This window comes from Myotis myotis, unplaced genomic scaffold, assembly GCF_014108235.1.
Source record: "Myotis myotis isolate mMyoMyo1 unplaced genomic scaffold, mMyoMyo1.p scaffold_m19_p_2, whole genome shotgun sequence".
In the NCBI taxonomy this organism is placed as follows: Eukaryota; Metazoa; Chordata; class Mammalia; order Chiroptera; family Vespertilionidae; genus Myotis; species Myotis myotis.
This window is the reverse complement of record NW_023416324.1, coordinates 25,606,716-25,750,827: the sequence shown is the minus strand read 5'-3', so window position 1 is coordinate 25,750,827 and position 144,112 is coordinate 25,606,716. Positions and strand designations below refer to the sequence as shown.

The 144,112-nt window shown below is 40.6% G+C and overlaps 2 protein-coding genes, 1 long non-coding RNA gene, 2 other non-coding genes and 2 pseudogenes across 10 annotated transcripts; 3 read left to right on the top strand and 4 right to left on the bottom strand.

Annotated features, from left to right (window-relative positions):
* Positions 1 to 3,228: 3,228 nt before the first annotated feature.
* On the bottom strand, positions 3,229 to 42,495 carry ZMPSTE24 (zinc metallopeptidase STE24). Of its 3 annotated transcripts, XM_036350398.1 has the most exons (10): positions 42,242 to 42,493; positions 40,309 to 40,455; positions 35,694 to 35,780; positions 31,302 to 31,418; positions 30,781 to 30,933; positions 29,050 to 29,191; positions 22,933 to 23,117; positions 10,311 to 10,415; positions 7,730 to 7,873; positions 3,229 to 5,025 (listed from the first exon to the last, which is right to left on the bottom strand). In XM_036350398.1, exons 1-10 carry the CDS (start codon positions 42,362 to 42,364, stop codon positions 4,801 to 4,803), a joined length of 1,428 nt encoding a protein of 475 aa, XP_036206291.1. In that variant the 5' UTR covers positions 42,365 to 42,493; the 3' UTR covers positions 3,229 to 4,800. The 3 variants fall into 3 exon arrangements, with proteins under 3 accessions (XP_036206291.1, XP_036206293.1, XP_036206294.1); XM_036350400.1 differs by lacking the exon at positions 35,694 to 35,780 and having other exon boundaries at positions 42,242 to 42,495; XM_036350401.1 differs by lacking the exon at positions 40,309 to 40,455 and having other exon boundaries at positions 42,242 to 42,494.
* LOC118677821 lies at positions 10,768 to 10,871 on the bottom strand. Its single transcript, XR_004974547.1, has one exon. It is a non-coding gene; the product is annotated as a U6 spliceosomal RNA (small nuclear RNA).
* A 43-nt stretch (positions 42,496 to 42,538) lies between the features above and the next one.
* On the top strand, positions 42,539 to 46,090 carry LOC118676448. Its single transcript, XR_004974110.1, has 2 exons — positions 42,539 to 42,988; positions 45,923 to 46,090. It is a non-coding gene; the product is annotated as an uncharacterized LOC118676448 (long non-coding RNA).
* A 9,411-nt stretch (positions 46,091 to 55,501) lies between these two features.
* On the bottom strand, positions 55,502 to 117,259 carry RLF (RLF zinc finger). 4 transcript variants are annotated; one of them, XM_036350394.1, is made up of 8 exons: positions 116,983 to 117,259; positions 86,905 to 87,059; positions 85,173 to 85,254; positions 82,704 to 82,836; positions 79,210 to 79,412; positions 70,254 to 70,390; positions 66,190 to 66,331; positions 55,502 to 60,362 (listed from the first exon to the last, which is right to left on the bottom strand). In XM_036350394.1, exons 1-8 carry the CDS (start codon positions 117,223 to 117,225, stop codon positions 55,740 to 55,742), a joined length of 5,718 nt encoding a protein of 1,905 aa, XP_036206287.1. In that variant the 5' UTR covers positions 117,226 to 117,259; the 3' UTR covers positions 55,502 to 55,739. The 4 variants fall into 4 exon arrangements, with proteins under 4 accessions (XP_036206287.1, XP_036206288.1, XP_036206289.1 ...); XM_036350395.1 differs by lacking the exon at positions 116,983 to 117,259 and adding an exon at positions 87,860 to 87,884; XM_036350396.1 differs by lacking the exons at positions 85,173 to 85,254; positions 86,905 to 87,059; positions 116,983 to 117,259 and adding an exon at positions 79,947 to 80,035 and having other exon boundaries at positions 82,704 to 82,842.
* A 7,656-nt stretch (positions 117,260 to 124,915) lies between these two features.
* On the bottom strand, positions 124,916 to 125,044 carry LOC118678016. Its single transcript, XR_004974705.1, has one exon. It is a non-coding gene; the product is annotated as a small nucleolar RNA SNORA33 (small nucleolar RNA).
* Positions 125,045 to 128,377: 3,333 nt separating this feature from the next.
* Positions 128,378 to 128,706, top strand: LOC118675097 (annotated as a pseudogene).
* Positions 128,707 to 128,889: 183 nt separating this feature from the next.
* LOC118675442 lies at positions 128,890 to 129,232 on the top strand (annotated as a pseudogene).
* The last annotated feature ends 14,880 nt before the right edge of the window (positions 129,233 to 144,112 follow it).

Below are 144,112 nucleotides of genomic sequence, written 5' to 3'. Positions count from 1 at the left end.
TTTGTACAGCTGGGACAAGGACTCGGCCAGGTGTTATTGGTCCCAGTAGAGCAGCGATTTCCAACTGGTGTGCTGTAAGAATTTTTAAAACATGCAATACCTGGCTACTTAGTTCAGGGGCACTACCTCTTTCCTTTAGATTGTCAAATTAAAAAATGACAACAGCCAACGCAACAGCTGCCTGGTGTGACCCTGTCTTACACCATAAATATACGTCATATAATAGAGTTGCATCTTATTGGTCATGTCGCATAATAAGGTTGTATGTGACTGGTTAATTCTTGGTACCAGAAATCCTCATATACAAGTAAGTCCCTTGATTTTTTAAAAAGTCACTTTGGAGCAAAAAGAGTAGGTAATTACTATTATTATTTTGTAAATCAATCAAAATTATACCATTTTTGGTCAGATCGGCAAAAATACATTTTTGATGTGCCACAGAATTTTATTAATAAGTTTGTGTGTGCCATGAGATGAAAAAGGCTGAAAATCATTGCAGCAGAGCGTACCTGGTGTCTTGCCAGGGCCTAGCACACAGGAGGTCCTGTGTGTCCACACCTGCTGTGTGCTGGCCCTGGGACAGGATCTGGCAGCAAAATATTAGAAGACTTGGTTCTGACTTCCCAGGGGCTCCCAGGCCCCTGAGAAAAGACCTGGACCTGGATAAGAGCAAAAGTGACAGTCCCACCATTTCCACTAAAGAGATGATGAGGGGAGATGTGACCTGTGCCCCTGGGGGTTCCCAGCCTCAGCTTTGTAGGCCAGCAAGGCTGCACCAAGTAGCAGGAGCAGGGAAGGGGGTGGCAGGTGTCTCTGACCCATGCAAAGATGGAAGGTTTTGAAATCCAGGGAATAACCAATCCCTTTGCTCCATTATTGATTTGGGCTTTTTGTTGCCCCAAATAAAACCTTCTGCAGCCCCAGACCCTTCTGGAGACACAGGACTCCAGATTGAGGTCTGCGCATTTTCTGAAGTCTGGGCCCTCCTCCATGTCACCTTAAACTTGGCTGGAAGTCCTCACCAATGCTGGAGCATTCTTTTCCTCCTCTGGCCAACAGAGGCAGAGAACTCCGCTTACTAGCCCACCCTCTCCTCTCTCCCCCCGAGTTCCTACAATGGCCTGTAAGTCCCTGTAAAATCTGCTTCATCTCTACTCAGCACACTCCATCCCAGCCACGCTGGTCGTCTGGTATTTCTCAAACACATCAGGCTCCCGCACACATCAAGGCCTTTACACTTGTTCCCTTCTTGGGATGCTCTTCCCTAAACATCTGCTTAGGTCGCCCACTCACATCTCAGTTCTTTGTTCATTACCTTTGGCGATGTCTTTTTATGACCACCCTATTTAAAACTGCAGTCCCACCACCACCATCACACACAAACACCTCAGGCCCTCGTTTCTCTCCAAGACATGTATCACTGTGTAGTATCTATTTTATATATTTTGATTGTCCCCACTAGAATGTTAATTCCATGAGGTGGGATTTTTCTGTTGTTCCTTCATTAATGTATTCCCCAGCACCTAGGGCGGAGCTTGGTACAGAGTGGGGGCTCGGTATCTGTTCACTAATAACAGATGGAGAAATGAAGGCTCAGGGAAGTTTCTTGCCCAAAGTCTCACTAGTACATGGTATGTTGGATTCTAGAGCCCTGGATCTTACCCTTAAGTTATACACCCCCTGTTCATCAACCATCATCCAGAGAGCCACAGGGGAGCTCTGATCCAAAGGCGGAGGCTGTCATCTGAGATGCTGGCTTCATTCTGCTCACTGGTGCGGCGGGTGGGGGGGTGGGGGAGTCCTAGTTTCACAGGTTTTTAGAACACACGGGGGTAACCCTAGCTGGTTTGGCTCAGTGGAAAGAGCATCAGCCTGGGGACTGAAGGGTCCCGAGTTTGATTCTGGTCAAGAACATGTTACCTGGGTTGTAGGCAACCAATCAATGTGTCTCTTTCACATCAATGTTTCTGTCTCTCTCTCTCTCCCTTCCACTCTCTAAAAATCAATGGAAAAATATCCTCAGGTGAGATTAACAAAAGAAATACCTATATAGAACACATGGGGCTATCTTCCTATCTGACAAACTGTTTAGGAAATCCTCCTCTCTAGCAACCACCCTGGGGAGTATTGTCTGAACAGGGCTACACCATGCCTCGATGGGTCATTTCTGCCTTCCCACCAAACTGTACTTAGCTTGACACACAAAGTTACTCATTCACACCATTGTGGTCTTGAATCAGAAGTTTTGGATATGAGTTCTCTGTAATTTTCTTTGTATAGCACCTAGGACAGAACTTAAGGCCCTCAAGTGGTACTGAGCTTTCTGCTAATGATGAGAGAACACTCAAAACAGTCAAAGCTACATAAAGTGTACATGTACAAAAGAGTCCAAAGGATTGATGAAAAAGGCCAAAGAAAGAAGGCTTCCTCAGGGAGAGAAATACTACATAAAGGATTGGGGTTGACAATGAGAATATAAAGGTAAAGGGCAAGGTGGGACCAACATTGGTACTAAAACCACTAAATCCCTGGGATTTTGCTCCTATTCTAAATAGAGGCAGGATTTACTAGCAGCTCCCAGATGTCAGTAAGGGCCAAGACAAAGGCAGCATACACACATAGCTGACTCTGCCTTAAATTCAGAGCTGAGCCCCGCTGAGGCCATGCTATTTTACCTGAGGCCTTGCTCTACTTCATTCTGCCCCCTGCATACCCACCAGGGATGCAAAGTGCCACCTCTTTCCCTCTTTGGTTGGCCTCCCTACTCCTTCCCCTAATTGGGCAAAACTCAGGAAGCTACCAGGATGCTCTGGCCTCCCCTATGCCTCTGCCATCCATACATGGTAGGTAACCAGATGAAAACAATTACATATTATATACAATTAAGCTAATTACTGCTACATATAAGGAAGACCAAAGAGGCAGCTGGAGCAGACCAACATAGGCCCAAGACAACTGGAAGTCATGAAAGCGGAGAAGGAATGGTTCCGAATGACGCTTGAGAAAACACTGGTAAAAACTTGTAACGCTCTGACACACAAGTGCAGCAGGAGGCAGACTCTGAAGAGACCTGTGTGAGGGAGGTACGGTGATGGCGGCAACATCACTCAGCACCAGGGCTGTTTCTTCCCGCTGTTCTTCGTGTCCTAGCAACTCAGTTCTCTAGGTAATAAACAAAGCTAGGTGACAAATGACGCGCAAATTTTGTCAAATCAAAGACAAAGCACATCAATCTGTAATTGGCAATTTTTAATGTTTCATTTGTGCAGAACTAAAATTTGTGTTTAAAGGCACAGAAGGGAGGAAAGGCAGTTAACACAGCATGGATCCACGACAAAGCTGGATAAAACCACAGGACTGCTCCTCTTTAGCCTTGGGGAAATAAATAATGCTGTACTAAACTAGACAGCACTCAATTATGAGCTGAGCAAAAGACTTTCTGGCCACATACCAAGGGTGCACAGTAGATCCCACTTTGGAATAAATGCCCAGAAGGTAAGCATTACCCGTGGGTGGCAGTACAGCCACAAAGTTCTCATACAGGAAGTGTACAGAGATTTGAAGCAAACATGCAGCTTTTTAAACATAAAAGAGAATCTTTTGTGACATTTGTTTTAAAAAGGAAAAATTATCAGCATATCAAGAAGTGTAATTTTAAAAAATGCAACCAGGCTCGATTAAATAGTACTTACAACTTACTAATAAAAATTATAAAAATAAAAACCGAAACTCTTCTGTCCTTGAAAGAGATAGAAAACTATATATTTTCCTATAATATTATAAGAGAATCAGCATTTTCACCCTTATATCTCTTAAAATATTATTTCTCTTCTTTCCACATTCTATCATTTTAAAAATAGCAAAATCTGTTCAATATGGCAATTTCTGTCAAGTGAAAGGATATACCACCTATTGAATAAAAGAGTATGAATGAGGAAAAAGCTGAATGTTCTGAAAAATACTAGTTTACCACTAATGGATCTGATCATACTAACCAGGTGGAAGGAAAGACAAAGTCTAAGATTTTCTTAAAAACAAAACTAAAACCCAATGATTCGAAATATTCTACACATAATTTCAAAGCACTATTGGAAATTCTTGATCAATGTGTAGCAAGAGAGGGAACAGAGAAATTTGGTAGAATAATAGGGCATATTTCTAACCACTTTCATTTAAACAACATCAGCCTTACCAATTATCTTTCTTCCTCATTTAAAACACTGATTGGCCAGATTAAATCATAACAGCATGAAAGTAAAAACGAGTCTCAACTTGGGTATGAGCACAGTGCTTCGAAAGCAGTTTCTGTATTACAGATAGGACTCAGAGCTGGTGTGTCCTCTTTTAAATATATGCCCCCAAACACCTTACATGGCTCAAAAGCTTTCAAGTTGATGGCCCTGGCCGGGTAGCTCAGTTGGTTAGAGCATCCTCCCCACACACCAAGGTTGCAGGTTTGGTCCCCAGTCGGGGCACATACAAGAATCAACCAAGGAATGCGCAAATAACAACAAATCAGGGTTTCTTGCTCTCTCTCTAAAAATCCACTTAAGATTTTTTTTCTACAAGTTGATGGTAAATTCAATGTTAAAGTACAAGCCTTAAAACTTCATCCAGTGTTTTCATTGAGAAATGGATTATTAAAATAATTTTTGAAATGGGATTAAATATATTTAAATCTGGACTTTTCTGTACTTAATAGTTTTCTTTAAAAAGAAAAGTTTAAAAACATCAAGAGCCGGAACATGCTGTCAGGACAGAAATAGTTAGAAATGCCGTCAGTTGCAGAAGCTGGGCAACTCAGTCTTGTTTAGAATTTTTCAAAGCTTGAAGTCTCTCTATTAGTGGAGGGTGGGAATAATGCCACATGGAAAATAGCCAGTCAGAAACAGGGAATCCCAAGTTATCTTTGTTTAGTTTGATTAAAGCAGAATATAAGTCTTTAGCCTTTCCAAGTTTCTTGGCAAATGCATCAGCTTGAAACTCAAATCTGCGGCTCAGCACTGTTAGGCAAAAAGAAAGAACCTGAAAAAATAAATACAAGGGTTTTAACCACTGCCCACTTCTTTGTTGTCACTGAAGGTTTCCAGAGCTAAGACTGCAGAGGAAGTTCTGCTCAGGGTAAGAGAAACAGCAGGCTCAAGAAAGATCACTAGTACTTAGGAAACCTAGGATGAGGGAATTATTATATATTGAGCTTTCCCCCCACCCCAAGCAAATATACCAGAAACAGATACAGATCCAAACGACCCTTACCAAAAAATACTAATTTTTAAGAATCTGCTATTTGCCAGACATTTTACATATTCCCCAATTGCTCCTGTTTTACAGGAAGGTGACGCTCAGAGAGGTGATAACTTGCCTGAGGTCACACAGCTAGAAGGTGGTAGTGCTGAAATTCTCAGTGATTCCAAAGCCCATGCACACCACCTTCCTCAGAGACAGAGTGAAGGCATGATCACTTATATTCAGACTCTTTTTTTCTCTTTCTAAAAAAATACTCTTGATCATATATCTACTTTTAAAGGATAATGACAATCTTAACTGAGAATATTCTAAAAAATATGCTACAGCTTCTAATAACAATCTCAAAAAGGAATTTTCTAAAATGTTCTGAGCTATGGAAGTGTTGTTAGAATATCCACTCTCCATAGGTGACAGCTATGAAGGGGACAAATTTCATCTTAAAATATAAATTTCTGCCGAAACCGGTTTGGCTCAGTGGATAGAGCGTCGGCCTGCGGACTGAAGGGTCCCGGGTTCGATTCCGGTCAGGGGCATGTACCTGGGTTGCAGGCATATCCCCAGTGGGAGATGTGCAGGAGGCAGCTGATCGATGTTTCTCTCTCATCGATGTTTCTAACTCTCTATCTCTCTCCCTTCCTCTCTGTAAAAAATCAATAAAATATATTAAAAAAAAATAAAATAAAAATATAAATTTCTGAGGGAAAAATAATTTCTTTGTATACTGAAATATTGCAGGTTGAATAACATGATACTTAAGATATTTCTTATCTTAAAATACTTCAGCATTAAAACAAACAAAAAGTCTAAAATGTCTCTCGTTTGTCCTCTTATTTCTACTAGCAAATGTAAGTTTCAAAGTAAAGTCCGGGAGTTCCTAATACATTCTAACACATGTTCAAAACCTAAAAACTTAATTCTGCCTGAAAATTGTTTCCAAATCTTTAATATACTCTTCGGGATAGAGTGTGTGTTATTTGAATCTCACTGTAACACATAAATAAAGACATAAGCAGTTACTAATCTGCACCTATCTACTCTTACGTAGGTTTCCAAACTCTTCTTAATTGGGCAATTTTCCCCAGGAAAATCTCTTTCCTATCATGACCTCTTAAACACTGACATTACAAATAAGATTTTTTGTTTAAGTATCTAGTCTTTTTGAAACAAATCTTATGGGCCCTCCAAGATTTTAAAAGTTGGTATCTTTGCCCTAGCCTGCGGACTGAAGGGTCCCGGGTTCGATTCCGGTCAAGGGCATGTACCTCGGTTGCAAGTTCAATCCCCGGCCCAGGCCCTGGTCAGGGTGCGTGCAGGAGGCAACCAATCGATGTGTTTCTCTCACATCGAGATTTCTCTCTGTCTTTCCCTCTCTCTTCCACTCTCTCTAAAAATCAATGGAAAAATATCCTCTGGTGAGAATAAAAAAAAAAAAGTTGGTATCTTTGTGGATTAACCACTTCAAATTACTTTACTACCTCACATATTTATTTAGACATTTTTTGAAGTGAACTCAGCTACTCAATTTAAGGAAACTAACAAAACAAAACCCCCTTGAGGAGCCCAATTAAATGCCACAAATGATAACTACTAACACTACTTACAAGAGGACCTTTCTCCTCAGTTCCTTATACCTTCTAAGATAAATTCAAACCTAAAAACTGAATTCTGCCTGAAATTTATATATAGTAACTCTTACCTAATGGGAATGATTATCTAATTTCCCAGTCTATGGCAGGTTAAAGACCATTAGAAGGGATAGTGACCATAATGGAAAGTCACATTGATAGCACCAAGGATTATTAGCCTGACTGTGAGGGAAGACAAGAAAAGTAGTTAAATAAATAAATAAATGGCACAACTGCTGCAAAGGCAGCGTGGCCTGGGCTCATTAGGACACACAGCTCAGTGTCCTCAAGGCACCACAGAATCGGGGTGGAAGACAGCAATGACAATGCACCACAAGGCAGCCTGCAGCCTCTAGCAGTAACCAACTGTGTAAGCTTTTATTATACGGGATTATCTAATTCTGATTTTGAGGGTGTGCAGTAGGACCCGAAGGCTATTTTGAAGCAGGTGGTTAGAGAACACAATCATACAGCCTCCCTTATCTAGCCATATACCCCGAATTATTTGTTCTATCCCCTCACACATGGATTTTCACCCAAGCATTGGTAAATATGTGGTCTAAGGCACAGCATTCCATCCACCAAGACTCTGAGATATAAGTTACATCAAGGTTTATACTACTAAAGCCTAATGCTCTACTTTTTTCCCTTAACTGTATGCAAGCTTTGCTTATTTGGGCTTGGGTTTTTCTGCTACTTTTTTATACTGGCCAGGAAATCAAGGGACTAAAAGACTTTGTTTCATTTCCTTGTTAAAAACTAGTTTTTGTGTTTTGTTTTGTTTTTACTACTCTAGGGGTTCTAGATTTGAAACAGGCAAGGGCACATGTGAGATAATTTTAAAGGTTATACATTACCTCATTGTACGGTGAAAAAATAAACTGGAAGATGATCAATAGTCCAATTAGAGTGGGCTGGCTGTCAAAAAAACCAAATGCAGCAAAAAGCTCCTTTCGACCAATTAATGCAGCAAACAAGAAGAAACACAGGAAAGAATTCATCTAGAAAGGACACAAAATTTCTAAGTTATTACTAAGCTGATTTCACTGCAGTACCAAAAAGTGCAATAAGACATCATGGTGTGAATTTAAGGATGGTGTTAGTGTGCCCTAGGCAGTTTGGCTCAGTGGATAGAGTGTCGGCCTGCAGACCAGAGGGTCCTGGGTTCAGTTCTGGTCAAGGGTATGTACCTTGGCTGCATGCTCTTCCCCAGCCCTGGCCCTAGTCAGGGCTCGTGCAGGAGGCAACCAATCAATGTATTTCTTTCACATTGATGTTTCCTCTCTGTCTTTCCCTCTCTCTTCCACTCTCCCTAAAAATCAACGGAAAAATATCCTTGGGTGAGGATCAACCAAAAAATAAAAATAAAATAAAAGGAAATACTCTCCATGAGGAACTTTAAGCAGTTTATATAATCGTTCACTCAGTCTGGAAGTAGAGAGGGAGAGAGGGTCTAAGCTGAGGCTATATATACACTAATTCACCAGCAGTGGACAACTCATAGTTTGGAAAAAAGGGATGTGGGAAAACTTCCAAAATTAGTCCTGAGTGTGTTAAATCTGTGGTCTAAGGTGAGAGTCCCACAAGAGGAGGCTCTCAATGATCAGGTGGAGAAGATGCCTGCTTTGTCCCTCAAGAACTTGGTTGAGGGACTCATGAACAAAACAGCCAAGGCGATAGGGATGGAATCAGTGCGCTAGTCAACAACATAAGACATCCCCCCACTGACTCCTGCTAGTGCCCAATCTCAGGGGAGGCAATCAGCCCCAGCCCCAGCCCCAGTACCACACCTTAGGGACCAGCCCACAACCTCATATGAGGTAAACTGATTCCACTGGACCCCTATTTTCATGAAAAGGGCAGTTATTTTCCTTATTAGACTGAGCTTGGATTTATTTAAAGTCTTACTCACTGATGTGTATCCATACAACATAGCTTCAAGCCAAGGAACTCATTTTTATACCTAAAGATGTTAAGGCAACAGGAAAGTACCTACAGGATTCATAAATTTTCCCATATAATTCATCGCCCAGAACCACGTGGCTTTTAGAAAGGTACAAAGTCCCACTTAAGATTCAGTTAAGCCCATAATTGCTCGGCTCTAGTCAACAAGACGCAGTGCTATTTCACCCAGAGCCTGCAAACGTGTGGTCACTCTGTGCGTTTAGAGGTATTAATACCCAAAGGAGGAAGGTTACAGGAACTGTTATTTTCTTCTTTATATTCACTACATTTTCCAATTTCTTATCAATGTATGTATAATGACTTTTAAATGAGAGAAAAACAAATATATATATATATTTTTTTTAATTCGTTAGTCGGGACACTCGTAAGTCAAGGCCCCACTGTATTTTATTGATTTTTTACAGAGAGGAAGGGAGAGGGATAGAGAGTCAGAAACATCGATGAGAGAGAAGCATCGATCAGCTGCCTCCTGCACACCCCCCACTGGGGATGTGCCTGCAACCAAGGTACATGCCCTCGACCGGAATTGAACCCGGGACTCTTCAGTCCCCAGGCCGACGCTCTATCCAGTGAGCCAAACCGGTTAGGCTGCAGCCGTGGGCAAACTACGGCCCGCGGGCCGGATCCGGCCCGTTTGAAATGAATAAAACTATTGAAAAAAAAGACTGCCCTTTTATGTAATGATGTTTACTTTGAATTTATATTAGTTCACACAAACACTCCATCCATGCTTTTGTTCCGGCCCTCCGGTCCAGTTTAAGAACCCACTGTGGCCCTCGAGTCAAAACGTTTGCCCAGCCGAACTGGTTTGGCTCAGTGGATAGAGCATCAGCCTGCGGACTCAGGGGTCCCAGGTTCGATTCCGGTTAAGGGCATGTACCTTGGTTGCGGGCACATCCCCACTGGGGGGCGTGCAGGAGGCAGCTGGTTGATCTCTCTCATCGATGTTTCTAACTCTCTATCCCTCTCCCTTCTTCTCTGTAAAAAATCAATAAAATATATTTAAAAAAAAAAAAAAAGTTTGCCCACCCCTGGGCTAGGGCATAAATGAGAAAAAACAAATATTTTTATAAAAGCATTTTAATGTCCAATTTACTTGAGCTCATTTCTTTTGATCTTCCAGTTCCCACAGTTTAGTAACTCAGGAGGTAGTGATGATGATGGTGATAACCATAAATACTTTATAGTACTTACCAATTTTCAGGTACTAACATAAACTCTTAACATATATTAACTCATCTAATACTTATATTAGTTCTTTGAGGTGTTACCATTCAAAAAGGGAATGGAGGCAGACAGGTTCAGGAAAGTGCCTGAGGTCACATAGGTAGTGAGTCAGGCAGCCGTGATGTGAAGCCAGGTGGCCAGGCTGTACAGTCTGTCTTAACCTCTCTACTCTATGATCTCTCATACCTGCCACACTTCAAATTTGACTACCATGCCATAAAAAGAGAACTGTCATTCCAAACTTACCTGGCTAATAATGATATTTTTGACTGTGTGTCCCAACTTCCAATGCCCCAGTTCATGGCCTAGTACAGCAAGGACTTCCTCATTATTGCATCCTTGTTTCTTATTCTGAATCAAAGAACAAATTGAAAATAAATGATTAAGAAACTTCAAAAAGTTTATACCTTTTACCCCAGTAAGAGCCCATATTTGATTTTAACTTAAGGAAGCAATCTGACTTTTGTGCGAAACTGTTCATTTACTTAACAGAACATTCTCTAAACCACTTATATTAGACACTGGGTTAAGCACCAAGGAGAGAATCAAGAACAAAACATATTTGTTGAAGTTTATATGCTGACTTTCTGAAGCTTACATCCTAATTTAGATTAGGAAAAAATATAATCTTTATCAATAGACTACATAAATAAATCATGACAATGTCAAATGACAGCCATATTATAAATCCATTAATTTTTTTTTATATATGGAATGCTTCACAAATTTTGTGTGTCATCTTTGCGCAGGGGCCATGCTAATCTTCTCTGTATTGTTCCAATGTTAGTATATGTGCTGCCAAAGCATGCACAGAAATTTTGTTTTTAAAAATTAGGCTGTGATATGGGAAATTGCTAATGATGAATAGTGTCAAATAATAATTATATTACAGATCCATTAGTAATGTTTTCAAAGATTATGTTCTGACATGGAATAATGATTTAATTAGGTGAAGAAAGTAGGAAACAAAACTAAAAACGCTATATAATTCTAATTATGAAAAAATGTGAGCCCGGCTAGCATGGCTCAGTGGTTGAGCATTGACCCATGAACCAGGAGGTCACAGTCCAATTCCCAGGCAGGGCAATGCCCAGGTTGCAAGCTTGATCCCCAGTGGGGGGCATGCAGGAGGCAGCCAATCAATGATTTTTGCTCATCATTGATCTCTCTCTCTATCCCTTCCTCTCTGAAATCAATTTCTCTCTCTCTCTCTCTCTCTCTCTCTCTCTCTCTCTCTCTCTCTCTCTCTGAGGCCCAGTGCATGAAATTCATGCACAGGGGTGAGGGGGTGTCCCTCAGCCTGGCCTGCACCCTCTCCAATCTCAGACATCCCTCTCACAATCCAGGACCGCTGGCTCCTAACAGCTCACCTGCCTGCCTGCCTGCCCCCTAACAGCTCCCCTGCCAGCCTGATTGATACCTAACTGCTTCCCTGCTGGCCTCATCTCCCCCAACTGCCCTCCCCTGCTGGTCTGATCGCCCACAACTGCCCTCCCCTGCCGCAACCTGCCTCCTCCACCGGGACCTGCCTCCACCACACAGCGTGGAGCCGCAGGACTCCCAGGCCTCACTGTGCGGAGCGGCCGCCGGGCCCCACCTCACCTATGTGCATGGCCATCTTTGTGGCAGCCATCTTGTGATGACATCGCACACGAGGGCACGAGGACCACCTAGGCTTTTATTAGTATAGGCAATATATATATATATATATATATATATATATATATATATATATATATATATATATTAAATGTCTATGTAAAAATACATAAACCTAGAAAATAGACTGGAGGTATATCAAAATGTTAACAATAGTTTCTTCTATATGGTAGAATTATAGTGATGTTTAACTATTTTATATCTTTCCTATATTCTAAATTATCTACACTAATAAAAGACAAACATGCAAATTGACTGAACCTTTGCTACACCTTAAGCCATGCCCACCAGCCAATCAGAGCGACTATATGCAAATTAGCCCAACCAAGATGGCAGCCGGCAGCCATGGAGCTGGAGCAAGCAGGAGGCTTGGTTGCCCCAATGATGGAGGAAGCCAAGCTTCCCCCCTGCCGCAACCGGCTCTGAGCTCCACTCAAAGCAACGAAGTTTCAATTATAGAAGGTAAATAAACCCTAGATACCTGCTTTCAGCCGGCTGTGGCCACGGAGCTGGAGTGAGCAGGAGGCTTCCCTCCCACCCGCCCTGGCCGGCTCTGAGCTCCTCTCAAAGCTACAAAGTTTCAATTATAGAAGGTAAATAAACCCCGAATTAAAAAAAGAAAGAAAGAAAGGAGAGGCTGGGAGCTTCCATCGTGGGGCTTGGCCAGCCTGAAAAGGGCCCTCAGCCCCTCACCCAGACTGGCCAGGCACCCCAGTGGGGACCCCCACCCTGAAGGGGGTGTGACCAGCCTGCAAACACCCATCAGCCCCTCACCCAGGCTGGCCAGGCACCCAATCGGGACCCCCACCCTGATCTGGGACATCCTTCAGGTCAAACCAGCCGGCCCCCACCATGCACCAGGCCTCTATCGCATATAATAAAAGGGTAATATGCAAATTGACCCTAACAGCAGAATGACTGGGAAAGACTGGTCACTATGACACACACTGACCACCACGGGGCAGATGCTCAATGCAGGAGCTGTCCCCTGGTGGTCAGTGTGCTGCCACAGGGGGAGCTCTGCTCAGCCACAAGTCAGGCTGATGGCTGCCAGCACAGCGGTGGTGGTGAGCAACTCTCCTGCCTCCTCAGCAGCACTAAGGATGTCTGACTGCAGCTTAGGCCTGCTTCCCGCTTTCAAGTGGACATCCCCCAAGGGCTCCTGGGCTGCCAGAGGGATGTCTGACTGCCAACTTAGGCCCGATTCGCCAAGGAGCGGGTCTAAGCCAGCAGGTGGATATCCCTTGAGGGGTCTCAGACTGCAAGTGGGCACAGGCTGGGCTGAGGGACCCCCCTGAGTGCACAAATTTTTGTGTACCAGGCCTCCAGTCCTATATAATAAAAGGGTAATATGCAAATTGACCCTAACAGCAGAACGACTGGAAATGACTGGTCACTATGACACAAACTGACCACCACGGGGCAGACGCTCAATGCAGGAGCTGCCCCCTGGTGGTCAGTGCACTCCCACAGGGGTAGCTTTGCTCAGCCACAAGCCAGGCTGACAGCTGCCAGGACAGCGGTGGTGGTGGGAGCCTCTCCCGCCTCTTCAGCAGCGCTAAGGATGTCTGACTGCAGCTTAGGCCTGCTTCCCGCTGGCAAGTGGACATCCCCGGAGGGCTCCCAGGCTGCCAGAGGGATGTCTGACTGCCAGCTTAGGCCCAATCCCCTGGGGAGCGGGCCTAAACCAGCAGGTGGTCATCCCCCAAGGGGTCCCAGACTGCCAGAGGGCACAGGCCGGGCTGAGGGACCCCCCCCAAGTGCACAAATTTTTGTTCACCAGGCCTGTAGTCTATATATAAAAGCCTAAGTGACCGGACGATCAGTTGTTATGATGCGCACTGACCACCAGGGGGCAGACAGTGCAATAAACAATTAGAAAACATATATCCTAGAAGGTGAAGGTTAAAGGTTTTGAAATAAATTCCAGCTACTTAAAGGGTGAAGTACCCCCCAAAAACAAACAAACAAACAAAAAACACACAGATGAACGTGGACTTGATTTTGCTTTATACAGTTTAGATGATGGTTTCTAACTTTTCTATTACTTTAATAAAAAGCAAAAATATGGCTGTTTTTAATAATGATGATACTAGTTCCCACTCATTATTGGGTTATATACCAGACAGTGAATATTAGGTATTTTACGTACAATTCATTCATTTCTACTTCTATAAGGCAGGTATCATTGGCCTCATTTTATATAAATTAACAGTCTTCAGGCTTCTGTTTTCACCAGTTCTTAATTAGATAGCATAGGCTCATGTCTTTGGTTTGATATCTGGATTTAGAAGCTATTCAGAACTGCACTGGAGTCACACTCAAAGATATGGAATGAAAGAGATTAAACAAGGATCATTTTCCAGAAAAAGAATTACTTGCTTGTAGCAGAACTGGATTTTCTTACTTTTCCACACTAATTTCATATAAAAGAACAACAAAAATACCACACATCTTCCTTATCTATGATACTTTCCTTTTTATAAAATTCATACACTGATTCATTTGATCTTCACAGCACCAAGCTGGGCAGGATGGAAAGTATTATCTTCAGTTTAGAGATGAGGAAAAGGAAGCTAAGAAATTAAATGTCTTGCTTAAGCCTGGCCAACATGGCTCAGTGGTTGAGTATCGACCTATGAACCAGGAGGTCATGGTTTGATTCTAGGACAGGACACATACCCGGTTTGTGGGCTCGATTCCCAGTGTGGGTGTGCAGGAGGCAGCCGATCAATGATTCTCTCATCATTGACGTTTCTATCTCTTTCTCTCTCTCCCTTCCTCTCTGAAATCAATAAAAATATATTAAAAATATAAATAAATAAATAATAAATGTCTTGCTTAAGATATCTTGCTAATAAACAGTGGGTAAAATCCAAACCCACATCTGAGAAGCCTGTGCCATTTCTATTATACTTAACAGGTAGGGAGACTTTCACCTAACCCTACCACGTGCAGCGGAAATACTTGTTTTCTTCTATAAAAGGGCAGCTTTTCTGTTCAGTTTTATGTAGTTTTAATTTTCCTTTTATTTAAACTGCTTTTGACACAGGTTGTTCCAATTATGTGTTCTATTTGTCCCCTGAAGGGTAAAATTCCAGAGAGTAAGTTTCCTAGACAGCTTTTAAAATGTTAATAGCCAATACAGACATTCAAAATGCTCATAGCAGTTATCTCTAAGAGGAGGGATTTCAAATAGCTTGAGTGTTCTTCCTTAAACTTGTTAAAAATCAAACAATTCATCTTCTCTACATTATCCAGACTTAAAACCATCTTTGCATCCCCCACTGTACTGTACATACTAGGTGCTCAGTAGCAGGTGCTGAATAAATCACTGTTTTCTAAACTTCGGCCACATCTGTGTACTCTCTGTGTTATTTACTTAATGTCTTTCTTTAAACCAATTCACTTTTTAAAAAATATTTTTTTATTGATTTCAAGAGAGGAAGGGAGAGGGAGAGATAGAAACATCAATGATGAGAGAGAATCATTGATCAGCTGCGTCCTGCATGCCCCACACTGGGGATCCCACAACCTGGGCAGTGCCTTGCCTAGAAATCGAACTGTGATCTCCTGGTTCATAGGTCGATGCCCAACACTGAGCCACTAACCCAACTCACTTTTTAAAACTGAGCCTCATCCTAAATGACAATATTCATGAAATCATAATATGCTAGTTTTCTTTTTCCTAATATACAGTAGTAAATATAGCTATTCAAACTCACAATGATATACTACTTAAAATCACCTCACCAGTGGGACATACACTGGAAAGCAATACAGTTAATGAATGTTGAGTCCATCTTTGACCTTCTCCTTCACTCCACATACCAGCAATCAGCAAGTACTTTAAATCCATCTTTTATTGTTATTCTCCCACTTATTCTGACCTCTCACTCTAGTGCAGGGCCTCATTGTCTCATGCTTCTCTTGATGCAATAGGCCTCAAGAAGCCTGTCTGCCTCCAGTCTTTGCTCTCTCCTATATGCTGCCACCAAATTTTTATCTTCCTAAAACAAGATCTGGCCTCTATACTCAAGTCAATCTAAACTTTTCAGGCCACTGGAAACAACCCCTTGATGTCTTCAAGAAGGAGTATTTTATAAACTGGTCCTGGCCTATGTTTTCATCTCATTCTCAGAGAATCCATTCAGTCATCAGTCTCAGAATAGCCACTGTACAGTGAGTTGTTGTTGTTTTTGGTCTCTTTAGCTTTATTAATTCCATGTCTTCAATGTGAAGAGGCCCATCCTCAAGTCAAATCCTGTCTAGTTCAAATATTCTCTTTTAAGAAATCTGTCTGATCATTAGAATCTGCATTAACTTCTTAATTTCTAAAAGCCACACTACTTCGGCTACTTAGGATATTTACCACACTTTGCCTTAAAGTATGGGCTATTTGTGTACATATCTAGTCTTCTTCACTATAGGTTCTTTAGGGTAGGGCTATGTCTAATATATCTTCATCTTGTAACTTATACATAGATGCTAAAATATTTGCAGTTATCAATGAAATAAAGCAGGCTCTTTAAGAAGCCAGAAAATAATTCAAATTCCATTCAACATGCTTCAAAGGACTAACCAATCTTTTTAAAACTTTAAGCCAAAGAGTACTGTTTTCATAGATACTAAAGATCTAATTTCATTACATTGCTTAAAGTTAGTGAATCACTACCTATGTCTAGGTTTCGCTATAATGCAATCCACCCTGTATGTGGATACCTCTTAGTAGGTTGCTTTGCTGAATTTGTATGACTCCTCAGTGTTGTCACTGGGTTAGCCTTTCTGGACTCCAGTTTTCCTAACTACAAGATGACCTTAAGATCTCTCCCTGGCTTAAAATCCTATGACCCTTGGTCAGACCAAAGTGGTCTTTATTCCAAAATCCTAACAAGTGGGATAACCACACTTAAAAAATAAATACAATCAAATGAGTTAAGCTTCTCCCAATGCTATTTAATCCCTTCACAGAATTTTGTTCCAGCTACATATTTATAACAGGCTAGGAATTTTACTAGACCATCTTTTTAAGTCAAAGCGGATGCTTGAATGATAGTAAATATTTTCTGGTATGTAGACAATATAAAATGAACTAAAGGTATTTCTAATATAGGGTGGGGCAAAAGTGGGTTTATAGTTGTTTGTATAGAAAGTAATACAATAATTAATAAACAATAATACAAGAATAAATTCTGTGTTTTGCATACTCACAACTGTAAACCTACCTTTGACCCACCCTGTACATTATTTCATTTAATCTTCACGACCCTAAAAGGTAGGCATCTTTAGCCCAGTATCTCTCAACTCAGAGCGATCTTGCCCTGCAAGCCCCCACCCCCATGGATATCAGGCAATGTCTAGAGACGTTTTTGGTAGTCACATCTGTTGGGGTGGCAAGGCGGTGGTAGTGGTGCTGATGCTGGCATCTAGTGGAGAGAGGCCAGGGATTCTGTTAAACATCCTATGATTCACAAGACATCCTCCCACAACTAAATATTATCTGGCCCAAATGTCAACAGTGCTGAAGTGAGAAACCCCAGTAGCATCATCTTTTAGTTAAGAAACCAAAGTTTTGCCTGGCCAGCAGTTGAGCGTCAACCTATGAACCAGGAGGTCACAGTTCAATTCCTGGTCAGGGCACATGCCTGGGTTGTGGGTTTGATCCCCAGTGTGGGGCATGCAGGAGGCAGCTGATCAGTGATTTTCTCTCATCATTGATGTTTCTATCTCTCTCTCACTTTCCCTTCCTCTCTGAAATAATAAAAACATATATATTAAAAAAAAACACCCAGGAGAAAACCAAGATGGCGGCATAGGTAAACACCGGAAATTGCTGCCTCCCACAACAACTTCAAAAATACAACTAAAAGACAAAACAGATATCATCCAGAACTACAGGAAGGCTGGCTGAGTGGAAATTCTACAACTAGAAGGAAAGAGAAAAGCACACTTGCCGGAAGCCGGTCCATCCTTGCTGCTTGACACAGTCGCTGCAGGAAAGAAACATCTGCACAGCATATGTTTCAAGGGACCTGGCGTATATAGCATACTGTTCTTAATATGTTTGCTCCCCTTAGCGCTGTGTGTTTTAACCAAGGTCACCTCTCCAAGAAATGTTGTTTCCCCAGGTAGGAATTTTTCCCTGAAGTCAGGGAGGGGATGCCTCTCCTAGAAAGGTTGTTTCCCCAGGTAGGAATTTTTCCCTGAAGTCAGGGAGGGGATGAAACTCCTTAACTAAGTGCCAGGCGGGTAGTTAATCACTACAAACAATCATGCTTAAGCTACATAATCTTTACTCCCTGGAATGGAGATAAGAAATGCCCTAACCTTTGTAATAGAAATTGACAGGATTAAAATCAACTGGTATAAATACGGATGTAACAAGACAATAAACAGCAGAACCCTTCTGGAGATCCAGACCAGAACTTGGCTGGAGATCCTGGCTAGAGATCCTGGCTAGGCTGCTGATCAACTGAACGCTGTCTCCGTGTCATTCCTTCTTCGCCGACTCCATCCACACCTTTGGGGACCCCTGGACCTGCTGGGGTTGGACCCCAGCATCTGGCGCCCGAACAGGGACCCCCTAGGTAAGCGCCCTGCACATGGGACGGATAGGACTCCACCGTAGGAAGAGGGTGGATAGTCTTCGCCGACTCCGTCCACACCTTTGGGAAGCCCTGGAACAGGATTCCCCTAGGTAAGCCTCTCCCCTCCCCCCGCATTGAGAACCCCACACTCGGGACGGATAGGACTCCACCAGGGTGCTACAGACCCCCCTATAGAAGATAAGTAGGGTAAGAAGGTGGATAGTACAGAACTTAGATTGAGAAGATGTGCCATACTGAGTCCAAAGAAAGAAGACTCTGTATTGATCTTTAGATTAAGAAGATGTGCCATACTGAGTCTAAAGAAAAAAGACTCTGTATTGATCTTTTAACATATATGCTTGCTAGCAGAGGAATTAAGGTTACTCCCAGTCAGACAGAACGTTTTATACAAGAAATATGTCCATGCTTTTCTGAGGAAGGAAAGGTAAATGTAATGGCATGGGAGAAGGTAGGCCCAAGGAGCCTTATCCTTAACCCCACTGCAGCCTTTCCACCCCGGGAAAGTGCAGGATTGGCAAGCTCTCCCTGGGGTGATAGATCAGGACTCAGGTAATAGCGGAAAGCGCCAATCCTACTCTTAAAGTGGATACAAGAGAGCATTTCAGGTTTTTCTTTTTAATGCCTGCTTTTAAAAAATTAAAAAGGGGGAATTTGCCGGGAGCCGGTCGATGCTTGCTGTTTCAAGGGACCTGGCATATATGGCATACTGTTCTTAATATGTTTGCTCACCTTCTTGGCACTATGTGTTTTAACCAAGGTCTCTGAGAAAGGTTGTTTCCCCAGGTAGGGATTTTCCCCTGAAGTTAGGGAGGGAATAAAACCTCTTAACTAGTGCCAGGTGGGTAATTAATCACTTTAACTACGAACAATCATGCTTAAGCTACATAATCTTTACTCCCTGGAATGAAGATAAGAAACGCCCTAACCTTTGGAATAGAGATTGATAGGATTAAATCAACTGGTATAAATACAGATGTAATAAGACAGCAAGACACAGAACTTAGAATACGGAACCAAGAGAGACAGAACCTAGGCACAGAACCTACACAGAACGTTCTCTAGAGACAGAAGAACTTCGCTGGAGAGAACATGGCAAAAGATCCTGGACAGAAACTGGCCTCAGAACCTAGAGACAGAACCTAGCGAGAGAACATGGCAAAAGATCCTGGACTGAACCTGACTACAGAAATTGACAAAAGAACCTGACTAGAACCTGGTGACTGAACCTGGCTGGAGAACCTGGACAGAACCTGGCTGGAGAACCTAGCGAGGGAACATGGCTACAGAACCTGGCTGGAGAACCTAGCAAGAGAACATGGACACAGAACCTGGCTGGAGATCCTAACCAGAACCTCACTGGAGATCCTGACCAGAACGTGGCTAGAGAACCTTGCTATGATGATCATCTGAACGCCCTCTCCATGTCATTCCTACTTCGCCGACTCCGTCTACGCCTTTGGGAACCCCTGGACCTGCTGGGGTTGGACCCCGGCACACACTGAGACTCAGAAGAGGTGCGGTGCGGAAGTAAACTGCAGAAGTGCGGAGGCACATGCAGCAAGGGCTGGCAACTGAGGATGCGGCTGTCTTTTTGAATCGGGAGGGAGTCTCAAGCTCCCGACTGCTCTGAACTCCAGTTCCGGGAAGTCTCTGGGGACCCAGACTCATACGGGGAGAAACTGGACTGTCTGGCAGCAGGCAGAACTCAGAACTCGAGGGCGGCTTTCTCTCAGCAGTGCTTGCAGCAAGTACCGAGAAGCTGAAACGTAGGGCCTCTTAGGGCAGGGCTGAGGATCAGCCATAGCTGTTTGCTCCACCCTGTTGATCCCCTGAGACCTCGCCCCACCCACGCTGCGGCAGAGGCTTTTGCATATGAATGCCCTGGCTCTTTGCAACCTGAAAATTACCTAACAAATTGCAGCTGGGCCAGACAGACCCAGAACTTCCAAGAGAAGGCCCAAGGCCCCACAGCAGCTTGTATTGCTTCACAGCTGGGCCTCATCTGGGCACCTCCAAACCCCAAACAAGGAAGGGGAATCTGCAGATCAGTTCGTAGCTCCTTCTGGGTAGCCTCAGGCAGTGGCTAAATTAGCACCTCCTTAGATCCAAGAGCCAGTGTACCCAGTGGTCAGAGGGGGACCATCCAGACTACAACTCCTCAGATCCATAAGGGACACACTCAGGGAGCAGACTCAGTGAGCACCAAAGCTCCACTGAAGCAAGTCTTGCCCCAGAAGGGTGTCTTCAGCACAGAAGTTCTCCCACCATAGACACAGCTGATTCTCACAACCAACTGGCCTGGAGGTCAATTCCTCCCAGTGATATCTTCAACAATCAAGGCTTAACTACAACAAGACTGTGCACAAAGCCCACAAAGGGGTGCACCAAGAGTGTCCTCCTCAGATAATTGGGGAGGCTGAGCCACTGGGCCCTATAGGACACCTAGCACACAAAGCCACTCTACCAACACAGGGAAGCATAAAAAATGCGGAGACAAAGAAACAGGTCACAAATGACAGAAATGGAGGAAAGCAAACGACTGGATATAGAGTTCAAAACCACAGTTATAAGGTTTGTCAAGAGTTTTCTAGAAACCGCCGATAAATTTAGTGAGACCCTGGAGGATATGAAAAAAGACCAACTAGAAATTAAGCATACACTGACTGAAATAAAGAATAATATACAGAGATCCAACAGCAGACAAGAGGATCCCAAGATTCAAGTCAAAGATTTGAAATACGAAGAAGCAAAAAATACCCAACCAGAAAAGCAAAAAGAAAAAAGAATCCAAAAATATGAAGATAGTGTAAGGAGCCTCTGGGACAACTTCAAGCGCACCAACATCCGAATTATAGGGGTGCCAGAAGAAGAGAGAGAGCAAGATATTGAAAACCTATTTGAAGAAATAATGACAGAAAACTTCCCCTACCTGGTGAAATAAATGGACTTACAAGTCCAGGATGCACAGAGAACCCTAAACAAAAGGAATCCAAAGAGGACCACACCAAGACACATCATAATTAAAATGACAAGGGCAAAAGACAAAGAGAGAATCTTAAAAGCAGCAAGAGAAAAACAGTTACCTACAAGGGAGTACACATACAACTGTCAGCTGATTTCTCAACAGAAACTATGCAGGCCAGAAGAGAGTGGCAAGAAATATTCAAAGTGATAAATAGCAAGAATCTACAACCAAGATTACTTTATCTAGCAAAGCTATCATTCAGAATTGAAGGTCAGATAAAGAGCTTCACAGATAAGAAAAAGCTAAAGGAGTTCATCACCACCAAACCAGTATTACATGAAATGCTGAAAGGTATCCTTTAAGAAGAGGAAGAAGAAGAAAAAGGTAAAGATACAAATTATGAACAACAAATACACATCAATCAACAAGTGAATCTAAAAATCAAGTGAATAAAAAATCTGATGAGCAGAGTAAACTGGTGAATATAATAGAACCAGGGGCATAGAAAGGGAGTGAACTGACAATTCTTGGGGAGAAAGGGGTGTAGGGGTGCAGGAAGAGACTGGACAAAAAATCGTACACCTATGGATGAGGACAGTGGGAAGGGTAAGGGCAGAGGGTGGGGTGGGAACTGGGTGGAGGAGAGCTATGGGGGGAAAAAAGAGGAACAACTGTAATAATCTGAACAATAAAGATTTAATTAAAAAAAAAACAAACCCCAAGAATTTAGAAAGCTTAACATACTTGCCCAGCATTACACAGATTCAAAATCATCTCTGAATGACACCAAAGCCAACAGAACATCATACCTACAAATACTGGTGACTACTTCTGATTTCATTTGTGTCGTATCTTATCATTGTCTCCCCCCTCCCCCCATTAGTCTTAGCACTTTAGACTTTGCTAGTCAGCATCAGCTGACCTCATCCAGGAAAGGACTCAGAAAAAGCTTTCTCAGACTCTCAGGTCAGATTTAAGAAATGCCTTTTCTTGTGTTCTCACTGCATCCAGTATACATAGCTTCACTGTGGCAATTACTATGTTGTACTGTGATTGTATAAGCTCCTTGAGAGCAAGGGTTTGCCTCTTTAAGTTTGTATTCCAAGTGCCAAGCAAAATATCTCCGCACAGAGTATACATTTCATAAATATTTGTTAAATAAACAAAAGAAAACTGACCAAATTACATAATGTACCCAAGGACACACAGCTACTAAATGACAGAACCAGGATTCTAATCCAAGTCTCTCCGTTGCCAGAGCCTATAATTACTGTCTCAATGAAACTAAAAATGAGATGTCTATCTCCTCTTTATCCTGCCTGTGGGATTTCTTTGATCATAAACATATCAGGAATAAAGATAAAGCCCCTGTTTTAAAGATAGCTTATAATCATAAGAATTTTCCTATCTTATGCTTCTAATTTTAATGTGTACATTTGCAAAAGCTTGCAAGGTAGTCAGCATGTATAATAGTGAGGATCTCTCCCAAATACCAGAATTATGAAGGGGCCATGGTGTTTGTATCTGATAGTCTCCCTGAATTCAACACTTACATAGAAGCGGATGTTACCTAGAGTCGTCACAGAAACTGTTTATAAAAACTAAACCAGAGTCTCTTAGGAAAAGAAGAACTCACTTTAACTTTAGCTTTTATTTCTTCACTGTCCCCTTCTCCATCATTGCGGGGTTCCATGCCAGACTCCTCCCGGATGTCTTTGTTTAGTACAGAATACTCTTCTAGTAGAGTGTCAAACAAAACTATTCGCTTGTTCTTGAAGAAGCCATAAAAATAAGCATTGCTGTGGGAAGAGCGTTTAGATCCTAAGGAAAAGACAGTTCAAAGCACGGAAAATAATTAAAAAGTCTGGGGTCCTTTGGAGAGACTCCTAGAAATTGAATTACTGGAAAGGACATTAACATTTTCAAATGGTTTAATACCTGAAGAAACTGTATCAACATAAATCACCACCAGCAGTGGAGAGTGTCTGTTTACCTGTAGTCTTGTCAACAGAGATGTGTGCTCATCAGGGCTGTAGAGCAATAGTAAGTAAGGAAAACCTAAATATCCCGCAGCAGCAAAATGATTAAATTATTGTAAAGCTATGAGATGGCAAAATTATACTAGAGTTAGAAATATTGATGAGAGAGAAACATCGATCAGCTGCCATCTGCACACCCCCTACTGGGGATATGCCAGCAACCAAGGTACATGCCCTTGACTGGAATCAAACCTGGGACCCTTCAGTCCGCAGGCCGACGCTCTATCCACTGAGCCAAACCAATTAGGGCCAAAATTATACTTTTGAAGAATGTTAACAAGATAGGAAAAAGTTTCACCAATATAATGAGGATTAAAACTTTATGTACCTAAGGTTCCATTATTGTCATGAAAAAAATATACATGTAAATAGAAAAGTATAAACAAAGGCCTATTAAGAAATATATCAAAATACTGAAGTATTAAAAAAACCCACTGCAGTGTTTATCACTGGCTTCTAGAACTATGGATTTTTGTTCCCCTTGTCTATTTTCCAAGGCTTGTAAGTATACACACTTCTATATTCAGAAAATAATTAAAGCTATTTTTTAAAAGACTGGGGAAAAAATACCTAAATTTTTAACAGTGGCTAACAGTAGCTGAACAAACTATGATTACTTTTTATTTTCTTCTTTATTTATGTATTTTTATTTTCTAAATGTTCTATAATGTGCAGTGAATTTAATAATTACGAGCAGACTTTGGGTTCAAATCTTGGATCTGCCATGTATTAGCTGTGGAGTAAGAAACTTTCTTAAATTTCTTTAAGCTTTATTTACCTGTTTATGATGCAAGCCAATATCTATGTCATTGGATTAGGGTAAGGGTTACATGAGAAATTCTAAGTAAATCAATTAGTATACTGCCTGATCCATATAAACTATTATTATTTACATACTTTTAAAAAGTAATAATAAAATATTTGTTTCTCTTGAGAATTTTAGATCTCTCACAGAAATGTGAATTAAAAAATATTTTTTTATTGATTTCAAAGAGGAAGAGAGAGGGACAGATAGGAACATTAATGATGAGAGAGAATCACTGATCGGCTGCCTCTTGCACACCTCCTACTAGGACTGAGCCTGCCACCAGGGCATGTGCCGTGACTGGGACTTGAACCGGTAACCTCCTGGTTCATGAGACAATGCTCAACCACTGAGCCACGCTGGCCAGACAGAAATGTGAGTTTTTATCTACTCTTATTTCTAATGTAAAGAATGTCTAGTAGTATATTTAGGATATAGTATATTCTATATATATATAGCAGTACGTTTGACAGTATGTTTAGAATACAGTAAGGCTTTGATAAATAGTGGCATTTACTTATTTATTTTTCAGTTTTTGTTTAATTGCCAAATATGTGGTCCAATTTTGCTAGTCATATAGGGTCTGGAAAGCCGTGTATCAATCTGAGGTCTTATACTTTCATTTCTGTCTTGTTTTTAAAAAAATTAATTTAAAAATATTTCTTAGATGGTGCCTGAAGTTATTTATGGAAGCAGGCAGATTGTAGGCATATAAATAAAATAAAATTAACATCTTAATATCTCCCACTGGTCCAAGTGTCTCAAAGTATGGCCCAAGGAACCCTTCCACCAAAATCACCCCAGGAGCTCGTTAGAAAGTAAAAACTAGAAACACCTATGAGGTCAGACCTCTGGGAATGGAGGCCAGCAATTTATCTTTTAACAAACTCTCAAGGGAATTCTTTTTTTAAAATTTTTTTTAAATATATTTTTATTGATTTTTTACAGAGAGGAAGGGAGAGAGATAGAGAGTTAGAAACATCAATGAGAGAGAAACATCGACCAGCTGCCTCCTGCACACTCCCTACTGGGGATGTGCCCGCAACCAAGGTACATGCCCTTGACCGGAATCGAACCTGGGACCCTTCAGTCCACAGGCCGACGCTCTATCCACCGAGCTAAACGGTTTTGGCTCCAGGGAATTCTTATACAGTTCTCACTAAGGTTTAAGAGTCCCTGCACTAGACCATAAGCTTTTTGTATTGCTGTGCCTGGCACGCAGTATATATTCAATAGTGCTTGTTTACTAAATGGATTAATGATGCTACTTGAGGTGTGAGGCAATGTATTTGAGAACTAAAAAATCAAAATGTTCTATGCAAATGTAAGGCACTGCCATCTGTATCATTTTTGTTTATGATCTTAATCAACCTCTCAGCAGCATTTGCAGTTGACCACTCCCTCCTTGAAACACTTTCTTTTCCTATTTAAAAAGAAACAGCATTTTCTCCTCTTTTCCTTCCTATCTCAATGGTCTCTCCTCTGTGTCCGATGCTGGCTCTTCCTCTCCTGCTGACTCTGACCTGAGCCCCACTCTCTTCTCTAAATGTCCTTATCCGTGTCATTAAACTCACCTACGTGCCAGATACTTCCCTATCGATATTGCTGGCCCTGCCCTCTCCCTAGAACGCCAAACTCATACACCCAGCTGACTATTTGCTATCTCTACATCTTCCCATGAATGTCTATAGTGTATATTTGTTGCTTATATTCTTATGTGTGGCTTCTTCCCTGCCCAGGACTGGAATCTCTGTTCAGAGTTAAGGGAATTCAAACCATGTAAATCTTGTGAGAGACTGCTTCTCATTTAAGAAATACAAAAAGACACATATCTGCTTCCCCAGCATTTCTGACAGCTAGCCCTGTGCCCTGGCTCAGTCAGTCAAATGCACCCATTGGGGACTCTGGATAGTTAGCACTAGAAGCAGGGCAGTGAGAAACTAATTCTGTAGGTGCTAGTGGCAGGGATATTAGGGGTGCAAACTGCTGAATCCAACAGAAGGAGGCAACAGCAATGTCCTCCCAGACTGGTCTGCAGTGAAATTCCGAGTTCCCCATCTCCCTATGGAACAGCCCATCTTCCAAGCTTGGTAAACTTAATTTCCTGGTGATTCTGTAAGCTATCAAATAGTGTTTCAATTAGCAATTGTTTTCTGCTTACATAGCCAGTTGGTTTCTACTACCTGTTTGCCACTAACTATTGCCTGCAGAATTCTAATTCAATGTTCAATAGATATCTCAATATACAGCACATCCAACTTAAGTTCGCATAAACCTGCTGTTCCCCAGTTTTTCCAATATCAGTAAACTATCATTTATCCAATTGCTCAGGCTAAATATCTAGGTTATCATCCTTGATGTCTCCCCTTCTCCCTTAATCTTTTCCATATAATCTATTAGTATAGTCCCATCAACTCTACCTCTAAAACACATCCCCAGTGCATCCACTTCTCTCCTTCAATCACTACTGCCCTAGTCTAAGCTACTACTCTTCCCTACCTGGATTACTAGAACAACCTCCTAACGGCTCTCCCTGCTTCTACCCTTGCCGCCCCTACAATCTATTCTCCATAGCAAACCAAGATATTTTAAAAATACAAACCAGACCATGTCACTTTCCTGCCTAAAACCTTCAATGGCTTTTCCCCTTGAAGTTAAAATAAAACTCAAGCTCCTTCCCCTGATTTACAAAGGCCCTCGTGGTCTGATTCTTGCTTGTCTCAGATTTCATGTCCTAACACTCCTGCTAAGTGGCAGCCACATTGGACTATTTTCTGTGTCTTGATGATTCAAAGCTCTAGAAGGTCTTTCTCTTGATTTCAGCATGCATGGCTCCTTTCTTCAGGTCTCAGCTTACATCCATTTGCTCAGTGAGGTCTTGCCTGATGACCCTCTAAAGCAGCGGTTCTCAACCTGTGGGTCGCAACCCCTTTGGCAGTTGAACGACCCTTTCACGGGGGTCGCCTAAGACCATCCTGCATATCAGATATTTACATTACGATTCATAACAGTAGCAACATTACTGTTATGAAGTAGCAACGAAAATAATTTTATGGTTGGGTCACAACATGAGGAACTGTATTTAAAGGGCCAGAAGGTTGAGAACCACTGCTCTAAAGTATCTACTCAGTCATTCTTCATCACATCACACTGGTTAATTCCCTGCATAGCACTTGCTCTCTGATATTTTCTGAGAGCAGGAATCTTGGCTTCTCACTACTACATTCCTATTAATTTACAAATCTGTAATGTGTTGTTATTGTTAGTAACAATATTCACTCATTCAAAATATTTTTGAGGACTGTTACCATTATTAACAACAATAAAAGCATACATTACCAATGAGAAAACGTCTGTTTAGCAAAGTAAAGTTGCCCATAGTCATACAGGTAACTGTGATAGAGCTAGGATTCAATGAAGACTATTAACTCCTCAGCCTACCCTCTGAAATTCTACCCCTCCACCTACTCAAATCTTGATTTTCTATAAACTTTCAGCTTATATTATAACCCTACATAAAGCCTCGCCTATTTTATCTAAAATCATATATCACATATGTAAATATCTCTATTGTCATATCATCAGCTGTGATTTCATGTTATCTGATTATAACTTAAGTGATTAGCAACTTAGGTTGCTTCTTTAGTAAAGACCCTGAGAAACTGTTCTACTGTACTAATTAGTGTGCTACTGTTTAATATTAATTAAGAGTAGTGATTCTCAGAGGCTAAAGAAGTAATATGAATCGGCTTGTTCTCCTACCATTTCCCCATGGAAATGTTCCAATTGTACCTTTAGTTGACCTATATAACCTCAGAAGCTACCAAATATCTGAGATTTCTATACTCTCCTAATTGCTGTTAATTCATTCTTTCCAGTTGTGACCATCTCTGTTCTTACCTGGCCCTGAAATTACGTAACTCTGTTTCTATTCATTCACCTAATATAACTGCTTCTCATTGGTGATTTTTTAGTTTAAATGATGGATGGACAAACTATGGCTTGCAGGCTCACTCTAATCTGCTACTTATTTTTACACATAAAGTTTTATAGAACACAGCCTTGCTCATATTTATGTATAATCTATGCTGTTTGGCACTATAATGGCATAGTTGAATAGCTTCAACAAAGAACATACGCCTGCAAAGCCTAAAATATTTATTATCTATGGCATTACAGAAAATGTTTGCCAAACCGTGGTTTAGAGGAAGCAAAACTGAAAGCCAGAGTGGTAAAGTGATCTGTCCAAGATTCCACAGCTGGTAAGTAACAGAGGCAAAACCAGCCTGTTCATTTACATGTATTTTAATGTAAAGATTCTGAAAGTCATGGTACCACACAACAGTTTTAATTGACGTCTCTGTAAGCTTCCTTGAGACTTTAGTAGTCTTATGTAAGCTCCTAAGATAGCTTACCTCTACCCAATGGTAGGACAGTTTTTGGTAATTTGCAGGTTTTCACAATCAGAGTCTTCCAGAACACTGGAAGTTTTGTTGAGACAAAGCCAATAACAATGGCTTTATGAGCCTAAAACTAGTGCTAAATGGAATGACTATACAACAGCCCTACTTAATTACTAGGTGCCAGACAGGTAACAAAGTCCATAAGTCAGTCTAATATGCATGCTATTAAAGGAAGTGATAAAGGCCTTGGCCCAAAATTAAAAAAAAATATTGTAAAGCCAACCAAACACAGCTTCAGCAAGAATAGGATTTGACACCAAGCCACCAGCTTCTATCCCTGGACTATACCATCAATTCCTATAAATCTTAAAACGTCAAAATGTAAAATCTTAACCTTTAGATAACAAAATTTTAAACAAACTGATTTGCTCATTTATTAAAGTTTTAAGAATAAAGTTCTCAAATAAACCACTCAAACGAAATCTTCTTACCCCCAGTAGCCTTACCTTCAACAACATACACCTTAGTCAAAGGAAAGTCAATACTCTTTGCCATTATTTCAATTTCTTGTTTAAGCTTTCCCTCAGGTAGAGGTGTGAATTTGTCAAATAAAGGGGCAATATAATCAGCATAGATTGTGACAAGCACCTGAAAAGTAAATGTCAGAACAACCTATGAACATATTCTTAAAAAAACTACTCATTATACAGATTCAATTACATTGAAACAATTACGTGATCCTAACCTTGAGAGCAGGGGCCTTATCTACTAGTATTTGTTCTGGTTTTCCCAGTCCCAAAACATACCAAATTCATCAATCTGTTTGACAAATTAAATCAATATGAATAATCTCAAAGTGTTAATAACTGAAAAGTCAAATGGTCCATTCAAAAGTATCTTGGGAATTTCATAAGCCCGTAAGAAGTTGGAATGCTGCCTTTTAAAGTAACCATGACAGATCTGAAGTCTTTGCTAAAAAATTACTAGCACCTGACTGTGTGCTGTCTTATTTGGTTGGTCAGCTAAAATTAATTACCTACAGTTCACAACTGTACACTTGGTTAAAACAGCACTTTTTTTTTTTTTTTTAGAGATTAAGCTTTTTTTTTTTTTTTTTTTTAATATATATTTTATTGATTTTCCACAGAGAGGAAGGGAGAGAGACAGAGAGTCAGAAACATCGATGAATTGATGAGAGAGAAATACCCATCAGCCGCCTCCTGCGCACCTCCCACTGGGGATGTGCCCGCAACCAACGTACATGCCCCTGACCAGAATCGAACCTGGGACCCTTCAGTCCGCAGGCCAACGCTCTATCCACTGAGCCAAACCGGTTATGGCGAAACAGCACTTCTTTAAGTATTTTGGAAGCATTTCCTCTCACTTCGTTTGCAATTCAACAGATATTTGTAAATCCAACTAGTGCCCATTTTCTAATCTTGATCCCACCAGTGGGAAGTGAAGTAATGAGCATCACGCTAATTCAGACTAAAATAAACCTGCTCACTGGTGGAGTTAAGCGATGACAGATGATATTTTCTAGGGGCTGTCAACAGACAATTTTCACTGTGTTGTAGTGTTTGTGTTGTGAAACAGTTTAGAATGTGGGAAGGAGAAGAGGAAAAGAAGATGTGAATGAGGGAAAATGAAAGGGGATGAGAGAAAAAGGGAGGGAGAAGGAAGACAGGAGAGAAGTAATGGGGAGAAAAGCAGAAGGGGAAGGTAGGGAGAACGGGAAGAAAGGAAGGAGGAAGGAACAGAGAAGGGAGAAGGGAGAGAGGGAAAAGGGAGAAAGGAGGAAGGAAAAAGCAGAGGAAGAAAGCAAAGAAAAACCAGGTACATTTATGCTTTCTTCTTGTCCCTCTTCAATCTATTCTCTTCAAAACAGCCATGATTTTTAGGCAACGGAGCTCAGTCAAGAGTCATTAAATTACCAAAGTGTGTCATCCATTCTGGTGGCAACTCATAAATGCATAGCCCAAATTGCCTGACAACTGGATCATTAAAAGTAACAACTAGCTTCTAGGATCTGTAAAAGTCAACATAAGGAGAAGAAAATCTGTCAGAGTCAATTCTCCTATTTTTATAACCAAAAGCAGAAACCAACAGGGGAATTTATGAGCACTTATGTGTATTTTATCTGCTTCTTAATAACTGTTTACATGCTAATGAAGACTATACCATAATTATCCCACTAAGGAAATTTGTAAAAAACATGAAACAAAAGTTTTACTCACCAGAGAAACAGCTAATGTGAATAGCCAGGCGTAAATAAAAAAATAGTCACCCCCAATTTTAATAATGTAAAGTAGAAGTGAAGACACAGGCAATAAAATGCACTGAGTCACAATAAATTTTTTGATTGCATCTTTCATGAAGAACCCCAAAGTCTGAAAAAAGAAAACATCACAAGAAACTGAGAAACTGCTATTAAATAACTAATTAATGAATATAAAGGATACATTATTAAAGTAAATTTAAAAATTAAAAGGCAGTAACACTATATCATATGACACTAGGTAACCCAAGACAATAACTAAATGTCTTACATTCTACAGTTTAAAATAAACTCACTTAAATGTCAGCTGAAAAGCATTAGACATTAGAGTGCTAGAAGAGCTTATGGAAAGACTTTAAACTACAATCTTTGCCACATGCAGTTCCCTTTTTTCTCAACTAATTCATGCTCTACAACAGCAAATTATGAGCACAAAAGGTCTTCACATTTAAGAGAGAACACTTGCATTTTCTATTATACCTGTTGATTGAAACCATGTTTTTCTTCTATCACAAAAGTATTATAAAGACTCCATGGCAAACCAGTCAATGCACTGAAAAGTGTAGCCATCAGCAGAAACACCAAAGACTGAGTGATCTAAAGACAAGAAGGAAAAAACAAAAAGAAAACATGGCAGTTTTTATAGTGTAATATTAATTCATTCTTAAAATGAATTCTTAGTGAACAAATTGATAAGCAATTGCTGCGTACCTACTAGATCTCAAGCAATGTGTCTGATTCTATGGCTAATACAAGGTCTGAAACATCATCTATAACCCTCAAAGTTTACTTCTTAGAGAAGGAGGCAAAAAAAAAACAATTCCTCTTTTCTTACACAGGCACTGTATGAAGTTACCTAAAGGCATATAAACAGTTGAAAGATTTGGAAATCCCATAGGCAGGAAAATATCAGACATATGTCATAGCACTATCTTTACCAATACATCTCCTAGGACAATGGAAACTAAGGAGAAAAATCAACAAATGGGACTACATCAAAATAAAGAGCTTCTGCACTGCAAAGAAACCATCAACAAAACAAGAGAGCCCAAAGCATGGGAGAACATGTTTGCCAATGTTACATTTGATAAGGGTTTAATCTCTAAAGTTTATAGGGAACTCATACAACTTAACAAAAGGAAGATAAACAATCCAATCAAAAAATGGGCAAAGGACCTAAATAGACACTTTTCGAAAGTGGATGCACAGAAGGCCAAGAGACATATGAAAACATGCTCAAAGTCACTAATCATCCTTGAGATGCAAATTAAAACGACAATGAGGTACCATTTCACACCTGTCAGAATGGCTATCATCAACAAATCAACAAACAACAATATTGGCGAGGATGTGGAGAAAAAGGAATCGTTGTACACTGCTGGTGGGAATGCAGGCTGGTGCAGCCACTGTGAAAAACAGTATGGAGTTTCCTCAAAAAATTAAAAATGTAACTCCCATTTGACCCAGTAATCCCACTTCTAGAAATATAGCCCAAGAACTCAGAAACACCAATCAGAAAGAATATATGCACCCCTATGTTCATAGCAGCATAATTTACAATAGCTAAGATTTGGAAACAGCCTAAGTGCCCATCAGCAGATGAGTGGATTAGAAAACTGTGGTACATCTACACAATGGAATACTATGCTGCTGTAAAAAAGAAAAAACTCTTACCATTTGCAACAGCATGGATGAACCTGGAGAGCATTATGCTAAGCGAAATAAGCCAGTCGGAGAAAGATAAATATCACATGATCTCACTCATTTGTAGGATATAAGGAACAACATAAACTGATGAACAAAAATAGATAGACACAGAAGCATCGAACAGACCGTCAAACCTTAGAGGGAAGGCAGGGGAGGGTGGGGGTGTGGGGTATGAGATCAACCAAAGGACTTGAATCCATGCATATGAGCATGACCAATGGACACAGACAATAGGGGGGTGGGGGCATGTGCTGGGGGTGGGAGCAGGCGGGAAGAGGTCAATGGGGGAAAAAGGAGACTTATGTAAAACTTTCAACAATAAAGAATTAAAAAAAAAAGATTTGTAAAACAAGACATTTGCTTGTCTATAATCTTCTGAAACATCCCCCATTCTCTCTAGTTTATCAACAAATCTTAATAATCAATATAAAAAATGATGATTGTTTTGAGCTTTATAATTTTTGGCTATCTCATACTGTTAGTTCTAAATATATAAGGATATGAAAAAATAAACTAATATTTATTTAGTATACTATTATTTATTTAAATTGTATTTTTATTGATTTCAGAGAGGAAGGAGAGGGAGAGAGAGATAGAAACATCAATGATGAGAGAGAATCATTGATTGGCTGCTTCCTTCATGCCCCCTATTGGGGATCAAGCCAGCAACTCAGGCATGTGGCCAGTTCCGGAATTGAACCATGATCTCCTGATTCATAGGTCAATGCTTAACCACTGAGGCACAATGGCCAGGCTAGTATACTATAACTGAAACCATTAGAAACATTAAGAATTAGTGTTTGCCTGGCCAGAGTGACTCAGTGGTTGAGCGGCGACCCATGAACCAAGAGGTCACCGGTTTGATTCCCGGTCAGGGCACATGCCTGGGTTTCGGGCTCAATACACTGCAGGGGGTGTGTAGGAGGCAGCTGACCAATATTTCTATCTCTTTATCCCTCTCTCACTTAAAAAAAAAATCAATAAAAACATATTAAAAAAAAAGAATTAGTGTTTTATTTCTTTGTAAAAAACTTAAGAGTAGTTTGAACAATGCTCGCCTTCTTGTTGTGTAACTTACAGTATGGAAATGGCACCTTTTCTCTGTCTTGATAAATTGTTATACTCCTCTCAAAGTTTACATCAGCTTCCAACATTTTAACATTTTACTGTTTGAGCTTTCAATGTCATAAAATATCACTGAGGCCTTTTAACATGGCAGTTTTTTGCCAGTCACACTAAGTCTGGGACATAATCCTTTTTGTCAAAGCCACTTTCCTCATTTATAACAATAAGGTCACCTTCACCAAGTTCCTCTGGCCGCAGATCTAAATCTGTCTAATGGTAGCAGGGGCAGCATTCCCAGGGCCAGCTATTTCTTCTATAACTCCCCGTATGTCAGATTTGAACTTCACTTCCGTGTTATCATTTTTCATTTCTTTGCTACACTTTCATCTTTGTTAACCAATTCCTTTTCAATTATCCATTTAAAAAAATGTTAAGTGGCTATATATCCATTTTTAAAAAATGTCAGGAGGCAACACAATGCATAATTAGAATAATTGATAACAGATGTGCAATGACCAATCACTGACATACTTTGGAAAAAGGGAGGTGATTGGTCACTGATGACAATGAGAATCTGTTATTTGCAAGTGACCTGTGGACTAAAGAGCTAGCAAGGAAGTTTGTACTTTATGTGATTACTCATATAATATACTATGGTAACTGAAATTTGAACCATGTTTTTAAGGTACTGGTGTTATTTAACTAAACTGTGTAACTGAAATTTGTGTATATCAGAACTGTGCAAAGGATGGACAACCAATACCACACAGCCATCAAAGAGAACAAAGATCACCCTGGAGCGGTGGCTCAGAGGTTCGATCCCCATTTGAGGCAAGGGTGGGAAGCGACCGATCAATGTTTCTCTCTCTCTTTCTCTCTCTCTCTCTCTCTCTCTTTTTTAAATCAGTAAAAGTATATCCTCCAGTGAAGATTAAAATTTAAAAAAATACCCACACCCACACACCCAGAACAAAGATCTGTATATAAGAACAGGAAGAGATCTCCAAAAGATGTTAAATCCAAAAATAATATATTAGAATATGTATATAGAGTGTGTTCATTCATTCAACAATATTTATGGAATACCTACTCTGTGACTGGCATTTTCTAGGCACTAGTGACATAGCAATGAAGAATACAGGGGGTGGCAAAAGTACGTTTACAATTGTAAAACAAATAAATACAATAATTAATAAATAATAATATAAAAATAAACTTTCATGTACTCACAATTATAAAACTACTTTTGCCCACACCTGTATATATAAGGTCTCTGTCTCCTTAGAACTTAAAATTCTTGTCAGGGCGATAAAAAGAAAACAAACAAGATTACTGCAATAGTGCTAAGTGGCTTTATATAGAAAATAAAATAGCCCAGCCAGTGTGGTTCAGTGGTTGAGCGCTGACCTATGAACTGGGAGATTGTGGCTGGATTCTGGTCAGGGCACATGCCAGGGTTGTGAGCTCAATCCCCAGTGGGGGGCCTGCAAGAGGCAGCCAATCAGTGATTCTCTCTCATCACTGATGTTTCTATCTCCCTCTCCCTTTCTTCCTGAAATCAATAAAAATACATTTAAAAAGAAGGGACCTTAAAAGAATTTGGCTGCTTTAGAAAAGGGACATAAGATGAGCTGAATTAAAGCCCAAGGTACCTATATATGTAGAAGAGACCCATCATTTCAAAAAGGAACCAGGAAAGAGGGAATAGACTTGGAAATTTCTAAGGAAAAGTCAGGAAGCAGTGTCTCAACATCCTTACAGGCGGGCAATCTCAGGTTTAAGGCTTTGCCTTCAACTGGAGTTCCTGCAAGAGTGGGCAGACAAACCAAGCAGCTCAATGGAGACTGTAAGATACACACTCTGTCTTTGTCTGAAGTATCTGCTAAGTTATGTGGCACAGAGTACCTGCTTAGTGTAGGTTCAACAAAACACATGCTTTCCCATTCACTGCTGAGTTGTTCCTGAGAAGCAGCTGCCTAACCAGAGACTACATTACTCAGCTCCCTTGTGTCTGAGATTAAATGAGTGGTTCACCTACAAAATGTGCAAAGGACAGGTATCATTTCAGAGCCACGGAAGCTAAGAAAAGGATGTACATACCTCATATTCTGGTCCAAAGCCAGCATAGCCACAAAATCGTCCAGAAAGTCTCCAGAGATAAGGGATTCCTCCAAAGAGAAGAATAAGCTACAAAACAAAGCATACCTTGCTCACATTTGAGCAGTACTAGAAACCATCATGGTATAGAGAAAAAATGACCTGTCTTATTTAGGATAAAATACACATTTAGATGAATATAAACCAATTGAGATACTAAATTTAGACTGTTAAAAGGTATTTGCCTGTACATTTTATATGGGTGAATTGTGTAATATGTGAATTATCTATAATAATAAAAGTGTAATATGCTAATTAGACTGGATGTCCTTCCGGATGTTTTTCCAGACGTGGCTGTGAAGGAGGGATCCAGGCAGCCACTTGGGCTGTGAGGGAGGGATCTAGGCAGCCGCCATGGCTGCAAAGGTCTACTCTTGCACGAATTTTGTGCATCGGGTCTCTAGTATCTCAATAAAGCTGTTTAAAGAAAAAGAAGCCCTAGTGGGTTTGGCTCAGTGGATAGAGTGTTGGCCTGCAGACTGAAGGGTCCCAGGTTCGATTCTGGTCAAGGGCACATGTGTAGGTTGCGGGCTCGATCCCCAGTATGGGGCATGCAGGAGGCAGTGATCAATGATTCTCTCTCTCATCGCTGATGTTTCTATCTCTCTCTCCCTCTCCTTTCCTCCCTGAAATCAATAAAAATATATTTAAAAAAAAAAAAAAACTTTTGCCAAGACCGTAACAAAGGCTTTCTGAATCAGGAAACAAGCTTAGAATGGCTAAGCAACTGTCCAAAATCCCACTGCTACAGAAATGGATTGAGCCAGGCTTTATGACTCCATAACTGGCTTTTCCTAAAAAAAAACCAAAAACAAAACACCACACACACACATACGCAAAAACCCCACCTCTTCAGCCAGGACAAAGTATTAGTATTGGTATAAGTGGAGAGTCCTGTCCACTTATCAAATTGGGACAGAATGGAATCTCTGTACCTTCTCCAGGTAAGAAGGTGAATCCTGAGGTAGGAGTCAGGGTTTCATAGGAGGCCCCTTTCTCAGCACACCCTTTGTCTTGGGCAGATAAAGTGAACACAGATATTCACTAAATCACTTGGACATTTGAGTGAGGAAAGCTCTTAAAATCTGAGAATACATGCTGAAGAAACACGATTTCCCACAACAGATACAAGTTTGTGAAACTCATTTGGTCAAGAGGCATCACTTTATTGTTTTCTTTCTGTGGAGTCTCAGGAGTACAATGATCAATCACACTTTCTGGTTAAAAGCACAATATCTCACCAGTTCCTTGTGCTTTGAGGGTTTGAGGCACTATAATATATAGTTTATGGGTATCCTCCCAATCTAGTTTGCATTTTTATCTATGAATCTATAAATAATATCATGGTTTATACATGCTTTTTAAGAATGTAGATAAATGACATCATACGATACAACCTGCCTTTTACACTCTACATTTTTTTAGCTCCATCCTTGGTGAGTTTTAACTTTATTCAGTATTATCAGCTGTTCTCTAAAGTATTTATACCAAATTATGCTCCCATCAGCATTACCTGAGTGTTCCTGTTTCCCCACAATCTCACTCACAGTTGATCCCATCCATCTTTTAGGTTTTTTTTTCTTTTTTTTTTTTTAATATATATTTTATTGATTTTTTTTTACAGAGAGGAAGGGAGAGGGATAGAGAGTTAGAAACATCAATGAGAGAGAAACATCGATGAGCTGCCAAGGTACATGCCCTTGACCGGAATCGAACCTGGGACCTTTAAGTCGGCAGGCCAACGCTCTATCCACTGAGCCAAACCGGTTAGGGCTCTTTTAGGTTTTTACAAGTATACTGGGTTGGTTTAATACCAGGGATTTAAAATATCATCTCTGGGCTGAAACTGGTTTGGCTCAGTGGAGAGAGCATCGGCCTGCGGACTGAAGGGTCCCAGGTTCGGTTCCGGTCAAGGGCATGGACCTGGGTTGCGGGCACTTCCCCAGTGGGGGATGTGCAGGAGGCAGCTGATCGATGTTTCTCTCTCATCGATGTTTCTAACTCTCTATTTCTCTCCCTTCCTCTCTGTAAAAAATCAATAAAATATATTTTAAAAAATAAATAAATAAAATATCATCTCTGGACAGTAGCATCACCTGGGAATATGTTAGAAATGCAAATTCTCAGGCTCTACCCCAGAACTACTGAATCAGAAACTGGAAATGGGGCCCAGCAGTCTCCAGATAAATCTGATATACATCCAAATTTGAAAAACACCGCTTTAATAAATTGCTTTTAAAGGCTCCATTAGCTCTATGTCCAGCTATTTCCACTTTACAATAACTAACTCAATCATAGGTGTAAATCCTATTTTCCCAAAAGACATGCTTTGGCATCAATGCATGGTATATGTTCCACTTGTTGAATTAATCGACTTGGGATGGCATTTCTTTCATCCTAATTTCAATACTAATAAATAATACAGAATTAAGGATTTATAATGCCTTTGGTGAAGGGCTGAAACACTTATAATTAAAAGTCCAGCTTTTCAGTAAGTACCCAGGGTAGCTTTAATATGAACTTTGAGTGCATCTATGAATGCATTTGGGTAGTGCTGTTGCAACCTTGTTTAGTATACTCTGTGGAATGAAAAACAAAGTACAGTGAACAGTAAACCTTCTCTATACTGATACTCTCCCTGACCACGCTCCTGGGATATCCTATAAAAGAACTAATGATCTCAGCAATAATAAGTCCAGTGCTTTTATAATTATTTCACTGAAGTTTTGAAAAGCAGGCAGGGCAAGAGCACAGTCATCTCTGTTTTATAAACCAGGCAACTGAAACTCAGAGAGGTTGAAGTAATTTGCCTAAAGAAACCCAATGACTAAGTAACTGCTGCGTGAAGCACTGTACTAGGTGCTTCATTTACGTTATCTTACTAGTCCTTGCCATAAACCACGTGCAACACGGTTTAATATCTATCTACTTCTCATCTTAAAGAGGAGGAAAATGAGGCTCAAAGAGGATAAACTACTCACCCCAAAACACGCAGAAATTAAAGAAGCAACAATTTGAACTTTTCTACTCTGCCCTACGCTACTCCTCAGCCATTCCATTCTTGAGAGGGCTCCTTACTGACATCTCTGAGATGTGAGGAGTGTCTCCGAGAGGCTGGACATTTCCGCTCTGGGGGCTGTCACCTATGTGTGAACAGCGGCACCTGTGGGTACACAAGGCCTCTGCTTATGTTCCCTCAGGTAAAAAATACCAAGGCAAGAAAAAGAGTCTAAGCTAATCTTTGTACTAAAGCATATAAGCCTATTGATTTTAATCAACACAAAACAGGAATTAATGAACTTGTTTTCAAACAGAACAGGATTTCAAAGTAACACAAAATGCTCCCTATCTCATGGCAAATGTAGCTGCTAATTCCCCCAGGAGAAATAGCACATTCATGTTGCAGTCCCTAGAGTTTCAAGAATGGTTTCTTCAATGTAATTTTAAAGACTCAGAAGAGCAGCGTTTGAAACCCATTCTCCCATTTACTAGTGTTACTTAGCCATTAAATGGGCAAGCCATTTAATTTCTCTGAGCCTTCACTTTCTCAGCCATAAAAAGTGAATAATGCCTATACTTTCTACCAGAGGCTGTTATAAACATCAAACAAAACAATAAATATGAAAGCAATATACGAAATGAAAAATCACTACCCATACAACTATTTTTTTTAATATATTTTATTGATTTTTTACAGAGAGGAAGGGAGAGGGATAGAGAGTTAGAAACATTGATGAGAGAGAAACATCAATCAGCAGCTGGGGATCCAGCCGGCAACCAAGGTACATGCCCTTGACCGGAATCGAACTCGGGACCCTTCAGTCCGCAGGCCGACACCATATCCACTGAGCCAAACCAGTCAGGGCTACCCATACAACTATTATAATGACTATTACTGTTCCCACCTTTCGCCCATCAGTACTGCTTCTAGCTTGAGCCACAGCAGATTACAGAGCTCTCATTCTGGTTGTACTCTCCCTACCTCTATCATCTCCTAGCAAACTAAACCACTCCCATGTCACCAACGGTAACCATCAAGCTACTACCCAGCACCACAAACCCCTTCCCCTCTGACAGCTGTCAGTCTCTTCTTTATGAGTATCTATGAGTCTGTTTCTATTTTGTTTGTTAGTTTATTTTGTTCATTAGATTCCACATATAATTGAAATCATAACAGTTACATTTCTGCCTCTTTTGCTTCACACCTATTCTATCAATAACAAAGATCAGAAAAAAAATTCTCGGACCTGTAGATGTATTTATATTACAAAAATATAAAAAGGAAAACAAACATTACAAAGCATTAAACAGCCCAGCCAGCATGGCTCAGTGGTTGAGCGTCGACCTATGAACCAGGGGGTCACTGGGTTCGATTCCCGGTCAGGGCACATGCCCAGGTTGTGGGCTCGATCCCAGGAGGCAGTCGATCAATGATTCACTCTCATTGATTTCTCCCTCTGTCTCTCTCTCCTTCCCTTCTTCTCTTAAATCAATAAAAAAATATATTTTAAAAAGTATTAAACAATTTGATAGTCTCTTCAAGAAGTAAATTACTCACAGTGCCTTCAATCTCTGAATAGAGTCCTGACCAGAAGCTGAAGGTACTTTTATCCAGCTGATACAGTCGAGATTTCTCAAATGTTTCTGAATCTATGATCTGTCCTAATTCCATTGGTACATGAGTTGTTGTTTTATATATCCGTCTCTGAAATATTTTGAAAAAAACAAAACAGTTTAATGAAACAGTCAAACCAACTCATTATTTATTACACTAGTCATTTATGATCAAACATTGAATGGTTTATAATGTTAATTTGTCACGTAAGCCTGCTGAATTGCTTAATACATACACAAATAATGTATTTGATCAAGCACATTGTCTACTAAAACAACTGTGCAGAAAAGTAAAAGAACAAGAGAATCTGAGGCTAGCTGACTATGTAAGATTAAAATCAGGGTTGTTATCATACTTCAGCTTGCATATGTAAACCAAAACTGTAACTTCACAAATGATACCATTCATTTCAGGTATAACATATATCCTATAATACAAAAAACAAATTCATGGGAAGGACAAGGAACCAAATATGCTAACCATGAGTATTAACAGATATTGTGGCTAGTAACTAAATTTGGTCCAAGCAGCCAAATTAAGGGAAATTTGGGGAATAACAGATACAAACATTATCAGGTCTTCAAGAAAGACCAATTTTCTCGTTAAACCAAATGCTAAAAGATACTTTAAGCCCATGGGACATAATACAAGGAACAGATACCAAACAATATAATGGACAGAATCTTCTACAGTGGTTTTATGACAAATGGCTTCTCTATTTATTGTTATGCATTTTACCAAACCTTCATTAAAAGGCACTACATGAAAGCATAACTGAGTAAAGAAGACACTATAGAAAAGTAGTTACTGAAATAGGCTTATTATTAAAGTAAGACGGAGAGATGTTCCAAACCCATCCCCAATTTGGATACTACATATAGTGAGCTTCCTTTCAGCAAAGTACCTTCTCTAGGCGAACAAGACTCTGAACTAATGAAGCTATCCAAAGAGCTATTAGGTCAGAGAAACTAATGCTATTCATATTAATGCCTCTTTGAATATTCTGGATTGAAAGAAGAGATCAAGATATAACCCAAACACTGACAGACATAGAAAAATTAAATTTTCGAATTTAAAGATTCATGCAGAATGTCAAATGAGAGAAGAAATTTGCAGAGGAAAAAGACTGTAATGCTCAAGAAAAGAAAGGTTTTCATAGCCATCCTGGCTGACACAATTCAGCAACAACACAGAAGGATGTAGGTAAAGCAAACCAGCGGTGAGAGATGGCAATAAAGCAGTCAACTAAACTGAAAACCTATCCCATTTAAAAGTTCAGATCTCTAGTCCATCAAGCTGTTACGATCATCGCCCGGGAACTGCTAAGTAACTTTCATGTCTACTTTACTGTTTTAATTGCTTAAACAAAAATAATAAAGAAGCTTTTGATAAAAACAAGAAAGGTTGTTCTTCGGGCAAAAAAAACCACCAAGTTTATTTTTTAAGGAAAAAGAGTTCGGGCCTTCGGAAGGATTTATTTTCAGAAAATGGTTTCCTGATTCTATGGTTGAGCATGATTGTAAAAAGGTCATGAGGAAGTCGTGAGTCTGAAATGTTAGGATCTGCCCTTTGAAGGCTTATGAGTCGCTGCCATAGATCACAAAGATCAGCCCCCCGGGGAGCTTAAGGAAGCCGTGGGGCAGGTGTAAGGCTGCTTTCCCTTCCAGGCCCTAACCCGCCCGAGTCCCTCCATCACGTTGCGGAAAACGTGCCCAAGGCCAATCCCACCATCGAGCCAAATGAGAAGGCTCAGTAGGGACTCCAGAGGGTCGAGGCTGGGTGCTGGGGCTGCAGCCTCATTTAGGGACTTGGGGTGAGACCATGGCTGGCCTAGAGCTGGCCGGGCGTCGGCATTAGCTGCACTCTGTAGGCTCACCTGCCGCTGTGCTAGGAAGGTCTCCCAGAGATACACGGTCCAGGAGAAGAGCAGCACGGCCCCAAAGATACGCTTCTCGGCCGGCATCTCCCACATGGGGTCCAGCGACGCCCACATCCCCATGGCCACCGGGTTCGGCCGGCTCCTGAAGCGTGCAACAGTGCCACACCAACACCGTCCCCTCAGAGCGTCCCGTCGGTGTTACAGCTATTTCCGTCCCTTCCGAGCGCCCCGGCTCCGACAGTCACCCCCATCCCACGCCCAGCGCGCAGCCGGCAGTGTTACACAGATACTCTTCCCCGTGCCCACGCCTCTTTGGACCGCCTCGTTTCTGCCGGAAAAGGACCGTTCCGCTTCCCTCCCTTCCGAGAACTGAAACCCTGATGCCGCGTTCCGGCCTCCGCCAACCCCAGCTCCGGCCGGCGACCTGGTCACGCTGTGCTGCACACCAACATGTTTCCCCTTCAGCTCCTTGCCGAGGGCCGGCCGAGGCTTCCGGCTTCCCTCTGGCGCTGCTTTCTAGCTTCCAGATCCGCAGTTGCATCTCTTCGCTTCGGGGCTTGCCCTGCTGGGCCGCGACCTGAGCCGTCTTTCCCCGCCAGGACCAGCCCACTGGTAGGGGGCCGAGCGGGCACTAAGGCAGAGGGGACCGCCGCTCCCGCCCCGAAGTAGCTGGGAAGAACCAGGGAGGAGCGGACGTCTCAGGCTCTAGAGGCCATTCCTCTAACTAATGCTATTCGGATTGTGGTATGTTCATCCCGGGATACCTTCAGACTAAAGGAATAGTCAACAGAGAGGCTAGGCGTTGTAAGTGCCGTGTTTCGGCCTGTGTCGGGGTATCTGAATTCAGGCGTGGTAGAGAATGGGCGGTAGTGATGAGATTTTCATTCCAAATCTCGCCTCTTCCACTTCAGGCGAGTCCAAGGCGGCATTTTGCCTGAGAGAGAGAGTGCTCTGGAGCAAAGTGGAAGGGCCTACCTTGATGTAGGGACAAACTCCGATCAAAGCACAGTGCCATGTCTGTCTTGGAATTCAGGAGTGAAATGTGGTCACGGGGACGCCTGTTAACACATTGGTTTGACTTGACAAGTGAAGTATTTCCTGACCGAAGATAAATCTGACTTGGTTACTTGGATTGACCGAGTGGCGTTGCTACTGTGCATAATTATTTACAATGAATTGAGCTAAATCTGCAACTAAAATATATTTAAATTACAGTGAAATTGTAGTGCTAATGATGTGTGGAAATGAACACTACCTTGAATTTCCCAACTTTTCCGAAATGCTTCTTAATGAGAGTAACTACATAATTGAATGCCAATCAAGAAAGTGATGGTCTCTAATGACAGGATAACAAATTGTTTTGCAAGTCAAAATATTTTCAGTTCTTTGCTTTCAACAAAATTAGTGGTGGACCTAATTGAACTGTCAGCTAATGAAGGGACAGTATTTGATTTGTGGTATATAACTGAGAAGGAAGTTAAAGAATTGATTGACATGCCTATTAGAAAACTAGCATTCCTATTTGTGGAGTAATATTTCTCAACACTATGTCTACAAAAACAAAAAAATGAATCTATTAGTAATAAGTAGTCCTTCAGACACATGAGTTAATTGGTGAGGAAGCCCCATCCATCTCACTGAGAAATACTTTTCCAGTAGTGTTTTACATTTTATGTTTATGTATTATTAAATGTAATCGTATCAATTTGCACAGATTTTTAATCATTAATTGTAATGATAATTACAATGATTAGTCAATTCAAAGAATTCTAATACATAGACCCATACAATTACAGGAACATTAAAAAAATTCTACTCCTAATAGGTACATATTTTTATCTCAAACAAGGATCAATTAAAGGTTTTACTAACAAAAAGTTACATTCTCATAACATTTAATGGGGAAGTGGAATATAAATGTAAATTAGAAATGATAAAAGAAAATGTAGAAGTGACAAATATTAAAGAGCTTATTTGTGAATTTTAAATGGATGATAGTGGTTATTCAGTTGTTATGTGGATTCTGTTGGATACATTATAAAAAGTAATTTTACAATTTTATCTTAAATTGTCATTATTTATAATTTGCCAGAATTTACATGCATTACAACTACTTTTTTAATCGAGGATATTTCCATTGATTTTTAGAGAGAGAAGAGAAAGACAGAAATATCACTGTGAGAGAAACACATTGATTGGTTGCCTCCTGCATGAGGCCCAACCAGGGCCTAGGCCTGGTAGGAGCCTGCGACTGTGATACGTGCCCTTGACCAGAATCGAACCCGGGACCCTTCAATCCACAGGCCCACGCTCTATCCACTGAGCCAAACCAGCTAGGGCTCCATTGCAACTATTTAAGCGAATGATGAAAACTTTTAGATATTAACTTAAAATATGAGAGGATAAACACTTTTTCAAAATTCTCTCTCCCTTGGTCTGTCATTGCTATGCCCTCTTCAGTCTTCTTGTCTTCATCTGTCTAGGTCCAGCCAGCCTGCTGCAGTTGGTCCAAAATCTCACAGAAGCTCCAAACTTTGTGGCTAAGAGTGCACATTTAGTCAGGCTGCTTGAGTCCCGGTCATAGCTGTACCATATGTTAGCAAGTTGCTTAACCTCTCTGTCCATCAGTTTCCGATCAGTAAAATGAGAATAATAGTATTTGCTTCCTCATATTGTGAGGACCAAATAAGAAAAATCATGTAAATATCTTAGCAATGTGCCTGGCTTGCCCAATAAAGATTAGCTACCATCTCCCCATACTTGTGAAAATTGTGTCATAGTGTTGATCCTTGTATGTGCCCTGACCGGGACCAAACCTGCAACCTTGGCACATTGGGATGATGCTTTAAACAACTGAGTGTGCCAAGGCGCTGCCAAACTGGATTCACATGAGAGTTCCCCTAAAGTCAAGTTCTGAAATTACCTGTCCAGCCAGCCAAACCGAGAGCTACTGAAACACTCGGGACAGATTCCCAAGAATTATCACACTGCTCAGCACAGAGGAAGTATCAGCAAAAGATGGATAAAGTTAAACAGTCTCCTTTATGCCCACGCCAACCCTTGCCCACTTCTGAGTAATTAATGCAGGGAAACTCCTGGGCCAAATAGTTCATTTATACCCAAGACCAGCACAAGGGCCAGCCTACCTCTACAGGACAGTCCACAGCATCGCCCTTCAACGGCACATTCTTGCTGTTTATTACATTCAACCCAACCTCTTTGGTATGGAGCTGAAGGCCATATCCATGACCACTCTCCCTTCTTTTCCCAAACCCTAGATTCGGGTCTCCAGCCTGCTGAGTGGGCACCACAATCCCAGAGACATTTTAAACCACCACCCTTCCCAATATTACCCCAACACACAAGAAAAAGTTGGGCCCTACTGAATAGAGAGCCAGGCCTTGTAGGGTAATTTCAATACAGTTCTCTACCTTTATTGGTACACCACTGCACACATAAGGGAAACGGCGCTTGTCTGGGAAAGACTGGCGTCCATCAGATTTCAGATGTGGAAGTAAACCCTGATGTGGGCAAGGGACTCTGGCAGTCGGAGCAGCTGCAGTAGGGCTCAGAGGAGCAATCCCTCTTCGTGGCAGGTTTTTGAGAAATTATCATCCCCTCCAGGTTCTTCACTTTGCTTTCCACCATCTGAAGTTGTTTCAAAATTTTCTCTTGCAGACCCAAGGACAGGAGGATACTTTTGTCTTGAATTGGGAGACGAATCCCTTCTGGGTTGACCAGCAAAGCCTCCAAAAACTCTGAGCCCTTCTTGTAAAGTCTGTAGAGTGTGATTACAAACAACAACAGACTCTAAAATAAAACAACAGAAGTTGAATGTTACTTGTTTATTCACGTGAAATGCCAGTTTACTATAGATGCAGAATAAGACAAAAACTGAGTGGTAACAATAATCCCTCATTCCTTTTCCAAGCCTTGTTTATCAAAACATCTTTGCCCCTATTTCATCTTTTGATTTTCACCACAAAATAGAGTAGTAGGCAGGTCAGGGATTATTATTTGCATTTACTTAATAAAGATTATAATAATAGATACCCTTTGCCGAAAGTTTGCCACATGCAGGGCTCTTTGCTAGGAGTTTCCTTGCCTGTGCGTGACCTAATTATGTAAAAAACAAAAAACAAACAAAAACGCACAACTGAATAGCCATTTTGTTACCTTCCATTTTGGACCCTGTCATTGTCCAAGGTCATATACTTGGAAATGGTAGAGCCAGTACTGGAATCCAGGAATTCAGACTTACATGTATATTCAGGACACAGTGGTCTAAAAAACTGGATTTCCTGGTCAGGGCAAAAACTTTTAATGTACCAAGACAGATTCCTGCCAGAATAAAAAACAAACAATCTTTTTTCCTTATAATACCAGCACTACTTGCTTATTGGGTATTTATGTGCTAAGCTTTATATATACAGTAGTAACTCCTTCAGTCCTCACAACAACCCTGAGGAAGGCACTGTTAGCAAACCCATCTTACAGTTAAGGAAATGGGCTGAGGCTAAGTGATTGCTCTTGGTCACACAGCAAGTGGTGGAACCAAAATTTAAGCCCCAGCAGTCGACTTCAGCGCCCGTGCTATTTACCATTCTGTTACACTACCGCTTTTTCTTGGCTGAGGTTTGTGGAGGGCTGTAAATTCGTCTTTCTGATTGAGCTAAGCATTAACCATACAAGAGCAGAACTCAGAACTACAGATAGAGTTTGGTTTTTTGCCTTGTATTATCTGGTTATAATGTGTGTATGTGAATATGTATATACATACATATCCATATTGGGATTTAAGTCAGCTTCTGTTAAATGAGATTTTGGAAAAGAATTGAATTTGAATCCTAAAAGTTGGGTTCAAATCTCAGCTTTTCTGGTCTCTGTCAACGTGGGTAGGTGATAACCAAATTTCCTCACCTATAAAATTGAGATGATAATCCCTGCCCTGCCTACCATGCAGGGTTTGAAAGATTAAGAGAATGCATATGACCATGGTTCCTCAACAGTAGTGACATGCTGTAAAATGATTTGGTAATAATTTCTTTTAGCATTTGCCAAGTAAACCAGTCACTCTTTAAGACAATCTTTTTTAAAACCCTATCTCCTTTCATTTCCACTGAACCTCAGTTCACCTCATTTTTGTTTTCCATATGAAAATAACTTCATATCATGAAATTGTTGGGACTCTCAAAGCATTTTGACTATATTGTAAATATAGGTATTTTAGGTGATTACACAGAAATATGTAAAATCCTAAATGTTTCTCATAATCCCAGCCAATTATACTCCTCTTACCAAAAAGAGCCACTGTATACTAATGGAACCCTATCTTGTTAAAACAAGGAAATAATGAAAACACCATGATGACTAAATGACTGACTATTCATGCCTCATCACTTACAAAGCAATGGCACAGTAAGAACCCAAGATCCTAGTCATACTCGCAGTGCCTATTCTAGAAAAGCTACCCCGAATGGCGCCTGGCACATAGTAGATATTCAAAGATGAATCAGTGATCAAATAAATTTGGGGGTGCCTGGCTGGTGTTGCTCAGTGTTTGAGCATCTACTCATGAACCAGGTGATAACAGTTCCATTCTAGGTCAGTGCACATGACTGGGCTGTGGGCTCAGTCCCCAGTGGGGGTCGTGCAGAGGGCAGCCAATCAATGATTCTCGATCATCATTGATGTTTCTATCTCTCCTTCTCCCTTACTCTCTGAAACCAATAAAAACATTTATAAATAAATAAATAAATTTGGGGGCAAGGCTGCCTTTTCAGGTTGTGAACTTGTTTGATCTACTTTACTACAAGGCAACAATCTAATGACCCTTTCACAGGGGTCGCCTAAGACCATTGGAAAACACATATATAATTACATATTGTTTTTGTGATTAATCATTATGCTTTAATTATGTTCAATTTGTAACAATGAAAATACATCCTGCATATCAGATATTTACATTATGATTCATAACAGTAGCAAAATTACAGTTATGAAGTAGCAACGAAAATAATTTTATGGTTGGGGGTCACCGCAACATGAGGAACTGTATTAAAGGGTCGCGGCATTAGGAAGGTTGAGAACCACTGCTCTAAGACAAGCCAAAGACAATTGTGAGAAAGCATTTTTATGCTCAAAACCTAATTGGGGGAAGTTTTTAAGGATAATTTAGTTTCAACCAACTAAAAAACCTTCAGAGACGAGTTCACCCTTGCCCATCTGCATGGTCTTAAGACAGAATGGTAGCAATATGGGGAAAGAATTAATCAGCTTTCAATGTATAACTATTTAAATTTCTCTAACAAAAGAGTATAACCTGAATGGACCGAACACTTCGTTTCCATAAGGCATATAGTCCTACTGCCAAGAAAATAAGAAAGAAAATCCCGAGGGCAACTTGCAGAACCGGAGCAAGATTATCTATTAGCCCCAAATTTGTTTGCTGAGCCACACTAGTCTGTCCCAGAAAAGTTGCTTGGAGCCAATTCCATATTGAGCTCAGAGAGGTATAATCTATGATGTCCCAGATAGAAGATGAAGGTGAAGATGTTGGCATTTTAATAAGACAGCAGCTCCAGAGCTACATGTTCAGAGTCTTCAGGACCCTAAATATGAGTTAAGGAAAGTGGCCTGGGAGCCCAGGTGTTCTAGAGCCCCTGTGAGCTGTGCTTTGTGATGTCACCGTCCCAAAAATCCGCTTGCTTCCCACTCACCCAGTGAACCTTCTCACTCAAAACCAACCAGGTACTGACTGCGTTTTCAGTTTGGTCATATTGTTTTCATTGATCTTGACAAGTCCTAGTTCTAGCACAGCACTGTCCAATAGAACTTTCTACAAAGATGGAAATACATCCTGTCCAATATGGTAGCTACTAGTCACTAGAAATGTGTATACTGTGGCAGAGGAACTGAATTTTACATTTTATTTAATTTTAATTAAATTTAAGAAACCATGTGTGGCTAGTGGTTACCTTCTTGGACAGTGTATAGATAATTTCCAACAATCCATTGAATGCACAATATTTTCACATGAAAAATGAGACAATTGAGACTACGTGTACATCTGAGAAGACAGGATTTAGAGAGGGCTTTACTAAAGAGTGAATAGTTTACCTGGTAAATGTGGAGAGAGATCATAACTGGATCATTTTGTAGCATCCCCTTTTTTCATGTGTTATAATTAAGAAATTGTGATCTTTAGGAAGACTTTTCACATTTGATCCTCATTTTGCTTATCTTTTTACAGAAGGGCATTCCACCTCAACAATTTATATCAGGGGAAAAAATGGCATCATTTTCTAAACTTTTGTAAACAGCATGTTGCACTAAAATCTATTTGGTGTGTTATCAAATCAGTTATTTACTGATTAGTACCTATCTTCTCAGCAAGGCGATGTGAAAATATAGAATGTATGATCTGTTCCCCAAAAGCTTACATGGAAAAAGATAGTTCACACACAGCAAGAATACAAGAGAGTTTGCACCAAGTGGGGAGGGGCACAATAAGGAAAGAAAGGATCAGTTATGACGAATGATTTTTAGAAAATATTGTCTGGTGCTACTCCAAGTTGTTCATTGTGATTGACTGAAACAACAGGAATAGGGAAGCTGGGTGGGGAAGGAATAACTGTTTTGTTCTTCCAGGAAGAGGCGGTATGATAAGTTGCTTGAGGTGTCAGAGACACTTTCATAAAATGGAGTCTACAATGCTGTTGGAAATATAGTACTTGTGTCGGGGAGAAGTAATTTAGGAGTGACTGCTATGGATGTTAAGCCCATGGTCTGCTAGCAATTGACTGTAGCCAGAATCCTTTTTAGTAAGGGCTAAAGTTACTCAGAAAAGGCTTGGGATTTGACTATAACAGGTTAAAAACATAGGTAAGAAACCAGAGAATGATAACAATAAACTTTTTGGAGAAAGATAGGGATGTGAAGCTGAATAATGTAAGACTCCCCACACTCAATTAGATCCCCGTTACAATGCACCTAATACTTTACTTTCAAAGCACTTGACACGACCATAGTGATTTGTGTCATTTTTGGTGTAATACAGGTTTTTCTCATCTATTGTAAATTCAAGAAAGACAGGGACCATGTCCATTTTATTGACTTTATCCCTAGTGCTTGGCACATAGCACATATTAAAATATTTTTAAGTGAATGCAAAGTCCCCCTAGAAGAATTCCAGATATCTATTCCAGACTAAATTGTTCACTCATCAAATGCCTATTAATTACCATATTTGTGTACTAGTTTGTATAGAAACTTTGTTTATACTAGTAGCTGTTATGAGGTCTTTGAGAGTATAATGGATCTGGGTTCAACTATTACTAACCTTGTTACCTTGGGAAAGTTATTAATCTGGGACTCAATTCTTCATTTGTAAAGTGGGAGTTATTCCTACCTTGAGGAGCTGTAATGAGAATTTGATAATTTTTAGATAAGGGCAATTATTATTTGTAGTGATATTTATGATCAAATACAAGGTATTGTAAATCTCAATAATATATGATGTCTCAAAGAGAATCTAGGCCAAAAAACCCATTTGTTTGATTTCCCACTTGGATACCTGAACAACTCCAATGACCAAGAATTTATCTCAGCCCACCTTTAGTGTCATCCATTCACCTAGCCAACCAGCCATCACACGGTTGTGTCTATTTAGTAGTCTTCAACATCATGCCTATGCCCTATTAGGGCTTTTTTTTACTTACACATGGCAACTTATGACATATGCAAGGTTTACTTTTGAGCTTTCAATAGGTTGACTTTCAAACAAAATCTGAAATCTAGAACATGGGTTATAAGGCACTAAAATACCTGGTTCCTGCTTACCTATCCAACCCTCTCCTTTCCCTTTCCCACTTTTTCTTTCAACTAGACTTGCAAATGTCACAACCATACCAAGCTGTTGCACCACAAAACCTTTGCACATAATTGGATTATCCTCTCTGGCTAACTCCTATTAATTCTTTGAATTTCTGTTTAAACACCACTTCCTCAAAGAAGCTTTCCCTGTCCTCTTTTTGGTTCCCATCACAGGGAAAGCTTCTATTGCAGCACTTTTACTTAACCACTTTTAGTATTTCATTTAATGTCTATCTTCCTTACTAGACTATAATCTCCATGATGCAGGAAACTCACCATGTCATGTTCAACACTCTAATCCCCAGGAGCTAGTGATGGTATGTGCTTTGTAAATACTTGGCTACAGCTTTCCTGTGCCTCCGGTCTTTTCTTTTCCAAGCTAAGCGTACCAAATACAGGTTGACAGATTAAATGTGACTATCCTGGTTACCTTCCTCAAAGTGGTTCAGACCTCTAAATGCAGTCTGTCACAATCTATTCCTGCAGATACTCTTTCTAGACTCAGCTTTATGTAAGAGGAGTGTTGCCCTGAATCTGTAGTACAAAGCCAGAAGGCATCAGTCTACTGTGGGGTGGGAGGTGGGAAGGACAGGGGACGGAGCAATTTTTCTGACTTTTAGATTCTTTAAGTTGACCTTTTCACAGGTTACATGTTACAGAAATAATACGCACGAGTTTTCCATCTCTTCCCTCACATGAGGAAATGTCAATACTGGACATATGGCTGGAGTTGGAGTTGCAGAACCTGGCTTTTACTTACACTTCAAACTTTATTTCCCACTATTCACTTTCCCAAACAATACACTGAGAACTTTGGTGTTTTGGGTACTTTACCACCTGCAACTTTACATCTTACTTCCTGCATGCAAGTACCCGTCTCTGATATTCATCCAATCAGAAGAGATTGGAAACTAGGTTCCACTTCTTTCTAGTTTTTATTGGCTAGGCAAGACCCTTCAACTCTAAAAGCTTTTGCCTATCAAATAAGGATAACAGTACCAACTTCATGGAGTTACAAACATTCAACAAGGTAATTTTATGTAAAGTGCTAAAAAAAAGTGTTAATTATCCTGAATTCTCATAGAACATCCCACTTTGTACTCTAGCCCATTGCTCCTAGGACTTTTCTGTGCCTATGAATAATCTGAAGACCTTGTTAAAATGCAGATTTGATCCAGAAATTTTGGACATTCTACATTTCTAACAAGCTCCTAGGTGATGCCCATGCTGCTGGCCTATTGCCACACTTTAACAGTGTTTAAGCTACCCCAGCCTTCACATTGAAGTTCCACAACAGCAGATGCCTCGATGAACTTACTTTGGTATTTTTACATCCAAAGCATCTGAAACTATCTTTAAATAAGTGTGTACTTAAATATTTATTTGGTTAATGACTAAATCTGTCCTCTAAGACTATGTCTTTGGCAGTGCAACTCTGAAGTAGGCAATCTGGGACTGAGAAAGGATACGTTGGAGATGGAATCCCTAGGAAAGCTAATCAGAAACTTTCTTCCCATTGTTTTCCACCCTCTCTTTAACACCATACAGGTGTCATGAACATGGGGAGACACTGAAGCAAGAGAAGTCTGGATAAAAAGAATGAAAGTACTTGGCACCCTCTATTTCTACCAATCATTTTTATATTGAAAAAGGCTTTGAAAACAAAGTCAATATTTCCAACTCTGGAATAAGACCCAGAGACATCAAGAAAAATAATGGTACCTAAAAGCTACAAATATAACCCTTTGGCTTTCTGTATTCTCATATAGTCACACATGCTGCTTCTAATACAAAACACTGTTTTCAATAAAAATCAAGTGAAGCAAGCTGCTCCAACTAGAATAGGAAATGTTAGGATCAACCATTTGATCCTAAGTACTTGAAGCAAATTTTTAATTGGATTCTCAAAATTAGGGTTTGGTTCCATTGCAAGGGGACTCACTTGGTCCTTCCAGTGGGTGGGATTTAGGTGTGGCTGAATAAATATAGTTTAGTCTTAAGCAAATTAGCAGTTTTCTCTTGTTCCTGGTTAAAAATCTCTAGTATGAGGAATTTTTAAAATATGGCCACCAGTTGTTTCCCATGGCACACTCAGCCCATTGGGCGCCTTATGTGCCGTGCCAGCTCAGCCAGGTTCGGTGACCCTGAGAGGGGGCAGTGAAGGATTGAGAAAAGACAGACAAGAGAATAAAAGCTGGGTCTGGGTGGGACACTGTCCTCTCTGATGGAGAGCTAGTGACAGCACCATGGGTGTCTTTATTTATAGCCAGATTCCATGAGGCAAAGTAAGGGTGTGGTCAAGAAGGTTTCGATCCTACTCAACTACATGCACCTGAACGCTATCAAGCCCATATTACTCAGACACGTGGGCCACGTGTTTGGACCATAGGTTCAAGCTTACCACTATAGTTGTTGGTTATAATTGTACTGGGAGGGCTCTGCCCTCCAAGCTGGGACTTGCACATGGCCACGAGAGGACTGTGCCCTCTCATTAGTCCGAGGCTTGAACCTGTCCAAACACTGTAGCCACTCTCCACAATCATCTGTATCTCCTTACTTTGTAAGTGAGGACACTGAAGCCCACAGAAGAGATTAGCTCAAGATCTCAAGGAGTCAGCAGTGGCCTCAGCCTCTAAGATGTGCCAGTTCCTGCCACTTTCTTTCAACAAATTTTTGATAATCCTGTTACTGTGATCTGAGCCAAGCAACAACTTGGGTACAAGGGGTGCTTTAGACATAGGGTGAGAAGGTGGCGAAATGCCCAAAGAGCTGACAAAACAAGGCAACAAGGTATAAGGGTCAGAGAAATACTAACCACAGCATAATAAAGGGATGTTAGGAATGTTTGAGTCATTTCATTGCTAGCTAATAAAAGTGGTTGAAAATTTCATGAGGAACAGAGAATAAAGCTATTCCATTTATAAGAACACATTGCTTTCCTTGTCATTACAGATGTCCCACAGTACACTGAAACTCAACACATCCAAAGACCAAACTCATCTTGGTTTTCCACCTTCTTCCCAGAAACCCATTCCTTTTATATATATATATTTGATTTTTTACAGAGAGGAAGGGGGAGAGAGAGCCAGAAACATCGATCAGCTGCCTCCTGCACACTCCCCACTGGGTATGTGCCCGCAACCAAGGCACATGCCCTTGACCAAAATTGAATTTGGGACCCTTGAGTCTGCAGGCCAATGCTATATCCACTGGGCCAAACCAGTCAGGGCCCATTCCTTCCTTTTTTATTCCCACCTCAATTGGTTGCATCACTTTACATATTCCTCAAAATGTTTTCCTCATCCTCAAAGAACCAACACTTGTTTTGTTAATCCTCACACAAAGATATTTTTTCCATTGATTTTTAGAGTGTAGAAGGAAGAGAGGGAGGGAAGGAGGGGGAAAGAAACATCAATGTGAGAGACACATTGATTGGTTGCCTCCCACATGCACCCCAACTGGGACCTGCAACCCAAGTACATGCCCTTGACTGGGAATTGAACCCGAGACCCTATGGTGCGTGGGCTGACACTCTAACCACTGAGCAACATCAACCTAGGCCCAACAATACTCTTAAAATTTCTCAATTTCATTTATTTTTCCTTCTGCAAATGTCAAAAACACTCTCACCAAGTCTGCCTTAATTACTTCAGCAGCCTTATTATCTATTCCATTTCAGCCCCTCAAATCACACTCATTTAAAGTGATCTATAAATTGTTATTTTGAATAAAGTCCTTCAAAGGCAAAATCATCAGTGTTCATGGTTTGGTTCCTGCCCACCTATTTCTACAGTAATCTCATTCACCGGGGTGCTCCCTGCTCTCTTTTTATTGCCAGCATGTCAGATTATTTGTAGTCCCCTGGACACAGGACTTCGTACCTCTGAATTTGCTGTGCCCTTCATGTTCTCCTTAGCATACCCTCTCCTTTCTACCCAGGCATCCTCTTGTGGGAGCTATTTTAACTCCCAAAGCTAATTACTCAATGTAAAAATGTTCTTTCCACAAAAAATTTTTAAGACAATAGTCACTTTAAAAAAAGCTTGATCTGAATAGACTCGTTAAAAATAGAAATGCACACTCCAGAAAATACAAGTGCACTTCCAGCTTATGTGTGGGATGAAAACTCTTTAGGAGTAAACAAGAAATGGGTGAAAAATTGTAATTTATTGAAACTCAACTCAAAAAATATAAGATGCTGTAGTGTACAATATATTACACAAAGCACCCTCAGGTGCACATTCAAGTCAAGTAAGAACTCCATATCCCTAGCCCTCCCACCCTGGGATCTTAGTATTTTTTCCATTTACAATCATGCACACTTAATTTGAAAAAGGAAGCCCCAAATATATTTTTGATGTATTAATTAGCACCAAACAAGAGTACAGTTCCATTTCTTACTTTTAATAAACAAACAAACAAAAAAAACCCAATCAATAAACCAACTGGAGAGCTAATGGACTCAGCTGATAGTGCTGACATAGATATTATACATTCATGTAAATACACAGCCTAATCTACCTTAAACAATGGTATGGCTGGTTCTCAGCCTTTGTTCGAGTTGGCAATTGTCCCATGTTGCAGTGTTGGAGCCAGTCTGTTTTGAAAACAAAATTGCTATTTAGGAACTTCCTACACAAAGCTCATCTGTCTTTTTTGTTGGAAACAAGTCTAAAATTGGTGTGGAAAACTTAGATCTTTCAAGGACAACCACTGGCCGAAGATAATGAAGCTGTTTTAAGGCAAGCTCTCCACAGTCTGTTAATGCTTTGTCCAATACAACCCTCAGGTTTTCCAAGGAAGGAACTGTTGTTGTCTCAGCTACTATTAAAGGTGGGATTGCAGTCAGGTTCTCATGAATTGCAGAGTCACTGGAAGAATGAGGTATGTCAGCTTCAGGGTTGTTGTCATTCACCATATTATTTACTGTAACAGTCCCTGCTAAGTCATTACTGGATTGTGAGGAACTACTTAATGTTAAGTGCTCTGAAGGCTCCCAATCATCAAAATCATCATCTTTCTCTTCACTTTCCTGAATAAACTTCAGAAATGAAGATTCAAATCCCATAGGTTTATAAGTCTTCAAATCAAATGATCTGGGATGTGGGTGCTTCCTAAAATTCTCTTTTGGGACCTGGGTTGAAATTTTTACAGTGTCTTCTTGCCCTAAAGTTTGCTGCCCACTTTCTGAGTCTTTGATCCTTGGTAAAGGCAGCTGGAAACTCGTGAAGTAAGTCCCATTTTCAGTTCCATCAGGATCAGGTATGGAATTTTCTATTTTACATGGGAGAGGCTGAACTATATTACATTGTTCCAAAGAAGTGGTTTCTGAACTATGGCTGCATTTCAAAGTTCCTCTGTAAAGCAGGGTATCTGCCTCAAATACTTGGTTGTTTTCTGTACATCCTTTTTGACCTTCATCCCTTTCACCTGGATTAAGGGAATCAGTGCTCTGGACAGGTATGCTATAGTCACCTGGGTAGTGGCTGTGCTTTATGTGCTCTGATTCACAGCTCCCATCTTCTTCTTTTTTAATATAGGGCTCTATTTCAGAAGGGGGTTCCTCTTTAATTTTGGTACCGTACTTAACACAAATGACAAGATTTCCCATCTGTTGCTCTAAATAGGCACTACTCATCTGATGGGTACGTTTGTAATGCCTCACTATGCTACTTTCCAACTTCACCACAGAGAAGCATCCTTGAACCATGCAGGGGTACTGTGTGTGCTCAGAATGCTCCACACACATATGGAGGGCTTCAGCTCTTGTTTTGAAAGTAATTGGAGTTTTCTTATCTTTGATTAAGCTACATTTTTTAGCCTTAGCATTAAATGACCTCCTGGTAGTCTGATGTTCATGCCCCTGAGTGAGAGTTGTTTGACATACCTTTTCACTCTTTAGTAGCCTTTCATTTGCCACTTTCTGACTTCTAAACAGCTCGTCATAATAGTCCCTATGTCGGTAATAGACATGTTGAGAATAATGACTGCGATGGGTGAAAATCTGGCCACAGCCATTAAGATCACAATGAATTTCATAATCTGAATGTATTTCTCCTTCAATATTATGCTGTTCCATCAAGTGGTGCTTCAACTTGCTGAATGTATAAAAAACAGCAGGGCACTGAGGCTGGTTACAGGAAAACCTTGCTGCAGATTCAGCATCAGAAAGCACTTTAGGCTCTGTAATATGGTTTAGATTATGAGAGTCAGTACAGTGCTTAGCAAGAGCTTTGGAACACAGGAAGCGTTTGTTACATTCTTTATATTTGCAAGCAAATATCTTTTTACATTTGACAAGTTCCCTTTTGGTTCTTGCTTTATCTTTCTCTAAACATAGCTGTTCTTTGTTGTACTGATGTACAGTTCTGTAATGGCGAATCAAGCCTTTTAGATTGGTGAATGAGGAATTACAAGTTTTATGAATACAATGGAATGGTTTGTGGTATTTATTCAAAATATAGCAGAGATTTCCTTTAGCAACAGTTCTCCTGCTACCTCTCCCCTCTCTTCCTTCTTGTTCTTCTCTATGGCAACCTATTGGTGATGAAATATCAGATGTTTTGCTTTCTGTTTCTTCACAAGACGACTCCAAATCTGTTTCTGAACAGCATTCATCCTTTTTGGAATGACAGTGTGGCTTCTCAGGGTTTCTGTTGGGATCACCTCCAAGTTCGACAGAACAATCATCTTTCAACCTGTCAACTGAACATGGGCCTTCATGATCACATTTTTCATTATCTAATAGTTTGTGAGTTACTCTGTCACTGCCAATTTGATGTTTATTTTTATAATGAATCCTAAGGTGTGTTTTTCTTGTAAATGACCTCTGGCAAATATGACACTGGAATGGAGAATATCGATGTTGAAACATGGTTAACTGGAGGACTTTTTCTTTTGAATAATTATGCTTTTTAAGATAATGCATCAACAAAGCTTCTCTGGTCACAAATTCATATTTGCATCCTTGAAGCTCACAGAAAAAAGGCTTAGCTGCCAACTGTGCAAGGTACTGACTTGGCATATTTTCATCTTGATTCTGAAAATTAAGGTCTGTGATAGATGAAACCGATTGAAGAGACTTAGCACCACTGGATGGGTACCCCTGCAATGACCCTGAGAAAGAGCCATGTGTTATTGAGTTTTTCAAGCTTAAATGTTTCAAGCGCAACAGAAGTTCCAACATGGTATCCTCTGTACATGGCCTTTTAGAAGCACAAATGGAGGCTTCTGAAGAATAACCTTGATGTTCTCGTTTACATTTAGCATGAATATTGTGATCTGGACCTTCATCTGGGGAGTCACTGTTTGTATCTGAGCTGGGTTTAGGCTCTGCATCAAACTTTACAGTTGTTTGACTGTGTTCATTATCCAAACAGGGAAAGAGATCTTTCGTCTTTTTGGGTTTAAAATGATATGGATGTACCTTTCGTAGATGCTTCTGCATCCCTCTTGCGTTTTTGTAAGTGGAACCACAGCCATCAAAACCGCAGGTAAACTTAGTCCCATCAAAACAAACTCTTACACTGGGACATTTTTCTTTTAAATTGGAGGACACACAGACTTTCTCATGAGATAATAATATATCCTGCATGGTTTCAGAGTGATCCAATGTGTCAATTAACTCTTCATTCATAGAAGCTAAAGAGCTATGACTTAACTGATCACTAGAATTACTGTCACTGTTTTCTTTCAGATTTTCTGCAGTTTCTATTTGGGAACTAGCTGATCCTGTACAGAAAAGATCCTCAGGTAAATGTGATTTATCAGTCTGGTCAAGTATATGGGGTTTTTCACCTGTTGCAGGCTCCTCAAGTTTCACTGATTTCTTCACATCTTCATTTGAACTTTCAACATTATGCATTAAGAGGTGATTCTGATATTCAATTTTGGAATAATAGAACTTTTTACAGCCAACGAAGTTGCACGTGTAAGATGCATCCCTAAAGTGTTGTGCTTCATGGTGGTAAAGCTGTCCCAAGTCACTGAAAACAATATTACAGCCGTTTAATTCACATTTGTAACGCAGATCATCATGTTTTTGTTTATGGTTAAGTAGTTCATTCACTGATCCAAACCGAGCATAGCAATCTATAGATACACACATATAAGGCTGAGGACCACAATGCACTTGTTCATGCTCCCGCAGGTGAAATGCAGACATGAAATGTCGTCGACAATAAGTACATTTCTCTCTCCTATTTTTCATATCCAAGTAGTGCTTGGCATTTTCATCATTATTTTGGTGTTCAGCTTTAAGATGTACACTTAAGTACTTAAATTGCTTAAACACACGGGAACAGTCTGTGCCAGGACATGGATACAAATCTCTGTCTTGCAGGTGGCAATCTTCTAATTTGCTGAATGTGACATATTCATGAGACTCTCCTTTGGCTTGTTCATTCGATGATTGATTTTGCTCCAGGGCTGCAGAGGGACTCTTGGGACAAATTCCCTTTTGAGAGCCTTTCAGCAGTAATTTCTTTCTAGAACGGTCTCTTCTGCTTGGTGGCATTTTAACATGTTCCATCACATGAGGAACAAATATTTCTTTTCTCTTGAACTTTTTAATACAAACTGGACAAGTGTAAATTCCATCTTCCATGTGCATCTTAGAATGATGAAGAATTCTGGCCTCTATACATTCCCGCTTACATAACAAACAGAAAAATTTATATTGAAGCCACCTCTGGTATCTTTCAGAAGAACCAGTGGGTTTTTTATCTCTTTTCTCCTTGGGCTGATCTGTCAAATCTCTTCTTCTATATTGTTTATCTTCTTTACCTTCCTCATAGTCACTAAGAAATGACTCTAAAACATCTGTGTCATTTATAGACATTTCATAGCCACTTAGATCATCATCAGAATCTGAGGCCTCCTGTCCTAGAAGTTGGTGGCAGTGTCGTTTTAAAGTTTTCCAGTCCCAAAATTCGGGATCAAAAGGCCAGTGGGCTTTTAAAGCTAATAAGAGCTCACATCGGAGAGAATTTGGAACTGGTGCATTTTCTTCATCAAATTTTTGATCTGGTTGCATATACAGTTCCTCCAGCATATTAAACCCATCCACACTGGGTTCAATTAAGAATTCTGTAAGCTGACAGGCTCGTCTAACTTCTAAATCTTCTGGTAAAAGACAAGCAATTGTTTTACAAACTGATGCCTTCATTTCTTCATCCTCAGCTGATCTGAGTTGAAGAGCTCTGACACATAGTAAAATTGATACTCCAAGACCAGCGTCTTGTGCCTACAAGGAAAGCAGGGAAGGAAAGTTATTATTTATTATAGAAAGTTATATAAACTCCATATTAAAGCATCCCTAACTCTCAATGAATTAACCTATGTGCCAAACATAAACAATAAGGACACATGAATTCAAAGGAATTCAGGATAAATAAGGTCACCAAAGGATCCAAAAAAGAATTTACATTGGGTATAAAGAATAAGGCTTAAGTAAATGGGTACAAGAAGAAACACATGTATGAGTAAGTCTAATAATAGACTTAATTCAATGTAAAAAACGCATGTCTTATGAATACTTGGGTATTTTCAAAACCTCGAGGCTAAAATAAACATTCTCCTCATCTCCTCCTAAAAGAATTAGTACTTTAAAGTTATAGATGTACTGAATCTCAAGCTTTCCATGGGAAAAAACAACAGAAATCAGAAAAACTCCCTATAGCATTAGGTTCTCAGAAACTAATAAAGAAAATCAGGAAAAGTATCTGATTATTTGTGATAAAAGGCTAATGCATGTAAGATGACTTTTTAAAATATCTTTATTGATTTCAGAAAGGAATGGCGAGGGAGAGATAGAAACATCAACAATGAGAGAGTATCATTGATTGGTGGCCTCCTGCACGACCAGGGCATGTGCCCTTGACCAGAATTGAACCCGGGACCCTTCAGTCCACATGCTGACACACTCTATCCACTGAGCCAAACCAGTTAGGGCCAAGATGACTTTTTTATAGGAGGGGCTGAAAGGGAATGGGAAAATAATCTGAGCAAAGAAAAGTGGGATCATATTGGCAGAGTAGCTTAAAATGCATTACTTAAGAGCATAGAATTTCAAGTTGGACTTTGACTGTCTTTGAACCCCAACTTCACTATAGTGACAAGTTCTTAACTCCTCTATGCCTCAGTTTCCTCATCTGTAAAATGATAATAGTAGTGGTAATATTAGATTTTCCTAACATTGTAATAAAACTGAATTAAGATAATATAAAGTAATTACTACAATGTTGGCACATAATAAATATTCAACAGAATACCATGTGAAATAACTGAGGATAAATTCCACTGTTCAAATCAGTAATTAATCTGCTAAACAATTTTTTCCATATTGGGCACCATTCAAAATGCTGGAAACACAAAGAAATAATTGCCATAAATTTACAAAACCCTTACTACATCCTAAGCACTATTCTAAATAAGCTCTTTGCATACATTATCCTCAGTTTATAAATGAAGAAACCAAAGCTCAGAAGGTAGTTGCCCAATGGCACTAGCTGGTGAGCAAAGGAGCACAAGATTTAAACTTAAAGCAATCTTTTTTCAGAGCCTGAGTTCTTAACCACTTCATAGCATATATTGACTCCAAAACTTAACTGACTTCGCTATATCCCATGTGCCCTTAATCCAGTATCATATGCCATGCCACTTTTTGTCCTTCAGCTTCTTGGTTTAACTTATGCATATCCATCAATTTCTTCAAAATTCAGATCCACATTCCACATCCTAATTCTAATTTATTCACACCAATCCTTTAACAAGTAACTGCTTGGCATATCTGTTCAGAATGTATAATAGTATTTCTAGGTGTTGGTTTGTATTTTTTTTAAGTATTCACATTGACTTCACAAATTTTACCATTTAAACCAGATTAGGCTGTTTAAAAAAAGGGGGTGTTCCAAAAGACATTAAGTACTAATAATTTGTTGAGAAACCATGATTTAAAAATTCACTTGGCTTTCTCCAAGTCATCTGTGCTCTAATTTACAAGTGATATTCTGATATCACATTATGCAATTTATCAAGATTGGTCTGGTCCTGCCCTAGCTGGTTTGGCTCAGTGGGTAGAGTGTCGGCCTGCAGACCAAAGGGTCCTGGGTTCAATCCTGGTCAAGGGAACGTATCGTGGTTGCAGGCTCCTTGGGCTCTGGCCCTAGTCGGAGGCAACCAAATCAATGTGTTTCTCTCACATTGATATTTCTGTCTTTCCTCTCTCTTTCACTCTCCCTAAAAAAAAAAAAAAAAAAAAAAAAAAAAAAAAAAAAAAACAATGGAAAAATATCCTCAGGTGAGGATTAACAACAACAAAAAATAATAAATAAAAATAAAAAAGATTTGTCTAGTCCCGACTGCTGCAAACTAGGTGTATGTCCTTACAAATCACACGTTTTGCAAAACAGTCGTAAGTACCATATGTTTCACCAAAAGGGCCCCATGATCAAATGAACTGGATTCAAAATGATCCCTCTATTTATACCTTCCACTTCCAAATATAACAACATCTACATTAATTCTGTCATACTATTTTAAAAGTCTTGAGACCATGCATTCTCTAAAGTAATCCCTTCCATTAATGACTTCCTCAAGTCATAGAATTAAAGTTTAACTACTCTGAACACCTTTAAATAATAATCTGTCTTAAGCTCTTTATTTCTAGAAAATTGAAGCCCAGAAAATAAAGAGGTACTGTGACAAGGCCTTCTCCATTATACACGGTTGCTATCTGCAACAGACCTAATGCCCACACCAACTTTCAGCATCATTATCCCTTTCTATTCCAAGGGCTATGTGACTGGTTGCTAGCTGTCTCCCTATATCCTTTCCCCTCCTCTTCTACAAAAACAGATCACCTGCCCGGCCAGTGGGCTCAGTAGTTGAGCGTCCATCTATGAACCAGGAGGTCATGATTCGATTCCTAGTCAGGGCACATGCCCAGGTTGTAGGCTCAATCCCCAGTAGTGTGTGTGCAGGAGGCAGCCAATGGATGATTCTCTCTCATCATTGATGTTTCTATTTCTCTCTCCCTCTCCCTTCCTCTTTCTGAAAATCAATAAAAACATATTTAAAAATAAAACACAGACTACTTGATTTTTATCTGGGTTTAAAGTCACCCAGAATGATAAATATATCTCCTAGCCTCCCTTGCAGCTAGATGTAGCTCTGACTCTCTCTCTCTCTCTCTCTCCCTCTCTCTCTCTCTCTCTCTCTCTCTCTCTCTCTCTGTGTGTGTGTGTGTGTGTGTGTGTGTGTTTTGGAATGAGGAAAGGTGTGTCAGAGTATGTTTTGTCCCCCACCTCCCTTCTTGCTATCTGGAATGGAGACATTACAGCTAGGATTGGAACACTTTTTATTTATTCAAATCATAAGAGAAAGATTTTTTAGAAAGTTACAGAGGTGATCGAAGTGAGCCAGCTGGGCTTCATAGGCTCGGTAAACAAGTTACAGAAGCAAAAGAAGGGCCTTTGGAGCTTAGGAGAGAGAAAGGCAAAGGTAATGTGCCTGGGGGGTAGGGGTGAGGGGGTGTGGGGAAAGAGAGGGAAGGGAAAGTTTTGAGTGTGCTCCCAAGCTGGAGAGAGCACTTTGGAATAATTTTTAGAATATGAGATGGAAGTTATTTGTTGATGAAGACAAAAGGAATCTGGGTTTCTGATATGTGGAGCCACTGAAGCAACCCTGGTCTGTCTACCTGGATTATCTACCTACATGAGAGAGGGAGGAACTTCTATCTTCTTTAGACCACTACTATTATGGGATTTCTACCATTCATAGCAGAACTAGATCAAAACTGATTTAGGTTAGGTTAGCCTCTCTCTTTTAAAAAGCTAGAAACAGGTCTCTCCATTTGAAAGAAATTCTACGCTTACCCCCCTTCCATGTATCAGTCCATCTTTTCTAGCCTTTGGACCAGCGGTTCTCAACCTGTGGGTCACGACCCCTTTGGTGGTTGAACGACCCTTTCACAGGGGTCGCCTAAGACCATCCTGCATATCAGATATTTACATTACGATTCATAACAGTAGCAACATTACAGTTATGAAGTAGCAATGAAAATAATTTTATGGTTGGGTCACAACATGAGGAACTGTATTTAATGGGCCAGAAGGTTGAGAACCACTGCTTTAGACCAACTATCGTAAGTAGGGTAAAAAGTATCCTAGTCTGTGATTAAGAGATATGGGTTCAGGTTATACAGATGTACATCAAATTCCTGGGTCTGAGTTAGAAACCCACTATTCCTAATCCTCTAGCAACTTTTCCATGTTCTGTGGTTCCTTGTGGTAAGTAGAATTCTAAGAAGGCCCTCAGTGATCCTCACCTTTGTATATTCTCATTCCCTTGAGTGTAAGTGGAACCTTTAAATATGATGAGATTTTATTCCTATGATTGTATTATGTTATATGGCAAAAGGCTTTTGCAGATGTAATTAAGATCCCAATTCAGTTGATCTTTAGATGGAGTACCTAAGTGAGCTTGACCTAATCACCTGATCTCTCTAAATCTAAGTCTGGAAGTCAGATGGAAGAGGTCAGATTTGAAGAAAGAGGATTCTTAGTGCGCCTTTCCTGGCTCAAAAATAAAGGCATGGAATGAGGGAGGTTTCTAGGAGCTGAAAACAGACTGTGGCTAATATCCTTCAAGAAAATTAGCACCTGAATATAGTCAACAATAAGAATGAGCTTAAAATCAGATTTTCTACAGAGCATCCAGATAAAAACAGCCTGACCAAACACCTCAATCTCAGCCTTGTGATACTCTACGTAGCAAACCTTGCCACATTGTGCTGGACTTCTGTACTACAAAATTGTGAGCTAATAAATGGTGCTGTTTTAAGTGCTAACTTCATGGTAATTTTTTATGTGGCAATAGAAAACTAACATTTTCCTTAAAGATTAAAAAACAATTTTAAAAGGCCAGTTGTAACACTAAGTTTTTAAAATAAGGCAAGTTCTATAACTACTTGAACATGTTCTTTCTGTGATAGAAGACACAACTTCGTTCATAGTGATTAGAAATAATTATCACCTAACTTATTTGATCATGAATTTGCTTTTGACAATTGTTTTAACCTTTTTCTATCTTCATCGGAGAAAACTAGATCAACATATATAAAATAAAGTATAGGATATGGAATGATGCATTAAAGGAGATAGGGAATATCAAAAGTACAACTGCGCCTTGACTTTAGTATAATAATCCTTGGCAAAAAACAATAAATTAAAAATAAAAACAATCTTGGAAATTGTCAAAGAAGTAACGCGTAAAACATACCCATTATAGATTGGCTATATGAAGAACTAAATAATGAGAAGATAATAAAAACAAAACAAAAACAGAGAATAGCATAAGACTCACCTCAAACCTCTAGGCTAGTAGTCATAGCATATAGGATGAGGCAAAAGTAGGTTTACAGTTGTTCATACGGAAAATGGCGTAATAATTAATACAGGATGAACTGTATGTTGCATACTCACAACTTTTGCCCCACCCTGAATATCTATAAGGCTTAACTCAAAAAACATGGTTTTTATTTTTGGCAATTCAATTCATTTTTGGAAATATTTACTTCCTAAAAATATCTAACTTATTTCCTATTTGCAGAGAAGTTTATAATTTGTGTAGATTTTATTCTGGAACTATTGTTCTATTACTCCAAACCCCAGAAAAATGTATCATTACATCTTCAAGAAGCTGGAAATGCAATTATATTTTCTTCATTTATTATTATTATGTTAATCTGCAAACAAACATGCCTTATAACTATTATGTTAATTTGCAAAAAATATAGGACACTGTTTTAGGAAAAGTAGATGTAGGGTGATTGAGGTGACAGCAAAGAAACATAATCTTCCTTTCCGCAATGGTCTATCACATTAAATTACTATTTCCCATTAAGAAAGGAAGTCAATCTTCAGAAACAGTTAAGATAGGTCCAACTCCATAACTTTATTAAACCCCAATATTCCTCATTTTTCCTTATTTAAAATGAGTTGCCTGAGAGGTATCTCTTCCCTCATTTCTTCCCTACAGGACAATCAGCATAAAAAGCATAAATTACTCACTTCAGTCTGTACAACTCTAATGAGGCAAAATAAATGCTGCTGTGTTTTAGCTATGACACCAAACTGACGACAGCGCTCCAAGAAAGTGTCTATAGAAGGGTCAATTCTTCTTTGCAGTTTACTCCAAAAGAGTGTCAATTCCCTATAAAACAAAAAATTAAGGTAAAACACTTAAAGCAACTGGTGTTTGCTATAAACCTCTCCACCCCATTTTTTGGAATGTCATGATGTACCCAGCCGGCCTAGCTTGGTGGTTGAGCATCGAACTATGAACCAGGAAATCACAGTTCGATTCCTGGTCAGGGCATCAAACCCAGGTTGCAAGCTGGATTCCCAGTGTGGGGTGTGCAGGAGGCAGTTGATCAATGTTTCTCTCTCATCATTGATGTTTCTCCCTCTCCCTTCCTCTCTGAAATCAATAAAAAAAATATTTTTAAAAAATGGTTACCTTTCTCACTTGCATGACTACTCTAGTTACATTACCACTGCTAGACATCTATATGAAACTCATTCCTCCAGCACTTAATTTTTACAGCTAGCCAAAAGTTGGGGGGCAAGGGAGAGCAGAGCAAGGTTAATTTAAAAAAAAAAAAAAGCCACATATCTTTTGAGATCAATACTATGATCACTGCTATAAAACAATAAAATATTTTAATGTGGTAAATGTCTCTGAAGGAAATTTCTGTAAGAATAAAAAACTGTTTGGGATGATAGTTACATAGTATACATTTCAAAAATTATCTTCCATGGTGACCACATTAAAGGATGACATTTCCAGCTCAGTCAGTCAGAGAGTCATCCCAATAAACCAAGGCTGTGGGTTCGATCCCTAGTCAGGACACATAAAATAATCAACCAATGAATGGGTGGTGGGGGAAAATGGGGGGAAAGAGAGGAAATTTGTAATACTTTCAACAGTAAAGATTTTGAGAGAGAGAAATCAGCCCAGCCGGCTGTGGCTCAGTGGTTGACCATAGACCTATGAACCAGGAGTTCAAGGTTCACTTCGCCATCAGGGCACATGCCCAGGCTGCAGGCTCGATCCCCAGGGTGTTCATGAGGCAGCTAATCAATGATTCTCTCTCATCAGTGATGTTTATCTCTCACTCCCTCACCCTTCTTCTCTGAAATCAATAAAAAAAAATTTTTTTTAAATAATCAGCCAATGAATGCATAAATAAGTGGAACAACAAATTTCTCTCTAGTAAACAAATAAATATGTGTTTAAAATTAAGTGTCTGCTTTTATTACCATACCCAACTTTACTGTCATATTTTTACAAATATCTTTTTTTTTTTTTTTACAAATATCTCGTTAAAAATACCACATTAATAAAAGTCTTTGTAAAACAATAGAAGGGTAAAAAAAGTTTCCAAAACCTTAAATTTTAGATTATATTTTTCTTTGAATTGCTTTGAAGGAGCTTACTTTTCTTTTCTTTTTTTTCTTTTTTAAATATATTTTATTGGTATTTTACAGAGAGAAAGGGAGAGAGATAGAGAGTTAGAAACATCGATGAGAGAGAAACATCGATCAGCCGCCTCCCGCACATCTCCTACTGGGGATGTGCCCGCAACCCAGGCACATGCCCCTGACCGGAATCGAACCTGGGACCTTTCAGTCCGCAAGCCGACGCTCTATCCACTGAGCCAAACCGGTTTCGGCGGGAGCTTACTTTTAACAAAGTGTGAAGTGATTTTAAGATTTTCTTTTCTCATTATAGCTCCCTGGGAGGCCAATAAGAAGGAAATCCCTAGCAATCCTTTCCTGCTACAGGGGAACAGCACTAATCCTAGAGCCACTAACATCTTTAGAAGAGCTAATGGTAGCAGAGTGAAGAGAAGAAAAAAAAGTATGGGTCACTATAAAAGGGAAGCTGTATCAGGGTTATTAAAAGAACTGTGTTGACCGTAGTTTTAAAAATCGTTTATAACACATCCCATATGTGATTTAATGTATTCTTTGCACTGAACACCTAACTATAACTACCAGATAGTTTTTCATTAGAGGCAGAGGTTAACCGTGACAAGAAAAATAAGAGTTTGTTCTTCAAGTGAATATATCTGTTTTACTGAAGGTAAAATCTCTAATCTCTAATGCATAAAAAACAACCACCTCTACTTGATTTAGTAATCAAAAACCTCACTGCTTCGTCCTAGCTGGTATGACTCAGTGGTCAGAGATGGATAAAGGTTTGATTCCCAGTCTAGGGCACCTACCTGGGTTGCAGGAGGCAACCAATCGATGTGTCTCTCTCACATCAATGTCTGTGTCTCCTCCCCCTCCCCCCCACTTCCATTCTAAAAATCAACGGGAAAAAATTTTTGGGTGAGGATTAACAACAATAACAACAACAAAAAACCTCATTTTTTAGATATAATCCACAATGATTATTACAAAATATATTTTAAGCCCCTATCCCACATAACTCTGGCATAGGAACTTGGTGGTAAAGACTGCCATTTGAATTAGTCAAAAATCCTTGGCTTGAATCTCAGATCTACCATGTTAGCCTTGAGACCTTGGGCAATCACAAGACTTCTCTCTCTAATCTCTCTGATCTTCCACTGGCTACCTCATCTATGAAATGATTATTATGAGGATTGGGTGAAATAATTTATAGTACACAAGTAATATTTCTATATAAAATAGTAAACAAAAAGAAATATAGTGATATACAAAATGCTAATAACATAAAACTATGCAAATATACATAGACACTCCAGAGTGAGATGAAGGCTAAAGTGTACAAAAGAGTTATTAGGTTTTCCTATAAACAAAATGCTCATTTCAACTTCAGGGCATCTTTAGTTTCTAAAATACTCAAGGCTCCTCTAATTAAGTTAATGCACAAATCCAACCTATTTTTTTAATTAAAACTCAAATACTTTTCTTAAACACTGGTGTACAGTGAAAATCTTTTTCTAACTTCCTATAACATCATCCATACCACTAATCTGATTTCTTATTGCCAGACTCTTGCATTTTAGAGGTTTCCTGTGTATCAGGTCTTCTGGCCTAAATAGACTTAATACAGTTAGAATGAAAGAACATGGGTGACACCTACTATTTCCTTTTTAACAACTAAGTAGTCAGTAGGCCAGTGATGGCGAACCTATGACACGCATGTCATAGGCGACACGCAAACTCATTTTTTTGGTTGATTTTTTTTGTTAAATGGTATTTAAATATATAAAATAAATATCAAAAATATAAGTCTTTGTTTTACTATGGTTGCAAATATCAAAAAATTTCTATATGTGACACGGCACCAGAGTTAAGTTAGGGTTTTTCAAAATGCTGACACGCCAAGCTCAAAAGGTTCGCCATCACTGCAGTAGGCAAACAAGATATAAAATGGAATGAAAACCAAAATAATGCAATTCTGCAATATAGTACCAAAGTTGCGAAAGAAATTACTATTCAAATGGATTACTTTCGCTAGTGCAAGTCTGACCTAAAAACCTAGATAATGAGTAGGTTTCCACATAAGAGGGGGAAAGTGACTACCAAAAGATATAATAAATGTAAAGGAAAACAACCTAACACCAATCTTTCATAGTGCCATAATTTTATCTTTAAAGAAAAAGGCACATATTAGAGTTAACAAACAACCCTCTATGGCAGCGGTTCTCAACCTGTCGGTCGAGAACCCTTTGGGGGTCGCCTAAGACCATCAGAAAACACATATAATTACATATTGTTTTTGTGATTAATCACTATGCTTTAATTATGTTCAATTTGTAACAATGAAATTGGGGGTCACCACAACATGAGGAACTATATTAAAGGGTCGTGGCATTAGGAAGGTTGAGAACCACTGCTCTATGGGATGACAAAGATAAGCGCAAACTTTTTAACCATTTATTTCTGGACTCTTCCAGGAAAGATTAAACCAATGATATCATTAATTAAATGGATTAGCTTATAAACAAAATTTTATTCACAAGTCATCATTTAATTTGTTTAGATTTTAAATTTGAAACAAACCAATGTTTTACATAAACCCTAACTGCTATACTATGCACTGACAAATAAAGGAAATAAAAAGTAAATATACTTACCAAGAACTATATACATTTGCAGTTTGGAGCTGCTGGGTAAGGTAAGTCGTACAAAGAACAAATGCTGTGTTATCCTGACCCTCGGATTCCAGATTACATATGATGTCTAGTATTTCCTTGCAGTCGACCTTTGCAATCTATCAAAAATGAGATGAGTAAGTAAAAAAGAAAATAGTAACTTTCCTGTACACTTTGTTGTATAATGTAAAGCTTCCATTTTGATAATTGGTGAGGCAAGAATTAGATAGAATTTTCTTCTATGACCTAATGGCTGAGTTTTATAGAATGAAATATTTTATATAAGAAAATATTAAACAGAGAAGAGGATACTATAAAAAGTTCCACTGCAGTCCTTACATAATAAAAACATTTTAGTACAGTTAAAAAAAATTACTCATGGCCCTGACCGGTTTGGCTCAGTGGATAGAGCGTCGGTCTGCGGACTGAGGGGTCCCGGGTTCGATTCCGGTCGGGGGCATGTGCCTTGGTTGCGGGCACATCCCCAGTGGGAGATGTGCAGGAGGCAGCTGATCGATGTTTCTCTCTCATCGATGTTTCTAGCTCTCTATCCCTCTCCCTTCCTCTCTGTGAAAAATCAATAAAATATATTTAAAAAAAAAAAATTACTCATGGACATTGCTACTATCTAAATGAGTCAAATTATGTAGACTAACTTCAGGTTATTTTCAGCTGAAGTACCATCATATTCCCCATTTTTTATTTTGTTTTCAATCTTATTCAAGTCACTCCAATTACAGATAGAAAAATAAAGGGCTTACCCTTGCTGCCAGTAGGGCTAGCGGGAGACAACTAAGAAACTGTTTTAAATATAAATGCTGTATTAATATATCATTTTTCATATAAATAAGGAAAAAATATTGTGGGTGAGTTTTTCAAATTGAAACACACATCTTTTTCATTTATACTATTTAAAAAACAAATAAACAAACAAGAACAACCTCTGCGCAAATCCGTAAAATTTTCTAGGGCTTTTTTTTATATATTGATAAAATAGGAGGATAAACCCTCTAACGGTCCCTTCTCTCTATCAAGAACAATCTATTTCATGACTGTTTCCGTATTATAAATGGGTGCAGGAGGCAGCCAATTGATGTGTTTCTCTCACATCGGTGTTTCTGTCTTTCCCTTTCTCTTCTACTCTCTAAAAGATCAATGGAAAAATATCTTCGGGTGAGGATTAACAAAAAAAAAAAAAAAAAGAAAGAAAGAAAGAAAAAAAGACCAATAATGAGAGAGAATCATCCATTGGCTGCTTCCTGCAAACGTCCCCTACTGGGAATTGATCCTGCAACCCGGGCATGTGCCCTGACCTGGAATCAAACCAGGACCTCCTGTTTCATAGGTTGATGCCCAACCACTGAACAACATCAGCTGAGCAATTTTTGTTGTTGTTGTTCTTAAATATGGTTCCTATCCCTAGGGTTTATGGATATTTTAAATAATATATTGTGACAACTTTGGAAATCTGATTCCCCCATCTCTTTAGGGTTTGTTATTGTTACTATTTGTTTATTTAGTGACTTTCCTGGAATAATTCTGTTAAAGTCTATATACTTTGTCATGTGTGGCCACTATAAATCTTTGCTCAGTTTGCTTAATGGTCAGCTACATATTCAACATATTCAGGAGGTTTGTTTAAATGCCTTGAACAAGTAGGTCTCTCTGCTTTTGACAAGCAGCTCTGTTTGTGCGTTAGGACATGCTTTCAACATATCAGTAGGTAGTTTACAACTCTGCTTTGCCCTTCATTTCCTAGTTGTATAGAGCCCCAAGTTAAACAAGAGGTGAGGGATTAGGGCCTTCTCAGGTCATTCCTTAGTAGACACATAGTCCTGTACATGCATGTTACTTTCCAGAATCCTAGGAATATATTCGAGGTTTTCAAAGTCCCCTATCCCAGTTTTTCTTCTTAATTTTTTGACCAATCTCTTGTTAACCTGACTAGTTAGTAATGCCTCCTCAGACAACTGTCATGTTAATAAATTATCACAAATATTTTTTTGACACATATTCTAGAGACAGAGCTTTTAGCAGAGCAAACGCTTGAGTCAAATAAAGACAAGTCCTGAGAATGGAGCTTTTTAGAAAATTGCCAGATAGGTCAAAGAGCGACAAGTCATTGGGGATGGGCTTTTGCAAAGTTCCAAAACCATTCTGCTGTTTTCTTGAGTGGCTTCTAGGCTGCAGGTTTTTACAGCTACTGGAGTTTTAAAGCTGCTTTCAAGGTTACTGTGAAGCTGGTAGGAGGCAGATGGGAAGCAGGGAAAGTTAAAATGCCACCAAGCTTGCTGTTCTTACTGAAATTCATCTGTTTTTCTTGACTAAAAACCTCCTAAGGGTGTGGTAAGCTATTACGTAATTTCCAGAGTTCTGAAAAAGTAAATCTCATCCACTCTCTGATTTCAAACGCTGATGACTTGGAACTCTTAATTTCCAGCTCAGACCTCTCCCCTAAATCTCACATTGTATGACTGCTCTCTGCTGCTCTTCTTTGTGTTATTTACCTTTGTATCCCCAGTGCCAAGTAAAATTGTCCAATGAATGCATGTGAAATGGTTGAAAGGCATGTCTATTATTTCTTACAATAACAAGTGAGTCTAAAATTATGTCAAAATAAAATGTCTATATTTTATTATTTAAAAAAAGATCACCTTAGCTATTGTAAAAAATGAACTGTGGGGACAAGATGCAATTATTAGACTTTCATGATAATCAGCCAACTAAATATCAATAGTGGGATAAGAGAAGGTAGGTAAAGTATATTTGTCTTCTGCCATTACTTCCTTGCTTGGGCTACCAAAGCAAACCAGTATTCTGGCCAGTGACATTACTGAAATAATTTCAATATAGTATTTTCAATCTAAAACAGTGGTTTTCAATCTAGAATTTTCCTGATCCATTCTGAGATACAGTGAGGCCTTGACTTATAAGTGTCCCGACTAACGAGTTTTTGAGATACCAGCTGTCTCTTGGCCGATTTTTTGCATTGAGTTAATAGAGTAATTTGAGTTAACGAGCTCCTTAACGAGCTCGGTCTCAGAATGAATTAAACTCATAAGTCAAGGCTCCACTGTATAATACAAATAATTTGTTTATAATAATATATTTTAAAAACTGAAACTGGTAAATGTATTTTCAAAATGGAATTGAAGTGGATTTAATTATCCATATAAAAGATTCCTGTCACATGCACCCTTAAAGTAGGAGAAAGGTAGGAGTTATAGTTAACAAGCCTGTATTTCATGTAAACCTGGGCCTATCTTTGGGAGAATCATCCCTGTTAAGTTCATAGACATCACTTGAAAAAAGGATTCTAAACATCTGGCTTCTTTTAAACTATAGCAATACCACAGACCATCACTACATTGAGCGTAGGTTCCTACTCCCCATCCCTTCTTTTTGGGCTGTCAGCTGCCCTCCCAGCTGGAGCCCTGCTTGGCTTTGGGGAGGAGCAGGTAAGGAGAAAGAGGACAGCAAGGTTGAGGGTCAAATGCTGGGACTCATAATTCATAGAGACTCAGGGGGACACTTCCAGAGACAGAGGCTAGGAGACAGGATAGCGGCTGGCTGACCTGAAGGAAGAGACGGGGGTGGGGGTGGGGGGTGGTATTTGCTTGGATGACTGGAAGATGGAGGGATTAGGACAAAGATTACTGCTGGGAGGAAGACAGATCCAGGGGAAATGTGCCAAGAGGGCAGGGAGGGTGATGGAGAGCAGAGAGCAAGGTACCTCAAAGGGGGCCTCACAAATGCAGGAAGGAAGCCGGGGTACATAAGGACAGGAAAGGGCTTGGGGAATTGACTAAGTTTCAGCTCGGATCCCTGTGCCTGGCTTTCAGGCGCTCTGGAAGATGGAAGGCTCCAGAGTGAGGAAAGTTGGGCAGGGCCCAGGCTGGCTAGAGGAGATAAGGTGGCCAAGAAATCAGTGGGTGATCCACATCAGAGGCAGCACAGAGACCTCCCTGGTAGTCGGGTAGTCACAGGGAATGCAGTTGATGGGGGTGCCATGGAGGCCTTCCACAAGGGCACATATAAGTTTTTTGAAGCAATAAATGGCCATTGATTTTTCTAGTTAAATCCAATGACTGTGTGTATCTAAGAGAAACTTACAACATCCTACTGAATTTTTGAAAATGATGTCTAACTCTCCAAAATGACTGCACCAGTATAATCATACATCAACCAAAATACCCACATGTAACCCATGAAAGTGAAACTTAGATGTGAGATCCAGAGACATACTGAGTCATGGGAAGATGCCTCTTCAAAGCATTAAAAAAAAAGAAACCACCTCTGGTCTAGCTGGTGTGGCTCAGTGATTGAGAGTCACCTATGAACCAGGAGATCACGGTTCAATTCCCCGTTAGGGCACGTGCCCGGAGCTCAATCCCCAGTAGGGCGTGTGCAGGAGGCAGCCACCCAATGTTTCTCTGTCATCATTTCTCTCTCGTCCTCTTCCTTCCTCTCTGAAATCAATAAAAATATCTTTGGGATATTTTAAAACATCTTTGCTTTAAAAGATAAAATATTTAAATAGACAAATTCTCAATTTCTTCAGAATGCCTTTTTACCTTTAGTGTATTTTTGAGTACATCTCATTCCCTATATGATCATAATGATAAAGTAAAATTATTCGGATTTTAATTTTAAATTTAATTATACACTGTTATTATTCCTTGTTCCAGATCCATCTTAGTCTTCTTTCTTATTTAAAATACACCTGGAATTTCTATGTTCGTGTTTACTTTTACTTCTACTCCCAAACTGAATTCCCAGTGGGTCCTGTTTAAATGTATTTGCTCTATCATTTATACCTAGTGACTGTGTCAATTCCCAACAGTATTAGACTGGTGAGTAAATTAGGCCATTTGTCTATTCCTTTTCCCATCAAGAGAAGAAACAAGCCTTTGTTACTGTGGCTATAAACCACATTAAACACTGAAGATACAGTTCATTCAGGGACCAGGATTGAAATGGTCACCTACACTGTGTCAAGAACTTTGCTGATAGATTTCTTGGTTCTTCATAATAATATAAGTGCTTCATGTTTAAAACATCATTTTCCTTCACACTGTATGTGGAAAACTTGATCTTTACAAAGATTTTTTTCAGTAGTGGAAAAAAAAAAAGGAAACATCCACTTGGGACACTGGGCCATGGCCAAGTCTGTGACCTTCATTAAAATCTTTTCATATGTAAAATTAATAGCAATGTCATCACATTCAATTCTAAATGAAGTATTTGCAAACTAGAATTGAGGATTCCATGGAGTTCTGAATTTGGGGTTCTGAATTTTGGCTTTCAAGCTAACCCTATCAATTCTTCTTAATTGTATGTGTTTTCCCCAGCAGAGGTTTCCCATTACACACATCTATTACTGTGATACCCACAGGTGCCAAATATAAGTACTTGTATTCCCACCTGTTGCTCAAGTTAATTTGACTCTTCTGAACTCAGCTGAAGTAGATGGCAAAATGTGTATAACTCTTCTACCTTAGAACATATGCTGATTTTAAAGTAACAACACTAGTGATTCATTGGTATTTTTGCAAAGCAACTTTTAAAGATTGTCTTTGCCCTAGATGAGTGGTTTTCAACCTTGGCTGCACATTAGAATCACCTGGGAATCTTTTTAAAATCCTGATTTCTGGGCCCCATCCTCCAGAAATTCTGTTTCTTTGTTACTAATGTTGTGGCCCCACCCCATAACAAAGAAACAGAATTTCCGGAGGATGAGTCCCAGAAATCAGGATTTTAAAAAGATTCGCAGGTGGTTCTAATGCCCTAGATCAGGGGTCCTCAAACTTCTTAAACAGTGGGCCAGATCACTGTCCCTCAGACCACTGGAGGGCCGGACTATAGTTTAAAAAAAACTAGTCGGCTGCTAAGCAACAGGCAGTGGTGGCAAAAACCCCGGGCGGCCGTAGTTTGAGGACCCCTGCCCTAGATGGAGGGAGGGAGGGAGGAAGAAACATCTATGTGAGAGTGTAATACCAATCAGCTACCTCCTGAATGACCCTAGTGGATATGAAGCCTGCAACCTGGGCATGTACCAGCCAGAGCTGTTCTGGCTACATTTTTTTTTTTAATTGGTTTTTTACAGAGAGGAAGGGAGAGGGATAGAGAGTTAGAAACATTGATGAGAGAGAAACATCCATCAGTTGCCTCCTGCACACCCCCTACTGGAGATGTTCCCGAAACCAAGGTACATGCCCTTGACCGGAATCGAACCCGGGACCCTTGAGTCCGCAGGCCGACGCTCTATCCACTGAGTCAAACCGGTCAGGGCTGTTCTGGCTACTTTTGAGGAGAATAAAATGTAGGGAGCAAGAATGCAAGCAAGTACATCAATTTGGAGGTTTCTGATTTCATCTTTTTATCCCCAATGCCTAAGATAGCACTGGGTATATAAACCCTTAGATATTTAACACCTTGGCCAAGATTTATTATCACTTATATCTTTAATATACACAGGTCCTCGGGTTACATTGGAAATCCGTTCCTACAGCGCAATGTAATGCGATTTTCACCATAAGTCAGAACCCACCTACATAAGCACCTATGTTACTCACATGGAGCACATACACAGCAGTAATGAAGTGAAACGGTAAAAAAAACTTAAAAGAAAGATAACAGTTCCTGTCCTTTACCTGTGGTAAATAAATAATAAAAAACATAAAGCACATATGTACATACGTCAAAATGACGGAACTTTTTTTTTTTTAAATAAATAAATGGGAGATGGTGACGAAACCACGTACCTTGAGTCCAATGTAACCCGAGGACTGTCTGTACTCAGGTATAAATCTCAACATAATCATTTTAAGCTCTGTAACCATGTACATATTACTTAATCTGAGCCTCAGTTTCCTCACTAATAAAATGGAGCTAACAGTTACTATGAGGATTAAATGTGACAATGTATATAAAGCACTTAGACTAATGCCTAACACATAGTAAGGACTCAAAAAAATGGTGGCTGGTTATTCACTACCCATCTCCCCACCTTTAACATTGAGAATATAGTTGGAAAACAACTGACTTCATTCAAAGGGAATCATAAAAACATAAAGCTCCTAATATTAGGAATATTGGGAGCTTAGTTATGGACATGCTAAGTTTGAGATCTTTTAGCCATACAAGCAGATATAATTAGGCAGTTGGATTTTTAAGTGGGGAGTTCAGAGGAAAGAAATGGTCTAGAAATAAAACATTTGGGATTTAAACCATAATTGGTCCTTACCATCATGTGTCTAGATGAGCAAATCGAGGGGATAAGTGTAGATAGAAAAAGAGAGAAAGAGTCCTAGAGTAGAACTGAGAAAGAGCAACCAATCAGGTAGACATAAAACCAAGAGAGTGTGGTAAACTAGAACCAAGTGGAAAACCTGATAAAAGTTTAAAAGACAAAGTTAAGAAGTTAGATTGAATAAGATGAAAACTGAGAATGCTTCATTGGACTTAGTGATGTGGTAAACTGGCAGGGGTGAACACCATATTAGAAAGTGTTCAAGGATAAAAATGTTAAACAGTAAATTTAGAAAATTCATTCAAGAAATTACCCCAAAAGGCCAGGAGAGAAATGGGGTGGTAGCTGGAAGAAGAAGTGTAATCTTAAAATTTCTTTTTTAAAGATAGAAAAATTAACAACATAAATCCTGGCGAGATAGATATAGCAGAGGTTGAAATTATTGATTCAATAGAGAAAAGAACTGCTCCTGGAACTGTTGAGGGGGGCAAGAGCAGATGGGATCTGATACAGAAGTCAAGGGGACTGACCTAAGCTGGAAGAACAGATATGTCCTTAGTAACAAAAGAGAAGCTGTATATGCATAGATGCAAGCAGGTGAATAGATTTCATGGAAGGAGCTTTTGGAAATTCTCTTATAACTGCCTCCTCAGAGAAATAGAAAGCTCATAAACAGAGTGACATGGGACACAAATTATAGTATAGGTTTGAAGAGGAAAAAAACTATGAAATAGTAATCTAAGACAGTGGAAGAGTAAGTAAAGAAATACAGTGATTTAAAGTAAAACTTAGTTGGCAGATGTTTCTCCACACAAGTTTGGCATCACCGATGCAAGTTAAGATAAAGAGTTGGTGGAGCCCTAGCCAACTTGGCTCAGTGGATAAGAGTGTCGGCCCGTGGACTGAAGAAGAGTCCCGGGTTTGATTCCGGTCAAGGGCATGTACCTGGGTTGCAGGCTCGATCCCCAATAGAGGGCGTGCAGGAGGCAGCTGATGGATGTTTCTAACTCTCTATCCCTCTCCCTTCCTCTCAGTAAAAATCAATAAAATATATTAAAAAAGAAAAAGAAAAAAGAGTGTTGGCCTACAGACTGAGGGGTTCTGGGTTTAATTCCGGATAAGGGCATATGCCTGGGTTGCGGGCTTGATCACCAGTGGGGGTTGTGCAGGATGGAGTCAAGCAATGATTCGCTTTCATCATTGATGTTTCTATTTCTCTCTCCCTCTTCCTTCCTCTATGAAATCAATTTAAAAAAACCATTAAAAAAAAAGAGTTGGTAGAAATTCAGGGACTCGGGATACTGGTTAGTAATCAAATAAGTACAGGTAAGGGAGAGATCAGCAGAGGAATTGAAGGTGTATGCAAGAGAATGATAACAATGACTATGGAAAGTGAAGGAGGGAAGTGAGAGCATGTTGAGGATGAGGGAGAGTGACAAGGTGACAGGATTAATAGATTATTGGTCCTGGTGGACTGAAGGGTCCCAGGTTTGATTCCGGTCAAGGGCACATGCCCGGGTTGCGGGCTCGATCCCCAATGGGGGACGTGCAGGAGGCAGCCAATCAATGATTCTCTCTCATCATTGATATTTCTAACTCTCTCTCCCTCTCCCTTTCTCAATAAAAATATATTAAAAATTTTTATAGTAAATCTGAATGACAACAGCAGTTATTTGCTTTACTCACCTCCTTAATAGCATCTTCATTAGGGAGAATGGAACATAAGCATGTGATATAGGCTTGCTGAAAAGATGACACATTCGAAATTTCTTTAGAGTCTACACACAGCTTTGATAAGGCAGTAGCCTGAGGGATGCAGTTAGATTTCAACAAATGTTTTATTCGCATTTGCAGAAAGAAAGGTCCTTCTTCAGCAATCAACTTATTGACTAGAAAAAAAGAAAAATAAAACATTTTTATTATACCACATAAAATGTCAAGGTTGTTATGATGAAAGTTTGATAGCTTTCGATGTTGTTCATTTGTTTTTAATGAATAAAAAATTCAGTTGATATAATTGGGAAGTTGAATCTAGTCTCAATACTCATTTAATAGAGCAGAGTGTAAAATAAAAAGCATTTTGTTAATGATTCCCACATTACTTAGCAGTTTTATTTAGAACATCAAACCTTTTAATAAAGCTACTAATAACACTATCAAAATTAATTATTTGCCCTCCTTCCTCACTTTCTGATAAAGAAAACAGAAATAGTGAAATGAACTATAAGCATAAGTGCAAGAAAAAGAAACAAGTAACCTATGTAATATTAACAACTACAATTTATAATTATGAGGTCACCAAGTTTTTAGCTGAGTGTTTTTATATACCTCTCATTTATTCCTCACACCACCACCAAGGCAAGTATTATCATCCCCAGTTTAAGGTTAGGAAAATTAATATTCAGAGAAATTAGGTAACTTGCCAAAAATTCCAAAGCCAGTGGTGCTCTTTCCTCTAAACCAGGCATTTCTCAAAGTGTGTTCCACCGACCAAAAGACCTGAGAGATAGTCCTAGAAAAAAAAAGGATTCCTTGGTCAAATCTCTGAACAGTCCTACAATAAAGAAAACTGTCCACTTTGATTTAATCCAATGTTTCCCAAACTGATTTGACCAGAGAACCCTTTTACATATATTATTAGTACAATGTAAATATGTTCCTGGTTCAGTACACACTTTGGAAAATGCTGCTGAGCAGTACTGAATATTAAGCACCTAAGCACTGATTTGCACAGTATTCTGGACAAGCTCTCAATTTATGAACAGCAGATTCTCAACAAGTGTGTAGCATCATTTTACATTTAAAGAATAGAGGGGGGAATAGTGCATATCAAGACAAGTGGTGCCCCACCCGTGTGATTCAGTGGTTGAGTGTCGAACGATGAACCAGGAGGTCAATAGTTCGATTCTCAGTGCACATGCCTGGGCTGCAAGCTCAATTCCCAGTAGGGGGCGTGCAGGAGACAGCCAGTCAATGATTCTCTCTCATCATTGATGTTTCTCTCTCCCCCCTCCCTTCCTCTGTCTGAAATGAATAAAAACATATTTTTTAAAAAGTAAGACAAGTGGTGAATGAGCAAACTGTTTTAAGTGGCTCATCTAAAATAGTGTTCCTCAAACTTCAAAGTGCCTTCTGAATCACCTGGGGAATCTTATTAAAATACAGATTCAAATTCAGTAGGTTTGGAATGGGACTTGAGATTCTGCTTTTCTAACAAGCCTCTCAGGTGATGCCCATGGTGCTATGTCTATAGGCCACATACGGGGTAGAAATCATTAATATTAACAATAAACCACTGAGGAGGGAGGGAGATAAACCACTGACCCAATCTTAACTATGTATCAGGATCAAAGGTTTTCAAAATTCCCCCCTTTTTAAAAAAATTCCATATAAGCACGACACAAAACTCAAAAGGCATACAAAAGGTGTAGTTAAAAACTATCTTCTTTCTACTCTGAAACCAGTCCCATAGTTTTCCTTCCCAAGAAACAATAACCATGTTATTGTTTCCAATATCTTGTTTATACTTCCAAAAATATTCCAAGTACCAAAGGTTCTCATTTAATATATCATAGACATCATTATATCATCACTGCACACTGAGCTACTTCAATACTTTTAACAACTGAATAGTATTCCACTGTGTGGGTAAACTATACTTATTTTAACCAATCCCCCACTGATGCACTTGCAAATTGTTTCCAATCTTCAGCAAACATCAATAATGCTATAATTTACAGTCCTGTACATAGGCTATTCCAACCATGGATGAATATATGTATGGAAAAAAATGCCTAGAACTGGACCTTGCTGACAAATTGATTTCCAAAGTTTATACTCCCACCACACATAGGTGGGAGGTGCCCATTTCCTGTAGCATTTCAAAAAGATTTGGGTGCCAGAGCTTCAATTCTGGAGATTTTGATTTAGTAGATGGAGCCTGGCCTTCAGGCGTGGGTGTGTGTTTTGGTTTTAAATTCCACAGATAGCTAAATGTGTAGTAAAGGTCAAAAAGCATGGACAGAAAACAGATCACTTTCACTTGGACTTTTCCAGCTTAGTTCCACAGGCATTAAATAGCACGAAAGAACTCAATCATATCTCCCAAATAGTTCGTTTGTTACTTCTATTTTTAGTAATGGTACTTTCTCAATGATACAGAAATGAAATTCTGGCATTATTCTTCCTTGCCAACTCCTTTACTCAAAGAAATCAAGTTAGGTGTTGTGTCCTAGCCATTCTTTTAAAGACTCTCTCCAATCTAATTCGCCCGTATTATTTCCTGCCAGAGCTGTCAGCCCTATATCCTTTTCTGCTCTATTTACCTGCCCTACCAGGGTGTAAGCATTTTTACAAATCCCACACCTGAAAACAGGCATGTAATCTACACAACCCACCCTCTTCTAAATCCCCACATTTACTTCTTTCACTACACTTACATTTCTCTTTAAGCATAATAATAAAGGCTTACAGTGTACAAATATTAAGCTCTACTATACACCAAAGTCTAGAAGCAGATTATTCATTTCTACCTCAGGAACTTTGTCTGAACACTGTTACTCAATGAAACATTTTAAAGGAAGTGCAAAAGAGCCCTGGCTGGTGTGGCTCAGTTGGTTGGGAGTCATCCCAAGCACCGAGGAGTTGCCAGTTCAATTCCATCAGAGCACATGCCCAGGTTGCAGATTCAATCCCCAGTAGGGGACATACAGTAGGCAGCTGATGGATTGCTCTCATATAGATGTGTGTTTTCTCTCTCTTTCTCTCTCCCTTCCTCTCTAAAAGTCAATTAAAAAATCTTTAAAAAAAAAAAAAAGTGCAAAGAATTTAAAACACTACTTAAAAAACATTAAATGTTCTCTGGCCCGAGCAGCTCAGTTGGTGGAACATCATACTATGTACCAAAAAGTTGTAGGTTCGATCCCCAGTTGGGACATGTACGGAAGGCAACTGATCGAAGTCTCTCTCTCCCTCTGCCCTCTTTCTCGCTAAGCATGTCCTCGGATGAGGATTAAAAAAAAAAATTAAATGCTAATGGTTAGTTTTTACTATTCCAAGGAGAACAGAATGACTGGATATAAAAATCAGGTAAAATTCACAAAATTTTAACCCATATATCAATTTGAATTCTCTTAGAACTAACTCCTCCTTTAATACAGTCAGTATGTTTTAAGACTTACCTTCTTCTGTTTCTACTGGCTGCTGAGACAGAATTTTAAGAAGAACCGGATTTTTCCACACCCCTTCCTTGGTAACATGAACCAATATTTGTAGGTTATTATTCCCAAATTCCAATAATGCATCATGTGACTCCTAAAACAAACACAGCACATCCAGAAAGTAGGCAAATAAGCAATATAGACAGTAGTTTTGCCTTTTAAATATAAACGAATGTCTATAAAAGGACCTATATATTTTGGGGGTGGGAAACTATACTCAAAGCTTTGTGAGCCCTAGCTGGTTTGGATCAGTGGATAGAGCATCAGCCTATGGACCAAAGGGTCCTAAGTTCAATTCCTGTCAAGGGCACATGCCTGGGTTGTGGTTTTAATCCCAAACAGGGGGCGTGAAGAAGGCAGCAGATCGGTGATTCTCTCCTATCATCGATGTTTCTCTCTCCCTCTCCCTTCCTCTCTGAAATCAATAAAAAATATATATATTTTTAAAATGTCCTGAATTCCCCTTAGGTAAAATTAGCATCACAATTCAATTACATCCTTGTATTACTAAATTATTTTATGGCCAGTGGTACAGCTTTCCTTTAAAGAATTCTATAGTATTCACAGGCAGCTTATTCCATTGGATAGAAATATTACTTAATGACACCAATTGTCATATACTTTTTCAATTGTTTAAATTATTCTATCAAATGGCTTTTTAAATGAGATGGCTGTATATAAAATGTCGTGAAAAGTCTAGGTTATTAACTTATCATTCTATCTCCTAACAAAATATAGCCCAGCCAGTGTGGCTCAATGGTTGAGTATTGACCCATAAACCAGGAGGCAAGTGTTCCATTCCCAGTGAAGGCACATGCCCAGGCTGTGGGCTCAATCTTCAGTAAGGGGTGTGCAGGAGGCGGCCGATGGATGATTCTCTCTCATCCAATGTTTCTATCTCTCCCTCTCCCTTCCTCTCTGAAATCAATAAAAATATTTTTTTAAAAAAAGACAACAAAATATAATTGCCAAGAACATGACAAAGAAACCTCTTTTCCCCAAAGATAAAAATATTAACATTTTGGTTTATATATCCCAGAAAAGAAATGTTCAGATAATGAGGTGTGTCTGTTATGTTAATATGCAAATCATTTCTTGTGCCTTCATGAAACAGGTCCAAGCTACTAAGGAGCTTGGGTCTTCAAGGATACAAAGCTCTGGATATAAACCTGGGTGTAACTTGGGGCAAGCTAATTAATTAAACTCCCTATGCCAGTCTCCCCATCTGTAAATGGAGAGTCAAATGACTATGAGGTTTATAATTTGAGTAAAAGATACAAAACAGCCCTGGCCGGTTGCTCAGTGGGTAGAGTGTCAGCCTTTGGACTGAAGAGTTTCAAGTTCAATTCCTGGTCAAGGGCAGGTACCTCGGTTGCAGGCTCAATCCCCAGCCACAGTCAGAGCATTAATCAATGTGCCTCTCTCTCATCAATGTTTTTCTCTCTCTCTCTCCCTCCTCCTCCTTCCTCCCCTCCACTCTTTCTTAAAAAAAAAAAAAAAATCAATGGGAAAAATATCTTTGGGTGAGGATTAAGAAAAAGATACAAGCCCTAGCCAGTTTGGCTCAGTGGAAAGAAGGGTCCCAGATTCAATTCCAGTCAAGGGCACATGCCTGGGTTGTGGGCTCAATCCCCAGTAGGGGGCATGCAGGAGGCAGCCGATCGATGATTCTCTCTCATCATTGATGTTTCTAGCTCTCTCCTTCTCCCCTCCTCTCTGAAATCAATAAAAATATATTTTTAAAAAAGAAAAAGATACAAAACATGCAGAGTACAGTGTTTGGCATATAATTAGTGATTAGAAAGAAATGATAACTATTATTACTTATGTCTATTTTTAAAAATAGTTTTTCTCTCTCTAACAGTAATAAGCAAATTTGCCTCCTGTTGCTAGCAGTGCAGTTGCTTTTCTCCTTACCCTCCTTTCCTCCTCCCCAACTTGCTACCTTCTGATCTGCTCATCCTTAGAAAGCTGATAATCAAGCCAATATGAGAGCCAATGTAGCTCTCCTGTAAGTAAAAAGCATGAATAGAATTTATGATTATTTTGACTTGTAATGCTTGACATAATCCCTAAAGTGTTAGGAGGAAATTGCTATATAAGTGTACTATGAATGACCCAAATATTGCTACCTTATAACCATACACAATTTTACATTTTTAATACCTTTATCCTGCCTAAAACTGTTTTTGAATAATGAAAACTTCTTTGTTGATTTCTAAGCTATGTAAAGGCTAACAAAAACAAAACAAAAAAAATCATTTTTTAACACACCCCCTTTATCTGAAAGGTCTCTCATTTTACAAACCTAATACCAATATATAATTAACTTGTTTTGTTCTAAGTTTCTAAATTTAGTTTGCTGAGAGAAATTAATTACGTGTCTTGTATACCTAAACAGAGACCTTTTTTGAGCTCAAATCAACTCACCTGTAGAGACTGAAGAAAGAGTACCCAGACTTCATGAGGCAGTTCACTTTCAGACACTGAAAGCAGCAATTCAAAACAACTCCTACAATATACATAAGTCAGTATATAAAAGTGGCTATAGTCATAATCAAACACAGTATGACACTGGTACAGAATATATTTTTGTTTAGACTTTTAAATTTATTTTTTACTCTTTAAAACTTTCTTCAATATTGTTACATTAGCTTTTCAACTTTAAAAAAGAAATCAGGAGGCTTAATAGTTACATTGTTACTTTAATATATTTAGTAAGAATATAAACTTTTTATGAATCATATACCAAGCAGTTTTATTTAGTTAATTGAGGTGTGTCGGGGAGGGGAGGTGCCCATACAGAAAACATTCTGATTACAGAAAATAAAAACAGGAGCTCATGCTCCTGTCAATTCAGTTGATAAAGTGATAAATATATGTAACTATCATCTATTTAGGTTCTTGTCATTTGCATAAGAAGCAGAAAGATTGGCAAGGTCATTTCTTTACCTCTAACCAGTCAAGCAAGAAAAAAAAGAGTTTTCTTCTTTTTACACTAAACAATACCCAGAAAAAATAACGAAGAATTTTAAAAAGGGAATACATAACACTCTGAATAAAGATCAAATCAAAATACCAATAAGCCAAAACTTCTCTAAAATCTTGCAGAATGTTACTTTGCCCTTAGGGATTAGTAAGTAATAATCCTATATAATAAAAGGCTAATATGCAAATCAACTGAATGGCAGAACAACTGGTTGCTATGATGTTCACTGACCATCAGGGGGCAGACGCTCAATGCAAGAGCTGCCCCCTGGTGGTCAGTGTGCTGCCACAGGGCGGGCACCACTCAGCCAGAAGCCCTGAGCCAGGCTCACGGTGAGCGCAGCAGCCTCCACAGCAGTGCTAAGGATGTCGGACTGATGACTCCCAGACTGCGAGAGGGTGCAGGCTGGGCTGAGGGGCCCTCCCCCCACCACTGAGTGCACGGATTTCGTGCACTGGGCCTCTAGTGAGATTATAAAACCAGGAATGTTTGGGTTCCGTGAAAGGTACAGTATTAAAGGTTTTAGAGAAAAGGAAAGAAAATAGGGTGAGGCCAGATAAAAATAAAATGGATCACCCAGACAAAAAGTTATCCCAACAATCTGTAAGCTGAACCAAAGTGACTCCCCAGATAAAAACGAAAGAGCTGCTGTATTTTTTCAGCTTGCAGTTGAAAATTACATTAGAGGTGCAATTTTGTCTGCGACTAGGCAGCCAGGTATTAAAACAGCAGCTAAATTATCATGGACTCTTAGAGTGGTAATCTTATATTGTGCACCCTGATATTTTCTGCTATCTTAGTTCAAATAATACAACTGAATTGCAGAATTTCATAATGTTTTCCTCTTTCTCCAAAGTGTCCCTCTAAGACCAAAACAGTTTCCACAGATATTGTCACTTAAACTGATCTACACCTAAGAACAGAGAAAATCTATCGTTCTTGGATTTTAAGCCTGAGCAGGAAAAGAGACTGGAGAGGCAATTGGTTATGTTGCTTGGCTTGTACTTATCTCCTGGGAACCAGAGTGTGAGGTCTCAGAGCAAAGGAAATTTCATGCAAAGATATGACTTTAATGGTGCTTTGAATAACATGATGCCATAGGAGCCAGAAGTCAGGCAAACATTACAACCAAGAGTACTTAGTTTTAAGAGTGATTTAAGTTCTTAAACTTACAGTACTAATCTGCCAAGCACTAATAGGACATCTTCACATTCAGTAGTTAAATACGGGCGTGCACTGGCAAAGCTTTGGATAGCAAGTCGATATACCTCCAGAAGATACACCATATGTTCTGATGCATTCTTGTTGCTTGCATATTGCAATAGGGTCTAAAAAATAAAATAAAAATTTTAATTATTTAAAAAATTAAAACAATGAAACAAACTGTCTTTGATTCTCTTTGTTCCCTTTTTTCTAATACCCACACACCTTGTATTTGCCTTTACAGACTCTGACTTGTTTAGAGGATTCTATTTTTACCACTTAATGAATTGTTTATGCTGAGTTAAAGAAAAGGCAGAATTGCTCTTCTGACAGGAAAATAAATCACTGAGTAGAGCCATAAAATGCCTATAGTGGTGCTTTCTAGAGGTCTAAAGTTATCATCTCTAGCCCTAGCTGGTTTGGCTCAGTGGATAAAGCGTTGGCCTGCATACCAAAGGGTCCCGGGTCTGATGCCGGGCAAGGGCATGTACCTTGGTTGCAGATTCCTCCCCAGCAGCTTGGCCCAGGCCCTGGTCAGGGCTCATGCAGGAGGCAATCAATTGATGTGTTTCTCTCACATTGCTATTTCTCTGTCTTTCCCTCTCTCTTCTCTAAAAATCAATGGAAAAATATCAAGTGAGGATTAAAAAATATATATATTAATTGACTTTTAAAGAGAGAGGGAAAGGAAAAGAGAGAGAGAAAAACATCCATGAGAAAACGAAACACTGATCAGCTGCCTCCTGCGCTCCCCCTAATGGGGATCGAGTACGCAACCCAGGCATGTGCCCTGACTAGGAATCGAACCAGCAATCTTTCAGTGCTTGGAATGACACCCAACCAACTGAGCCACACTAGCCAGGGCCAAATTCTAAATTTTAATAAAATAAGAAAAAAATCTAAATAACAAGATCATAAAACTTACTCCATAACAATCCTCTTCAGCTAAATCAGTAGAGAGAAGGAACACAGAATATGTGCTTATCTGTTACATAGGTAAGATGTCACAAAAATCACTCTTCAGAAATTTATTAAAATGTATGTTAGAAAGAAATTCTGTTTTAGGTCAGCAAATTACTTAATGTCTGCATTGGTTAATCTAAAAACCAGACAGCTTTACAAATTCATAACCAGTACCAGATTTTATGCTCCTTGAGGCTAATCAGATATTATATCTTATCAATCTTTGTAGGCCTAACACTCCTCCATCCCTACAGGACATTCTCAAATCTCACTAAATGCTTGCTGAATACATTCACAATTTTATTCATTTGACAAAGATTTGTTTTTTTAAATAGCCACAGAAATGTTTTATTTTTATTTTTTAAATCCTCACCTGAAGATATTTTTCCATTGATTTTTAGAGAGAGTGGAAGAGATAGGGAAAGACAGAGAGAAATATTGATGTGAGAGAACCACATCTATTGGTTGCCTTCGGCACGTGCCCAGACCAGGGCCCGGGCTGGCAACCGAGGTACATATCCTTGGCCAGAATTGAATGTGAGACCCTTCGGTCCACAGGCCAACGCTCTATCCACTGAGCCAAACCGGCTAGGGTGACAAAAATTATTGATAGCCTACTCTACATACAGTGCTAGGTGCTGGGGAAAGACATGGAGACCCCTATCCTCATAGAGCTTTCAGAATGAGTCAACACAACATGACAGCTGGAACCACACATGCAAATTAACCAACTGCTAGCCAAAGTACGCAAAGAGAAAGGCAGAGTGCATACAAGTGAGGTGGGTCTTTCCACAGTCCACCTCTGCATTTAGAACACTGTTGTCACCAATCTAATTATCTTCTGACCCAGAAACTCCATTAAGACTACTGCAAGTTACACAATTTCAGATTCAATACCGCATAGTATTTATGTTTATAGTTTGCTCTATACTGATTTACATATTTTTAATATTTCTAAATCTTTTTCATGAGATCTTGCTTATTTATTTATTTATCTATTTATTTATTTAATGTGTGTGTGTGTGTGAGAGAGAGAGAGAGAGAGAGAGAGAGAGAGAGAGAGAGAGAGAGAGAGAGAGAGAGAGAAACATCAACATGAGAGAGAAACATTGATTGGTTGTCTCCTGCTTGCGCCCCTCCCAGGGCCGAGGATTCAATCTGCAACTGAGGTATGTGCCCTTGACCAGGAATCAAAGCTGCGTCCCTTTGGTCCACCAGTCGACATTCTAACCACTGAAACCACCACATCAAAGTTTGTAGCTTCAACCTCAGGAATACCTTTGTCTCTGTCCCTAAGCTTTATTTCTATAGCTAATGACCTAGACCAGAGTCCCCAACATCCCCCAATTGGACGGCTAAATAGTTTACTTCTCTAGGCTAACTAAATACCCTCCATGTCTGTATGTGTGTTAAGTGACAACATATCTGTACATTAAAAAATTAATGTGGGAGTGGGGAGACTAGAAGGAACTCAATTAAAATGCTTAGATGGTTATTAGCACTGGGATAGGATTGTGAACAATTCTTTGTTATCTTTACATTTTTCTGAACTTCCCAGATTTTCTTGAACCAGCAATATTATGTTTACAATGAAAGAAAAAAATATCTCCCCTCATTCCAATTTTATCTACATTGCTTACTGCATGGTTTCAAAGAGGCTGGCAGTATCTTGATTATTCTCTGAATATATCAAGGAGGGAAATTTCTTTGAGGGTGGTCATATTTTTTACAGGGATGCAAACCAATTTAAAACTCAAATGGTGCCTGGCCGGTGTGGCTCAGTGGTTGAGTGTCGACTCATGAACCAAGAGGTCACCTGTTTGATTCCGGGTCAGGGCACTTGCCCAGGTTTCGGGCTTGATCCCAGTAGGGGGCATGCAGGAGGCAGCCAATTGATATTTCTCTTATTGATGTTTCTATCTCTCTCTTCCTCTCTGAAATCAATAAAAATATAAAAATTAAAAATAAGAAGGCTGGCCAAAGCAAGTGTTGTCTGAGAGGTGGAAAACTAGAGCTCTCCTACACTGTTGATGGGAATGTAAAATGATACAACTAATTCTGAAAAACCTGTCATGTGACCCAGTCATTCCACATAGGTATTTACCAGAGGGAGAGAAAGCATGTGTCCTCACAATGACTTATACACCAACATTTACAATAGCTTTTATCTGAAATAGCCAAAAACTGGAAATGAGACAAATGTCTATCAACAGGTGAATAAATAAACAAATCATGATATAATCATACAATGAATAGTCAGCAATTAAAGGAGTTAATGTAGACAACATGAATAAGTTTCAAAATAATTATACTGAGTGAAAAAAGCCCTCCAAAAGAGACAATGTAATTTTATTTATATGAAATTCTTTTAAAAATGCAATCACCCTGGCCTGTTTTGCTCAGTGGATAGAGCGTTGGCCTGCAAACTGAAGGGTCCAGGTTAGATTCCAGTCAAGGGCACATACCTTGGTTGCAGGCTCCTCCCCAGCCCGGGTCTTTGGTCGGGGCTCATGCAGGAGGCAACCAGCTGATGTGTTTCTCTCAAATCAATGTTTTTCTCTGTCTTTCCCCCTCTCTTCCACTCTCTCTAAAAGTCAACGGAAAAGGTGTCCTCAGGTGAGGATTAAAAAATAATAATAATTGCCCTAACCGGTTTGGCTCAGTGGATAGAGCATCGGCCTGCGGAATCAAGGGTCCCAGGTTCGATTCCAGTCAAGGGCATGTGCCTTGATTGCGGGCACATCCCCAGTCGGGAGTGTGAAGGAGGCAGCTAGCTGATTGATGTTTCTCTCTCATCGATGTTTCTAACTCTCTATCCCTCTCCCTTCCTCTCTGTAAAAAGTCAATAAAATATATTAAAAAAAAAAAAAAAGAAAAACAGAAATGTCTACTTAAAAAAAAATAATAATAAATAAATAAATAAGTAAATAAAAATAAAAATGCAATCTGATCTACCCTGGCCAGTGTGGTTCAGTTGGTTAAGTGTTGTGCTGTGCTCCAAAAGGTTGAGGGTTTGATTTCCATCAGAGCACATACCTAGGTAGTGGGGTAAGTCCCCAATTGGGGTATATACGAGAAGCAACCAATTGATGTATCTCTCACATCAATGTTTCTCTCTTTCTCCCCCTTCCTCACTTTCTCTAAAAAACAAACAAAAAAAAAAACAATCTAAGCTATAGAAACAGAAAGATCAATAGTTGAGTGAGGATGAAAGAATGTACAGAGGAGAAAGGTAAGAAAATAGAAATACAAAGGGGTAGGAAAAAAACCTTCTAGGGTGATGAATATACTTTATCTTGATTATGGCAATATTTCATGGGTGTATATGCCAAAGCTTATCAAACTGTATGTTGTAAATACGAGCAGTTGATCATATGTCAATTACACCTCAAAAACGTTTTTAAAAAAACAAATAGGCCACAAACTGCACAAAATCATAAAAGGAATTTAAACAAATTTGACTTTTCAGTTGTCAGATTAATAATATCTACTGCAGCCCTGGCTGGTTTGGCTCAGTGGATAAAGCGTCAGCTGTGGACGGAAGGGTCCCGGGTTTGATTCCAGTCAAGGGCACATGCCCGGGTTGCAGGCTCAATCCCCAGTTGGGGGCGGGCAGGAGGCAGCCAATCAATGATACTCTCTCATCACTGATGTTTCCATCTCTCTCTCCCTCTCCCTTCCTCTCTGAAATCAATAAAAATATATTTTAAAAAAATAATATCTACTGCAATAAATTGTAAAACTTCTATGCATAAAGATAATATAAAATGTGAATAGATAAACTGGAAAAAATAATTCCAACAATGGATTCATGTCTAAAATACAAAATTTTACTAAAGCTGTTTAAAAAAAGAACTGTAATTGAAAAATAAGCAAGAAATAACAAATGGCAATTTACAGGAGAGGATATCTTAATAGCAATAAATAGTCACTAAAAAGATAAACAGCTTCTCCCAAGTAAACAAAAACAAAGACAAAACTACAATGAAATACCACAGTCCACCCGCCAGAATGGCTAAAATTAAACTGACTACATCTAGCATTAGCAACTATTTTGGAGCAATAGTAATGTTCATACACTGATAATTGGCATAAGTTGTTACGAATACTTTGGAGGATAACTTAGCATTACTTATTAAAGTTGATAATAGGCCAATAATATGAACCCAGCAATTCCACTGTAAGCATATAATCTAAAGAAATTCTTACACCCATGTATCAACATATTTTTTAAGATGTCCACCCCATTAATATAAATGCTTCTAAATCTGTCAATAAAAGAGTGCAAAAATGAACTGTGACATATCCTATCTAATAATAGACAAACATGGTAATTAACCATACCTCCGCTACGCTTCCCATTGGCTAATCAGCAGGATATGCAAATGAACTGACAACCAAGATGGCGGCCGGCAGCCAGGCAGCTGAAGCGAACATGAGGCTTGCTTGCTCCAGTGATGGAGGAAGCCAATGTTCCCCGCCTGCCCCAGCCGGGCTCTGAGCTCCAGTCTAAGCAACAATGTTGTAATTATAGAAGCTAAACAAACCCAGAAACCTGCTTTCAGCCAGCCGGCCTCGGACCTGGAGCCACAACAAAGTTTCAATTACAGAAGGTAAATAAATCCCAGAATAAAATTTAAAAAAAGAAAAAAAGGAGAGACTGGGAGCTTCAGTTGCAGGCTTGGCCCACCTGAAGACAGCCCTCAGCCCCTCATCCAGGCTGGCCAGGCACCCAGTGGGGACCCCCACCCTGATCCGGGACACCATTCAAGGCAAACCAGCCGGCCCCCACCTGTGCACCAGGCCTCTATCCTATATAGTAAAAAGGTAATATGCAAACTGACCCTAGCAGAAAGACTGGGAATGACTGGTCACTATGACACACACTGACCACCAGGGGGCAGACACTCAATGAAGGAGCTGCCCTCTGGTGGTCAGTGAGCTCCCACATGGGGGAGCTCTGCTCAGCCACAAGTCAGGCTGATGGCTGCCAGTACAGCGGTGGTGGTGGGAGCCTCTCCTGCCTCCTCAGCAGTGCTAAGGATGTCTGACTGCAGCTTAGGTCTGCTCCCCGCTGGCAAGTGGACATCCCCCAAGGGCTGCCGGGCTGCCAGAGGGATGTCTGATTGCCATCTTAGGCCCAATCCCCTGGGGAGCAGGCCTCAGTCAACAGATGGTCAGCCCCCGAGGGGTCCCAGACTGTGAGAGGGCACAGGCCAGGCTGAGGGACACCCCCCCCCCCCAGTGCACAAATTTTGGTGCACCGGGCCTCTAGTTTGCATAATAAAATACTACACACCAGCGAATGCACCAAAGTTAAACATACCAATATAAAGCTTTAGAAACATGTTAAATTTTTAAAAGCTTCAGAAGAATACATACAGTACCATCACTTAATGCTGAAAAACAAAATACTATACATTGTATTAAGATGTACAAATAAAATTTAAAAACTAAACAGATAAAGGGAAATGATTAAATACCCTAATCAGGATGGTGGTGGGAGGTAAATGATAATCTGTGACCAGATACATAGATAGTAGCTTCAATCATTTTATTTCTTAGGTTGTATTCATTTTAGTACACTCTTTACTACTTTGCATTATGGAGATATTTGATTTTTTAAAAAGTAACATATCTTTCAAAGTTCTGAGTAAAACTGACTTTCAATCCAGATTCCTATACCCCGACAGACTAACACTATAAGAGAGAGGAGATACAGCCTCAGGAAGCTACATTCAAGACACGAAAAAGACATGAGGACCAAGAAACAGAGGATCTAACAAGAAAAGCAAAAACTAGAACTGAAACAATGGCTGATAAAATGAAAATTAATTTAAAAGGGTAACAAGAAGTATCCTATATAATAAAAGGCTAATGTGCAAACTGTCCCCTCGACTGCAAGTTTGACGGGAGTTCAACTGGGAGTTTGACCAGGGGGCGGGGTCGGCCAGCCAACTGCCAATGACCACTCCCCCAGTCGCAGCCCCTCCCTGTGGCCGGTCCTGCCCCCAATTGAACCCTCCCCCAAATCAGGGGTGGGGCCAGCTGGCCAACCGCCCTCGATCCTTCCCCCAGCCAGCCAAGCCCTATCAGTCCCAACTGGGACGGTCCAGCCGGACCCCATCTGTGCACGACTTCATGCACCGGGCCTCTAGTAAACTATATAAAAACATAAAGTGAATGTCCCACTAATTCTTCACTGAAATGCAAATACTACTTTGGAATTGTCTTTCAAAAATTTTTATATGCCCTGGCCAGTGTGCTCAATGGTTAGAGTCAGCCCATGCAGCAAAGGGTCTCGGGTTCAATTCCCAGTCAAGAGCATGTACCTAGGTTGTGTTTCACTCCCCGACCCTAATGTTTTTCTCTCTCCCCTCCTTCCTCTCTCTCTTAAAAGCAATGGAAAAAATACCCTCAGGTGAGTATTAACAAAAGACAAACTTTTCTTATGCATCATTGTTTCGTAAAATGAGATAATATAGTTTCCTAAACATCTTCTTTAAAAAAAAATACTGAAATTACAAAAGTAAAACCCACACATAATTCCACCACTTTAAAGTTTTGTATACAATAAGAAGTGAAGGTTCATACCTGTGGTTCCATCGAATTCCACTCCCACTCCCCACTCCCAAATAACCCCTATAAGCAATTTAGAACATATGCCCTATATACATAAACAAAGGCTTTCTAATTCTTGGCAAAAATCTCCTGAGCTCAAATGTTTTATGGCTATGGGATGTTCAAAGGGTACTTATTTTTTGGCATTTCCAAACCTAAAATATCTTACAAAAGCCCTCATTCAGCCAAAAATGGATGCCTAACATTCCTGCTCTCCCTTAAGTTAGTAGGGTCTTCCCTTCTTTATCACACACTTGCTTCAAACTTTTAGTTTGGCAACCAATACCAATAAAGTGGTTACAGGAAAGTGGCAGGGAAAATGATGTCTTTATAGCTTGGCCAGCATGGCTCAATGGTTGAGCATTGACCTATGAACCAGGAGGTCATGGTTCAATTCCTGGTCAGGGCACATGCCAGGGTTGTGGGCTGGATTCCTAGTGTGGGGCTTGTAGGAGGCAGCCAATCAATCATTCTCCCTCATCATTCATGTTTCTCTCTCTCTCTCCCTCCCTCTTCCTTCCTCTCTGAAATCAATAAAAATATATTTAAAAAAAAATAAAATGATGTCTTTATAATCTATACCAAGTGGCAAAGAGCAATAATGTTGCCTATTCAAATCAATTTATTAGACTTCAAAAGTAGGCAATAATTAGGCATTGGGAATTGTTTTACTTATGCCCCTGTTACCTACAAAAACCAGTTGGAAGGTGGATAAATATACATGATCATCAAACTCTGACTACTGCTCTATCCTATCTAATAATAGACAAACATGGTAATTAACCATACCTCCACTACACTTCCCATTGGCTAATCAGCAGGGTATGCAAATTAACTGTCAACAAAGATGGCGGCCGGCAGCCACGCAGCTGAAGCGAGCAGGAGGCTTGCTTGCTCCAGTGATGGAGGAAGCCAAGGTTTCCCGCCTGCCGCGGCCCGGCTCTGAGCTCCAGAAGCAACAATGTTTCAATTATGGAAGCTAAACAAACCCCAGATACCTGCTTTCAGCTGGCCAGGGCCTCAGAGCTTAGAGCGCCAGTGATGGCAACAGAGTTTCAATTATAGAAGCTAAACAAACCCAGATACCTGCTTTCAGCCGGCAACGGCCTCAGAGCTTAAGCCGGGCCTCAGAGCTGGAGCCAGCTCTCAGCTCCAGTGACAGCTATAGAAAGTAAATAAATCCCAGAATAAAAAAATTAAAAAAAGAAGAAAAAAAAGAGGCTGGGAGCTTCAGTCGCCCGCCAGCCTGAAAACGGCTCTCAGCCCCTCACCCAGACTAGCCAGGCACCCCAGTGGGGACCCCCACCCTGAAGAGGGTGTGGCCAGCTGCAAACAGCCATCAGCCCCTCACCCAGGCTGGCCAGGCACCCAAGCGGGACCCCCACCCTGATCCGGGATCACCCTTCAGGGCAAACCAGCCGGCCCCCACCCGTGCACCAGGCCTCTATCCTACATAGTAAAAGGGTAATATGCAAACTGACCCTAACAGCAGAAAGACTGGGAATGACTGGTCACTATGACACACACTGACCACCGGGGGGCAGATGCTCAATGTAGGAGCTGCCCTCTGGTGGTCAGTGCACTCTCACAGGGGGGAGCTCTGCTCAGCCACAAGTCAGGCTGATGGCTGCCAGTATAGCGGTGGTGGTGGGAGCCTCTCCTGACTCCTCAGCAGCGCTAAGGATGTCTGACTGCAGCTTAGGTCTGCTCCCCACTGGCAAATGGACATCCCCTGAGGGCTGCCAGGCTGCCAGAGGGATGTCTGATTGCCATCTTAGGCCCAATCTCCCGGGGAGCAGGCCTAAGCCAGCAAGTGGTCACCCCCGAGGGGTCCCAGACTGAGAGAGGGCACAGGATAGGCTGAGGGACCCCCTACCCCCAAGTGCACAAATTTTTGTGCACCGGGCCTCTAGTTGTATCATAAGTAAATGGAATATGAAAAACTTTAATGTTTATCTTCACTAGCCAATAAAATCACAAAGGGCAAGAACCACATCTGTTTTTTCATCACTGTATACCAGAACTCGGCATACTGAGTAGCACATAGGAAGTATCCTGTAATTACTTGCTTTTGATGCTTAGCACTATTATTAAAGGATCTCCCAACTTTTAAGTTTGATTAAAACAGTTTTTCAGATACACATCTTATTAGAGAGAAATAAGCCTAAGTAGATTTGATTTCAAATTCTCACTGCTTCATTCAAACTCTGTAAAAGGAGGAAAGCAGCATGTTGACCAAACTGTAGAAATTTTAAAAAGGAAAATGCTTAGATCACTGAACATTTTAGAAGGGTGCTCACATCAAGTCATAATGATATATTAGTCTTGAATTTTGTTTGGTGGCAAATAGATATGTCAAAGTTCAGAACTTTATTGAAATTATAACCTATTCTGATAGTCAACCAACATCCTAAAATAAGACGGAATTTTCCCCTGTAAAGTTTTAAACTGGAAAGATAATGGGCTAGATAACCTTTATAATCCTCCCCCCAAACAAAAGATTCTATGATTTTATGAAAACAACAGAGGCCCAGTGCACGAATTCATGCACGGATGGGGTCTGGCCGGCCCGCCCCTATTGGGCAGGGGGGTGGGGCTGTACTGGGGTGGGGCCGACCAGGGGAAGGGGCCACAGGCAGTTGGTGGGCCAGCCCCGCCCCCTGGCCAAACTCACAGTCAAGGGGACAATTTGCATATTAGCCTTTTATTATATAGGATGGCCAGCCATCTTTCCCCAGGGACTCAAAGACACTGTGTTACAAAATTCAAATAATTTTTGATATACGCATATTTCAATCATATATCATTTAAATCCCCAACAATAAACCAAGTTAAAATCAATAGCCAAATGAATAAAAAATATTGTATATAGAATGATCTGTTGGTTGCAACAGATCAAATCCATATACACACTGTAAACCCCAAAGGGCATACATATTGCTTCAGTGTAACAGAAATTCACTGTAAATTACACTTCCAATCTACAAAGCTCATCATAGGCTCTCTGAATCTAACACTATGTAGCAAATGCTCTGTAAACATCTAGGAAACTTTTTCCTTCAATGGGCCGGACATTGACAGGAAAAATGGAAAAAAGCTGCTCTACATGAAACACTTCTTAAAACAATATTCAGTATAGAAAGGAAATAAATAAAATAGACATACAGATTGTATATCTATCTGCTACCAAAAGCTATTCTAAGGACAGTGTTACACTGTTCCATTTGATCCTTGAGGTAGCTTTCTACTACTCTAAATTTTATAGACATGAATATTGATCTGAGGCAAGGTTTAAGGTCACAAGAGTGTTGGAATGAGCATTTAAAGTAAAATCTCCTAATTTCAAATCTACTTTCTACTGCATATGTTCTCCATTCCTTAAGATAATAAAACATGAGATTGACCATTTGTAATGTTTTATCCACATTTACTGTTAATCTTTGAGACAATTTGCTCTAGATTTTCTTTTACCAAGTTCTTTAAACAGTGAAAGTGCGATTTCACTATGAAGGTAAAAGCCAAGTAAGGATAGTGAGCATAACAACTAATGTAAACAAACAATCTCAGTTCAAATTAGTAGAATGGTTTCCATTGGGATGAGCATTTACCCTAGAGGAGTAAATAACAACCCACCAAGGGACAGGATATAACATTAATATTTTTATTTAAATGAGTTTTCAAAAATCTCATCCCTTTAATATTTTTCTGTGTTTGCTTATACAGTGGGGCCTTGACTTACGAGTTTAATTTGTTCCGTGACGGAGCTCGTAACTCAAATTACTCGTATGTCAAATCAATTTTCACCATTACAATGAATTGAAATGCCATTAATCCGTTCCGGACACCCAAAAAACACTGCAATTGTTTTGTTAAATGTTTTTAAATAAGAAAAATGTATTTAAAAATAACGAATATTGAATAAAAACTCAATACTGAACAATAGAATGTAGTGCAATAAACTTGTTTTATTAAGTTTAATGTACAGCATTTACTTTGGAGATCAAACAACTTAAAGATGCTGATGGAGTTGGAGGAGAAAGGCTGAACTGAATAACTGAATCACTGAATCTTATTTGCTGATTTTTGCCCTTTCGCCACTCTTTCATCACTTTCATCTACAGGAGTTTTCAATAAAAACCTGTACAATGAGATCTGTTTCATCCTCCCTTTCAGAATATTTCTGAAATGAGTTAGGCAAGTGTCATTAAATAGCTCCATCGCACACCCAGTTGCAATTTTTTCTGGGCGTTTCTTTTGAATAAAGTCTGAAAGTTTCTCCCACATTCCCAATATTTCCTTTATCTCACTTATAGAGATAACCTCCTCCTCCGTGTCATCTATTTCCTACAAAACCTCTGTGTGCTGCTGCGTCTGTAGCTCCTTTAGCTCCTGCGTTGTCAGTTCCTCGGAGTGCTCCTCGATGAGCTCGTTGATGTCACCTTCCTTTATATCCATGCTCACTGCCTCACCATGTCTGACAATGGAGTGAATGTGGGTCCTCTTTTTAAAATTTTCGAACCAGCCCCGACTGGCTTTAGACTGGCTTTAAACGGCTCGCCCGAAGCCTCGTCCACTGAAGTGCCTGGGGTCTGCTGCAGCAAATCAGCGTGAATAGCTCGTGCCTTCTCGCAGATTATAGCCTTTGTCACGGTATCTCCTGCGAGCTGCTTCTCTGTTAACCACACCATTAGCGGCTTCTCCATATTTTCATGGATAGATGTCCGCTGTTTAGAAATTATTTTAACGCCCTTGGCTGGAGTTGTAGCCTGTATCGACTCCTTCTGCTTCAGTATGGTGCAGATCGTAGAAGTGCTACGCTCGTACTGCTTCGCCAAGTCGATTACACGCACACCTTGGTCATGTTTTTCGATAATTTCTTTCTTTAATTCAATGCACATCATCTGCTTCTTCTTCTCAGCACTGTCCTTCGCACTTACTTTCTTCAGATCCATGGTTGAAAAAATGAAGTTTTGCAAGATAACTGCAAGCACAAATGCGAGCACAACACTGATGCTTCAACTAAGAGCTAACTGCTTAAAGTGAACGAGTGAGACAGGTGATGCTGGGCTGATGTTGTGGCATTCACTGTGACGTTCGCTGTGCCAACTAGCGGTGGGGTATCTGAAGCTGGCTCGTAACCCGAATTTTAGCTCGCAACTCAAAGCAAAAAATCGGCCAAGAGACGGCTCGTTATCTCGAAAAACTCGTTAGTCGGGACACTCGTAAGTCAAGGCCCCACTGTAATTTATATATTGGTACTATATAAATAAAACATAGTAAGTTCATTTAGAATGCACAAGGTGACTTAGAAAATAATCCTTGCCCTAGCTGGCTTGGCTCAGTAGATAGAGTGTCAGCCTGCCGACTGAAGGATCCCAGGTTCGATTCTGGCCAAGGGTACATGCCGGGGTTGCAGGCTTGATCCCCAGTAGGGGGTGTGCAAGAGGCAGCCGGTCAATGATTCTCTCTCATCATTGATGTTTCTATTTCTCTCTCCTTTTCCCTTCCTCTCTGAAATCAATAAAGAAATATATATATTTTTTTTTTAAGATTTTTTTTTAATATGTTTTTATTGATTTTTTACAGAGAGAAAGGGAGAGAGATAGAGAGTTAGAAACATCGACGAGAGAGAAACATCGATCAGCTGCCTCCTGCACATCTCCCACTGGGGATGTGCCCGCAACCCAGGTACATGCCCCCGACCGGAATCGAACCTGGGACCCTTCAGTCCGCAGGCCGACGCTCTATCCACTGAGCCAAACCGGTTTCGGCAAGAAATATATTTTTTAAAAAGAAAATAATCCTTAGTGAGAGTTTTTCAATAAAATTACATAATACTAGTGACCCAATGCACAAATTCGTGCACATTGAAAGGAAATTAACTAGAAGAAATATTTTAATATTGCTATTTGCCCTTTCTTTATAATAGAAATGTCAACCAAATTCACGATCAACTATAACATATCAAAACATACGTGTGCAATTGGCACCAGCGAGAGCTTTATATGTACCGCAAATGCGCGAGTCAACTTAGCCTCTTATACAGAATAAACTTGCTTCATTAGACCTGCTTTCTGACTCAGCTAAACTTTTTCCAGCCCAGTGAAGTACCCCAACTTCTCTTTCAGGTAATTGTCGGCAACACAGCAGTAAACATCAACAGGAAGCAGATTATTGTTGTAGATCACGCAGGGAGAACAAAGGGTAAAATATTTAACTGCAGCAGTGTTTGACTATATTCTGCTCATTGAGAAAACCTGAAGTCATTTTCAAGGTTCACCATTTCTTACTTCTTTTCAGTTGGGTCAAGTTTCTAAGCTTTCTAAATCTCTTTTTTCCAGCTAATGAAAAGAAAATAGGATTCCATTGAGTCTCCTATCTACCTACTCCAGGACTTCTGTGAGGATCAAATGAAATGAGGCATGGGAAAACACTTCACAGACATTTGGTTAAAGTGTGAAATGTTTGCACTTGGCTATAAAGCAAGTCGTGTGCCTGGGCTGAAGAAACTCCAAGGAGGCTAGTCGCTAGGGAGAGGAAGCCGGGTGTTGCTACATAACATCATTACCCAGCACCCTCAGCACCATTTCCAGACTGGGATAGGATGGGGGCTGCATTCTGCGCCATGGGGTCTTGGCAGCTTCGGCTGCGATTTGGTGGGGTGTCACTTTGGGGTGGTGGCAGGGCCTGTGTCCCACTTGCGGAAGCCGAGTATTGGTTTGTCAGCACCAGGTCTGCGGTGTTCTTTATTTTTAAACTAGAGGCCAGGTGCACAGATTCATGAATATTGAAAGGAAATTAATTAGAAGGTGGCTGGCGGGGTGGGACTGGGTGAGACGGGCCAGACACACCCTGGAGCCAACTTCCTGAGGTCCCTCCCGGCTAGCTGCACCTGGGGTGGCAGAGGGGCTCGAAGGGCATCTGTGGAATGAGCGGGATTCCTCCAACAGGTGGGGTCCCTCAGCCTGGCCTGCGGGGATTGGGCCAAAATTGGCAATCTGACATCCCCTGAGGCGTCCCAGAGTACAAGAGGGCACTCTGCAAAGCTGCTGTTGCCCGGCAGCTCCTGCATTGAGCATCTGCCCCTGGTGGTCAGTGCATGTCATAGCCACCAGTCAAACGGTAGGCTGGTCGCTTAGGTGTGTGTGTGTGTGTGTGTGTGTGTGTGTATTATATATATATATTTATTTTTTTAGAGGCCCGGTGCACAAAATTCATGCATGGTAGGGTCCTAGGCTTGGCTGGAGATCAGGACCTGCTGGGCGTCCCTTCCCTGGCTGCTGTCGACCAGGGCCTTCCTTCATTCCACGCCGCCCCCTGGTGGTCAATGCACATCATAGTGAGCGATCAAACCCCCAAGTCAGTCGAATTCCCGAGGAGACACTTTGCACATTAGGCTTTTATATAGATTTGTTGCCTAGGATAGGAAACTTCTATGACAGCTAACAAAATACAGTATTTCTACAATAATAATTATGATGATGATGTTGAAAATTGCAAATGCCTGCTTTGTGACAGCCGGAGTTGTTGTAAACATTGTATAAATAGCGACTCATTTTAGTGGATAGTATTACTGAACAATGGGCACTTGGCTTCCTTTCCCTAATCCACCGGACCCTGGTGACACTAATGGGAGGTAGACCATGTCTATAAAGAAATAATTTACTTTGATGATGTTGGATAAGGTTCTGAACAATGAGCTACCCTCATCTAAGAATGGTAATGGTAATCCAACCAAAAAAGGTATCTTTATTTACCTATTATCTTTTGCCATCTTAATGTGCAATGACAGAGTCTTGTTTTCACTTTACTTAGATGAAGAAGTTGAAAGACAGGCTAGGTAGCCATCTTAGTCTTATCCTCTCCTCACACTCCACCCTCAACCCCAACCTTTCATATAATAATTAACATAGGACAAATGGGTTTTTCAGATTTAAGTCTTTTCTTTTTTTGCTTGTAAGATGGTCCCTTTTTCTCTTCCCTTTAGAATGTTGCCATTTTATTCAATTCAATGCAATCCCTGAGCCTCCTTCTCTTAGCTCAAATCTCATACTGGAGCAGAGTTAAAGTTGCCTAAGGCCACACCACATGACCAGTAAGAGCAGCTTAAGAAAGGGGTTCCCCTAAATCAGCTGCCAAGAGAGCAAAGGCCAGTCCCGCTGCCTTTCCCCTCTGCTGGGAGCGCCCACCACCCCAGGCCTTGGAAAGCTACATTTCCAAAACTACACACTCCCATTCCACTACAACAAAGCTTTCTCAGATCACACAACGCAGAACCTTCTTCCCCAGTCCCTAGAAAAACAGCACTACCAGGCTGGCGGCTCCTCACCAAACGTGCCTCCCACAACCCTGGGCCAGGATGCCTCAGACCCCCTGGTCCCCTCTAGGCACCTGAGCGCTCTGGTTTGGAAGCGGGGAGTCAGGCGAAGGGAGGCTGAACCCAGGGCAATTTTCAAAAGCCCAGGAGAGTTCAGACTGCTGGTAAGCTGAATCTTGCCCACTCAACCCAAGTCCTGTAACACCATAGCCAGGCCGACCACTTGAAGGGGTTCCAAGTTTCAATGCTCCCTGCAAGAGTTGGTGTTCTCTGCATCCAGCCAGCTAGGAACAAAAGACAACCCCCAGCCCTCTGGCAACGCTGTCCCTCCTGAATTAGACATACACACCCTGGGATTTGTTTTCTGCGCGGAGAGAGGGAGAAATGGAGGATGGGAGGGGGGGGACCGTGAGGGAGTAAGGTGTGGCGATTCATGGAGGGAATGGGTAAGGACAGGCTAAAGTCACCTCTCTGCCCGGAACAGAGCCAGGTTTAGGGGCAACCAGTCAAGAGGCCCATAACAGCCCCAACCCCTTGGCAGAAGGAAGAAACTTGTACACAGGCACTCCAGCACCAGGTGCTGCAGTTTGCCTGTAGCATTTTAAAAGCCAGAATAATGATCACTAAATAAAAGAATTAACAGTATTTTGTTTACTTCCAAGTCTTTAGGAAAATTAAATTCAGGTTTTCAACTGATCTGCTAACATTTATAGTCTCCTGTGGCAAAGCGGGGTGTGTGTTGGGGCCGGGGGTAGGTTGGTGCTCAAGGTGGGGAGCTTGAGGAAGGTGCAGAGGCGCACTACGGGGAGGGGACAGTTTGGGGACCTAGATAGATCCCTGACGCCATTTGCGGGGCTGCGCCTTACCTGTGGATGCAGTTTCCATGACAATGGGCGGGGTTCAAGCCCAGTTACCAGGGCGCCGCTTCCCCAGTCCCCCACGTCCAGCCCCTGGCTTCCCTTTCCGCGTCACCGCTTCGTCCTCCCCTTCCTACGGGTCCCCAAACCACTGGGACCTGGGGCTGGCCAGCGGCAGCAGCTCTTCTTGGGGATCGGGCGGACAGCGCGGCCATGACTGGAGGTTCCTGGGAGCGGCAATGGCGGCTGAGGGGATGTAGGTGGCTGGTCCGGCTGGCAGTCCCTGTTGCTGCCCCCCCCCCCCGGATGCCCCCCCCCCACTCAGGAGGCTGCAGTGTACACTGCCACAGCAACTCCGGCGGAACTGCTGCCCGCCCTGCTCCCTGCTTCAGCTCCTCCTTCTGTTGGGGTTGATGGGGCCAGCAGGGGTGAGGGGGTGTGCATGAGGGGGTGGGGGGCGATCGGAGCCCAGATCAGGCTGGTTGGCTGCTGCAGTGCATGTCATAGCCACGGGTCGTCCAGGTTCTTCTGCCTTAACCATCGATGGGCTTTTATATACATAGATGGTTGGTGCAGTGCACATAATGGCAGCTCCTACATTGAGCATCCGCCCCTTGGTGGTCAGTGTGCGTCATAGCTACCAGTCAGATGGTCAGACAGACACTCAGCCTTTTATATATATAGACAGTGGCAATTTGAGGCCCCAAATAACAAACTGATTTGGCCAGAGGTCATACATCCAATCAGTGGCACTTTATTTGAAAACATAAAGATAACAATATAAGAAAAAGTTAGCTAATGGAAAGTACTATTTCCAGTTATTCAGCTATGATTTCTCTAATAGCATTGATTTTATATATATATATATATATATATATATATATATATATATATATATATCAATAAAAGTTTGTTGGAAATCAGTACACTGAAAAATCTCTCACAACAATCAATCACTAAATTATATCATACATTCCAATGGTTTCAGCTTAGGCTGCAACTAAATCTCTGTTATGTTCTGCTTCTTGACAACCTCGAAGCAGTATAGAATCTCAAGATTACATGGTCATACTTGATGATTAGACACAATCAAATTTTAATGACCTTTATTAACATTTTTAAAAGTAAAAACACGTTAAGAAAAAGTGGGGAAAAAACCTCAGGAAAAAATTTAAATATCTAATACACATGAAAAAATACACAAATCCTATTAAAATACAAGTTAATATAGTTATATGATAGCTTTTTTAAACTAGCAGATTGGCAAATATTGAAAGTTTAATAAGACCAGAGATATAGTCTGGCTGGAGATGAGTTTAATTGGCAAAGATAAGAGTGAAACAAGGACTCTCAAACATTATTGGTGGAAGTACATTTTCAACTTTTATAGGCCAGTATCCATCAAAATTTAAAATAAATAATCTTTTAATCCAGTAAATTTTTGTTGTTGTTAATCCTCACCCAAGGATAATTTTTTCATTTATTTATTTCTTTTTTTTAGAGAGAATGGAAGGGAAGGGGAGAGACAAAGAACATGATGTGCAAGAGACATATCAATTGGTTGCCCCGCTGGAAATGAAGCTTGCAAGCAAGGTATGTGCCCTTGAATGGAACTGAACCCAAGACCCTTCAGTCCATGGACCAACACTCTAACCAGTGAGGCAAACAGGTTAGGGCTAACCCAGTAAATTTCATTTCAGAAATTTATATTATCAATATAAATAACCAACGCTTAATGTTTAAGAATGTTCACTGAAACATTATGTGATAACCAAAAAGAAAACAATTGTTTAACACATTGCGTACCGCATAGAAATCTCTAAGACATATGCCAGGGACCTCACGTTTTTGGACAAACTGCATGTTATTTAAATCATCATAATGCACTTTAGCTGTTGTTTTTCAATAATTGTAACATTCTTATTTACAAAAACAATTAAAGTTCCTAGTACTTTTTTAACGTATGGTACTGCATAAAACATTTTCCTCTATGAAGAGGGACCAAACAAAATTTACATAAGTATCTAGATTCGCTCCTTTTTCCATGGGCGTGAAAAACGAGAACACTCGTGAGCGGTCCTTAACAAATGGCGCGCGAAACACGAGAACATTCCTGAGCGGTACGAAATGCGTTAAGTATGGTACATATTAAACATGTACTGGTATAGAAAGTGTCCTAAATATATTAAATTTATAAGTAAATTACAAAAGAGCATATATTCAAACTTTAAGAATACACAAAAGGCCCTACCCCGTTTGGCTCAGTGGATAGAGCGTTGGCCTGCGGACTAAAAGGTCCCAAGTTCGATTCCGGCCAAGGGCATGTACCTTGGTTTCGGCACATCCCCAGTAGGGGGTGTGCAGGAGGCAGCTGATCAATGTTTCTCTCTCATTGATGTTTCTAACTCTCTATCCCTCTCCCTTCCTCTCTGTACAAAATCAATAAAATGATTTGTTTTGTTTTGTTTTTAAAAAGAATACACAAGAGACTGTTAACTCTTCTGGGGAATGACAACGGAATTGAGGGCAGCCGGGGGCTTTTACTTTTCCCTTAAATCTTTACGCAGCATTAGGTATTTTGCCTTGAACATTGCTTTTATAGTTAAAAATGATTTTTTAAATTTAGAGTGTTGAAAGTTTTGCTACCTACAGAATTGTTTTAAAATATATTTTTATTGATTTCAGAGAGGAAGGTAAAGGGAGAGATAAAAACATCAATGATGAGAGAGAGTAATTGATATGCTGTCTCCTGCATGCCCCACACTGGGGATCAAACCCACAACCCAGGCATGTGCCCTGACCGGGAATTGAATCATGACCTCCTGGTTCATGGGTCAACACTCAACCACTGAGCCTCGCTGGCTGGGCTACCTACAGAATTTTACATCAATGCAGTTGTCAATGGAATACTATGGAGTGTTTTTTTTTTAATGTAGTAAATATGTATTTTACATGGAAAGATAGGTATTATACAATTAGTGAAATAAGCAAGTTTTAGCATATAAGCTTGACACTTTTTCTAAAACTGTACTTATATGTACATATCATACAGAAAAATTCTTTAAGTATATATCCCAAAATGTTAACCTAGAAAAACATAGTAATCAAGTATAAGGATATGTGTGACAAGTTTTCATCTTTTATTTTCTCTTATTTTACATTGTTCTAATTTTTTGCAATTAGAATGTATTCCCGAATTTCATGGGCAATTAAAATTTTATACACCCTCCCCCCCCCCTCTCTATATATATATGTATTTTTCCAAAAATCAGATAACTACAGCAAGCAATTAACAATGAGATTACATGGTCTATTCATTTTCTGCTTTATGCATTTAAACATATTATCTTAAGCTTCCTTAATGAGCGTATTAATTGGAGTCATAAAGAACAAAAAATAGTTTTGTTATTTTAAGGTACTTTATATATTTTAAAATACACATATGAAAAAAAGCAAATTAAAGATAATGAAATCACAAATACAAATACTCCCGTTTTATACAATCATATACCATAAAAATGAAATTCCCAAGTTAAACCATTCATTCTGGTAATAGTGGCTAAGCGTTGACCTATGAACCAAGAGGTCACAATTCGATTCCTGGTCAGGGCACATGCCCGGGTTGTGGGCTTGATCAGCCGATCAATGATTCTCTCTCATCATTGATGTTTCTTTCTCTCTCTCCCTCTCCTTTCCTCTCTAAAGTCAATTAAAAAAAAATTTTTTTTAATATATTTTATTGACTTTTTACAGAGAGGAAGGAAGAGGGATAGAGAGTTAGAAACACCGATGAGAGAGTAACATCGATCAGTTGCCTCCTGCACACCCCCCACTGGGGACGTGCCCGCAACCAAGGAACATGCCCTTGACTGGAATCGAACCTGGGACCCTTCAGTCCGCAGGCCGACGCTCTATCCACTGAGCCAAACTGGTTACGGCTAAAAAAAATTTTTTTAAACACCATACATTATTGTGCTGGTTAATATCACACACTGAGGTTATTTCCTTGGGAGCAAAATACTATGAAGTAAGTTACTAGATCCCTCCAACCCCCCCCAAAAAGGTACTCAAAAAAACACATTAGATAAATCAGACATAACACAAAAGTGATGACAGACAAATACATCAGTAGTTCCCAATCTAGCTAGGTTGCAGAAATATTGGTAAACCTGAATAAACCTGAAATCAAGATATGACAAATATAATTCATTCTCAACTTCCAAAAATAATATATTAAAACTTTTTTTATATATAGGACAATAACAAGACCTGCAAAAACTTTGGAGGAAATTTTTTTTTCACAGAAACCTCACAGTCATATTTTAGGCTGAAACTAGGGAATCAAAACTCAGTGGTGCCCTAGCTGATTTGGTTCAGTGGATAGAGCATCCGCCTGCGGACTGAAGAGTCCTGGGTTCAATTCCGGTCAAGGGCACATGCACAGGTTGCAGGCTCCATCCCCCTTATTCTCATTGATGTGTGCCTGTCTGTCTGTCTCTCTCTCTCTCTCTTTCCTTTCCTCTCTGAAATCAATGAAAATATATTTAAAAACAAAAACTCAGTGGTGTGCACAGTTTTCTTCACCATAGTGTTTTGCTTTATATTATAATAAAAGAAAAGCATATGACTTTGAGGCTGGAATACTGTTTAGAACATGGCAAATGTTAAATGTTTTGAACCTGCTAAATTTGCCAAATGCTGTACAACACTTAATGTCTCTCTACGACAGCAGTAGCCAACTGGTGATCTGAGGACCACTGGTGGTCCGTGAGGTCCGAAAGGTTGACAACCGCTGCTCTAGGAGACTCATAATGCATTTTAACATATAAAAGACACAGTAAAAAAAATTTATCCCAATGTTACGTCAATTTCTATTTACACAATCCTTATTTCGAGAAATACATACATGTATGTGTATATGAACAAAAGAGAGTTTAGGAAATGCTGATATAGGAAAAATAGCAAGGGCTCTGGAGTCTGAAGACTGTGCCACAGCTTACCAGCTGTGTGACCCTGGCAAAGTTACTTAATTTCTGTGGGCCTCAGTGTTTTACCTGTAAAATGAAAATAACATCACCTGCCTGAGTGCTTAGCACATAAAAGATGTTTGGTAACTTAAATAGTCCCTCTAATTTTTCACATAATGGTTTGTATATTGACTTTATATCAGCAATGCAAGTTTTAGGAATCTATTTTTTTATACCATCTTGTTCAAGGTTTCCAGTATGGTGTCAATTATATACAAAATAAATGCTTAAATCTTGCTAAGCAATCCTAGTAGGAAAAAATCATTACTTTAAATATTTGTAGAATATAAGTAACCATGAAAAATTCTTAGAAAACATAAAAACGAGATTCTATTCAGATAGTCAAGACATAAAGAATAATAAGACTTTATCCCTGCTAGGAAGCAGCATAAACTGGTTGACAAAAAAAAAAAAAGGTCTCTGTTTCTTGATAAAGACTGGTAAGAAAGACTTGTTTGTTGCCCTCAAGAAGTCTAGTCAGAAATTTAAGGAAGGGAGGAGATAAAAGATCAATAAACATTGAGTACCTATTAAGTGCCAGGGATTATTCTAGGCACTGGGTAAACAAAATAGTCAACAGCCTCACATGCTTACATTCCAGAGGGGAAGACAAATAGACATACCAGATAGTAATAAGTGACTTATAGGAGTAGTAAAAAAAAAAAAAAAAAAAAAAAGTATAAAATCGTGTAAGAAGCTAAAAGAAAATGGGGAAGTGGTATTTTAGATAAGATAGTCAAGGAAGGCCTCTGAGAGAGGTAACAGGTGTCTAGAACTGAATGAAAACAAAGCACATTTCAGTTTACCAATGCCTTTACAATCTTGAAGTGGCACTTTCTATTTAGACTTTTTTGTTAACATTGTTCAGAAAAGGATGATCAACTGGTAGACACAGAAATCACTAGAGGGTCACAGTATATAGCAAGAGACTGGATGGTACCACAGTAAATAACATCACCGAAGTTCCCACTGCTTCGCAAATCAGATTTAAAATGTTTTGGTCATATGCACTACAAAGCTAATTTTTGCTATTGTTAACTACCTGTCATCTAATTTCTATTTAGACATCTCCCAAGGGAAGGCAGCACAAGAAGAGAAGCTAATGCATTAAAAATCATTTAAGCCCTAGCCAGTATGGCTCAGTGGATAGAGCATCGGCCCGCAAACCAAAGGGTCCTGGGTTCAATTCTGGTCAAGGGTACGTACCTTGGTTGTAGGCTCCTACCAGACCAGGGCACTGGGTCGGGTGTTTGCAGGAGGCAACCAATCGATGTGTTTCTCTTACATCGATGTTTCTCTCTTTCCCTCTCCCTAAAAATCAATGGAAAAATATCCTTATGCGAGGATTAACCTCCCCCCACCCCAAATAATTTAAAACAAATGAAAAAATCACTTAAAATAAATGAATAACCCATTAAGGGTCTTCAGGGCCATCAACCTGAAGGAATTAGAAAAACTAATCTTCCCCCATCTCAATATTTCCAAGCTATTCCAATTGTTAGTTGCTAATTCTTCCTCAATACTATAATGGATCCCGATGTGTCCCTCCATCAACCCTACCCTTCTTTCCACACGTGTAAATATGTACTTTATTATAGAAATGTAGGCTAAGTTGATGAGTAATGTCTCCAAGAAATAACCGAAATCTCCTATCTTGTTCCTTATACACAGTACTTTCTTAATGGTAAAGGTGCTTTTTAACATACTAGATTTTACATTAGGTGTTCCTTTTGAAGTATTTACCTCTTATTATTACACTAGAGACCCAGTGCACAAAATTCATGCATGGGTAGGGTCCCTAGGCCTGGCTGGCGATCAGGGCCGATCGGGGCCTTCTGGCTGCCGGTCAGGGCCTCCCTTCCCGGGCTGCTGGCCAAGGCCTTTCTTTGTTCCCCGCCACCCCCTGGTGGTCAGCACACATCAAAGCGAGCAATCGAACTCCTGAGGGAACACTTTGCATATTAGCCTTTTATATATATAGAAAGCCCCGACAATATAATTCATTTAACAAATTAGTTTTATATCCCAGCACTGTAGTAATTGCTAGTTACAAATTATACAAAAAAGACTAAACAAGAACCACACTTCTGTTGGCTTACTATTAAATACAAGAGACAAACATGGAAACAAATATTCTGACACCAAACTTATGTATGAGATAGTATTGGAGTATACTAAGTGAAAGAACCACCTTTCAGTTAGCTGAAATCAAAACACAGTTCTGAAAGAGTATAAATATTTCAGCCAGGTCTTAAAGAATAAATAGGCAGATGGGAAAGGGAAAACCCTGGAGTTAACAAGCTGACTGAGAGATCAGGTGAAAGTGGACTAAAAAAGCTGGAGTAAGAGCTGGAGAGGGGAAGAAGGGCCCAGAATTCTAAATGCCTTTGTATACCAGGCTGATGAGTCTGAATTTTATCTTGTCTTTGGGGCAAGAAACCACTGAAGAATGTTATGGAATAAAGTGACTAACAAGATTATACTTAAAATTTAGAAAGAGCATCAAAATGGTTTGTAGATAAGGCCAGTCAGAAGGCAAGGAACTTTGGCCAAGTGGCTCAGTTGGAGCATTCGAGTACTGTCCTATACACCAATAGGTGTTTCTCTCTCTCTCACTATCTTTCCCTCCCTTCCTCTCTTTGTCTCTAAAAAATCAGTAAAAACATATTCTCCGATGACGATTTTTTTTTTTAAAGGCAATGGAGGTTAGTGACAAGGATATTATAAAGCCTGAGCTAAAACAGTGACAAGAAAAATGAGTTAAAACTATAGGTGTAGAGGCTGGCAGGTGTGGCTCAGCGGTTGCGGGTGGACCTATGAACCAGGAGGTCACAGTTCGATTCCCAGTCAGGACACATGCCTGAGTTTCAGGCTTGATCCCCAGTAGGGGGTGTGCAAGAGGCAGCCAATCGATGATTCTCTCTCATCATTGATGTTTCTATCTCTCCCTCTCCCTTCCACTCTGAAATCAATTAAAATACATATATTTTTAAAACCATAGATATACATTTACACAATAAATATTATGCAGCTGTAAAAAAGAAGGATCTCTTACCCTTGGAGACAGCATGGATGGACCTGAAGGTTATTTTACTAAACGAAATAAGCTAGTCAGAGAAACACAAATATCACATGGCCTCACTTATAAGTGGGATCTAATGAATAAAATAAAGTGACAATTAAAATTAGTCCAGAGACATGGAACAGACTGATAGATCTCAGAGGAAAAGTGGAGAGGGGGGAGAGAAATTAATCAAAGTGCATATATGCAAAGCCCACTGACACAGACAATAGTATGGTGAAGGCCTGGGGTGGGGGTGGAGGCCAGATGGCGGAGGGAAACGGGATATCTGTAATACTCTCAACCATAAAAATAAATTAAAAAAAATAAGTATGTACAAAATTGAAAGAAAACAAATAACTAAGAGGAAATATAGTGAAATCAGAAAACTTCACAGAGGAAGTGACATTTGCACTGGGCCCTAAAGAAAGAATATTTGCCATGCAGAAAATGAGAGAAAAAGATTGAACAGCACAATAAGAGGGAAAGATAGCCCAGCGATCATTGAGGGTCAAACCTATGAACCAGGAGGTCATGATTTGAATTCCCAGTCAGGGGATATGCCGGGGTTGCAGGCTCGACTCCCAGTAGGGGTGTGCAGGAGGCAGCCAACCAATGATTCTCTTGTATCATTGATGTTTCTATCTCCCTCTCCTTCACCCTTCCTCTCTGAAATCAATAAAAATATATTTAAAAAAGAGGGAAAGACATAAGAATGCTTAATGACCTGAGATTTTGTTAAAATAATTCTATCCTTTTGGGGATCAATCGGTTGGTAAATACTTAAATGAAAACTTAATATGTGTCTTGGATCTTAAAGAATCAAATAAAAATTAAGATCATCTTTCCCAAAATAATGCACTTGGAAATTCACAGGCAAAATTTTAATCACAGAAGCAACTGAGACCACACTTTGGTCGTCCATGAACTCCAAATACCCTTGACTAAGTTAAGAGTAGGATTAGAGTGAGGGGAATGGCTAGGTAAGAGCTGAAAAGTAAACTGTGGGCAAGGTTGTGAAGGCTTTTTATATTCCAAGGCTAGGAAATCTTAAAAACTGAAGACAATTCTGAGGGCATTGGTTTTTTAAATAGAGACTGTCTTATTTAGTCCACACAATGAATTTACATAAAGTACAATAAGTACTATTATTACTCTATTTGCAAATTAGAAAACTAAGGTTTTAAAAAAATACATGCCCAAAGTCACAAAACTAGTTTACTTAAATGGTGAACTATGCCTAACTTAGACCCTTTGTATTCAATCCCTATTCTAGGAAAACTGAAATACATATATGCAGTATTCATTTATTTTAACTATTTAAAAATTTATAAAGTTGCCCTGGCTGGGTGGCTCAGTTCATTAGAGCGTCATCCTGTATACCAGAAGGTTGGGGGTCCAATTCATAGTTGGGGTGCATAAGGCAATGGTTCTCTCTCACGTTGATGTTTCTGTTTCTCTCTCTCTCCCCCCTCTCTTCCCCTCCCTCTAAAATCAATGAAAGACATAATCTCAGATGAGGATTTAAAAAAGAAAATGTTTCAAAGTCACCGTTTGTGTAGAACCTAAAAGTGTCTCATGTAAGCAAGGTTTACTCATTAAACTACTTTGCCTGATAGTCTCAAAGTATAATCATTCACCTAATAACTTTGAGCTTGTTAATGAAGACTACTTTAAAAGTCCTCAAAATTTGTTTTACAAATAGAACCACCAGTTGTAAAACTTCAGGAATCTTGGTTCCCAAAATATAGCAAAAACTTGAGAGAATATCACCAATTATTTTCATAAAAACAAAGGGAAGACTGTTTTCTGGAGTTTATCGTAACCCACAATGTCTGGAAGACAATATTTTCAGAAAAGGAACTGAGGAAAAGAAAAAACAAAAAAACACATCCCATAGTCACTGAATACAAATGTTCACTACAAGTTAATCTAGGTATTATTTTCTTAGTAATTATTACTTCTGCAATTTTGTTTTTATCATCTTCACAAACTCCTGACAATTGAAAACATGCCCAGAAGAGACAAGCTTCTCTATCCCTTCATATGTTAGTTTATTTCTTGACTTGGTGCAATTCCAAAAATAAAACCATTTCTTTTAAGTGCTGCAAAAGATGGAGAGAATATGGTCCCAATCTGTTGCAGGAGGAATCTACTTGGCACAACCTAAGTCTCTAGGACATTTCTAAACTAAACACCTGATGAAAATATATTTATGGCAATTAAGCATCCCAGACAACACAGGTCAGGCCTTTATGATAATGTAATGCTACTACCTATCTTTACATGTTATGTGCTCCTAGTGGGCAGGCTCCCAACTCGAGTACTTAGTGCAATGTCAGGGATACCCACAACCAGGGATCCTTAAGAGGATGGATAAATCTTATTTTATCTCTCAAGTGTGAAACCAAGACCCCTTAAACAAAACATGGTTGGTAAAATTTTTCCTGCTTCATCATAAAATTAAAAATTTTTTTTCTGGCCCTGGTTGGTGTGGCTCAGTTTGTTGGAGCATCAACCCATGCACCAAAAGGTGGCTGATTTGATTCCCAGTCAGGGCACATACCCAGGTTGCTGTTTCAATTCCCGGTCAGGAGTGTGGGAAGCAAACGATCGATGTTTCTCTCTCACATAGATGTCTCCATGTCTCTATCTCTCTCTCTCTCTCAAATTAATTTTTAAAAGTTGAAAAAAAATTTTTTTCCCCTGTATCTGGTGAGCAAGAACACACTAAGTTGACTTTACCTGGAAAAAATGTGACAAAAATGTTGTGATGAATATTATAGAGTTGTATATAAACTTTCTATTTCTACTGTGTGTATAAAGCATTACCAGAAGATAAAGGTCAGAAAGCAAAATACAATTTCACAGTCATAGTTTTACCCAAGGTTATCAGCTAAAAAATGGTAGAGTCACAATTAAGATCCAACTAACAACCAATTCCACCTGCTTTCTACTATAACATACCATCACAGGAAGACCTTTTCTTAGTTCATTTATTTGTCCAAAAAATGTTTTGGGAAAAACTTTAGGCCAAAAAAAAAAATCACAAAAAAGCCCTGGTTGGGTAGCACCATTGGTTAGAGCATCATCCCCACATGACAATGTTGTGGGTTCAATCCCAGGTCAGGACACATACAAGAATCAACCAATGAATGCATAAATAAGTGAAACAACACATCAATGTTTCTCTGTTTATCTCTCTCTCTTCCCCTCCCCCTTTTCCTCTCTCTTTAAAATCAATATTTTAAAAATCGTATAATACAAATACTTTCTTTTTTAAATTCTTCTGTACCTTCACATCTTTAGTTTATGACCAAGATTCAAGACATTAAAAGATTCATTTAAAATAAAATCTAAGCTACAAACACTAGCATAAAAAAATATATGCATAATATCCTCTGATAAGCTTCAATTTGACTCGTTACATCCATTCTTATTATCTTTCCAGAAAGACAAGTCAAGCTTAGAAGTCTTACCCCAAACCCACAATTCTCCCATCCTCCTCTTCACTACTCCTTTTCCATTTAGCTCTTTCTCTCAAAACATTCTGTGTTCCCTGAATGCTAAACACACACACAACACTCACATTTTTTCATCTTTTCAGCATAGGGCCTTTTCTGATCAGCCTATCTAAAGTGGCCTTTCCCAGTTACTTCCTTCTAAGCACATACTGTACTCTAGAGTTAATCTTTTCATTTATTTTTACTAGTTAACTGTCGGTCCCATTAGGATGTCCCATGAGGACTCTCCCCTCAGCACTGTCTCTACACCTCCTTTCCCATCATTACCAAAACTGCATTGGAAATTCTGTTATTTCCACCACCTCCTCCCAACTATAAGCTCATCAAGTGTAAGTGCTGTCTTAGTAATGTTTCCTCAGCACATCATAAAGTACCTGGCACTATCCTATGGAGTCAGTAAAAGTTAGTAGAACAGATGTATGTAGTAAGTACAAATGATCATTACTAGTGAAGAAGCAAAGAACAATTGCAGTTTAACACTTCACAGTGCAAGGAAATGCTACAGGTTATAGAATAAAAATTGGAGTGATACAATGTATGGAAAAGATTAGCAAGGACAAAATTCCATTCAGAGATGAGGCGCTTCTGGCTCAGCAGACAAGAGGGGAAAAAGTAACCAAGCAAGTCAACTTTTTATTCTCCTCCGGACCAGTAGAACAAAGTGTTCCCCAAAATTATAAATTTGGAGCACCGCAATTTATTCAACAAAATCAACTATTCATTAAGAGTCCAAATGCCAACATAGTATGATTATTTTACATGCTCTAAGAAGGTATACTGGATAAGGAGCAAAGGGTTAGCTCTGAAACCTGAACTGTAGAAGAAAGGATAATGGCATGTCTTTAAATTTATAAGGGGCTCAAAAACACTGAGAAAAATCTCGGTGATCATGGAAACTAAACTAAACATAAGCACAAATACTAATCATAGGTTAAAACCAGTATGGCACAGAAACGGTCATACAACTGCCAAAGGAGAGCACACTCCACATCCTTCCTGACTTCCTTCTACTCGGAGATCCCAATAACCACTACCAGGTTCACCAGCCGCATTTACGGGAGCAAAATCCTCAAAGGAATACAGAAGAGTCGAAAGAACGCATTAAATGTTTTTGTTCGTTTGTGTGTGTTTCAAAAGCGCAAGAAACCCTCCACCTAACCAGAAAGCCCTAGACGCCTTTCAAAGAACTGTCACACCTTTTAGGGACCCAGGAGACGCTGACTCCAAAGATAAGTCTCTGGCCCCAACACACATCTCCGGGTTATTGCGAAAACAAAAGCAAAACAAAACAAAAAAAACAGGCTTTCCAGTTTGGCGATCTGCACTCCACTCAAAAAAAAGGACCTCCTGGCAGAAACGGGCAATCAATCCCTCCGAGGGCAACAGAACTCCAACCACCCAGCCGGGGCACAGGCAACGGCGACAGGGCACGGCCCTTCCAGGGAAACGCCGGCGCCCTCCGAGCTATGAGCCTGCCCCGGCGCCACCCGCCCCGGCGGTAGCTCAAGTCTGGCGGAGGGGGGGCCCGTGGTCGAGCTTCCGAGCTGGGCCTTCCCGGCCCGGGGGCGCGGCGAAACGGAGGGAACGCCTTCCAGTCCGGCCCGGCTACGGCCAGGGATCCGGGGCGTCTTCCCTGGCCTCCCACCCCGCCGCCCCAGGAAACCCGTCAGCCCTTCACCTGGCAGAAGCTCCGACAGTAGTTCAAAGATGAGACCTCCGACACCTCTTGCTCCCTCAGCTCTGTCTCCAGCTGCCATAGACACGGTCGCAGCCCAGGGGCTCCCGGCGCCGGAGATGTGGGGCGCTGACTCCGAGCCAAGGACTCAGTCTCGCTCCGGTCTCCCGCTCCGGCCCCCGCCGGAGCCTCACCACCAGCCCCGGCGGCGGCAGCGGCGGCGGCGTCTCCCTTTCCATCCGCCATCTTCCCACGGCCCAGCAGCGCGTAGGCAACCAAGCCACGTGACTTGGCCTGGCCACGCCCCCGGTAGGCCGCGCGCGGTGACGCACAACCTGGCGACGCCGGCGCCGGCCGGATGCCGTCACTGGGGGGCGGGGGGTTCCTTCCGTCTGCGGCCTCCCCGACGGCGGGCCTGCCCACAGCCTGACAACTGGCCGGAGAGGCTCCTGCCCGGGTCAGCTCCTCCAAAGCCTTTACAGTCACGGGTCAACAAACCGACATGCCTGTAGACATCATCTAAAATATGAGGAGGATGACCTTGGAGCTGCGATCGGAAGAAGAGCCTTGGAAGGAAAATAAGGAAAGATTGTGAGACCTAAAGGAAGGCTAGTTCTGTGGGAACATGATTTAGAACGGAGAGGTCATTACAAGTCAGCAGGGAAAGGAAGAACTCTTACATATATGGCGCTGAGACATTTTTTTCCAAAAGGGAAAAAAATAAAATCAGTGATTCTCATCATTGATGTTTCTATATCTCTATCCCTCTTCCTTCCTCTCTGAAATCAATAAAAATATATATATTTTTAAAAAGAACATTACAAAGGACATATAATATAATATTTATTATTCCATACTATAATTTTTTTATATATGTCTTTATTGATTTTAGAGTGAGGAAGGGAGAGGGGCAGAGACACAGAAACATCGATAAAAGAGAAAAATCTATCAGCAGCCCCCAGCACGCCCCACACCAGGATCCAGCCAGCAACCCAGGCATGTGCCTTGACCAGGAATCCAACCGGTGACCTCCTGATTCATGGGGTCGACTCTCAACCACTGAGCCACACCAGCCGGGCTCCATGCTATAATTTTTAAAAACATACAAAACAAATGCTCAAGTAGTAAAAAATATTAAAATAAGAGGATGCATAGAAATGGCATATATTGCTTTTAAAATGGAAGTGCCCTGGGGAAGGAGGGAAGGAGGTGTAAGAAGCACCTGTATTACTTCCTTTTTTAATCAGAAGCCAATATTCAACCAATCACACCAGACGCATTAAGCACCTATTATGTATGTTCTGTGCACTTTCCCAGGTAATAAGAGATTCAGAGGAGCATGGATTTTATTGGACCAATGTGGCTAAATAGTAATGTGTTAGATGTGGGTAGTGGATACATGTTGTCTGTAATATTCTCTGTACTTTTGAAAAATACAAATAATTGTCCTAGCGGGCTTGGCTCAGTAGATAGGGTGTTGGCCTGGGGACTGAAAGGTCCTGGGTTCGATTCTGATCAAGGGCACATGCCCTGGTTGCAGGCTCAATCCCCAGTAGGGGGCGTGCAGGAGGCAGCCGATCGGTGATTCTCATCATTGATGTTTCTCGCTCTATCCACTGAACCAAACCAGCTAGGGCACAATTAACTTTTTAAAAAATTGATTTAAAATATTTTTAATGTTTTCATTTATGTCAGAGAGAGGAATTAAGAGGGAGAGAAACACCAGTGATGAGAGAAGATCATCCATCAGCTGCCTCCTGCACACCCCCTTAATGGGGCGTAAGCCAGCAACCTGGGCATGTTCCCTGACTGGGAATGGAACCATGACCTCTAGGTTCATAGGTCAACCCTCAGCCACAGAGACACACTAGCTAGGCTTAATTGATTTTAGAGAGAGAAGAAGGGCGAGAGAAACATTGATTCATTATTCCACCCATCTATGTATTCATTGATTGATTCCTGTATGTGCCCTGACCGGGATGGAACCCAAAACGTTGGTGATTCAGGTCAATGCTCTGTCCAATTGAGCTAACTGGCCAGGGCTGGAAACAATTTATTCTCATGACTGTCTTGTGAGTGACAAAATGATCAGAAGTCAGACCCCCAGTGTGCATCATTAAAGGAGCTGTTTCGGCCAGAATGTCTCATTTGCAAGTTCAAGAACTTGATTCTCTTATTTCATCTCGGTAGTGATTAAGTCACAAGAGCCCAATTTACTAATTTACTCTAAGAAATATAATGGCTTCCCTATAGAAAAGTCAGTTTGGGAAGCAAAATTAGCATCAGAAGGATGCTTAGGGAGGGAAGAATTGGTATAAAGGGAATTAGAAGGTCTTAAATCACCCCCATTTTAACACTCAGGCTTCCTCTCATAATTATTTTCTATTCTTTCTCTTTCTCCTCCTAGAAATCTAATCAGGTGAGATTTCAAATCCTATTAATTTGTCTTTGGGAAATTATCTTCCATCCATCTTTTCTCTGACCCATTTCCACTTATTCATTCCTGGGAATAAGAACATATAAGTAACATAGTATAGTGTCCTCTGAAGGTCTGAGGAGAGCGTGGAGGGTGAGCGTAGAGGTCAGGGGAGAAAGCAGTGTTCGTACTCCAGAACCTCCCCATAACTGATTCCCCATAACTGTCGCCACTCCCTCCCAGGTCTTCTCCCTGGGACCCCAAGAGAATTGTATTTCTTCCCCAGGAGCTTAGTGTTCCATTCTGGGAGGGAGGCTTTGTTGCTGTGTTCTGATGAAGGATCAGGGGACCCAATAGCAAAAAAAAACAAGAGATAACAACTCAAAAATCTCACAGAGGCTGTTTCAGTTGTTTTCCTCCTGCCAGAGATTTCCCCTGGAGAATTATTCTTTGTTCTTCCTTTTGGGGATTTTATACTGTTGGACTTAGGGAAGGGGCAATTCCTTTATTGTACTACACCCTTACACAAGTCCCACTCTTCTCTTGCTTGGGCTATTGTAAGAGTGTCCCAGCAGGTATCCCTGCTTCTAGGTCACCCCACTAGCTCCCTGAGATTCAGCTTCCTAAATTTATCTCCATCGCTTAAAACTTTTCATACCTTTTTTTTTACTTCAAATACAATAAAAATCTTTAGCCTGGCTTCTAAGTCCAACCATTTATCACCTGTTAGTCCTAAGAGCACAAAGGTCCTTGCTAGCTCCCGAAACATGTCACCACTCCCACCATCCCCATTCTACAGTTTTCCTGCCTCTGTGTTTCTGATCAATTTGTCACCTTTTACTGGAACTCCCTGCCATTTTTACTGAATGGAATTAAGAGATATTACTTATCCAGTCTAAGTGGAGTGGTCCCCAGCTACATTTGCCTTCCTTCAGCCCTTCAAATGCTAATGTTCTTGTTGTCCTCTCTACCTGGAACATAATTCACCTATCCAGCTCCCTCTCAATTTTCATGGTTCTTCTCTTAAAGTAGGTCCCTTGCTTTTCTCTCTTCTGACATCCTGTTCTGTCTTCCTTCATAGTCTACACCACAATCTTTAATGATTCGTTTAAGTATTCATTTATTTGTTTAACCCCCCCCCCACACACACACACACTAGATTGTAAACTTGCAGATTGTGTTCATGTCTGCTTGTTTCCCACTCCATTTCAGTGCCTAACACAGTGCCAGCACAAATATTTGCTGAATGCACGACTTAAAATCCCCTATATTCTCAATCTCTTCTCTGCTTTAACTTAAACCTAACTCTCCCTCAAAGACCACTTCTCCCAAAGACTTTCTTCTCTCGTTTGTTCACTTCATAGGTTGGTATCTGGTGGCACAGAGTAGTTGCTCCATATATTTAATTACTACGAAATTTACTTGCTTTTGTCCTTTTCCTTTTAATCTAATAACTGGTTAGAAAGATAGCCCAACAGTGTAAAAAATACTCGTCCTTCAGATAGACTGAGAGTGAATCTTCTGACTAGCTGGTGGTCTTGATCAAGTGTTTTTCTTTAACTTCTCTCAACATTGAGCTTCTTAACAGAAGTGGTCAGAGGTACCAGGTTAGGTTGGCCTAAGGCAGTGATGGAGAACCTTTTGAGCTCGGCGTGTCAGCATTTTGAAAAACCCTAACTTAACTCTGGTGCCGTGTCACATGTAGAAATTTTTTGATATTTGCAACCATAGTAAAACAAAGGCATATTTTTGATATTTATTTTATATATTTAAATTCCATTTAACAGAGAAAAATCAACCAAAAAAGTGAGTTGGCGTGTCACCTCTGACACGCGTGTCATAGGTTCGCCATCACTGGCTAAGGAGTTAGTCTACACTGCCCCCTAGAGGACTTTTGTTTCTGGGATGGTGGACTGAATCCTAGGAATGTTTAAAAGATCTTAGTGAATTACTCCGACACCCTGGAGAGAGAGAACTCCAGCCAGAGGTGACCCCAGCATAGGCAGTGGGGCCAACTCGCGCATGAACAGTTGGAAAGTTCAATGATCTAGGGGAGGGCAGCACAGACTTCAACAAAGGTCAGCAACTCATGAGTAGAAGAGTGACAGTGGTAGTTCCAGTTATTTCAGAGGACTGGGGAGGAGACCTCATTGATTAGAGCTTGGAGATTTGGGATATTGCTAAATGTTGGATATATGTGTGTTCGTTATACTTAGGTGAGGTCAGAGGTATTTCTGAGCCACATATAAAATGAAGTTATATAAAAAATGAAAAAACAGGAAAAAAATTAAAAATAAATAAAATGAAGATAATAAATAACCACCTGTCAGAGTTGTTGTGAGGATCCGTTAAGAAAATAGTTTATATAAAGTCCAAACATGGTGCCTGGTACATAATAGATGCTCAATAAATGGCAACTGCTATTATTTTTCTTGCAAATAAGGCAAACTTTCCACCTTTTTTATGCCACGTGACAAATTTATTCTTTAATAATAAAGAGAATCAGCCGAAATCGGTTTGGCTCAGTGGATAGAGCGTCGGCCTGCGGACTGAGGGGTCCCAGGTTCGATTCCGGTCAGGGGCATGTACCTGGGTTGCGGGCATATCCCCAGTGGGAGATGTGCAGGAGGCAGCTGATCGATGTTTCTCTCTCATCGATGTTTCTAACTCTCTATTTCTCTCCCTTCCTCTCTGTAAAAAATCAATAAAATATATTTTAAAAAATAATAATAAAGAGAATCAGAAAAAATGGATTGAAATAAGAACGTGGTGAAATTGAAGCGGGATTTTTGGACTGGAACACGCGGTGTTCCCCTGGGCAGGATGGTTCCCGGGCTCTTTGTCCGTTGGAGTCGACGAATGAATCCACAGACGGAAGACAGCATAGCAAAAGTGGACATTTATTAAAGAACAAGCACAGACTCCCATGTGGGGGAGGGGAAAGAGTCCCACCGAGTTCCCTTTTCCACGGTTTATAAAGGGACATGTGAGGTTCTCCCCTCCTTCCTTGCTTTCCTATTCCCTTTGGGCTCTCCTCTTCTCCTTCTGGATAAGGGGCTTCCTTCCTTTATTTTGTAAATACAGACCTTCTGCTGTTTCTAGCTTCCTTATTCTATGGAAATGTACCAGTTGCAGCTTTTCAACTCCCCTAGTCTATGGACATATACCTTCTTCTGCTCTGCAGCCCTGTGCTTCTTCCATGGTCCCCTTAATTTCTAAAATTTCCTAAACTTGTCTTTTTCACCCCTAAAAATTCCTGTTTCAAAACTATGCACTGTTTTGTAGACAGTCCTTTGCTTTTGGGTTTAATAATAAAATACAGACATTCTGTTAATTAATTAAATGTGTGTAGTTAAATATATTAAAAATCCATTAATAGATGATAATGTAATTAAGTGGTTACCAGGCGAGGGGTGGGGGATAGAAATTGATCAAGAAAGGACACACACACACACACACACACACACACACAAAGAAGGGGCACACAGAACCTCTTGGAATGACGGAAATGTTCTATCCATTATAATTCTATAAATGTTCTATTCAATCAAGAAATCTTATCTTAATTGTGGTCATGGTTACATGTATATATACTTTTGTCAAAATTCATTGAACTGTGCACTTAAGTAGATGTTTTATTGTCTATACATTATACTTCAATAGAACTCATTGTTTTAAAAATCCAATATTTTCATGTTTTATTATTTTAATAATTATTTTATTTAAATCAATTTGAGTAGTAATTGAACTTGAGATTTTTTTATTATTCACTAAGTTATTGTGCTACTCAAAAAAAGTTATTATGCTGCTCAAAGAATTCCTGAATATTTAACAATTGCTTCTGTAAGCCCATATGAACTGACTCCAGCCCTATATTTCAGAATGCACGTAATATTTGTATTAGTGTGTATGTATATCCGTATATTTATTTGCTAGTTAATGTCCTATTTCCTTGCCCTACTGATATGACATACAAGAATGATATCCTAATAGCAATGAGCACAACTAGCATCTATATCTTGACTTTCAAATATCATTCTTCATTAAAAAGGAACAAACCTGCCCTGACCAGTTTGGCTCAGTGGCCAGAGCGTCGACCTGTGGACTGAAGAGTTCCAGGTTCGATTCCAGTCAAGGGCATGTACCTTGGTTACGGGCACATCCTCAGTAGGGGGTGTTCAGGAGGCAGCTGATGGATGTTTCTCATGGATGTTTCTAACTCTCTATCCCTCTCCCTTCCTCTCTGTAAAAAATCAATAAAATATATTTTTAAAAAATAAAAAGGAACAAACCTTATTGGAGAAATGGCTGATTCCATGACTGCGACAGTAAAAATCTTACTGGCTCCTTACTAAAGAAAGGAAGTGTTCACAGAATGAAGACGTAATAAACTTTTTACCCATAATAGAGCAGGCTCAGTAACCCTCCTGGTCTACTTTCCCCAAGGCTATTATGTCAGAAAACAGCTTATCTCTCATTGGTTTGTTTGTTTCACATGCCTTTTCAGAGCCAGGGAGAGTTTAGTGGCTCTCCATAAGATGGTTTCATCTTATTCATGAAGAAGAAATATAACAATATTATACAGTCACAGTATCTTTTTTTATATAGGAAAAGATGGAAATTTATTGGGAAACAAGCACATACTCCCTCCCACGTGGGGGAGGGGGGTCAAGGAAAGACCTGCAGTCACAATATCTTTTATGGCCCACTATCACTCAACAGTATGAAATGATCTTCAATTCATTTGTGCAAATAATGCATTTGAAACCATATCATTCAACATGACCCTTCCCTAAGACAAGAAAAACAATAAATAATATATATGTTTAAAATATGTGTACACAGATTCTGGCTCTGTACTTTGTGTCTCAAGTCTTTAAAATGGGATAAAAACAGAAACTATATCATGGGATTACCTGAGGATTAAATGCATTAGTATATGTAAAGTGTTTATTACAATGTTATATAAATGTCAGCTAAAAAATAAAATAAAATAAATGTCAGCTATTACTATTTCCCTATCAGGTGTTGTGAGGACTAAAGTAAATGAGCTAACCTTTGTGAAGCTCTTGGAACAGGTTCCATCACAGAGAAAGTGCTAAATAAATGTTGATTATCATAGAAACATATTTCTATAACTTCCTATGAAACTCACCCCTTTATTAGGTACATTTTACCTTTCTTCACAACTTGGACAATGAGGAATTTATTACCATAATAAGCATTGGTTTGCCCAGCCGGTATGGCTCAGTGGTTGAGCATCGAGTTCTGAACCAGGAGGTCACGATTAGATTCCCAGTCAGGGCACATGCCTAGGTTTTGGGCTTGATCCCCAGCGGGGGGGGCGTGCAGTGCAGGAGGCAGCCCATCAATAATTCTCTCTCATCATTGATGTTTCGATCTCTCTCCCTTTCCCTTCTTCTCTGAAATCAATAGAAATATAATTTTTAAAAAGAATATGTTAGATTAAATAAACATGTTTTTAAAATTTATTTTACTTGTTTCTTTGTATTTTTTTTCCCTTATAGCCATTTTCAGGGACCTTAGTGACCTCAATGTCTTCAAGGCTCATTATATGGCTTTACTATTGCCAGTTTTCTCTAAATTTTTGCAGAAATACATTCAGATAAGCAGACTCATTGACTACTTTCGTTGTACTTTTTAAAAATATATATTTTTATTGATTTCAGAGAGGAAGAGAGAGGGAGAGAGAGATAGAAACATCAATGATGAGAGAGAATCATTGATTGGCTGCCTCCTGCACGCCCCCCACTGGGGACTGAGCCCACAACCCTGGGCAAGTGCCATTGACTACCCTTTGGTCCGCAGGCCGACACTCTATCCACTGAGCCAAACCAGCTAGGGCTCGTTGTATTTTTTTAATGTGGCTCTTGGAAAATTTAAAGTAAAATGTGTGGCTTATCTTTTATTTTTATTGGACAGTGCTGCGTTACAGGGTTAATTTGTGATTGTTTATTCCACAGCTTTTGGTAGACTTCTCATCATTTGGCTTAATCCATAAGTAAATTTTCTAAGTGTTTATAAACATATATTGATCATTTATCTCTACATTGCAATTATATTTTCATTATACTTCATGTTAATATCTCTTTTTTTTTTCATATTGTCCTGGATTCAAGGCATTTTTATGGACTCAACTTGTTCTGGTTGATCACAGTCATTGATTTCAATATTCAGCTTGTCATGGCTTGACTATTCCTGGGTATAAAAACTTTATTCTCAAACTGCCCTGCTTACCTCCTCCAACATGATACACGAATCCCCAAAGAATTGCTGTTTCCTGTCAGTAGCAAGATGTACCAGCAGTTTCTCTGCCTGGAGATTTGGCCTTGGCTGCCCTCCTTAGAAGTCCTGGCTCCTTTTAGTGAAGGATATGAAGGATTTAGGCACTAGGGCTACATCTGTATCTCTCTCAGTGACTTCTGGGTATCAGTTGGTCAAAAACAAAGCAAACCTTAACCATTTCACTGGCTGAGTGAAAGCCTTACAGAGCCATGAGTTCAATTTAACACTAACCTCATTATTTTTATCTTAGTCTAATATAAATAGCTAGTGACCCTGTGCACAGATTTGTGCACATTGAAAGGAAATTAATTAGAAGGTGGCTGGTGGGGCAGGATTGGGCAAGATGGGCTGAACATGCCCTGGAGCCAACCTCCACGGTCCCTCCCTTGTGTCTGTGGAGTGAGCGGGGGTCCCCCGGCAGGTGGGGTGCCTAGGCTTGGCCTGGGGCAGTGGTCGGCAAACCGCGGCTTGGGAGCCACATGCGGCTCTTTGGCCCCTTGAGTGTGGCTCTCCACAAAATACCACGTGTGGGCGTGCATATACAGTGCGATTGAAACTTCGTGGCCCATGCGAAGTCGGTTTTCGGCCTGGGCGAGTCTATTTTGAAGAAGTGGCATTAGCCTAGCCGACTTGGCTCAGTGGATAGAGCGTCAGCCTGCGGACTGAGGGGTCCCAGGTTCGATTCCGGCCAAAGGCACATGCCTGGGTTGCAGGCTTGATCCCCAGTGGGGGGCGTGCAGGAGGCAGCCGATCAATGATTCTCTCTCATTATTGATGTTTCCATCTCTCTCTCCTTCCTTCCTCTCTGAAATCAATAAAGAAATATATTAAAAAATAAAAAAGAAGTGCCGAACCCGGTTTGGCTCAGTGGATAGAGCGTCGGCCTGCAGACTGAAAGGTCCCAGGTTCGATTCTGGTCAAGGGCATGTACCTGGGTTGCGGGCACATCCCCAGTTGGGGGTGTGCAGGAGGCAGCTGATCGATGTTTCTCTCTCATCGATGTTTCTAACTCTCTATCTCTCTCCCTTCCTCTCTGTAAAAAAATCAATAAAATATATTTTAAAAAAAAGAAGTTGTGTTAGAAGAAGTGGGGTGTGTCAGTCGGTCAGGCCACGGGATACACGGCGCAGGGGAGGCACGCACGAGTTGAGGATGGGAGAGTTGGAAGGGGTCAACCTCAGCGAATGTACCTCAATCAGATGGAGGACGTTTTTAGCAAAGGCCAGCTTAGGAGTACCCTAATTAAGTTAATAACAATGTACCTACCTATATAGTTTAAGTTTAAAAAATTTGGCTCTCAAAAGAAATTTCAACCGTTGTACTGTTGATATTTGGCTCTGTTGACTAATGAGTTTGTCGACCACTGGCCTGGGGGATCGGACCGAAACCGGCTCTCTGACATCCCCCGAAGGGTCCTGGTCACACTCTGCAAAGTTGCTGTGGTGCAGGGTGTGGAATGCAAACACAAGTGTGCAGTAAACCAGATTTGGGCCAACAGTGCTCCAGCAACAACGTAACCCACAGCCAAAGGTGGAATTGCATGGCCCTGCTAGGAATCTGGCTCCCTCCTCTCTGGTTTCAGGGTGCGTCACCTGAGAACTGAGGCTGCCAAGTCACTGCAGCTCAGCAGCTCAAGCATTGAGCGTCTGCCCCCAGGTGGTCAGTGTGCATCATAGCGACCAGTGGGACAGTGGGAAGGACACTTAGCATATTAGCCATATATATATTTCTAAATAAATAAAATTCTACATAAAAATTCTAATTATTTAACAGTGCAATTCTCCTCTCTTCAACATTCCTGATCTCCCTTATTCTGCTCTGTTCTTTCATATTACTTATATTTTCCAACATACCAACTCTCAATTTTCATTTATTTCCATATCTGAATTGTCAGGTTTTAAAATTCTTTTTAATTCTCACCCAAGGAATGAGGATTTTTTTCCCATTGATTTTTAGAGAGACTGGAAGGGATGGGGGGGGGGGGGGCAAGGGGTAGGGAGGGAGGGAGAGAGAGAGAGAGAGAGAGGAGAGAGAAACATCGATGTGAGAGAGACACATCGATAGGTTGCCTCCCACACATGCTGCAACAGGGGGCAGGGATCAAACTTACAACCCAGGTATGTGCACTTGATCTGGAATTGAACTGGAGACCCTCCAGTGAGCAGGCCAATGCTCTAACCTCTGAACCATGCCAGCCAGGGCAGCTTTTTAATTTTTAATGTATGATATAGTCATACCATACACATCCTATCTAATAATAGAGAAACATGGTAATTAGCCATACCTCCGCTACCCTTCCCATTGGCTAATCAGGGTGATATGCAAATTAAATGCCAGCCAAGATGGCAATTAACCACCAACAAAGATGGCGGTTAATTTGCATACATAGCCGCAATGCTGGAAGGCGAAAGGGATCAGAAACCCAGTTGGCAGGCAAGAGGTGGGGGGCGGGCAAAGGCAGCCGGTGATCAGTGATTGCATTGTGGATTGGAGGCAGAGAGAGCCCCAGCGCAGGCCAGCCGGCACCCCCGGACCCCCAGGGCTGTGGGTGCCGGCTGGCCTGCTACCCTGTGATCGCCGTGGAAAAAAGACCTTCAAGGCCTGTCCAAGGCAGGTTTGCATTTAAAACTAAGTGGGGTGGTCCGGAACTGCGCGGCACTGACAACCAGGGCAGTCTCTGCGTCAGCGGCACATCTGCGGCTTGAAGTGTAGGGGGTGAGGGCCATGCAAGCCAGAGGCTTTGGCTGCAATGGTCAGATAATTTCAGCTCCAAGGCAGGCGCAATCAGGGAAGCCATGGGGACCTTCACAAAAAAGGAGAAGGCTGAAGAGGAAGGATACTTCCCAGAGCGGATTAAGGAACAGCTGGCAGCCTTGAAGAAACAACATGAAGAAGAGATCACTCATCATAAAGAGGAGCTTGAGCGTCTGCAGAAAGAAATTGAGCAGCACAAGCAGAACATCAAGAAACGGAAAGATCATGATACTGCGGCAGTGTCAGGGTGAGGGGACAGCCATATTTGTCAGTGCGCCCGAGCTGTCAACAGCAAAAAGTGTGTGGGAGCTGGGCAGGCGCACAGACAGGCACACAGACCCCAGGCCCACCTCACCACCGCCAGGCCTCACCACCACCGCTGCCTTCTCATGGGGCCTGCGCCCCGCAGCGGGAGGCGGGGGGTGGGGGGGGGGATGTCTTACAAACCGAACTTGACAATGCACATGCCCGCCACCTCCATCAAGGCCTCTGGGAGCGTCCACCCGCCTTCCACCAGCAAGGCAACGTCTTCCCAGTACCGCCAGCTGCTGAGTGACTAGGACCACCATCTCTAACACTCAGGGAACAGAGAACAGCCAGGTGCCGCAGAGCAAATATGCTGAGCTGCTGGTCATCATCGAAGAACTAGGGAAGGAGATCTGACTCACATAAGCGGGCAGCAAGAGCGCGATGGAGAGACTGAAAGGAGGCACCATCCACACGACAGGGCTGGTTCGGGAGTGCTTAGAGGAGATGGAGCGGAACACCAGGTCCTAGCCCCTAAGTCAGCGTGAAAGGCTTTCCCTCTTCTTCCAAGAAATGACAGCTCATGCTTACACCCCCTTCAGATGAAACTTGGTTTCAAAATGGTAACAGCTTGGTTTCTCCTCCCCATGTCCCTCCTGTGGTTCATCAGGCTCTGAACCTCCCATTGCTGAGATGGAGAAGAGATTTTTGCAGTTATTAGATTTACATATTGGTTAGGAACTACCCAGGGCATTTTGTGTGTTTTTTTTAAGCATTGATTTACATGATGCATGTCAGTTACCTATCACAGCAAACTGTAGTTGGCCTCCCAGATACCTGTTTCTCTTCTGGATACATTCCTGTTACTCACATGGTTCTTTATGTTTCTCTTCTGAGCTGATCCAACTCTGAGGGTTTGTTTCAGTGAGTCCTGAGGCAGCGCTTTCGTAGCCAGTGCCCATTCACCACACAGTATAAATTCTTTTCAATGTAACTTTTTTTTTTTTTTTTGCTTAAGCATTTGCATGACTATTAGTACTTTGAAGTCAATCTTTAAAATGCACAAGTTATAAATACAGAAGAAAGAGCAATTTATTGAACCTCGCCTGACAAGGACCCCTGAAATTTCCCCTAAGGATGTATGTACATTTCAGTTCCGCCTTTCCCATCAGTGGATCCAAACATCTGGAAGACAGTGACTAATAGTGTTTGCATCTTTGTATGTATTTATTACTTGATGTAATAAAGCTTATTTTCATTAACAACAACAACAAAAAAGAAACTGAAAGATCATGCTGATGCTTAAGTGCACACAGTTCCCCATAGAATGGCTACATACTGTCCACTTCTATGAAGTCATAGTTCTGGTAGCCAGTATCTATCTATGCTGCCAACAGATTATAATAAATTGTGATCAGTGGGGGAAAAAAAACAAAAAACCAAGTGGGGTGACATCGGAATTACCCAAGTGTACCCCCAACCCCTTCACCTGCCCAGGCGCCTAGGGTCCCTTTATAGCTGGGCTGAGCCCAGTGCCGCCCAGTGGCCTGGACACCAGACCTGACCACCTCTCTGGTTTGGCCCAAACATCTAAAGTTCGCATTAGTTGCCAACTTAAGAAATTGGAACATTCACGTAAAATCAGGATTCCCCACTTCTCTTTCCAAAGTGGCTGATTGGGCTACCAAACAAGGGTGTTCAGTGTCACTTCAACCCTAAGAGGAACCCCCAGCTTGGGGGTGTGGTGAGGAGGAAGCTATCCGTGAAGACAGTTCAGTAAACTCCCACTGACAGTAGCACAGCCCAACAGTGTGGCCATTCAACTGTGAGGCAGCACAGCCATGAAACAGTCTGGCTGTTAAACAAGGCCCCTCTCCAGCTTTCAGGGGGCTTCACCTACTCCAACCCACTGCACCCCACTCTGCCCCAGTGAGACAGCTTCAGTGTTTCAGCTCCAGCAAACAGAGCACGTCCCAGTGGAAAGGGAGTGTATCCATGGCCAGTGTTGCTCAATGGATAGAGCCTCTGCCTGAGGACTGAAGGGCCCAGAGTTCAATTCCTGGTCAGGGCACATGCCTGGGTTATGGGTTTGATCCCCAATGTGGGGCGTGCAGGAGGCAGTCAGTCAATGATTCTCTCTCATCATTGATGTTTCTATCTCCCTCCCTCTCTGAAATCAATCTATACTAATAAAAGGGTAATGTGCTAATTAGAACAAACAACTTCGAGACAACTTTCTGGATGTCCTTCTGGACAAAGCCATGGTGGCAGGGCTGAGGCAGAGGTGGTTAGGGGCGGTCAGGCCAGCAGGGGAGAGCAGTTAGGGGGATCAAGCTGGCAGGGGAGAGCAGTTAGGACAATCAGGCTGGCAGGGGAGAGCAGTTAGGGGGTCAGGCGAGCAGGGAGAGCAGTTAGGGAGATCAGGTCAGCAGGCAGGTGAGCAGTTAGGAGCCAGTGGTCCCAGATTGCAAGAGGGATGTCCGGCTGCCAGTTAGGGGGATCCCAGGGATCGGGCCTAAACCAGCAGTCGGACATACCCCAAGGGTTCCCCGATTAGAGAGGGTGCAGGCTGGGCTGAGAGAACCCCCCTCTCCCTCCATGCACAAATTTCGTGCACCAGGCCACTAGTTGTTTAATATTATGAGAAAGAGAAAATCAGCTCCTGACATCCAGAGCTATCCTGGCACTCACACCTAGGCCTTAGAATAGCTAGGAGTTGGCCTGTTATTCAGAGCTCAGCCATGGTGTTCTCCAATTGAACACAAACACTTTTACAGAACGCAAGCATCAGATAGAGACAAACTATGATAGAGGAAGACAGAACAAGATCACTCCATAACCATGTCTAAGTAGACAAAAACAACGATGTTGTGTAAACCACCAAAACGACTGAACACCTGCTTCTTACTGGATAATATGAGTGACTACTGGGCTGCAGCAGGCGGGGAACCTTGACTTCCTCCATCACTGGAGCAAGCAAGCCTCATGTTCGCTTAAGCTGCCTGGCTGCCGGCCGCCATCTTGGTTGGCAGTTAATTTGCATATCACCCTGATTAGCCAATGGGAAGGGTAGTGAAGTTATGGTTAATTACCATGTTTCTCTATTATTAGATAGGACTAGAGGCCCGGTGCACAAAAATTTGTGCACTCGGTGGGCGGGGAAGATCCCTCAGCCCGGCCTGTGCCCTCTCACAGTCTGGGACCCCTCGGGGGATGACCATCTGCTGGCTGAGGCCTGCTCCCCAGGGGATTGGGCCTAAGCTGGCAATCAGACATCCCCTCTGGCAGCCTGGCAGCCCTCAGGGGATGTCCACTTGCCAGCGGGGAGCAGACCTAAGCTTCAGTCGGACATCCTTAGCGCTGCTGAGGAGGCAAGAGAGGCTCCCACCACCACCGCTGTACTGGAAGCCATCAGCCTGACTTGTGGCTGAGCAGAGCTCCCCCATGTGGGAGCTCACTGACCACCAGAGGGCAGCTCCTACATTGAGCGTCTACCCCCTGGTGGTCAGTGTGTGTCATAGTGACCAGTCATTCCCAGTCTTTCTGCTGTTAGGGTCAGTTTGCATATTACCCTTTTACTATATAGGATAGAGGCCTGGTGCACGGATGGGAGCTGGCTGGTTTGTCCTGAAGGGTGATCCGGATCAGGGTGGGGGTCCCGCTTGGGTGCCTGGCCAGCCTGGGTGAGGGGCTGATGGCTGTTTTCAGGTTGGCCACATCCCCTTTAGGGTGTGGGTCCCCACTGGGGTGCCTGGCCAGTCTGGATGAGGGGCTGAGGGCTGTTTTCAGGCAGGCCAAGCCTGCAACTGAAGCTCCCAGTCTCTCCTTTTTTTCTTTTTTCTTTTTTAATTCTGGGATTTATTTACCTTCTGTAATTGAAACTTTGTTGCTGCTCCAACTCCGAGGCCTGTTGGCTGAAAGCAGGTATCTGGGGTTTGTTTAGCTTCTATAATTGCTGCTTAGAGTGCAGCTCAGAGCTGGGCTGTGGCAGGTGGGGGACCTTGGCTTCCTCCATCACTGGAGCAAGTAGGCCTCCTGTTCACTTCAGTGGCATGGCTACCAGCCGCCATCTTGGTTGGCAGTTAATTTGCATATCACCCTGATTAGCCAATGGGAAGTGTAGCAGAGGTATGGTTAATTACCATGTTTGTCTATTATCAGATAGGATAGATGTTTATCATGTATAAATTCTATGTCAAGCTTGTGCTGTGCACTAGAAATACAGTGGCAAACAAAGAAGATTGTGTTCTCCCCAGGCACCTTCTCCTTAAAGGGCTCTTGGATCCTTTATTCTCTGCTGTAAGCCTCAGTGATTCAACCTTTCCTCTCTCTTCTCAGAGCTGCCCCCTTCTGCCTTCACCATGTGGGATCTTCTTTAAACAATTTCACGTCAAAGCACATTTATCTTCCCGGCTCTCCTTGTCTTTGTCATTGTGTCAGTTGGGAATCAATCAGGGAAAAAGAAACCACTCTAGATATTTCAAGCAGGAAGGAATTTGTTTCAGTTTTACCAACCCATTAGAAGAGCTGGAGGATTGAGGGTCAGGGAAAGTCATCCTTTGCTCTCAGACTTGTCACTAGTTTTCAGAGCTAGAAGTGTTAGGAATTGCAATGATTGCTGCCACATGCAGCACTAAGGTGGAGAATTTGTGGGCAAACACTTGATGGCCACTGCAAAAACCCTTGTCTTTCTGCTGCTGCCCAAGGAGCAAGAATACATGGCTTCTGCCCTAGCCAGTTTTGCTTAATGAATAGAGTGTCAGCCTGCGGACCAAAGGGTCGCGGGTTTGATGCCGGTCAAGGGCATGTCTTTGGTCGCAGGCTCCTCCCTGCCCGGGCCCTGGTCAGGGTATGTGCAGGAGGCAATCAATCGATGTGTTTCTCTCACATCGATATTTCTCTCTGTTTTTCCCTCTCTCTTCCACTCTCACTAAAAACCAATGGAAAAATATCCTTGGGTGGGATTAAAAAATAAAAATAAAATAAATTTTTAAAAAAGCAAAAGAATATATGGCTTCTGTTTCTCCTTTGTTTTCATTTGAATGGCTTTCATTGGCTGGCCCTATCCTGAACTCCGCTTGTAAAGTGTTTTGGAAAATGTAGATCCCAAATTTCCAGTTCCAGTGATATCGAAGAGCGCAGAAGGGGGTAAATGGAGTGAATTTTCAATAGACAATCTGACACAGTCATCCACTAAAGGGAAAGAGAACCCAATGACTTTTTACAAGGGTTTGTCTGCTAATCACAGCATAGACTGCTCTCTGAAGATAGTGGGGATTTGCCTGGAGCTGTCTCCTAGAGGTTGCTTAGAGAGAGTATTTAGTTTCATAAAATGCAGGTCAGACTTACAGAGAAGGAAGGAAGGTGAGAACAGCAGCTTCACTCAGGCAAAGTACACTCCACCCTCATGAAGAGGTCAGTATAGAAGTCACCAGATTGCCTGCCTACTTCCAATGCATCCTACCGAGAACCCTGCCTGGTGATGTGATATATGCACCTCCCACTCACACAGAGCCCCAGTTTAAGGGATAGACCTATTGGAAAAACACATCAGAGGAAACTCAGGCTAACTTTCTATACAGTAATATGTGTGGGCAACCAGGCATTCAAAGGGAGAAAAAAATATCAAAACAAGCAAGCAAACAAAACAGTTTTCTATAAAGGAATGAGACTTACCATCTTTAGCAATAAATGTCTTCAAAGTTTGAAGGAAGTATTTGAACCTAGAATTGTTAAAGAGAAATACAGCCAGACACTAGCTAAAGGCAGTAAAGACATTTTATTATTCAGTCTGGGAGAGAAAATTCAGCAAAACTGAGCTTAATTCCAAAGACAGCTGGGTATTTATAGGCAAAAAACAGTGTGAAGGGGTCAATGGATGGACAATTACTAAGAGGAGACATTAAGGGTAGGGGATTCTTTTAAAAAAAATATTTTTATTGATTTCAGAGAGGAAGGGAGAGGGGAGAGAGAGAGAGAAATATCAATGATGAAAGAGAATCATTGATTGCCTGCCTCCTGCACAACCCCTACTAGGGATGGAGCTGGCAACCCTGGGCATGTGCCCTTGATTGGAATCAAACCTGGGACCCTTCAGTCCACAGGCTGATGCTCTATCCACTGAGCCAAACCAGCTAGGGCAAGGGTAGGGGATTCTTGATAAACTTGTCTAATAGGTTTCTTGTTAAAAGCAGGCCAAATACTTAGACATCAAGGGTGGGTAATGAGAAACTTGATCAGATATCAAGAATGGGGGTAATTCTTGCTAAACTCATTTAGCAGGATTCTTGCTAAAACTGGGCCAGGCAGCTGAGGACAGAGCGTAAGGATGATGAATAGTCAAAAGGAAGGCTCAGGGAAGCAGTCTAAAGTTTGGTCAAGGAGAGAGTCTTTGTCAGAATAATATACCTAGTCAAACTGCTAACTAAGTCTGAGGGCAAAATAGGAAACATGCAAGAACTCAAAATGTTTACACCGTATACTCTATGTTAAAAAATTACTCAGATATACTTTAGCAAATGAAAATGTAATCTAATAAAGAGGACCATATGGGATATAAACAATAGAGGAATAAGACCAAAGTGAAAAAAGTTTGGAAAAACATTAAAGATCTATAAGATAAGCTTTTTTTTTAAATCCTCACCTGAGGATATGTTTTTACCCTGACTGGGAGATGAACCCGCAGCCTTTTGGTGTACGGAGATTTCCTTTTGAGTTACAAAATTTTAATGACATAGAAATATGTTTCTATCTCTAAGGGTATAATCATATTGCATGGTTCTACAGTTAATATTTATAAAATTATAATATGGTGAATGTTAGTTTTTCAATCTATATACAAATTAATTTTGTATTTAATTTGGTCACAAAATAATATAAATGTCACAAATATTTACAACAATTAAAAATTTAGAGGTGGAGAGAAGTGAAAAGAAGATAAACTTTAATTTGTCTTTTACTGTGGAAAGATGCAGGTTAAAATTAGTAAACCAATAAATAATTATACTGATTAAAGATATTATGACAGGTGCTTTCTTTTTTTTTCTTCTTTTTTAAATATATGCTTATTTACTTCAGAGAGGAAGGGAGATAGAAACGTCAATGATGAGAGAGAATCATCAATCAGCTGCCTCCTGCACCACCCCCCCACTGGGGACCGATCCCACAACCCACATATGTGCCCCTGACCAGAATCCAACCCAGGACCCTTCAGTCCACAGGCCAACCTCTATCCACTGAGCCAAACCAGTTAGGTTGTGCTTTTTTTCTGTGCCTTTCCCTTCAGCTCTTGCCCTACAGGCATGCTTCTCCTAAATTCTAAGGGATCCCACAAAACTTGCAACCACGGGAGTGTTAGACAGCTGTCCCATGCTAACCCCCCAAACCTAAACCTGTGCCCAAGGCCCTCTTTTCTCTGACTCTGCAGGGAGCTGACAGCAGCCCCACCTTGGTCACGTCTTTTACTACAACATTTCTAGAGAGTCAAAGCTGCCTGCCTAGCTAGGTCTCTCCTGTGCTTCTTCTATCCTAGGCCCTTTCTTGTTTCATTTTCCCTAGCTTTAATAAATGTACTCTCAAAATAAAAAAAGAAATTATGATAAACATCAGGAAAACTAAACAGCATAAATTGTTAACAGAATTGCCTCTAGGAAGTGAGACTTGGTAAGAAATGGGGAGGAAGAGAGATTTTACCTTCTCTTTTATGCCCCTCTTAAAATTTAAACATTTATGTGTTTAGATTAGCTGAGAGCCTGTCTGCGCTTCAGCTAATGTATAAGCCAGATGAATATAGGTTTGCTTGCTCCTACCACTGCCGCTGCGCTCACCAGCTGTCATAGTGACCGGTCAATTTGCATATTAGCCTTTTATTATATAGGATATATGGTTAAAATGTTCAAAAGTTGTCACAGTGTTATAAAAAATTATATTCTTTTCCACTGGGCAAGAAGATGAAACTTTTTCTCAAAAGTTTAATGTAGATGGCATATCTAATATAACGTTTTCACTTTCAATATCATTTTTATAGCTCCCAATAGTTAACAAACCAAGAAACCTTGGTACTACTTTTATTCATTGCTGACATCAGGTAATGGTATTGATATAGGCACCTCTCACTGACACCAGAGAGGTGTTACTGGACAGGACAGCCCCCTGAGTCAGTGGAGAGGTCTGTTCCCAATCTCAGTCCTTGTCTTCTCATATAAATGAATTTATACCAGAGACCTTGACTGTGAAAAGCCAATTTACTGAAGTCATTAAAGCATGCACCTTTACTGAAAAAGCAAAGCAAGCAACCTTATATACATCTGACTTATACATTAGCTCAGTGGTTCTCAACTTGTGGGTCAAGACCCCTTTGGTGGTCGAACCACCCTTACACAGGGGTCGCCTAAGACCATCCTGCATATCAGATATTTACATTATGATTCATAACAGTAGCAACATTACAGTTATGAAGTAGCAACGAAAATAATTTTATGGTTGGGTCACATCATGAGGAACTGTATTTAAAGGGCCAGAAGGTTGAGAACCACTGCAGCTGAAGTGCAGACAGGCTCTCAGCTAACCTGAAGAGCAGGTTGGGTGGGGGTCTGAGACGTTATATTTTCTCCTGTCTACAGGTCTCAACATTCTTCTGCTGACTATTTTGGTACAGATTAATTCTCAAGGTCCCTTTTTACTTTGTTGAGGCCTTCTCAGAATTCATGAGAAGCACCTGGCAACTTTATCTTGCCAAGCCTTGAGACTACTGGTTTTTCTGCTTAGGGAGTAAACTTGCCTTCTTTTTTCCTTTCCCCTTTTCCCCTCCCTTTCTGCATTCTCTCCTGAGGGAGGTGTTGTTTTTATTTTTAACCATTTGCTCTCTTGACCTTGGCTGGGGAAGATAATGGCTTGTTAGTTACAAGCTGGCTGCACATTTCCCACACTGTTTGGCCTTGTTCTAACTTTCCTGTCTCAGTTTCCCCATTCCTCCTGCTCTGGAATCCTGTAAAAGTATCGTGGTCATTTTTCATGGCCCAGATGACGGAAATAAATTGTTTCTCAGTCTAAGAGTATTTATCATACGGGGTCATTTGGTGAAATCTCTGTTTATTTTATTTAAAAAGCCAGTAGGTATCTAGATCTTGATGATTAATGAATATGTTTTTTTTAAATTAAATCTTTATTGTTCAGATTATTACATTTGTTCCTCTTTTTTCCCCCCATAACTCCCCTCCTCCCAGTTCCTGCCCCACCCTCCGCCCTCACTCCCCACCCACTGTCCTCATCCATAGGTGCACGATTTTTGTCCAGTCTCTTCCCGAATCTCCCACACCCCTTCCCCCCCCAAGAATAGTCAGTCCATTCCCTTTCTATGTCCCTGATTCTATTATGATCACCAGATTATTTATTCATTTGATTCTTAGATTCACTTGTTGATAGATGCATGTTTGTTGTTCATAATTTGTATCTTTACCTTTTTCTTCTTCCTCCTCTTCTTAAAGGATACCTTTCAGCATTTCATATAATCCTGGTTTGGTGGTGATGAACTCCTTTAGCTTTTCCTTATCTGTGAAGCTCTTTATCTGACCTTCAGTTCTGAATGATAGCTTTGCTAGATAAAGTAATCTTGGTTGTAGGTTCTTGGCATTCATCACTTTGAATATTTCTTGCCATTCCCTTCTGGCCTGCAAAGTTTCTGTTGAGAAATCAGCTGACAGTCGTATGGGTATTCCCTTGTAGGTAACTGACTGTTTTTCTCTTGCTGCTTTTAAGATTCTCTCTTTGTCTTTTGCTCTTGGCATTTTAATTATGATGTGTCTTGGTGTGGTCCTCTTTGGATTCCTTTTGTTTGGGGTTCTCTGCGCTTCCTGGACCTGTAAGTCCATTTCTTTCACCAGGTGGGGGAAGTTTTCTGTCATTATTTCTTCAAATAGGTTTTCAATACCTTGCTCTCTCTCATCTCCTTTTGGCACCCCTATAATTCTGATGTTGGTACGCTTGAAGCTGTCCCAGAGGCTCCTTACACTATCTTTGTATTTTCGGATTCTTTTTTCATTTTGCTTTTCTGGTTGGGTGTTTTTTGCTTCTTCGCATTTCAAATCTTTGCCTTGATTCTTGCGCTCCTCTGGTCTGCTGTTGGGAGTCTGTATAGTGTTCATTATTTCAGTCCATGTATGCTTAATTTCTAGTTGGTTCTTTATCATAACATTGAGGGTCTCATTAGATTTCTTGAGGATCTCACTACATTTATCGGCGGCTTCTAGACAGTTCTTAAGAGACCTTAAAGGTGTGGTTCTGAACTCGATATCCTCCATTGACAGTTTTGTCCTGTTTCTTTGTCTCCGCATTTTTTATGCTTTCTTGGTGCACCCCCTAGTGGTCTTTGTGCGCAGTCTTGTTGTAGTTAAGCCTTGATTGTTGTAGTTAATACCGGGGGTGATTTGACCTCCAGGCTAACTGGCTATGAGAGTCCGCTGTGTCTGCAGTGGGAGAGCTTCTGTGCTGGATCTCTAGGGTGGTGCTAATCTAGCGTTTGCCTGAGGCTATCCAGCAAATGGCTCTGCGCAGGGCTTGGGCGGGGCGGGTCCCCGGGGATCTACAGGGCGGGCTGGAGCGAGCAGTTATGGCTGCTCTCAGTTCTGTCCCTAGGGGCTCTGCCTCACAGAGTCCCAGCACCCGCTGCAAACCTCAGAGAGAAAGCTGCCTTCGAGTTCCGACTGAAGCCAGACAGTCCCGCTTCTCCCGTTTGAGTCTGGGTCCCTAGAGACTCGCCCGGATCTGGAGCTCAGAGTCTGAAACTCCCTCCCGATTGAAAACAACAACCGCGCCCTCTGCCGCCAGCCCGCTCCGCGCGCACTCCGCACCTTAGTATTTCACTTCACACTGTGCCTCCTCTGAGTCTGGGTATGATATTCTCTTTCCTCCTAGTTGTAGAATTTCCACTCAGCCAGCCTTCCTGTGGTTCTGGATGATGTCCGTTCCGTCTTTTAGTTGTTTTTTGAAGTGGTTGTTCGAGGCAGCAATCTCCGGCGTTAACCTATGCCGCCATCTTGGTTTTTTCTTAATAGCAAGCAACTTTATTTAAAAATGTAATATATAAAAAGTGTTACTTGTTTATGAGCATAACCAATGGACAGAGACATTAAGGGGGTGAGGACATGTGCTGGGGGGTGGGAGCGGCCAGGGAGAGGTCAATAGGAGGAAAAGGAGACTCATGGAATACTTTAAACAATCAAGAATTTACATTAAAAAAAATAATAAAAAGGCGTTACTGTGTGCAAAAAAGAAAACCGAAACATATGAGTATTCAGATCCTTCTCTATGTTACTATTGTTCCTTGTCTTTTTAGGGCATGGATATGTATCTTATTAACTTTCAGTACTCCTTGAAGTTACACTGAAATTCAGGCTTTGCAAGGTCTCACTTCCTATTATATTAATAAGCTTCAAAGGCTACTTATTAAAATAATAACCTGGAATTGACTTACATTTAGAGAACTTGACTTGCCTCTCATTAAATAGTTCCTCTTAAAACTAAATCCAGAGGAAGTAAGAACTCCATACTTCTCTACATGGATACTTTTAACTATTTGATTAAAAAATGCTGGGGAGGAGGATGAACCCTGAAGAGGGCCATGGAGAGATGGTCCAGAGGTTGAGCTCTATGAGATGGACTGTATTTGTGGAGGTAAAACAAAGATGGTGAGCCCATTCAAAATGGTAAAAATCATGTGGGAAAAGGAGCTGAAGCAGGGATTTTCAGGGAACATATGTTACAGATAAGCTCTGTTAATGTGGGGATAAAGGAAATCAGGTTTCGAAAATAGTCTGGGTGTTGACTTTTTTTACTAATGTTGTTTTTAATCTTTATTGTTTAAAATATACATTGGTCCTCCTTTTGGGGTGTTTACTTTTTTAAAAATATGTTTTTATTTTTATTTATTAATTTTTAAAATATATATATTTTTAATATATTTTATTGATTTTTTACAGAGAGGAAGGGAGAGAGATAGAGAGTTAGAAACATCGATGAGAGAGAAACATCGATCAGCTGACTCCTGCACATCTCCTACTGGGGATATGCCCGCAACCCAGGTACATGCCCTTGACTGGAATCGAACCCGGGACCTTTCAGTCCACAGGCCGACGCTCTATCCACTGAGCCAAACCGGTTTTGGCAATTTTTAAAATATATTTTTTATTGATTTCAGAGAGGAAGGGAGAGGAAGAGAGAGATAGAAATATCAATGATGAGAGAGAATCCTTGATCGGCTGCCTCCTGCACACCCCTCACTGGGGATCGAACCCGCAGCCTGAGCATGTGACCTTGACCAGAATCAAACCCAGGACTCTTTAGTTCACAGGCCAATGTTCTATCCACTGAGCCAAAACGGCTAGGGCATGGGTGTTTACTTTGAATACAAAAGTTTCAGCCATGTCCCGAAGATTAAGGAGAAGTGTTGAAGGTTTGTTTTTAAGAAAAATCAGCTTACTGTTCTTATAACAATTATACATTATAAATAATGTAAACAATGCAAAAAAAAGCACAAAGAAAAAACATTTTAAAACTTTTAAACCCCACCATCTAAATATAACCATTATTAATGTTTTATTAACATCATTCTAAATATTCTTCCATTCCTTTACATAGATAGTATGATAGACTAACAGGTACATAGCTATATCTCCTTTTTAAATGGTATCATACTATATAAGTTATTTAAAAATAAAGTAGCCCAGCTGGGTGGCTCAGTGGTTGCGCGTCGACCTATGAACCAGGAGTTCACAGTTCGATTCCTGGTCAGGGCACATGCTCAAGTTGCAAGCTCGGTCCCCAGTATGGGGCATGCAGGAGGCAGCCGATCAATGATTCTCTCATCATTGATATTTCTACCTCTCCCTCCCTCTCCCTTCTCTGAAATCAATAAAAATACATTTAAAAATAAATAAAAATAACAAAGTATACTCGCAGAAGTGGCTGTGAACAGGATGTTTGACAGGAACCCAATCAAAGAAGTGTGGTCAGTTGCAAATAAATCAACATGTAATTGACCAAATAGTGTGTATAAACAATGGCTAAGCCTCCCTTTGGGAAGACAGAGCTTTGGATTTGAATCTCCTGTCTTCTTTACCTGCACAAGAAAATAAAACTACCTAAAAACTCCTCACCCTCCACCCCCAAATAAATAAAGTATTAAATTCAAGCTCACTTGAATTTAACAGAATTAAAAAACACTAAAATAAAAGCTGAAGAATCAAGTAAATGTTTAACCACTACAAAATATATTATTTCTTAAAATATCAATTTAAGGTTAGAAAAAGCAATTTTGATATTTTTTTTCTTTCAAAAAACATGTTTTAAATTAGAATCAGTTGATCCTGCTATAGAAGATCAGGACATCAGCATACTCACACAATCTTCCATAAACCCTTCTCACAGGGCCCAATATTTCCTTGTCATATTATTTTACATTGTTAATTTATATAATACTTGTGGCTTGGTGCACAGATTCATGCACATTGAAAGGAAATTAATTAGAAGAAACACATGCTATATCAACAACAAAGACATGCTATAAAAACAACAAAAACACGATATAAAAACAACATTGATAAAAACAATGACTGATAAATTGATTAAACTTATTTTAATATCTCTCTGTATATCACATTAAGAGTCAAAACATTTGCAGCGTGCTTGACTAATTTCCTTTGTGATGAAGTATTTACAACTTTAACTTTGAAGTCACGTGCTCTTCAAACTGGAGAGAAAGCAACATATAACTAACCCTGTCCGAAAACGGGTTCAGGTAGGAATATTCCTACTCTGTCTAGATTGGCGCCAGCGAGAGCTTTGAGTCAACCTTTATCTATATATTTCATTTTTTAAAATATACTACTTAATTGATTTCAGAGAGGAAGGGAGGGAGAGAGAGATAGAAACATCAATGATGAGAGAGAATCATTGATCAGCTGCCTGCTGCACACCCCTTACTGGGAATGGAGCCTCCTGCACAGCCCCTACTGGGGATGGAGCCCACAACCCGGCCAAGGACGGAATCGAGCCTGAGACCCTTCAGTCCGCAGGCAGATGCTCTATCCACTGAGCCAAACCAGGCAGGGTTTTCATCACTCTTAAACATCCCACAGTTGTTCTTGTCAGTCTGGAAAGCCCTGATATTTCCAGAAAACACTACTTTTCCTCCTCTCTACTTTAGCTCATTTGAGTCCTTCTCCCACATTTCATCTTTGCCTGCTGAGATCCCACCTTTCCCTTCTAGATCTTTAATAAGTACCACACACCCTGCCTTGATGGCCCTGGCTGGAAAAATCCCGCCCCCATCCCTTCCAATTCTAATAGAGAGCTGAGTTCTCCCTTCCTTCCTTCCTTCCTTCCCAAAGTAGTTTTCTTCCAAAGGCAGTACAATGCAGTGGTTAAAAGGACGACTTTGGAACTGTTAACAGGGCTGTGAAAAGCTAGGAAAATTTCAGGGCATGAGGAATTAAAGCCCAGAGAAGAAAGTCAAAACAAGACCAAACAGTGTAGGCAATTTGCAGCCAGCTCATAAATAACAAGCCATTATCTTTCCCAGCCAAGGACGCTTGAGAGCAAATGGTTAAAATCCTCCCCTAATAAGAAAGTGCAGGGAAGGAGAAATGAAAAAAGGGCAGTTTTACTCCCTTAACAGAAAAACTAGCAGTCTTGGCTTGGAAAGATAAAATTGCCAGGTGCTTCTCATGAATTCTGAAAAGGCCACAAATCACGCCAAGCAACACTGGGGGGGCGGGATATAACACCTGGACCCCAACTCCCTCTTCAGATTAGCTGAGAGCCAGTCTGTGCTTCACAAATCAGATGTATAGATGTGCTTGCCTTGCTTCTTTAATAAATTGGCTTTATCACAACACACAGAGTCTCTCATTTAAAGTAATTTATAGGGCCCTAGCCGGTGGGCTCAGTGGATAGAGTAGCGGCCTGCGGACTGAAGGGTGCCCAGTTCAATTCCAGTCAAAGGCACATGCCCGGTTGCAGGGCTCCCCTATGGGAAGTGCAGGAGGCAGCCTATCCATGATTCTCTCTCATCATGGATGTTTCTATCTCTCTCTCCCTCTCCCTTCCTCTCTGAAATCAATAAATATATATTTAAAAAGTAATTTATACGAGAAGACAAGAATTGAGGTTGGGTGCAGCCCTCTCCCTCTGGCTCAGGGGGCTGTCCAAGAACATCTTTTTGGGGGACTAGGGTGGGGAAGGGCTGTCTCTGGTCTGCCTGTAACAGAACCCCCAGTTTGCTATCTCTGTGACTTTGGCAGCTGACCCAAATTCTCAGGCCTCAGTGTCCTGACTGTAAAATGGGGAGAAGTGTACACGGTTGTTGTGAGAACAAACCAGTTAACAGACTTAGAGCACTTGGGACAGTGTTTGCTG

Excerpts from the sequence above, each read along its gene's own strand:
- ZMPSTE24 (XM_036350398.1), bottom strand. The coding sequence starts at position 42,364 with ATGGGGATGTGGGCGTCGCTGGACCCCATGTGGGAGATGCCGGCCGAG. Across the intron at positions 40,456-42,241 it reads CCTTCCTAGCACAGCGGCAG|AGACGGATATATAAAACAAC; the intron begins GTGAGCCTACAG and ends AAAATATTTCAG. Across the intron at positions 30,934-31,301 it reads AACATGGTTTCAATCAACAG|ACTTTGGGGTTCTTCATGAA; the intron begins GTATAATAGAAA and ends TTCTTTTTTCAG.
- RLF (XM_036350394.1), bottom strand. The coding sequence starts at position 117,225 with ATGGCGGATGGAAAGGGAGACGCCGCCGCCGCTGCCGCCGCCGGGGCT. Across the intron at positions 87,060-116,982 it reads ACTGTCGGAGCTTCTGCCAG|ACCCTATTGCAATATGCAAG; the intron begins GTGAAGGGCTGA and ends TTTATTTTTTAG. Across the intron at positions 60,363-66,189 it reads TTAGAGTTGTACAGACTGAA|GCACAAGACGCTGGTCTTGG; the intron begins GTGAGTAATTTA and ends CTTTCCTTGTAG.